Raw genomic sequence first — 142934 nt, forward strand, 5'->3', positions numbered from 1 at the left:
ATTATGTGGTCTCTTCATATATCTTTGGTGTTCGCTGTTCAAAATTGAAGCTCTTTTGGACAAACTAAATTGGTAAGCACGTTCCAGTTCTTTATTCTTCTTTACAATCTATAAAAAATATGCACTAAATACGTACAGGGCATCGTTTGTTGCTATTGCCGCGGATATTGTGGGAGTCCCAGGTATCCGGTTCACGCTTTAGTTAGCAACGGTGGCTCTTCTTGACCTTCTACTCTCTGAGTAGTTAGTATGAGTAAGGGCGTCCTTGTGAAGTTTTGCTGTACCTGTTATGAACAACTAGTACAACCCTTTCCCTCCATGGGCGTAGCCAGGATACTTCTAAGTCGTAGTTTTATAGTAGTTTTATAAAACACATGAATATTAACACATGAAACCAAATCCAAACCTAATCGAAACAATAATGATTAAAACAATAATGAATTTAAAAATGCGTGATTTATTGCTCATCAGATATTTTTAAATAAAGTGAGAAAAAAATTAACGAGCTTAGTATTCAGAAAGAATTTAAAATCGGCTATAACAATTATTATAAAAATCCTGCATTCTTCCACAAGTTTAAGAAAACTAGAACCATATATCTGAATTTCTAAACAAATCCTCTCTGAAATAATATTTATTATAAAATAGGCAGAAATATCAATATGCAAGCTTTCTCCAGGAATTCCTTCGACAATTGCTCCTGGCATTCTATCCGAAATTCTATCAGGGATTCTTTAGGAATGCCTCCAGCAACTTCTTCGGCAGTGTCTTCAGGAATTCCACCATAAATTTTGCCGGGAATTGATCCGAAAATTCCATCACTATTTACTCCAAGAAAATCTTCACGAACTTCTTTATAAGTTCTGCAGAATTCCCTGCAATAATTCAAATAATTTCGTGCTGCTTCCCATAATTTTTAAGAATAAGAATATTCCGTGGAAATTCCGCAGAATTGCCAGTAAACTTTCCTGAGAATTCCACGAAAAATCTTCGAATTTCTTGTGTAAATTCCATAAAATTTTCCGTGAATTGTTTCGAATAATTTCTTGTGAAAATTTCAAAGAATTTCCCCAGGAATTCCACCGGAAATTTATACAGAAATTATACCGAAAATGAAATCAAAAATGGGATTTTCGGAGGAATTCCTAGATTAATTCGCAATGAAATCTTGAAAGAATTCCGGTGGAAACTTCAAGATTTCCACTGGGCGATCCTCCTGGAGTTTCTCCGAAAATTCCTCCTGGAATTCTTCCAGGAGTTTCACCGGCATTTCCACCAAGAATTTCTCTAGGATTTCCTTCGATAATTATTCTGGTAGTTCTATCGGCAGTTCCTCTGAAAATTCTTCCGTTAATTTCGGCAGAATTGGAATTTTAGGCTTTTTCAGGAATTTATATAGATTTTCCACCAGAAGCTTCCACTCCGAGAATTTCTCTGCGAGCTCCTCAGGGAATTCTCCGGGAGGTCCTCTGATGATGATGATGATCCAGCTACAAACCCCAACTAAGGTTTCAGCTAGACGAGATTTGTCTATAAGATGAATTCTCTTGTTTCCGAGAATGCTTCTGGTAGTTTCCCCGGGGTTCCTATGAAAATTCTCCCGGTTTCTTCAGAAATTCTTCCAGAAAATTTCTTCGAGAGTTCCTCCGGGAATTCCACCAGCAATTCATCCGGGAGTTTCTCCGGAAATTCCTCCGGGAGTTCCACCAGAAGCTATTCCAGGAAATTATACAGGCTTTTTTCAGGAAATCATTTAGGCTTTCTTCAGAAATTAAGCTGGAAATTCCTCCCGAAGTTTTTCCGATAGTTTCTCTGGGAGCTCATCCGGGAGGTCCTGTAGGAATTCTTCTAGGATTTCCTCCTGAAATTCCTCCGGGAGTTTTTACGGGAGATCTTACGGGAACTCCTCCGGCAGTTCCTTCCGGAATTCCTCCGGGAGATCCACCAGCAGTTTCTACGAGAATCCCTCCGAGAGTTTCATCGGCAGATTCTCCGGGTGTTTCTCTGAAAAGGAACTCCCGGAGGAACTCCCAGAGTAATTTCCGGAGGAACTCCCAGAATAATTTCCGGAGGAACTCCCGGGGGATTTTCTATAGGAATTTCCGGAAAAATTATCAGAGGAATTCTCGGAGGAACTGCCGGTGGAACATCTGGAGGAATTTATTGAATAACTACAGGCAGAATTTCCGGAGGAAATCCTGGAGGAACTCTCGTAAGAAATCTAGGATGAACTGCCAAAGGAACTTCCGTAAGAATTCCAGGAGGAACTCCTGGAAGAATTCTTAAAAGAACCTCCCGGATAAATTCCTGTAAGAACTCCCAGAGAAATTCTCCGAGGAACTTCTGGAGGAATTTGTAGATAAATGCCTAAAGAAATGCTAAATGAATTCCTGGAAGAAAGCCTGATTGAATTCCCGAAGGAGCTACTGGTGGAACTTCAGAGGAACATCCGGTAGAATACCCTAGAGCAGCGGTTCTCAACCTTTTTCTGGAGAGGTACCCCTTTAAGCTATTACATTCATTGAGGTACCTCCACCCAAATTTTCGCTGTTCTGTGAACAAAATTTTAAATTTGGTTTATACATAGTTTGAGGATTTTTGGAAACTTCCGAGGATCTTAAAAGGAGGACTCTGAGCCTCTTGAAAGTAGGCTTCAGAGGCTGTTGAAAGGATGCTTCTGAGCATTTTGCAAGGACGCTTTCAAGCCTCTTGAAAGGAGGCTTCCAAGCCTATTGAAAGAGGCTTGCAAGCCTTTCAAAAGAAGGTTTGGAACCACTTGACAGGAGGCTTCCGAGTGTCTTGAAAGAAGACTTCTGACTCTTGTCTCTTAAAAGGAGACTTCTGACTCTCAAAACAAGGCTTCCGAGCCTATTGGAAGGAGTCTCCCAATTCTCTTGAAGAAGACTTCCAAGCCTCTTGAAAGAAGTCTTCCATGCCTCTTGGAAGGAGGCTTCCAAACCTCTTGGAAGGAGACTTCCAAGCCTCTTGAAAGGAAACTTCCTAGCCTTTTGAAAGGAGTCTTCCAAGCATCTTGGAAGAAGACTTCCAAGCATCTTGGAAAAAGACTTCCAAGCCTCTTGGAAGGAAGCTTCCGAGCCTCTTGAAAGAAGGCTTCCGAGCCTCTTGGTAGGAGACTTCCAAGTCACTTGAAAGGAGCGCCCCAGGTCACAGGAATAGGAGGAAATCCCCCAGTGCCGAACACATAATTCATTCAACGAAAAACTCTCTAGTTATTCGGATTATGTTTACTTGTATACCTTTTACACAAAATATGATCATTGATGTGTCCGGCGCTGAGGAATCCACCTAATAGGTTTTCGTTTACTAATCGCCAAGCATATCATGTACAATGCAAAGTTTTGGTATCAAACATTACATAATTATCAAAATTTGATCAATAAGTGTTTATTGGAATTGTAATACATCCGCCATTACGCATTTTTGTCCGAGGTACCCCCTTTGGCCAGCGAAGGTACCCCCAGGGGTACATGTACCCCAGGTTGAGAACCGCTGCCCTAGAGGAAGAGAAAAAATATTTCTGAAGGAAAATCCGAAATCCCATTTCCCGTGAAATTCCTGGCAAATGTCGTTCAGGAATTCCCTGTGAAGTTCCTGGAGGTATTACCGGAAAATTTCTTGGAAAAACTCCTGGAAGAACTCCCGGAGGAACTCCCACAAGCACTTCCGGAGGAATTCCCACATGGAAGTCCTGAAATAATTTTTAGAGAAGTTCCTAAAGGAATTTCCGAAAAAATATCTGAAGGAATTCCCAGAAAAATACCAGGAGGAATTAATGCAGAAACTCCCAGATGAAATCCTGAAAGTATTCCCAGATGAATTGCTGAAGAAAATCCCTGCGGTTTGTTCCGAAAAAATTTCTGGAAGAACTGGAGGAATTCTAGTACACTTCCGCGGAAAATCTTCCGGAGAAATTCCTGAAGGAATTCCTGGAGAAGTACCTGAAGAAACTCCCAAAAAAAAATACCTGTAAGAATTTCTGGGGAAATACTTGGACGAATTCCAGGAGAAATTCATGAAGATATTTCTAGAGGATTTCTTGAAGGATATTCTGAAGTAATTGCGAAAAGAATTCCAGATTGGAATGCTAGATGATTTCGCTATGTTTGGAGGTATTCCCGGAAAATTTCCTGGAAGTAATCCCGGAGGAATTAAAGGAAGAGTTCCGAGAGGAATGCCCGGAGAAGTTCCTAGAAGAATTTCGGAAGGAATTTCTTATAGATTTACAAGTGAAATTATGGAGCTAAATCGGAGGATTTCCGTCATAAATTTTTGAAGAAGGTTCTGGTAGGATTTTGAGAAGAAATTCCGTATGTATTATTGACGGAACTCTCGAATGCATACCTGAAGGAAATGCCGGATTTTTCTTGAAGAGAGAATAGCCGAAGAAATAGCTAGAAGTAAATCTTTGAAAAAGGAAAATAAATCTTCAAGGAACTTCCTCGTGAACTTCCTAAAAAAAATTTAATGGGGGATTTCTAGATAAGGAGGAATTACAATTACATGAGAAGGATTTTCGAACGATTTTCAGAGGAATTTGTGGATAACTTTCCGGAGGAATTCAGAAGTTCCCAGGGGAGCTTCTAGAAGGATTTCAAGGAGAATTTTTGAGCCCGAAATGTTTCGAATTGTTTTGAACTTTCATATATTATGGATCCTGGATCCCCTAATAAGTTTTGGGAATCTTTTGAATTTCAACCACCTATTTCTGTATATGATTGGATCGTAAAGTGCACATGTTTGAGGGAATTCATTTCAGTACCGGTTCAATCTTTCCACAATTTAGGGGGCGACGGCCCCTCCCTGTCCCCTCTGGCTACGCCCTTGTTTCCCTCCACAGCCTGAAGAAACATTTCTTGCTTCAGATGTGATTCCCTTTTATCGTACTAGTTGTCGTAATAAAAAGGGCACCATTACGGAGCATGAGATCTGATCAAATTATTCGTAGTACTACTTAATCAACACCCCCGGTTGGGTGAGGAATAGAGGATGACGCACACACACGCACACTTTCCGGAGAAATTACTTGCAGAATTCCCGAAAAAAATCCTTCAGATGCTCCTGAAGGAATTCTTGTAGAAAAAGGATTCTTTTCACAATTGTTTGGGAAATTCCTTCCTTCAAAAATTCGTTTAGAAATTCATGTCCCAAATCTAGTCAGGTTGTTCTTCGAAAATTCTTCTTAAAACACATTTGGAAATTCTTCCAGGAATTTCTACTGCAGTATCTCTTAACGAAAAGTTTCCCGAAAGAATGCGCAAAGGAAATTTCGAAGGAATTTCAAAAGGAATCTCAGAAGGTTAAAGGAATTTCTGCAAGAATTGTTAAATAAAATCCGCAGGAATGAACAAAGGAATACCTAAAAGAACTTTCCAAATAATGTCTGGAAGAAATTCTGAAGAAATTCCTAAGGAAAATTTCTTCCTAGAGCTTCCAAAGGGATTTCTTGAGAAAGTACTGGCAGAATTCCTAAAGAATTCTTCTAAATATATATATATATATCCGATTTGGTGGATCACATGCCCATCGTGCCCGAGCTTAACTCCACCATTGGTTCGGTGTGATAAATGATGATTGATGATTGTATCATACACCAGAACAACCATCACTTCTGTAAATTTTGATCCATTTGATTGATAAACGAAATATAAAATCGAAATAATAGCCGTTCGATTCAATTTTGTGCTTGAGAAGCAAACACGATTTTCCAAATTTATGTTCTCTGCGATGAAAGATCGATAGGAATTGGCAAGGTAGGTATTTGTTCCGAGTCTAATCAATGTTGCATTAAATATTTTGCATCTTTCAAAAACCTTTCAAGTGGGTAATTCATCCCCGGACTACGGTACTTAGATCTATGCCCGCGGAATATCCAAATCACATCATTAGATTGCTCTATAGCTCGATTTATGGTTACAACTATTGCATGCAAGTTATGCGAAATTAATTTGTTTCATCGAGCATTGTATCATCAATCTCGCACAACCGTTAAAGGGAGGCTTTTCCCATATTCCGGCATCGGGAAGTTCAGCTGAGAGCGAGAGAATTGCGAACCGCGCACATCAGAAGAACAGCAGCAAGCAGCATGATATAGAAGCAGCACGCAGCGGCAGCAGAGCAGCCATACAGCCCACAGCCCGCGCGAAGAGCAAACCTGCCATGCAATCAAGCTATGCGAGTAATCCGTGGGAGGCAAAGGTTCATGTTTTGTTTCCCAACCAGCTCCAGACAGTTCTCGGTGTCGGTCCCAGCGGACAGGTCGCACGTTGCTTTGATTCGCTACCATTTAGTCGGGCAGTGATGTTTTATTACGTCGCGGTTCATAGCAGTGTGGGAGAGCGAACGCGCGCGTAGCGTAGGTAAAACGTGGTAGTCGTGCTTTGCGTATTTACGTACATCTGACTTTGGCTGGCTAACTACCGCTGATCCGGTCAGACACATTTACCTGTTGGAGCCTCGTGTGTGCTGCATACGCTTAAGGTGTGCGTGATGGCGACTTGTTGAAGAACTTTAGCTGGGTTGCGCCTGGCTTTGAACGCGACTTCGCCGTCAATGGGAAAGCTATGAAGTCACCACAAGGCACGGAAAGTCATAAAAGTGTTGATCTTTGCGAGCCTAAACTCGCACCTGTGCGGGAGGTGCATTGTGAATAGTGAAAAATTTATTGAAATTGAAGAAAAATAGGGCCGACTATTGAATGCAGCCTTTTTAAATTCCAAACAAAAAATGGAACAGTGTATAAACAAGTGTTTGCAATGTAAAAATAATAAAAAGTAGGAATGAAAAATCTGCATCATTTGGCAAAAAAAAACTCGTTTTCAGTGAAGAGCAACAAGCGGAAAGAAGTTAGTTTACAATAAAGTGGAAGCCGAAAAAGGAGCAAAGTAATCACCATTAGATCAGCAGTATTCGCGTTCGAAGCAGTCAGTGTCAGCCGTGTTGTGTTACGTTGAATGGTGGAAGGCATCTTCCAAAAGCAATCACCAAGCACCCCACCGAATGGGAGACTTGCTTGTCATTTCCGCCGTGGATTATCTCCGGAATCACGAAGCAGTACCGGCAGATCGTTGTATTCGAGAAAGTGCTTGAAAGCCAGATAAAAAAGGAACGAAAGGAACGAGGTGAGAATTACTTCATACCAGTTTTCGAATGTGCATCTATGCAGTCAGCGGAAGACATTGAGCTTAAACGAGTTAATCACCTAGGAGTGATGAATTCCTCGGGGAAATTGTACATTTAATAAATTGTATCTGTTATAAATGTATGCACGGTTGAAAATTCCGAAATGCGTTCAACGCTTTTACGGTCCCACTGCGAATTGAGACAATTGAATTCGACAACCAACGCGAAAGAGCACAATTTTTATTATCATTTTATTGTTAAATAGCGAGTAAACGTGATTCACACATGAATTTTTCAATTAAAAATAGCAACGAATATCGATTGCTAAGTCGAATTTAAGAACTGCAGTTTGAAAATAGTTTATGCTCACGCGTACATACCAATAAATGTACACTTTCAAATGATGTACACTGGGGTCGCTTTTTACGCGGATAAATTCCCACGATTTCCAGGTCTACCTCTATTTTCACTTTTTTCAAATACCATCTGATTTTTCTTCGATTTTTTGTCTTTTTTTTTTGGGAATATTTTAGTAAATCCAAAAGCTAGGAAACAAATAGCATAAAAAGCGACCGCAGCGTAATGCAATACACATAATTTGTGTGAAATATTCAAAACGACATTCTAGTTGCCAAAACTATTTAAGATTTGTTCAAAAGCTACGTCTATGCTGCTAGGTTGGTTTAACAAAAAGCTATTTTAATTCATACCATCCATAGCTATGACGTTATTCGCAGCAACAATACATACGTCCTTTCCCTTCGTCTTGGAACTCCAAGCATATTCACATCAAGCAGTACCTCAGTACTAGCATCACTAGCGCTACTCGTGTTAGAGTAATGGTTGAACCTATCATTGCCGTTTCGCTCTTCAGCGGGACAAACGCTTTCCGTACTGCCCTGTGATGTTCATATCACAAACGAGGTCGTCTGCAAACCGAATACTTGATTTCGCACATTCAAACGATGCATGTGTCATCCTAATCAGTTTCGCCAGAAAAAAATATGTGCAGGCATCATCCACTGAATCGCTACGCTCCTTTGAAATCATTGAATAGATGGTGAGTGCTCAAGTTTTTCAACTGAAATCCTAGCTGAAATTCGCCGACGAAGAACTTTTGAAGCGGTCTCAGTATCTCAAACAGGCTGCGCGCCAAATCTTTGTATCCTGGTTCAGAGAAGCAATCCATCTGTAATTGGCGTAATATTAATGAACTCGATGGTCCACAAAGACCGGGATCCAGGTCAAGGCTGTCGACTGTTGTTGGCAAGCGAGAATGGCCTGATTCATGAGTGTTTCGGGTGGTCGCTTTGCACCATAGCGATGGCACTGACGGAATCAGTCACGTCAAAACACGTCTAGGTTGGACTATTTCCGGAATCTTAGCCAAAATCGATGGAACAGCCTACGCAAGCCTCCATATTTAAGAGTGTACGAAAGGTTGCGAGCTGCACGACATAGTGAGGGAGCTCTTTTCTGTAGAAAGCGTAGGTGTAACAGCCACCACTGGCCCAGAATCGGATGATGACAAGCGAGCGTGTTCAATTCTGACCCATACGACCAAGCGTGTTTCGAAAAAGTTCGAAACTGGGCTTGGCGTTATGACCACCTCAAGTTTCCCGATAGCTTTACTATGACGAAGCGACGTAAAGAGTGCTCTGAGCGGCGATTGAAGGCCGATACAGAACTTGAAGAAAGTGTTCAACGACAAATCAAAGAGTATTGACAAAGCGGCTACATGCACCTCGCGACTCCAGAAGAATTACCTTTAGCAGATCCTGCAAGGACTTGGTACCTGCCATTTGGGGCGATTCGGAACCCCCGAAAACCTGGGAAAATAGAAAAGCTTTCGGGGGTTCCGAAAGAAAATAGAAAATAGCAAATAGAAACCAATAAAGAGAAAGTGGTAGAGCGAGTTTTAGAATTGTCCTGGCTTCCGAGCGAGGAACAATTCACATTTGAGGTAGGTGTAGACTTGGAAGAAGTGACGCCGACTAAACGCAATGTGTCATGCGTCATGAGCGTATTCGACCCCCTCGGGCTGATGTCCCACCTTTTAGTGCACGGACGAGCCATCATTCAGGATGTTTGGAGAACCAAGACAGGCTGGGACGAAGTAGTGTCTGCTGTTATTTAAGAAAAATGGAGAAGATGGATCGCTGAGTTCGTGGTGCTTGCAAAAAATCGTATCAACCGTCCGTATTTTCCTGAGTTTCCATCGATTGAAATCGAGCAACCAGAACTGCACATATGCACTGATGCGAGTGAAGGTGCCTTTGCTTGCATAGCATCAATTGGCATGACAGTGTATTTGTGCTGTGATGGCTAAGGCAAAGGTGGCACCGCTCAAGGCGTTGTCTATTCCACGTCTGGAGCAACAAGATGCGAGAATGCTGAAGGCTATTACCGAATTCTATTCGCCTTCAATCTTTCGCAAAGTTCGGAAAGATTCGGAAACCGTGTTGGCGTGGATTCAATCGGACCCCTGACGCTACCGCTAATTTATAGCTTGCAGAGTTGAAGAGATATAATCCAATACGAATACGGAAGACTGGTTGGGTCCCTTCAAAACAAAATGGTCCTTGTCTTAGTTCCACCGCTAGATGGGTTCAAGGTCCCGAATTCCTACGACGTCCTAAAGCAGAATGGCCAAAGAAGAGTACACTCAACTAACCACTTGAAAGGAGGCTTCTGAAGGCCCCAGGAGGCCTCCGAGCCTCCTGAAAGGAGGCTTACGAGCCTCTTGAAAGGAGGCCTTCAAGCTGCTTGAAAAAAAATCATTTTGTTCATTCGACGATTTATTCGTTTGATCTTTTATTCCGCAGCCCTTCATACATTGTGCTGATTGTGGAAGGCTGGATTCAATCGGGATTTATTGTATATCATGTACAGTTTAATTTTTTGAAATAAAAAATACACAATTATCAAAACTTTATCAATGAGTTTTGATTGGAAATATAATACGTCCGCCATTACGCATTTTTGTCCGAGGTACCCCCTGGGGCATGCGAAGGTACCCCCATGGTACGTCAAGCCGTCGTACAAACGACTAACGGCATTCGCCGCCGCCCCATAAACAAAATTGCAGTGCTTGATGTTCAACCAAGGCCTATAGCTGACTAGAATACTCAACAGCCCCTCCACCAAACATTCGTCAGTCGCCGGATCCGCAGCCCATACGGTGGCGTTTGGGAGACGCGCCTTACCGTCACGGCTGCCTGATGGCGACTGACAACTTGTTCTTCTTGGAGGCATTCCTCCAACGTTACCCGGTTAAATGGCAATCGAACAATACAATGATCATTGGATACACGACATGGACAAACGGACACAATGGACGCACGATGAGATGGACTGGCAACGACAACGATAATGAGAAGCGGCAATCTAAAACTAGACTCTGTGTGGATTCTGTACAGCAGCATATCACAGTAGATATCAGTATCTCAGATCACAGTAGCGGTTAAGTAACACAGAGTGCCTGAACAAATAAAGAAAGGAATAAAAAAAAGCTCCATGATGTGTCCGCTTACATCCAAAACATTTTTCAAGATCTCTACTAAAATAAGAATGTTGAATGCCACTGAACTTAGTTTAAACTTAATTTAAAGGAAGTCTTAGGGTCGATTTCTTCACCTCCGCTTAGGCCTTTAATCGTGTTTAAGCGTATGGGTAAGCACCGCTTAGGAGTTAAGGGGAGGTGAAGAAATCGGCCCTTAGACCAACGTAAATTCTTGAACATGATAACTTTTGTCGGAAGAGAATCCACGTCTGCTTGGCTGAGAAGTGACTGTTGCTGAAGTTTTCATTGGTAGTGAACTACGTCTAATATTCCATACAAATAAAGTTTGGGTTATTCTTAAAACATGTAGGGGAAATGACGGCTTTGGCAGGTTTTGTTCTATTATTGTCAGGGGTTTTTGTTGACCAAATTTTATGAAATTTGGCCACAATATTCTTTGATATGCAAAGAGTGTTTAGGCTAGATTTGAGTATCATTAGTTATAAAAAACTGCCTGACAATAATAGAACAAAACCTGCCAACCCCATCATTTCCCCTACATAGATTATTAAATAAAGGTTTATTAAACAATATTCATTTGGTTGGCTGTCACGTTGTGCCAAGGCCAACTCGCCTGCTCAAATGCACTCAGTCAATTTATTATATTGGAAATGAGTCTAATATGTGTGCTCGTGCAATACTTTACTTGTAATCAAAGTATGCAACTATCTGCCGCTTCTGTTTTTAAGATTGGTGGTACTTCGCGATGTATCTTAATTTTTGATTCTAGACAGCTCTTGTTTAATAAACGATTCAAATAACGTAATACCTTTCCATAGATGTTTAGCGGCATACATATCTTCTTAATAGCGCAAGGTGACACTAGATACCTACTGCAAATACAGTATCGTGGCTTTTGCCTTTCACTGTATTCATCTGCACTTCTCTGTCACCGCGATACTTAGCCCGCGCCACATATCTGCGGTGTCGCCAGTTTCTCAAAAACGTGTTCAAAAGAACCTCCTTCCACAACCACTAACTAGCATGTTGCGAACTGAAAACAAACCGCAAGCACCACATTATCATGTTGGGCACGATTACTTACAACGCTGGAGAAGTTTTTCTGTGCCTTCCGTTTCTTTTCCACCTTTTGCTCGAAGCAACACCAGCGTTCTGTTCTGTCACCGTGCATGCTTCATTGGATGCATATATTCAAAATTGTATCCACACCATAAGTCACCCTGCTGTACGTGTTTGTTCAACTCTTTACTCGGCAGCAGGGCGGCCCAATGTTTGGCTTGCGGACCTCATCCGGCCCACAGCTTTATGTTCAACCGTTGAGCACTAATAAATCACGTTTGCAGAAAGCAATCACACACGAACAAGGTGTACAGCATTTACGTCATTTTCATTTAATTTTCGATGATGTAATCACTAATATTTCAATTCTTCCATAGAATTTTAAAATATTGAAACACGAGAGCAAGCTACCTTTATCGTCCTTTGGCAGGAATTCTTATTTTTGCCTTTCTCGTACACCAAAGTGTAACGAAAAGGATATATGTTCGCTTCAAAGACAATTTTTCGATAGAAAGCCCATAGACCTTAAGTGTTATATACCAATCGACTCAGTTCGGCGAGTTTAGGCAATGTCTGTCTGTGAGTGTGTGTATTTATGTAAGCAAAATAAAATTCACCTATCTTTTAGGCAATGTGTCTTTTGCGAAATTGTTTCGCACCCGAAAACATCCTATTTCCGGTATGTACTCAGCATCAAGCCAAAATCGATTAATTAAAAAAAAAGCTAATGCAAAAATGTTCCAAACAGTTGTTGAACAAAAAATGATTCATTATTCTTGGAATAATTCGTTTACGAATAAATATAAGACGTTTAATCTGGGCCGCGATTTAGACACGTTAGGCAGGCCTGTTCTAAACACACATTATGCACAGCTCTTTAAATTATATAGGGGGAATGACGGCTTTGGCAGGTTTTGTTCTATTATTGGCAGGGGGGTTTTTTATGACTGACTAAGCTCAAATTTGGCTTAAACATTCTTTGCATATCAAAGAATATTGTGGCCAAATTTAATAAAATTTGGTCGACAAAAACCCCCCTGCCAATAATAGAACAAAACCTGCCAAAGCCGTCTTTTCCCCTACTCATCGCTATTATCGTTTCCATAAAACAAATACCGTCGTGCGGGGCTTCTTCAAATCGGGGGCTACTTTGAACATTTTGAAATTGTAACGTAAATTACCATCAAATCACCATAAGTAATTGGTGATCATGATTAGAATAGTGTGAAATTAATATCTACTATAAGATGATGAAAAGAGTTAGTTATAAATAATGTTAATGAGTTAACGATATTCGTTCTATATTCACTATCCTACACATCATATGCTACGCACGAAGTATAAAAGATTCAAATCTTAGAACGGACTCATATTCCGAACCCTTTTTTTATTTGGAAATTAGTTTAAAATCCTACTTCATTGAGAAGTTTCATATGCTTTTCACAAAGCTTGATGATTTGATAATTAATTTTGAGCATGTTCGATTTAGAAAAATAAACCATTTTTTCCAGTAGGGCATTAGTTCGAGGTAAGTATTAGTGACCAACAACGAAAACCCATTTATGCCAGTTGATACATTTTCGGCGCTGCACAGAAGAGTAACTATTACAAATTCGTGGCCAAAATCTATTTTTTTGAACATTTATACATTAATATTTTTTATATACTCAAAAATATTCTGCATACTGTGGCTATTCCATAAATATCCCAGATTATTCTAAAAAAATACAACGGGGCTTAAAAATGAGGTATTGAATTGAGGTTTTCGTGCTTTATTTGTGATGTATCAAGCAAATTTGATTTTTAAATATCAAAAATGTTGTTATTAAGCTATTATTTGTACATAATGAGTAAATTATAGTTGTATGCCTCTATTCTGCTTATCAGTATAAATAAACTATAAATGTTATGTTGTAGGCGAACAGGGTTGGCCATTTCTCACACTTCAGCTTGAAATGTACAGAGATTTTCCAAGTAAAGAGAAGTGTATAGATTCACACTCGAGAGCGTTTACACGGGAGTGTGATTAAAGCCGAAAGAAACATGATCGATAAAGAGTGAGAATATTTTCGGTCGCGTATTTTGTTGTTGTGTATAAAAAAAAGCGCTCACAGCAACTTATTTACATGGAATATTTAGAACACAGCCTAATTGCATACATAATTTGGTAAACAGCAAATTGTCGTGATTAATTATTTTAGAGTGTCTTAGGGGAAATGCTACAAGGTTAAAAGACTATTATTCTTCCATTTACTTCCACTATTAATAGTGGAAGTAAATGGAAGAATAATAGTCTTTTAGCAAATTGTCATTTTCCTGCACACTTTACACTTGTGGGCTTGTGTGATGAAGAGAAAGTGTATTTCTGCACGATACACTCGGAAACAGATCGAGAAAGACAAGTTTTTAAACCTTCTCTTGAATACTCCTAATTCTCGGTGTGACGCGGCTTTATGCTTACCGTGCCTGCGAATGAATGGTTCATTCATTTATTTAGTTAACATCTAAACAGATAACACTGAATCAACAATTTGACGCCACAATGCACGGTTCGAGGCCGCATCTCTCCATCCTCGGATACGCCCCACGCTCGCCAAGTCGTTCTGCACCTGGTCTGCCCATCTCGCTCGCTGCGCTCCACGCCGTCTCGTACCTGCCGGATCGGAAGCGAACACCATCTTTGCAGGGTTGCTGTCCGGCATTCTTGCAACATGTCCTGCCCATCGTACCCTTCCGGCTTTAGCTACCTTCTGGATACTGGGTTCACCGTAGAGTTGGGCGAGCTCATGGTTCATTCTTCGCCGCCACACACCACACACCGCCAAAGACGGTCCTAAGCACGCGTGTCTCAAATACCCCGAGTGCTTGCAAGTCCTCCTCGAGCATTGTCCATGTTTCATGTCCGTTAAGGACTACCGGTCTTATTAGCGTCTTGTACATGACACATTTGGTGCGGTGGCGAATCTTTTTCGACCGCAGTTTCTTCTGGAGCCCGTAGTATTTCACGACTAACATTGTTATCAGCCGTTAGCAAGGATCCAAGATAGACGAATTCCTCGACCACCTCGAAGGTATCCCCGTCTATCGTAACACTGCTTCCCAGGCGGGCCCTGTCGCGCTCGGTTCCGCCCACAAGCATGTACTTTGTCTTTGACGCATTCACCACCAGTCCAACTTTTGTTGCTTCACGTTTCAGGCGGGTGTACAGTTCTGCCACCTTTGCAAATTTTCGGCCGACAATGTCCATGTCATCCGCGAAGCAAATAAATTGACTGGATCTGTTGAAAATCGTACCCCGGCAGTTACACCCGGCTCTCCGCATGACACCTTCTAGCGCAATGTTGAACAACAGGCACGAAAGTCCATCACCTTGTCTTAGTCCCCGGCGCGATTCGAACGAACTGGAGTTTTTGCCCGAAATCTTCACACAGTTTTGCACACTATCCACCGTTGCTTTGATCAGTCTGGTAAGCTTCCCAGGGAAGCTGTTCTCGTCCATAATTTTCCATAGCTCTACGCGGTCTATACTGTCGTATGGCGCCTTGAAATCAACGAACAGATGGTGCGTTGGGACCTGGTATTCACGGCATTTTTAAAGGATTTGCAGTACAGTAAAGATCTGGTCCGTTGTCGAACGGCCGTCAACGAAGCCGGCTTGATAACTTCCCACGAACTCGTTCACAATTAGTGACAGACGACGGAAGATGATCTGGGATATCACTTTGTAGGCGGCATTAAGGATGGTGATCGCTCGAAAGTTCTCACACTCCAGTTTGTCGCCTTTCTTGTAGATGGGGCATATAACCCCTTCCTTCCACTCCTCCGGTAGCTGTTCGGTTTCCCAGATTCTGACTATCAGTTTGTGCAGGCAGGTGGCCAGCTTTTCCGGGCCCATCTTGATGAGCTCAGCTCCAATACCATCCTTACCAGCTGCTTTATTGGTCTTTAGCTGTTGAATGGCATCCTTAACTTCCCTCAAGGTGGGGGCTGGTTGGCTTCCATCGTCCGCTGAACTGACGTAGTCATCTCCTCCGCTGCCTGTACTCTCAGCGCCATTCAGATGTTCCTCATAGTGCTGCTTCCACCTTTCGATCACCACACGTTCGTCCGTCAAGATGCTCCCATCCTTATCCCGGCACATTTCGGCTCGCGGCACGAAGCCTTTGCGGGATGCGTTGAGCTTCTGATAGAACTTGCGTGTATCTTGAGAACGGCACAGCTGTTCCATCTCCTCGCACTCCGCTTCTTCCAGGCGGCGTTTCTTCTCCTGAAAAGGCGGGTCTGCTGTCTCCGCTCCCGTCTATAACGTTCCACGTTCTGCCGGGTACCTTGCTGCAGCGCGACAGCCCGCGCTGCGTCCTTCTCCTCCAAAATCTGTCTGCACTCTTCGTCGAACCAATCGTTCCGTCGACTTCGACCCATATACCCGACGTTGTTCTCCGCTGCGTCGTTAATGGCTGCTTTCACTGTACTCCAGCAGTCCTCAAGAGGGGCCCCATCGAGCTCACCCTCTTCCGGCAACGCTGCCTGAACTTTCCAATAGTCGGTCTAAACTCCTCCTCTTGGCCAACCTGAGCGTTCAAATCTCCTATGATGATTTTGACGTCGTGGCTGGGGCAGCTGTCGTACTCACGTTCCAGCTGCGCGTAGAATGCGTCCTTATCATCATCAGTGCTTCCGGAGTGTGGGCTATGGACGTTGATTATGCTGAAGTTGAAGAACCGGCCTTTGATCCTCAACCTGCACATTCTTTCATTGATCGGCCACCACCCGATCACGCGCCTTTGCATATCGCCCATCACTATGAAAGCTGTTCCCAGCTCATGTGTGTTGCCGCAGCTCTGGTAGATGGTATGATTACCTCTAAACGTTCGCACCATTGGTCCCTTCCAACAAACCTCCTGCAGCGCTACGATGCCGAATCCACGGTCCTTGAGCACATCGGCGAGTATGCGTGTGCTCCCGATGAAGTTGAGAGATTTGCAGTTCCACGAACCGAGTTTCCAATCGCTAGTCCCTTTTCGTCGCAGTGGTCTTCGCCGATGGTTCCGGTCCGTACTCTCTTGTTGATTGTTCGTTGCTTATGATTTTTTAAAGGCTGGCTTGCAGGGCCTGACACCAAACCCCCTAAATTTCCGGTGGACCATGGTGCACAGTTTCACTTAGAGTCCCTCGCTGGCACTCGGACGATGATCAGCCGCCCCTAACATGGAGAACAGACGCTGTTGTGAGCCGATCCTGACATGGAGAACAGACGCTCAATAAGATTTGCACCTCCGGAGAGGAGCAAACCCCCCTTCCCTGTCAGCATACGACCATAGTTCCCACCGGGGTTGGTTACCCGATCTTCCCTAAGGTTGCTCGTATCCCGGCCAGCACCGCGGGGAGGTAGGGATAGGAGTTGCTGGGTAAGAGGCTAAGGACCGCGAAATGGGGTCTATTTTATTCCTTCAGGTACGCGAAGTACCAATGGTACGCTTTACCCAGCATTTGCCGTGCCGTGCGAATGAATGGTTAGGAGGGTCTAAAAAGAACCTAACCGCTAACGGAGCCTGTGAAACACCAGGGCACCCTTCACAGTATTGAGCCCTTACTGCGGTAACCGGAGCTATGGCGTAGTTGACTTTTTGCTTCTCCGAAATAATCGCCAACTCTTATTCAATCTCAACTTGAGGTTAAATAAGGGTGGGATTATGAGTATATTTTTATTTAGTTTAGTTAGTTTTTCAACAAATTGTCACCTATATGGATTCACTTTATGCGTTATATACATTGTACTCTGTGGTTCGTCTTTGACGTTCTTGATAAGATACCAGTTTGGTTTCATCGTTGCTGTTCATATTAATGCTGAAATTGTGGAGTGTATTATCTCAATTCGCAATGGCTTCAGTTAAGAAAGCTCAAATCAATCTTCAGCATAAAAGAACAGCAACGATTAATCTCTGTAGACTTATGCAAATTGGCAATTCCCAAGTGGCTTTGGTGCAGGAACCCTATTTTCGCAAGGGTACTTTCTACCTTGGTAACCTACCCGGGCAGAAGCCATGAACAGAATAACATAACATTGACTTGATTGATATAAGAGATAAAATAACAGGCAACAATATCAAAAATTTGCACTGAAATATCATTTAAATATCAAGATATGCTATGGATAAGAACAAACTAATGGCACATGATATCGATCACTTCTTACAAAAAGCATAAGTTGATCTCCTCATGATATTTTAGTGCAAAATTTTGATATTGTCGTCTGATCTTTTATCTCTTATATCAATCAAGTCCATATCTCATTTTGCATTTGATATTATTGAGCTATTTTCGTCTACTCGGGTAGTGAACCCGGTTTTTGCTGCTTTCAGAAAAGAAATGACAAACTCTAGATCAATGCCGCGTGCGTGTTTATTTATAACCAGACTAAGGCCGGAGTGGCCTGTGCTGCACATAAAGGTTTTCTCCATTCAGCTCGGTCCATGGCTGCACTTCGCCAACCACGCAGTCTGCGGAGGATCCGCAAATCGTCCTCCACCTGATCGATCCACCTTGCCCGCTGTGCACATCGCCTTCTTGTTCCCGTCGGATCGTTGTCGAGAACCATTTTCACCGGATTACTGTCCGACATTCTGGCTACGTGCCCGGCCCACCGCAGTCTTCCGATTTGCGCGGTGTGAACGATGGATGGTTCTCCCAACAGCTGATGCAACTCGTGGTTCATTCGCCTCCTCCACGTACCGTCTGCCATCTGCATTGTTCCTCCACGAGCATCGTCCAGGTCTCGTGTCCGTAGAGAACTACCGGTCTAATAAGCGTTTTGTAGATAGCCAGTTTGGTACGGCGGCGAACTCTATTCGATCGGAGCGTCTTGCGGAGTCCAAAGTACGTACGATTTTTAGCCACTATGCGTCTTCGAATTTCTTTGCTGGTATCGTTATCGGCGGTCACAGGTAAGCCCAAGTACACGAATTCTTCAACCACCTCGATTTCGTCACCACCGATAGAAACTCGTGGTGGGTGGCTTACATTGACCTCTCTTGAGCCTCTTCATATCATGTACTTCGTCTTCGACGTGTTGATGACTAGTCCAATCCGTTTAGCTTCGCTTTTCAGTCTGATGTAGGCTTCCTCCATCCTCTCAAAGTTACGTGCCATGATATCAATCGAACTCGTCAGCGAAACCTGGACGGACTTCGTGAAAATCGTACCACTCGTGTCAATCCCTGTCCTTCGTATTACTCCCTCCAAAGCGATGTTGAATAGCAGACACGAAAGACCATCACCTTGCCGTAACCCTCTACGCGTTTCGAAGGAACTCGAGAATGTCCCTGAAACTCGACCTACGCACATCACCCGATCCATCGTCGCCTTGATTAACCGTATCAGCGGCATTTCTGCAATACCTTACGTATGGCGAACACCTGGTCTGTGGTAGAGCGTTCACCCATAAATCCGCCTGGTGCTGCCCCACGAACTCTCTTGCAATTGGCGTTAGTCGGCGACATAAAATGTGTGCTTGTTGCATGTGTGCTTGTGTGCTTGTTAACAACTCTATCGTTGCTACACTTTGCTCTGAACTAACAACCAAAGATGTATGTGCTGTCACAATTTATGCAACTGGCGGAACCCCCGTCAGGAAATACCTCTATTGTTCGGTTTATTTACCCCTACAGATGATTTCAAACGAGTTGTCATATATTGCACTTTTAAAGGCCTTCCGCTAATTGTCGGCAGTGATTGGATGAGGGATCTATATCTGACCATCGCTACATTTGCTTTGATCATTGTAACATTCGCAGACCTTGCGTTTTAGAAATCCTCGTTCAACAAACTGGGATCTTTATACAGAGTTGCTCACTACCAAATCTACCTATCTACCTTCCATAGAAACTCCTAATAACTTGGATAATGCAGTTGATACTACAACGTTGCACATTAGACTGGCCGAGCCTAGTATGGGGAGAAAAAACGTCGTCTTCTTCTACGGGACACCCCGAGGATTTTGCCTTTAGGTAAAAAAATCATTCTCTGAAAATTTCAGCCTGATCGGTTATTGCATAAGCTGGCGAAATTGATTTGAAATTAATATGGGGGTTTCAGCCGAAATATATGGGAAAATACACCTCTGTTACTATTTCGTACAGGAAATTCGATGGAAGAGCCCGATTGAGCCCAGATTTGCAGGAAATGGTTAACTTCATGCTAATGATCAACTCCACATAAAATTCTACTATGATTAAATTAACTATAAATTCGTTTTTGGCTGATTTATTTGGAGTTGGATTGAGCACTTTGAAATTCATTAATTGCCATGAAAACATACGCATGCAATCAATCCTGGGGGTGCCCCGTAGAATCCGACGACTTTTTTTCTCCCCATAGGGGAAGGTGGGTAGACTTGATCCCTTGTTTTATCGAGAACTAAAGTAGTTTTGTTCTAGCGTATTTTTTAGTATAGATCCTCTAGACAAATGACCTTTATGTGGTGAGTTATTTTTTAGATTGACAACCTTATTTATTCTGCAGGGCGGTTTGTATGTTTTGACCTTCCAAAAGATTTCACATTCCATCAAAGTTTTAGGATATTTGGATTTGAAGTTATTGCCTCAATATGGAGACATTTGATCCCCCATTAGTCACCCATACAAAAATTTGGCGAAAAAATTCAAAAAAATATAAATCTGTTCTCAGGCTTCTAATTTTTTGTAGATTTGACAGATTTGATGAAGTGTTGGCAGGAAAAATCATTTATTGCGTAGATATCATAGAAAGGGGATCAAGTCTCCCCAAATTTTAAAATTGCATGTTCTGTCGAATTCAATAACGAAAATCGTTCATGTATACGCACAGCAATTCGAAAATTGCGCGTATTTTGAAGGAAAAATATTTTAAAAATCTGAGGGCACCTTTCTAATTTTATCAAAGCAAGTTCTTGGAGAGGGATCAATTTCCCCCGAATATTTTAAAAGTAGATTTTTGACAGCACTCTAAAAAATCGATTGTGTATCAATAACAACAATAACTTAAGGACTGTCATACATCGGTAAAGTTAAATACTATATTTCTTAGAGAGTCTGTGTGGAAATCGCGTATGTTTATTTATTTTTGGCTGAGATACATCGGAAATCAGAAAAGGGGATCAAGTCTACCCAGTCTCCCCTACTAGGCTGGGCCAATCTAATATAGATTGATGAAGATCGATCGAAGGTAGAGCAGGTGCAGGCGTCTATTCGCGTGAGCTGAGATTGGAACAGTCACACTCACTGGGTAAACACTGCACTGTCTTTCAAGCAGAAATATTTGCCATCTTGTGTGGAGTGCAATCTGCACTGCAACAACGCATTATGAGCAAATTAATATACTTCTGTTCAGATAGCCAAGCAGCTATTAAAGCTCTCGCTTCGGCCAACTCAAGGTCGATGTTAGTAATCGCATGTCGAACTCAAATTGAGGTACTGAATTCAGATAATACTATACACCACATATGGGTACCTAGCCATTCTTCCAAAGCTGGGAACAAATTGGCTGATGAGTTAGCTCGTGATGGAGCATCACATTCCAGAAAATGCTGGTCCTGGGAAAAAACAATTTTCTTTCCCCAATGCGCCTTTCCAATAACTAACTGCAACCAAACGCTTGTCCAAACATTTGCGTTAAAATTTCACTTCGTGGTATTATTGTCCGACAGCCACTCGGTGATTTTTCGCTGAGATGCCTCAATTTGAAATAAATGTTCAGCATCGCCACTGATGGCGCGGGATCGCAATTTAGTTTGTAATCAACCCCTTCTTCACATAAAATGCTGGTTCGTTTAGGTTGAATGGTCTGCATCAACCACGACGACGCGACGACCACCACCAATGTGATGGTTGGAAATGTTACCAGCGCCTTCGCGCTGCTGTGTCCGCTCCACCGTGTCCGCTTTGCGTGAAATATTGTTTGAACTGAGGATTAGATCCAAACCCCTAAGTTGCTTGATTTTTATGTCTGTGCTTGCGATGCATATACGTGATTGGTTGGTTTGCCTACTTCTAAACTTTTTATCAATTATTGATAATAAATAGCTTTAAATCAGTTTTTTTTAGCGTATAAGCGTATTATTGATCGATTGGTCTAAAAAATTGAAAATCCATCGAGAAACAGCTGAGATATTAACGTGCAAATCGCAAAGTGTACTCCAATATCGAAAACACAGACGTAGTCCTACGTCAAAAAAAGGTACATTATGGTGTAAAGATAGTATGCATATATTTTGTCATACCTAGCAATGATAAGTCCTTCATAAAACACGTTGATGTATTTTTGAAAATCTAATATTTAAACCACTTTCCATAAATTCTGCACAAGATGCAGAGAAATCAGTAACAGACCCAATTTTGGTTGAACTCATTCTTGTCACTCAAAGTTCCAATACGCAATCATATCCTTTACGTCTTCTAGAATATCAACAGATATGGTAAAATAGTTATGGGATATTCTTTGTCACCCAAGCATAGAATTTGCGATCTACAACTACGACATTAGCTTTTCAATTACTCAAAATTTCGATATGTATTCAACTCAATCTTTTACATCTTGGAAGATCAACAGACATCGTAGGATAGGTTTGGGATATCCTGGGCCATCCAGACTATCCTTGAGTTTAGAACTTTAGGTTTACAGCCACGACACAAGTTTTATGTCGTCACTCAAAGTATATAACATCGTTTTGCAAATCATTGGACATTGTAATAGATTCGGGATTTCATGTGCCATACTTTCAAAGACAGTTTGGATGACCCAGTATATTCCAAAACTACTCTATTGAGCTTCCAGGCCATGTAATGGATATAATCGAATTTATATCAAAACTTTTAATAACAAAAAAGCTTTTTCAGTAGCTATTCATGTCCCGGTGTTTTCTTGTCTTTCATCAGTTGTAACGAACACTGTTGAATGCTTTTCGAGATTTTTAAGAACGAGAAAAGCCTTTTAGCAGCTTTAGATCTACAACTTAAGACACAAGGTTAGTTTTGATGGTTAAGACAAGACGTCCAAGGAAAAAAGTAGTTAATTAATTGTCACGGTAACTTTTAATTCCGGATTTCTTGCTACTCAGTGAAATTGACGCATTTTTTAAACCAATACGTTCACGTAGTGAAAGCACGAGATTTAAAAAAAAATTGAGGTTTTTATCTATTTTTTTACACTGTAAGGTGGATAGATTGCAGACAAATTGCAATTCACCTATTATTTACGATTTTTGCTTCATCTTAGACACCAATAGGCCTAAATAACGGCAAGAAATAGTTTTGGCCATGATTCGACTTTTTTACTGCTATGAGCGCTGTTTGGAATTTGAAATAAAATGTTGGCAGTTTGATACCATGCTGAGGGTGGCTGGGTTCGATCCCCGGTACCAAAAATTGATTTAAAACTATTTGCTGTGTAAAAGCCATGCACCGACCTTCCAGCAAACGAGCATTCCGTGATCACATTTGCAGTCTCGCTCGTACTGTGTAACACTTGCGAGGGTTATCACTACAGTGAAGCTACACTGCGAACGAGTAACGTCGATGACTCGATGAGTCAGTTTGTCGTATTTGCATTCAACGGAAGTCGCTCCTCACGAAAAAAAAAATCTCTTAGACCGCAAGGGCTGACTCACATCCGAACCTTGCATCATCCGTTGTCCTGGCCAACCAAGTTTCGAACAGAAGCAAAAAGTCAACAGGTTGGTATAGATAGGTAGGTACCAACATTCACCGCATCGCAACCAATCGGTATCTAACGACGACGACAGACGCGAACTGCGATGAATAAAAAGCTCTCTGCCCGTTTCCAATCACACATGGCGAGCATTCGTTCTTTTGTGCAACACGCGGTGCGGTTGAGGTATTTTTATTAATGACTCCCGCGAGCACCGAACGCAATAATGTCTTGCCTGAATCGGCAGTTTGCAACAACTGCCGACTAAAGTGCTTTGGTTAAAACCGAGAGATATAATGGCTCAGCGGTTGGGTGGAGCTGTCTCGCTGAATATCGTGTATCGTAGCAAAGGATGCGCGCTATGTTGGTTTGCAACGTGAGGTGCAGGTTTTGGTACGTACATATTCCCAATTTTGCATACCAACAACCAACAGCCCGAGCATGAAGGCGCGATGGGAATGAAGTGAGCACACGTTCTGTAAACTGAAAAGTGCTAATGAAGGTAGTAAAGTTTGTAAAGCTATTTTTGTGAAATATTGCAAGCACGAGAAAAGTATTGCAATTAAGTAGCACAACGGTTCTCAACCTGAGGTACATGTACCTCTGGGGATACCTTCGCTATGACATAAATGAACGTTGTACCTTTTTATGCAGACTATAATCAGTGATGCTCAGCACTATGTGCGTTTTTTTTTCCTTAATTTACTTTTCACACAATAAAAATGAGCTTTCACATTGGTGTTAAAATCGATAAAATCGAATATTGGTGTTAAAATCAATCCGCACGACTTGATCAAAATAAGCACCTTTGTTTTGCTTTGATCGTTTCGTACGGAGTGAATTCAACACATATATCTATTTCATTACACTCAGCAGATATATATATATATATATATATATATATATATATATATATATATATATATATATATATATATATATATATATATATATATATATATATATATATATATATATATATTTAAAAGCTATCGACCAAGTGCTAATTTGTATAATTAAAACTCATTTTTATTGTGTAAGAAGAAAATTAAGGAAAAAAGTAGAAGGTTGTATCCGAGACACGACCGCCAATTGGACGTAGGATTACGTAAGTGTAGAAGATTTTATTTTGAAACTCTGAATATGTTTCTTGCTGCTGATTTTTGAAGATGGGGCTGTATATTCAATCTGGGTTGGAATATCCTCGGCATGTCGCATATCCTGGAAATAAATGGGCGAAAACCCGATTGTTACTATAAACTCATTTCGGTTTATAACTATAAGCAGAGTATTAAAGAAACATAAGATCGGTAAACAACAGCCCTAACAACATCTTCCTCCATGAATATTTGGTGGCCCTGAAAAGGGCCGTTTGTTTATGTTGGCTTGAAGCCTTTTGAAGTGATGTACGCCGTGGTCCCGATTAATGTTAAAGGATGTATAAATCCACTGTTGGGCTGAATCTGTAGAAAACAAAGAAAAGAACAAAACGGAAAGAATGTTTCATATTAAATACATTATGATCTAAATATAAATTTAGTTACCAAATACTCAAGTTTCATTTTCAGGATCAATTATCTATTTTTGCTACGGACTGTCCGGCTGATGTCAATGATTGGTCATTCTGGTTGAAATCGAACGTTTTGGCAGATGAACTAGCGGACCAACGACGATCAGTGACGTTAATTCACTTCACTGGGATGGCATCGGTTCTAGAATAAAATAACATAACTGATGAAGAGAACTATGTTTAATTCTAAATCATTAGTTTTACCTCAGGACACCGCAAGAATCGACAAAATAGGCCGGTGGTAGGAGAAGTACGTGCAGTATCTCCTGCATTCCACACTTACGTTCCGGGTGAACGTTAGATCGAGACATGTGCCACCCAGAGTAGTCGCTATAGTTGGATCCGAAGCACAATCCAGATAGAGAAACTGCTTCATGAACCAGATGAAATCTCTGTTCTCCTCTTTCGTCACATCAATATTAAAGTCTCCCGACACTACCACGGGCATGGCAACATGGGTGTACTTTATGAGGTTGCGCACTAAGAAATATTTCTTTTGCTTCAGGGTGGTACCTAGTAAATATACTAAATTTAATGCAACATACTTAAAGACAAACACAACTATATTATTTGATTATACCTGGTGAAATATATACCGCAAACAGTAACGTGCGGGTTTCCATGATCGAAACCTCTGCAGCACAGCAGTCTCCATATTCGTCTGCTACACTCAATGCTGGGTCATAGCTTTCATTGAGCTTCGTAATGGCGTGAAAAACGGCCATAGTTGACGAACCAGCACGTTCAAATATTGCCACTCCTCCCGCTCTTGTTCCGTCACGCTTCTCTTGACAAACACAAAGGTATCCATTGATGTTTGTGGTTGTGCCGTTGTCAAGCCAAGTTTCGCTCATTGCAAGCAAATCAACGGCGGTAAGCACCCGATCTGTTGCAATGTCCGACGAGTGTGCATTCAAACTTTGTACATTGATGCTCATCAACGTACAAGCCAACCTGTTTGCGGTTATAGCTTCCATGATATCGTCTGTAATGGTGCGCATACGATGGTTACTCAAACGTTCAAGTTCCGTCCGAAGGTCGTTCATTCTAGGGGTCATAGAACCCTTTCCGTGGTGGAACCGGAATGAGTTACTGGCATTCGTCAGATACAATCCGTCGATTGATGTAACCCTGGAAAGACCAACGTAAACTAGCTGCTGTTCCTGACCCTTATCGTAATTATATACGACTTCCGAGAATGTGCCTCCCTGGGACTTATGGACTGTGAGGGCACACGCACTTACAACGGGAAACTGAACTCTTTTACACTTAACACCACCGTTAAGGGTTACGTTCGCCGATCGTTTGACGATTGGAGTCCAGCCTGTTTGTAGCACCCCAGGTCTCGAATACACCAGCGGTCTGGCCTTCACTCTCAACATCTTCCCAATGGACTCATTTTCGAATGCCATCCAAAACCTCGTGATTGCCTGTTGCTGCGAGTTTCCTTCATTGTACTCAACATGCATGAGCTCTCCGATCGCTCCGTTCACGATGCCATCTTCGACATCCACGTTGGTGGTCAGCATATAAGGTGTACCAAGAACAAGACGCAACAGATACGGTAAGCCACCAGTCTCTACTACACTCATCTTATGCACCTTTGTGCGAGCACTGGCCAGCTGGGAATTGTTCTTATAACCAGAGTATAGGTCATCTGCAGTACATTCGACAGCCTCTCGATCCATCAACGCCACAGAGTTATACCGTTCGACATCAGCGTTCCGATGGAATAACCGGATCCCTCGAGGGACATGCTGCCGACACCACTCCTCCGTACGGAACCTGCTTTCAATAAGCTCGATTTCCTCAGACGACATCCGCTCACCGTTGCCAATTTTGTGAGAATGCTGGAGAACTGCTCGTTGGTTTTTCGCATAACTTGAACCAATGGGTAGAAGTCGAGAGATTGCCATAAAACGGCGCCATGCATGGAGTTTATGCTCGGTTTAAACACCGCCCGTGCATTGACCGGTGGCAATTGACGAAGATCGCCGCAAAATACGATCGGCATTCCACCGAACGGATCGTCGTAGTTCCCCGTGATTTCTTGAAGCCGGACATGTACTGTGTTGAGGACATCAGCACCGAGCATGCTTGTTTCGTCGATAATGATGAGCTTCACGTTGGCGAAGGCGTTCCGGTACAGTTGTAATGCCTCGAAACTCAGCTTTGAGCTTTGCCTACGCGACATGCAAATCCGGAATGCGGAGTGCACTGTTGTTCCACCTATTGCGACCGCTGCTTTTCCAGTGGATGCGCATGCTACATAAGCGTTGTGCTGCTTATTATGAGCTTGGCTGTACCGGTTCACTGTCTCCATTAGAATGCGCAAAGTGAACGTTTTGCCACAGCCCGCCGGGCCAGTGAAGAATATTTGCACTGGTTTGCAGTTTTCTTCAGAGGAATGCAAGCTGTGGATTACTTGCACGATCAAATCCCGCTGCTCTGCATTCGTGGCACGCACCATTTCACAATATTCTTGCTTTGACAAGACATTTGATCGCTGTTTGACGACAGCTGCCAAGGGTCCTGTTGGCAAGTTGTGAATATCGTCATCATTCGGCTCCATGACGATCGTGCGGACGAACTCATCGCGCTTCTGGTCGGCAATCACCTGCTGCTCGTCGTCTTCGCTGCATATGCGGATGTATTCCTCCACAACCTGATCCAAGTTCATTTCGCAGTCATACTCCTTGTGCTTTGCCAAAATGGCGGCCTCGTTGTCTTCATACAACTTCAGGAACTTGTTCCGATCAAGTACATCGCAGACTTCATTCCTGAACGGTAGGAAGAGGAGAACCATCTCACGCTTATAGTCGACCATTTCCGCCATACTGTACGAGCACCAACGCAATACACGGGGAACTAAACGGAGTCTATATGAATGCTTCGTGGATCTTTCTTCCGAATAATATGCTGCGAAATCCGCCAAGCAGATATCATCCATTCCTCGGCGCAGTTCATACCGTTGAATGATGTTTAGCGTCCACACATCGGTGGAATTGTCGTCGAGATCCTCTTCGTCCATCTGTTTGTTCCGCTTCTTGGATTTTATTCGCTCTTGTGGCCACATTGTCGCAATAAACTCAACCTAAAACGAAATTGAATTCTAAATTGTGAAAACTATATCATTTGATGAATGGTACCTTGCGGCTGGCTTCTGACATCGGTTGCCGAAGCAAATACCAAGCAGCCTCCTGGGCAGATATTTCCACGGAATTTAACATTTTTATGCTGACCTTCTTCAATAATCCATTGTAGTCCTGGTCTGGATGCTCTTCCTGGAGCTTTATGAGGTCACGATGTAAACTACTTATGCCTCTGTTGGTCTTGTTTACGTATTCCACAACATAAGCAGCACATGAAAACTCCTCCAGCACAAACTGCAAATCCATATTGGATTTGAGCTTCTCAGCGATCCAAGGATTGAATGGATTGGTCCAAAGCTGTGTCATGGAACGTTTCAGCAGAACTGTTGGTCGGCGAATGGAAGAGCGAATCACGTCCAAGTAGTAATCGTACGTGCAACTGCTATCAACGAGAAACGCGTCAAGGCTATCGTAGACCTTCGTTTCAAGAGCTTCTCGCATTTTCGCTGCCTTTCTGTTTAGCTGTTGAAGGCCATCCCCGGCTGTAATGGGGATCAGAATTCTGGTTTGATCCATTGGCCAGTACGGAATATTAAACCGGCAACGTTTATCGTTTCGCTTGAAACACGTAAACGTGTGTTTATGAACCTAAAAGGGTTTGACATTGTGAGTGATTACTTGCTAGAAACTATGCGAAATGTAAACCCACCTGATTGCCATAGGTCTCAGGCAGATCTTCCGATCTGATGGAGGACAGAAAATCGATCAACTCAACAGTAGCGGGCATTCTTTCGGAAACATCCTCACGGGGATCGTTCGCCAGCCAGAGCAGAATATGTGCATGAGGGCTGCCACGATGCTGGAACTCGATCCTCTTAAAATAATCTACAACGTGGTATTTGCCGAACGGGCTCAACCTGGTCGATGACAGAAGGCGCAGAAAGATGTTTACCAGCTTGTGAAAATATGCACAGCACGTGACAGGATCTTCGCTTACAAGTGTAGCACGCTGGAGTGCAGACAACTGTTGCACAATATCGTCCATTTCCGCAATGTTAGAGCCACCGGAAAGCTTCCGCAGAATGCTTAGTAGGTGAGGCCATCTAATTTCATTTGCACTCATCGTCAAAAACATCGTGGGTTTCCCCAGCTGCCGGATCATGGCGAAAACATCCCGTTTTCTTTGCTGCCAATATTGAACGGAGTTCGGAATAGATTTCAGAAAAGAGAGGTTACGCTCAATACAGCTTTCACAAAATTCCCGATCTTGCAACCGCGCCCTTGTTATGTTGGCCGTGCCCATGCATTTAAAGGTATTGTTCAATCCTTCCGATACCCGCAGCCGCATGATTTTCATGGCCATATACAAAATATGCTCCGGTCTCGCGCCCGCCGATCCCGACGTCGCACCTCGCTAGTAGCCATCATGAACGCTGTCACATGGACTTCACGGTTGAAGCATCTCGGATGACCAAGATAAATATCAGGGAAAGACAGCTCCTCAGCAAACTCATCGTAGATAATGGAAAGCGGTTTCTGATTTTGTGCCGGTGCAAGTTCCAGACACTTGTCTTCATTCCACATGAGCGTATGTTGTTGTCCAATCATCATTTCTACCTCGTTCATCTCGTCGACGACTTCAAGGTCTACTGCCCTACGTTCCTCCGAAATATCCGTCTGCTCTGTTTGTCCGATCGCAGCCAAGTTTTCTTCATTGAAAACAATTCCATTCCGCCTGTAGAGCGGTGTAGTAACCAGATAGTCCAGCCATGCTTTAACGGTACCTTTCTTCACGTAGCCGGACAAGTAACTTGATTTGTGTATGAAGTGTTTCTTGATGCACACGTTGATAGCATAGTCGTCATCCAGTTGGCGGGGAAGTTCGCCTACCATCTGGGCCACGTCGACTGGAATGTTGATAATTTGGCCGATTATTGCCAAACTACCTGTTGCATGTTAATGAAAGTAGGTTAGGAAAATCATATATTTATTTGATGTAATACATTTTTAAGTTAAAATAACTTTTCCACAAACCTGCAGTATGCCGCAAACGACGAAACTGCATGAAATTGATCCTGGGAGACACCAGTCTTGTGGTGAGTGGGTCTAGCGGAGGCATATTGGACGGAAACTTGGGATATGTAAAGCCATTCGATTGCGACAATGTGGGAATTGATCCGCGGTTCAGGCTTGTTCGACATGTAGCACACGCCAAAAATCCTTCCACCGTTTCGAAATAATTTGTCGCCAGTAACACGGCAGCATTTGAGTCGGAGATTGGTTTCAAATCATTCCTGAACCAGATTCTAGCACACATCATAAGCGCAACCGAAATCGTTTTCCACGAAACGTTTCTGGAACTCCCGATCAGCCCGATCGAAATTGGGTTTGTCTTGTGTTAAAAGCGAAGAAATATGTTCGCCATCATCAGCGACAGCAGACACGTTTTCTTCAAAGTCACCACGCTCATCATCGACATCTGCTCTTGCGGACTGCATCACAACACCGGCGTCGGAATCTTCATGATCAGAGTTTACGACCGTATCAGCACGGATTAAGTTGAATTCTACTCGAAGAAATTGTAACACGGGAAGATTAATCCTTATTGACAGACAGATATACATAATTGACAGATGCATTCGCATTTAAAATGACTGTACCAAGTACAATAAGACATTTAAAAACATGAAAATTATTGCCAAGCGTACTATAAACAACAATAGCATAGTAATATAAAATTCAAGTAGCATGTGTTTAGGATATATTTGTACAAAACACACTATCCAAAAGTTTAAGTAAATCTTAACTTTATGTCATAAAAATCTATTTGTTAAAATTTTGCGATTCGCTGGAATCTAATATGTTATTGTTCCAAATACAAAATTCAACATTCAATTGAATCAAATAATAAACAAGTAAAAGACACCGTAGATTTAATACGACCCAATAATTCATTAAATAAAAATAATATTTGAGAAGCTCCAACTATTTAATTCAAATTTAATCCGAATCATACTCAAATTCAGAACAATTAAATAATATGTCCGAAAAATATATCGAAATTCAAACTCAAGACAAAATAGAAATTCGGTTCAAATCTTATCCATTAATACATGGATGCATAATACAAACACAATCGATTTGCAAATTTAATTTAACACCAAATCAAAGGACCAAATCTTACGGATTGTGTGATTTCAACTCTACTGGCAGGCTAATGTAACCTACCAAGTGAATGAATTCGGAACTATATTAACAAATTGAATATCTTAGAACTTTTGGGCTTTTGAGATTGGAATTATATTGTTCCATTTATCGTTTAGCGATTTATAAAAACCCAACAAACAATTCAGGCTAAATAAGCTAATAAGTAAACATTTGCAGTATATATTTCGAAGTACTTGAAGAACTTCAGCCGTAAAAAGTACTTACCATGTTGTCAATGCTACATTTATTGAAAACTAGTTGACCCGGCAGACGTTGTCCTGCGTAGTAGGCGAGAATGTGCATTCCGAGCTGCCCATGCAAAGTTCGCATAGGAATCACAATTTTAGTTTCTCACGGTTTGCTCAACTTTACTCGTAATTTTCGCATTAGGAAATATCATATAAACCCGTCGGAAACTATAACGAATGTTTCTGCTGAAGAAATGAAAAACATCCATCCAGCCGTTTTCGAGTTATGCGGATACGAACACAGACCATTTCATTTTTATATATAAGATAATATATAAATTATGTGTAATAACAATGTAATACATTCGACGACAAGAAAAGAGAAATAGAGGTATTCGTAATAGAAAATATTCGTTGATAATTTCACATTTATAGATAAATATGCTATATAAAATGATAAAATGCAAAATTTCTATACTGTCATCATAGAATTTGAAGATTAGTTCACATTATTGATATGTATTTACACATTTGCTGCTAATAATAACTTCCTACCTCGAGTTGAGGGCCCTTCGCCAGCGTCCCAACCGGTAGCCGACGACGTACTACCCTTGGCCGCTTTCAACTTGGCCCGATAACTCCGTGCCCGATCAGCGTCTGTCCTTGGAAGCTTTGAAGGTGCGTCCGATTGTTGATCCCTTTCACGCTTCCTGGAATCGCGTTTATACTTCGCTGCCAAGTATTGCGACATCGCACTGTATTCACTAGTATCGAATAAACTTCTTATAAGCACAACTAATGTTTCTCACTTCACCGATGTGATACGAGACACTAACTGTATATCGAAAAAATATGAAAATTGCATCACGTTAGCTATTGAAAAGTGATTTCTGTGCTAGAGAATGCATGCATATTGAATGCCAAGTTGAACCTGGTGAGAAAATGTTTATTTCAAGAATACCCCTGTTTAGTAGGTGCTGGGATTAGAGATGATATTCGATTGAAAATTTACTCAAATGTTAGCAATTTTCATATTTATTTAAATACGGCGTTGTTTTGTTGCTCTCAAGCAATTATGAATTGCACTTTGCAGAAAATTCGTCTCAGCTCAAAATACTCCCATGTAATATGATAGTTATTATAAGAACCAATTTGTTTTCCACAATACGCCTATCCAATCACAAGCAGCAACAAAGCTTATGATTTGTACTTTGAAATACATTTGTCTCGGCTCAATCTTCTCTCGTGTGAAATTATGATTCTGAAAAGAACCCATTTGTTTTCAGTAATGCACCTTCCCAATCACAAGCAGCAACAAAACCGAAGCAGAATCTAGAAAAAATTCATTTCATTGCTACCGACCCCAATGTCAGCCGCTCGATAAGTTACCGCTAAAACGCGATATACGCCATCATGCGAATCAATTTTCGCAGCATCCCCCTCCGAAGAGCGCTTGCGCTGCTGCCGACGCGAAGCGATTGTAATTTGCACTTTTAAGAAGTAAAAGAAGAAGAAGAGTCGCTGGTTATGTTCGAAAGCACTGGCATCGAACGAACGAAAGGCGGAGCAAACAAGCCGATGCCAAGCGATTATAATTTGCACTTTGAAGAAGTAAAAGAAGAAGAAGAAGAAGAAGAAGAGGCCCTTCTTATGTACGAATGCATTGGCATCGAACGAAAGAAAGGCGGAGCAAGCAAGCCGATGCCAATGATACGGCGCTCAAAGGGGTGGGGCCTCGAACTCCATGCAAACGTATTCTGACCAGCCGAAGTCTGATTTTCACGGAAAATCGGCAGGACAATTTATTACTCGGAAAATCGGCAGGACAATTACATCGCAGCGCCGACCAGAAATCACCGGCGGTGAAAAGGCTGAGAAGAAACATCATCAAGGGCGTCTCATCAGTAGTAATAAACTACTACTACTACTTCTCGGAAATTCGGCAGGACAATTACATCGCAGCGCCGACCAGAAATCACCGACGGTGAAAAGGCTGAGAAGAAGGGCGTCTCATCGAAGGCGTCGAGTATCTTCGTGCGTGTCGAGCTGGCCCGCCGTTTCGGAGGGTTCCAAAGTCGTCACCAAGTAAGTCAGCTCCTAATGAATGAACGAGGAAGTAGCTTCACTTAAAACGGCCCTTTTCAGGGCCACAGTCTCACTCAAAGAGGAGAGGAATTTTCGTACCGTGCACGCCGGAAATCAAAATTTTGTAATGAATTTCCACTACTGATGCCACTGTCAGCCAATTTAGAATTTGCCGCTGGAACACGATAGAAGTCATCCATCCTAATACATTGTTTTGGAACGTCTCCATGCAAGGAGCGCATCGGCTGCTACAGCCAAGGAACTTTGCCCGTCACCAATCGATTATGATTTGCATTTTTTGCAGATTTTTGTCTCGGTTCAACCTTCTCCCGTGTAAAAAGATGATTTTGTTTCCAATGACGCGCCTTTCCAATAATAAACAGCAAGTACGCCGAAATCAGAATCTTGGGAAAATCTCATTTGACGCAACTCAATGATGTGAGACGTCATCATTGTTTAATTCCCGCACTTTTAATAGATAGCAGATTCCAACTCTCTACCGTCGCCAAGCGGTTATGATGTGCACTTTGAAGAAAATATTTTGGCTCTACCTCTCAATAGTACATTTGCCAAGAATTGATTTTGATCCACAATGCGCCTTTCTAATCAATCATAGCAAACAAACAATAGTCCGTATCTTGCGTAAAAATTTCACTTTTCTGCTAAATAGTCACTATTAAGAAAACATTTTCAGTGACGCCACTGGTATGCGGGGACCGTAATCGCTGCCATTTTTGCAATCAACTCTATCTTCTCATAAAATTTTGGTCCTGAGAAGAACCGGTTTTCTTTCCAAAATGCGCCACTAACAGTAACTAAACGATAGTCCGAAGATTGTTGCTTTTAGCGATGGCCTCTCGATGTTCCACTTTCTGCTGAGACTGCTCCTACGGGCGTCATCGTTGTGCCCGCTCTCCGAGAAAATTTAGTTGAACTGAGGATTGAGTCGAGCCCGTAGGTTGCACGATTTTGATGTCTGTGCTTGCGATGCACATCGCGATTGGTTGGTTTACCGATTTTCAGTGCCTAGTAAAATTCAATTTTTCAATAGTTCAGCACTTTGAATGCATTTTTTCGATAGCTGAGCAAAATCTTAAAGAGTTCGTCGATCGATTAACACCAAAATCTTTAAAATCGGTTGAAAGACGGCTGAGTTATTAGCCCATACTTCCTGACCACTTTTCGTGACGGTCTCAAATTTGAAACTGCAGAATGACCCCCCAATGTTCCGGAAAGACGTAATCCTACGTCAAAATTGCCAAAGTGCTGAACACCCCTGCTATTGATAAATCGGTTACCCCACGTGTATTAATCTAAAGACTAAATCTTCATTACAATTAATACAAGAATTAATTCCCATTTTATTTTTTTGAGTTTCTCATAGTTTCGCTGCTACTATACTGTCTCAATTTTACTTGTTATAATCTAGTTGTCACTTGTCAGTCAGTCAGCATAGTTTTTGCAATGTAAATACCTTGATCGTCACATGCATTTTTGCAAATGCAGCAAAACCAATCTAGAAAGAGTAGACAATTCTAAGCTATAGTTTTTTTTGCTTTACTCGTTGTGTGGTTTTCTTGCCACAATTCACAGTTGAACACGTGACCAGTCGCCATTGTTTTTTATCCATCTGAGGCTTGGCTTGTGGGAATATCACATCTGTACTCCAATTATCGCCCTGCCATGCATTTCTCTTTGGTGACATTCACTTCCGAATTGTATCGTGCTCGTGCAACTAGAAAACCACGGCCATCATCCTCATTCGGTTCCCAAAATTTATACTTTTTATCTTTGTTTGCTCATATCATGAGTGTGACAGGCCTTACCATTTGGGTACTTTTTTGTGGGTGTTGTTCTGGAATTTACTCTCGGCAGGATGGATTAACTCCGGCCAATTTGTTTGATTATACAACTTTTGGAATGTGTGTTCAGATTGTGTACCTATGCAAATTTTCCACTGTCTGATAAAAATAGAACTGAACATACACATTTATGCACGTTTGTTCACATAAATATTTTGGTAATTGCAGGCACATTTATTTCCATAACTATAATCAAACATCGAAGTTAAAGGTTTTTGTATGCTTCATGATATTATGCATTTATTGTTGGAAGTTATGTATAAACAAGCATTTCTTTCTTTAACGGTATATTATTTTTTATACGATTTTGTCATCATGCTTTTTAAAATATTTTAATAGAGATGTGGATGGACGTGATGACACGAGTGATATTCCCTAATCTTACTGCGTGATAAATCAAATTTATTGGCCCAATACGTATACATAAATTTGGTAAATCAACAAGGATGGAACATCGTTCAGCTTTCAACCACGATCGATCAATTTTACCATCCTTGTCAATGGAATAAAAAATCACACAATGGCACGCTTGTTCAACATGGGCATTATTCAATATCAAGTGTGATTTTGGACTACTCACGCCGGGGCTCTAGCTAGGGAATAAATTATTGAAGAAAATATCTTGCTTGTGTACAGAGCGGTTCGTTTGCACATTGTTGTCATCGGCACTTTGTGTTCATCAGGCGGGTAAATAAATCTGCGATGGGGCAACAATTCAGTGTATGCAGCTAATTAATTACACAAAAATATTGAATTGAATCGCTGAAATTCACGCTTATTTGGAGTTCTGCATGAGTTTTATTTTTTCATGAACGTTATTGTAGAAAAATAAATTTTAAACAAACTGATTTGATGGACTTTCATGCATTTTTTTGTATGTTTTAAATTACATATACATGCTTATGCAATTCGACAAACTTTTTCTATTTTGATACGAATTTTAAGCTTTTAGTGGAGCGTATTTACTTGTCATAAGACGAGTTTGTACCATTCCATTTAATACCACTACTTAATGGTCACACTTAAAATTCTAAGTTTACCGATTGCCGAGAATCCAACAGCCGGGATATTGGTAATAATTTCGACGAATTTCGGCAAAAATTTTACCGAGATTTCGGTAAACTTTACCGAGTCGTCGGCAAAAAATCAATTTTATATTGAAATATTGACGGAATTTCGACAAAGGAATTGCCGAATTTCAGTAAAAAATATTACCAAGATCTCGGCTGTTGGAATCTCGGCAAAATTTTTACCGAGGTCTACAAAATAATTTAAGTGCGATAGTGGAATTAAATGAAATAGTACAAACTCGTCTTATGACAAGTAAACTTTTACCATTGCTTATAATTTTTATGTCGACTAAGTTTTATGTCCTTAAAATTTGTATGTCCTCTTTTTGTTTATAAAAGAATTTGAATATTAAGCAAGATATTTGACTGGAAAAGACTACAAGCTGTGAGCTTCATCGGCAGTTCTCAATTCCTCAACTTTCAAGAAAACTTCCACAGCACATCTTTTTCATGTGTTGCGATGTCCTCACGTGCCCATAACCATCACCATCGAAACAATTTCACATAAAGCTTTGTTTGAGCAGATTAATAAAATAACGTGTGTACATGATGGCCTTCACCATGTAAACAACAGTCAGTAGTAGGCACTCATGATCGGCACAGCTTGTCTGTTAAATTAACTGGCTGCCAGCTGCTATATCATCGGAAGATTTTTTTTCACAAAATACATACGTGAGCATCTTTATAGATCCTGGAATTTCCGATCAATTTCGCCTGAAGTGGCCAACCATTTCAACTGCACAGCGGAACAGATACATCCCGCTCGCTCAGGATGAGTAGGTTCATGGAACAACTTTTTTTTAGAGAATAAGCAGCCACCAGCCATATCACTGCCCGAAACAGACATAATAACGAAATCCAAACGGATGAAAAATTCAGAGTCACGTTTAAAAACATAATCTACACCCCACCACCGGATAGAGGTAGGTATGGCTGGGCGGATATGTTGGAATTTTTCTGCTAGAATAAACTGAGCTGGATGAGCGGTCATGAAGGCTTTATCAAATTGAGGAAAGGCACCATCACTTGCACTACGGTGTGTTTGCCGGGTCGCTCGAGTAGCTTGGCGCGAAAACATATATTTGAAATCTACAAACTAGCATATCACTTGGGACAGCAGATAAACCACGTTCAATTCTCGGTCACCTCCCTAGCAAAAGAGAATAACTATTTGAAGCTTTTGGCTTCAATATTCAATGCTTCAAGAGGTGCATCATGTGTTGCATAAACGGTAGGGGAAGAGGTTCGGTTGTGAGCACCCTTTTTTGTCTTTGGGCTTAAACATTGGCCCTGGTTGATGTTATGCCGACATTTGTATACCAATGGAAAGTTAGACGAATAACCCTACTACTAGCAAAGAAATAATATTAATTTCGTCGATTTGGGAAATTGTATAGACAATTTCGTAAATTTGTCATTTTTGGACATTTCAACTTTGTGGTTCGGTTGTGGGCACCCTTGAAAACTCGGCTAAAAATACAGAAGGAAGAATGAAAACCATCTAAATTTAAAGAAAAGTGATAATTTATTCATTTTAATAGCTAGGAGGCACTAAAAAACACAGATCAATCCACCAGCAGTGATGATGCCTCTCTCGTGCATTGAGGAGGATATTGAAAATAATCACAAAAGAAAAGTAAAAAATTGCACTTTAGGGGAGTGGATTTCATTTTTTACATTGATTTACGTTTACTGCATTCATTTACATGCATAACAGTAAAGAAAACCTGAATTTTCACCCTAGCGGTAATGGTGGCTTGCCCGTTCATTACAAAAAAAATGCAACAAATGTTGATCCTACAGTCCGACCTTACCAATAGAACAGAATTCCCCGTCGAATGCAACTTGTTGCAAGCGAATCGTTCAACGATTAGTTCCAAAAAATGTGAGTACAATAAGTAGACATGCCAAAAAATAAAATAAATTAAACTCATTATTTCTATCAATTATGTCCAAATCATTATAAAAACTACATAAAACCGTCATTAAAAATAAGTTATGGGACAAACATTGAATTGTCAATAAAATGAAGGTGCCCACAGCCGAATTTCGCAGCAGGAAATTGGAGAAAAGAAATTTCGCGCTAAAATTTTGAACCTTAAAATAGATTAACACTGTAAGTTGGTACTGCAAAAAGCGTGGAACGGCAACTTTACACCGATATATCTCAAATGTTTTTAGTCCAATTGTCAAGATTCTTTCCAGTTACAATCTGTAGGATATTAGGATTTCGTTAGCGACTACAGATTGTAAATCTGTACATGGACCGCTGAGATCCGGCCGGAATATTCCGTTCAACGCTTTTTGCCACACTTACAAGTCGCAATATGTTGTTTGCAAATCGAACCGCACTGCTTGCATGAAAGCCGTTCGAATTGAAACCATCAAACATTTTAAGCCAAATGAAAATTAACATTAAGTTTCATAAATAGTTAGTTTTATCTGTGTTTCTTAAAATCCAGTTTGTGAAAAAGCGAGTAAAATAAATAACTTTCCTTTACCGAGAAAACGGGATTAGAATTTGGATGATTTGTGCAGTTGATAAGATATTGGTCACTGGGGGAAACGAAGTTGGATCGCGACGCAAGTGCGCTGGCCAGGCTGAAAACTGCAATCTGAACTGGTAAAGTAATGACTGTATCAAATTTTGGAATTTAGGAATTTAAATTCGAATCGATAAACAAAAGTTATTATTTGAAAAGATTGAAAGCCGTTCGCTACTTAATTAGTTTAGGAGTATAGGAATTTGGGAATTCAGGAATCCTCGTTGAATATCTTCTAAAGTTCTTCCAGAAACCAACGTGGAGATCCTCCAGAATTACATTCAGGAGAATCCCACAGATATTACTCCTGCAGTTCTTATATGAATTCTTCGTAGAGTTCAACCAGGAATTCCTCCTGGATTTCCTGAAGGAGCTATACAAAGAGATCTTAGAGAGTTCCTACATAAATTCCTTCTGCAGTTCCTCCACGAATATCTCCTGAAGTTCAGCCAGAAATTTCACCTGAGGAGCCCATAGCAATTTCTCCTGCAGTTCCTGCACAATTCCACTCTCCACAAATGTGTCATGAAATCCTTCCAAGAATTCCTTCTCGAATTCCACCAGAAATTTCTCCTAGAATTCCTACGATAACTCCATCCAGATATTTTTTAGAGTTTCTTCAGAAAATCATCGTGGAACATCTCCAGTGATTCCTTTTTTGGTTCTATCGGAAATTTGTCCTAGAGACCCTTCAGGAGTGTCTCCTGAAGCTCTTTTAGGAATCCATCCTGAAGTTCCACAAGCATATCCTTTTTGATTTCCTCCTGAAATTCCTCCGGGAATTTCCCGAATTTAAAATATCGCTGCTGAATGATTTTTTTTTTCTCACCTTTTTTACTAAGAGTTGTAACCGACGTGAATTATTCCAAGAATTCCTAAAAGAATTCCTAAAAATCATGAAAGAACTTCACAAGGAAACCCTGGACAAGCTCCTGAAAAATCAAAGTAGAAATATTTGGAAGAACTACAGCTCAGAACTCAAAGAAGATTTTTGAAAAATATTCTGACAGGAATCCTAGAGGAGCTCCAAGAAGAATAACTTAAATTCATCCTGACTTCCCCCAGGAATTCATCCTGACCTCTCCCAGGATTTCATCCTGACTTCCCACCAGGAATTCATCCTGAGCCAGGGACGGGAATGGTTGACATTTCTTTTTACCATTCATTCTTCCATGCAATAAGAGAAAAACAAAACCGCGTACATTTTTTTTGGAAAATTGTTTCGGCTTGTTTGGTGCATGAAATTTGACTGAATAAAATGTAAATATTCGCATAATCATTCGCATTCCCCCAGGAATTCATCCTGACTTTCCCCAGGAATTCATCCTGACTTCTCCCAGGAATTCATCCTGACTTCCCCCAGGAATTCATTCTGAATCCCCCCAGGAATTCATTCTGAATTACCCCAGGAATTCATTCTGAATTCCCTCTGGAATTCATATTGAATTCCCCCTCGAATTTATTCTGGATTCCTCCTGGAATTCATCCTTAATTTCCCCAGGAATTCATCCTTAATTCCACCAGGAATTGATTCCAAACTCCCCCAGGAATTCATTCTGAAATCCCCCCGGAATTCATCCTGACTTCCCTCAGGAATTCATCATGACTTCTCACAGGAACTCATCCTGACTTCCTCCAGGAATTCATCCTGACTTCTGGACCCCAGGAATTCATAATGAATTACCCCAGCAATTAATTCTTAATTCCCCCTGGAATTTATTCTGGATTCCCCCTAGACTTCATTTTGAATTCCCCCTAGAATTGTCCCAGGAATTCATCCTTAATTCCCCCAGGAATTGATTCTAAACTCCCCCAGGAATTCATTCTGAAATCCCCCAGGAATTCATTCTGAACTCCCCCAGGAATAAACTCTGAATTCCCCAAGGAATTCATTCTAAACTACCCCAGGAATTTATCCTGAATTCCTCTAGGAATTAATCCTGGTTTCATCCAGAATATCAATTCCTTCCAGAGTTTATCCTCAATTCCTCCAGAAATTCATCCATGATATTTCAAGAAATTCATTTTGCATTCTGTAAGGAATTCATCCTGAATTCTTCAATTAATTCATCCTGAATTTTTCAAGAGATTCATCTCGAGTTCCTCCAGGAATTCATTCTGAACTTCTCCGTGAATTCCTCCAGGAATTCGTCCTGAATTTATCCAAGAATTCATTCTGAATTCCCCCGAAAATTCTATCTAAATTACCCCCAGGGGTTCATTCTGAATTCCCCCAGGAATTAAATTTGCTTCCCGCCTGGAATTCATTCTGAATTTTCCAGGAATTCATTCAGATTTCCCCCAGGGGTTCATTCTGAATTCCCCCAGGAATTAAATTTGCTTCCCACCTGCAATTCATTTTGAATTTTCCAGGAATTCATTCTGATTTCCCCCAGAAATTCCCGCCCGGAATTCATTCTAAATTTTCCCAGGAATTCATTCTGATTAGGAATTAATTCTAATTTACACCGGGATTCTTTCTGAAAGTCCGCAGGAATTCGTTCTGAGTTCCACCAAGAATTCATTCTGGATTATTTCAAGAAGTCATTAAGAATTTCCCCAGGAATTCATTTTGAATTCTCCCAGGAATTCATTCTGAATTTCCCCAGAAATTCAATCTGAATTTCTCCTGGAGTTGCTTTAAGAAAGCCTTGTTGGAGTTATTTCAAGAAAATGCACAGGAATTTCTCCGAAGTTCTTCTTGAAGCTCCACCAGAAATTAATATTGGAGTTTCTCCCGGATTCCCTCCTGAGTTCACCAAGGAATTCCTCCTGGGGTTCGTGCAGGGATTCTATATGGGGTTCATCCAGGATATCTTTTTGGAATTCCTACAGGAATCCTTCCTGGAGTTTCTTCAAAAATTCTTCTTTGAGCTCCTCCAGAAATTACTCCTGGAGTTTCTCCAGGATTTCCTCCTGGAGCTCTTCCAGAAATTACTTTTGGAGTTCCTCCGGGAATTGCTCCTAGAGTTCCTGCAGAGATTCCTCCTGGAGATCCTTCAGATTTTTTTTCAAGGATTCCTCCAAGCGTCTCTTCGGAAATTCTTCTTCGTTTTCCAAGGATTCTTCCAAGCGTCTCTTCGGGAATTCGGGAACTTCAAGTTCCTCCAGGAATTCTACCTGGCGTTAATCCAGGATATATTTTTGGAGTTATTACGGGAATCCTTCCGAACATTCTTCTTGGGGCTCTTCCAGAAATTACTCCTTGAGTTCCTCCAGAAATTACTCCTGAAGTTCCCCCAGGATTTCCCTCTGGAATTTCTTCCAAATATTTCTCCTTTAATTTTTAGAAGCTCTTACGGGAATTGCTTCTGAAGTTCTTTCAAGAACTCTTCCTAAAGTTCCATTTTGGAGTTCCTCCAACAATTTATCCCAGATTTGATCCAGTAATTCCTCGTGGAGCTCCTTATAGAGTTTCTTCGAAAGTTCATCTTCGAGTTTCTCCAGAAACTTATCTTGGAGTTACTCCAGGAATTCTTGGAATGATTCACGCCTGTTGGAATTCAGAATTAATGGGGGGATTAGGGGAATTTAGAATGAACTCCTGCAGGAATTCAGAAAGAATTCCTAGGGAAACTAAGAATAATTTTTTGGAGGATTTCTGGATGAATTTCCGGAGGAATTCTTGGATGACAGACAGAATTCCTGAAAAACGGCTGAGATCTGGGTGCCTAAAGTCGCCGTTCCACGTTTTTTGCGAGCTTGGTACTTTACGTTACAAATCCTGGCTAGGTACTTGGTTAAATTTACTGTATAAATACCCCGCAAATCAATTCCGTAATGCCACCTATCCCATAAACGAACCGAATGGATCGGTGGAAACTGATAGAGGGGATTGGTGTGGTGATTGACTGATTTTTGAAACAAATAGAGTTTGGGAATAGAGCTCTTTGTATAACATATTTCAGATTGAACTGTACTTCTTTGTATTTTTTCCCCGAGCCATTCTTTTTATTCAAATTTTTTAGTTGCCACCCGTTATAAAATGAGCCATTGACGACTCTGATCGCTTTCGTGACTTATTGATTACCCCAAGGGAACCTGTATGAGAGGATATTTTAGTTTTAGCAGCAAAACCAGTTATACTGCTTTTGGCGCTTAAACTCAAATGTCTCGTTCTACAGGTTCCGGAGCAATCAGTTGGTCCCGAAAGTAGTATATTCATACCTCGCTTCCTGATCGAAACCCATGAAAAAGATCCGTCGAATGACTAGTTTTAGCGCTAAAACAGAAATGACCCCTTCTACAGGTTCCTCTGGGGGTAATCTATAGGTCTCTAAAGCGGTCAGAGTCGTCAATGATCAATTTAATATTCATACCTCGCTTCCCGTCGAACGAGCCGTCGAATGACTAGCTTTGGTGCTAAAACTGAAATGTCCCCTCCTACAAGTTCACCGGGGACAATTCGTAGGTCCCGGAAGCGGTCAAAATCGTCAAAGGTTTATTTTATATTCATACCTCGCTTCCTGATAGAAAACCTTAAAAAACGAATCGTCGAACGCAATAAAACTGAAATGTCCCCTTCTACAGGTTCCCCGGGGACAATCTGAAGGTCCCGGAAGCGGTCGAAATAGTGAACGGTCCATTTTATATTCATTCTTCGCTTCTTCGAATCGTCGAATGACCAGTTTTGGCGCTAAAATAAAAATGTCCCCTTCTACAGGTTCCCCGGGGTCAATCCGTAGGTCCCGGAAGCGGTCAAAGCCGTCAATGGTCCATTTGACGGTTTCCCCGGGGGCACCTCAGCGACAGCGGTTCCGTCTGAACTTCTGAAGACTTCTGAAATGTAATCATAATAGAAGATCATTAAAAAAGCTTGATTCAAATGGATTTGTGGCCTGTCCCTTTTAAAACTATCGATTACCAACAATTCTAAACAAATGCCCATATCTCACTTGATTCTGGTCCGATTTCGAATTTCTACATATGGTTCTAATCAGAAAGAGTCTTTCTTTACATTTTATTATCTCCTTCATCGGTGAAAGTTGTTTCGGTTCCAAGCGCTTTCTTAAGCAGATGATAGTGAAAGCTCTTGAGTATTCCATTTAGCTATGCCGGTTTTCTTTTAACCTGCGCTTAATGAGGAAGCGCCATATTCAGTTATAATGAAAAAATAAACTTCGTCATACTAACTTGCATGCAAACTTGAAACGACTTGTGCTAAATCAGTTTTAATCCAAATGAGCTCAAATTTTCCGAAAGACACTCAGAATCAGATGAGTGTTGTGTAGCAAAATCGATTTTGGTACAGGGACAAACTGAAAACAATTTATGTGGCAATACCTTATGCTCCTATGTATAGTTGTGGCACACAAATGTATAGTCAATAGATCCAATACTTCTGAAGATAGCTATTCAAAATCAGCGAACAGGAATTCTTGGAATGATTCACGCCTGTTGGAATTCAGAATTAATGGGGGGATTAGGGGAATTTAGAATGAACTCCTGCAGGAATTCAGAAAGAATTCCTAGGGAAACTAAGAATAATTTTTTGGAGGATTTCTGGATGAATTTCCGGAGGAATTCTTGGATGACAGACAGAATTCCTGAAAAACGGCTGAGATCTGGGTGCCTAAAGTCGCCGTTCCACGTTTTTTGCGAGCATGGTACTTTACGTTACAAATCCTGGCTAGGTACTTGGTTAAATTTACTGTATAAATACCCGCAAATCAATTCCGTAATGCCACCTATCCCATAAACGAACCGAATGGATCGGTGGAAACTGATAGAGGGGATTGGTGTGGTGATTGACTGATTTTTGAAACAAATAGAGTTTGGGAATAGAGCTCTTTGTATAACATATTTCAGATTGAACTGTACTTCTTTGTATTTTTTCCCCGAGCCATTCTTTTTATTCAAATTTTTTAGTTGCCACCCGTTATAAAATGAGCCATTGACGACTCTGATCGCTTTCGTGACTTATTGATTACCCCAAGGGAACCTGTATGAGAGGATATTTTAGTTTTAGCAGCAAAACCAGTTATACTGCTTTTGGCGCTTAAACTCAAATGTCTCGTTCTACAGGTTCCGGAGCAATCAGTTGGTCCCGAAAGTAGTATATTCATACCTCGCTTCCTGATCGAAACCCATGAAAAAAGATCCGTCGAATGACTAGTTTTAGCGCTAAAACAGAAATGACCCCTACTACAGGTTCCTCTGGGGGTAATCTATAGGTCTCTAAAGCGGTCAGAGTCGTCAATGATCAATTTAATATTCATACCTCGCTTCCCGTCGAACGAGCCGTCGAATGACTAGCTTTGGTGCTAAAACTGAAATGTCCCCTCCTACAAGTTCCCCGGGGACAATCCGTAGGTCCCGGAAGCGGTCAAAGATTTATTTTATATTCATACCTCGCTTCCTGATAGACAACCATGAAAAACGAATCGTCGAACGCACTAAAACTGAAATTTCCCCTTCTGAAGGTCCCGGAAGCGGTCGAAATAGTGAACGGTCCATTTTATATTCATTCCTCGCTTCCTGATGGAAAACCATGAAAAACGAACCGTCGAATGACCAGTTCTGGCGCTAAAACAAAAATGTCCCCTTCTACAGGCTCCCCGGGATCAATCCGTAGGTCCCGGAAGCGGTCAAAGCCGTCAATGGTCCATTTGACGGTTTCCCCGGGGGCACCTCAGCGACAGCGGTTACGTCTTTTTGCTTGTTTTTTCACTCTTGACGTATCAGAAGACTTCTGAAATGTAATCATAATAGAAGATCGTTAAAGAAGCTTGATTCAAATGGATTTGTGGCCTGTCCCTTTTAAAACTATCGATTGCCAACAATTCTAAACAAATGCCCATATCTCACTTGATTCTGGTCCGATTTCGAATATCGACATATGGTTCTAATAAGGAGTCTTACTTTATTACTATCTCCTTCATCGGTGAAAGTTGTTTCGGTTCCAAGCGCTTTCTTAAGCAGATGATAGTGAAAGCTCTTGAGAATTCCATTTAGCTATGCCGGTTTTCTTTTAACCTAATTCAGTATAATGAAAAAATAAATATCGCCATAGTAACTTGCATGCAAACTTGAAACGACTTGTGCTAAATCAGTTTTAATCCAAATGAGCTCAAATTTTCCGAAAGACACTCAGAATCAGATGAGTGTTGTGTAGCAAAATAGATTTTGGTACAGGGACAAACTGAAACAGTTTATGTGGCAATACCTTATGTTCCTATGTATTGTTGTAGCACCCAAATGTAGTCAATAGATCCAATACTTCTGAAGATAGCTATTCAAAATCAGCGAACCGGCAGTTCTGGCAGTATAAGTAGCAAAAAAAAGTGGAAAAGTCATCGTCATACAGGATGCTATGTTGTGACCTATAAAATGTGGTTATTTTAACAACATATTTAGTTAAAATAGTATTTTTAAAAGTTATCCTGCAGTTGAAAATACTCCAACACTATTTTCAGTGTAGCCATCGAGCAAGTAAGTACAGTGCGTATTTTAGTCGTCGCGAAAATGAAAAAATATCTATTTGGTGTTCGGGGGCACATGTGCATGTATTGCGCTTTAAGGTTCCCCCAAACATACGCGACGCGACAGTTGCGACGCGATTCTACCGCTTGGCGTCAGCGATTCTTCCGCCGTTGGTATGGAATCGTAGGTCTGGGGGAGCCTTTACTCCGGTAGAAACAGGCGATCTTCAATAGTTTGCGGTAGCCATCGAGCAAGTAAGTACATTGCGAAATTCGTGATTGAACATGTTACGCATCAGACGCGAATTCGGGTGTTTAGTTTAATTTTGTGCGGTTGGATAATAAATCGCCAGAGAATCCCCCTTAGGATTTTCGCGGCATCCTTGAATCTAGTTCTGTGTTGATTACGCGATTGATCGTATTTCCGGTAGCAAGCAAAACGGTCGCGTGATCCGAGATATTTTGTTTTGCTTGTTACATGTTCGGAGGGTAAATCAATTAATGCGCGTTTTTATTTGCATTTCATATAATCCACTTCCATAGATCACATCACTCACCAAAGTGAATACAGATAAAATATCCTATACATCTAACAAAAAGATATTTTAGTTACTAGATAAAGATTGTCGCTGTCGTCGCTGTCCGGAACATCTTTTGCTGGCGAGGATAGGGGAGCTAAATGTCAAAGAAGGAAAATCCATACGATTTGACAGGTATGTACCAAACATGTTTCGGACAGCAGAACAAAGGGAACCGAAGCGACAATCTTCATCTAGTAACTAAAATATCTTTTATCTAACACAATACCATATCCCAAGACAATCGTAGAGGTGCAAAGGTGTTCTCGGTCTCTAGTAGCAACTAGCAACACTATAACCAGAGACCGGCGGAGTGAAAAACTGTCGAATTGGCAACGTATGAAAATGCATGAAATAGCGAAAATAATACTGGCAGCACTTGAACTTTTTGCTTGCTTCTTATGGATGCAAAAAGTAAACAAGTCGAATTGGAACCGCTTTTGACAGTTCGATTGGAAACAAGATGGCGTCTTCGCCGATCTCTTATTCTAGTATTTCTAGTAGCAACGAGAGTCGAACTGACAATCCTAATTTACAATGTTGTGAAAATTCATGTGAATATGTACATTATGTAGAAGATATTGATTTGGAAAATGTATTGAAGGTAACCACTTTCCCTTCGACAGGACTTAAACCCATGACCATACAGTACGCTAGACTGGTGCTTTAACCAACTAAGCTACGAAGGACCTCCGTCGGCCTTCGCAACCTTATTGACTTAAAATACGTGAGCTTCTGAAACGTGTACATTGAGAATGGATAGCAACTCCCATCTCCATTCACACGGTTCTCTGTGCAATTTCACAAGTTCCAGTCAATCACGGAGTTGCAACTACGAATTGTACGGTCATATTTCTCATGCTCAATTAAAATTTTCGTGGAGGGGCAAATCGAGGTCTGAGAGGGACCTTCCCTTTTAAATAGTCTAGAATTATGTACCGGTGATAATTATATCAATAAGAGCTTCTACAAAGACATTCCAAATGATTTTGTGTGATTTATGAATGATCCCCTTCAAAACTACTAGTCATAGTCAGATGAAACAGATTCCATACCGAGTTTCTCTCATATTTTCCATGGTATCTGCGAATACCGGTGCACTCACTCGATTAACGCTTTTTCGGGATGTTATACATTTGCACTAGGAGTTGAGATCCGGTAACAAGATATGTGCATCTAAGCTTCTGAGTGCGAAGATTGATGATATTTGTTGCACTATATAAAGTAAGAAATGGATGCAAAAGAGTCGTTCGCAGATTTCGCAACGCTTTTTCATTTAATTTGTTTTACTGCCGTTCTAGCGGAATTCCCGGAGGAGTTCCTGGGGAAATTACCGGAGGACTTTCTGAGAGACATTTCGGAGGAATTTCTGGGAAAATTTACGGAAACCCAGCTGACAATGCTGGCAATAATTTTCTTCAAATCGAAATCAAAATCTGCCTCCAATTAAATAAAAAAAATAGTTTGGTTTATAATAAAACATTAAATCGAATATTAAAAAAAACTTCTGTGGTAACTAAAGTTGAACTAAAAATGCAAAAATGTTTAAGATAGGTATTACAGCTGGTAATCAAGAAAAAAAAAGAATTTGAGCAAAAAAATCGCAGATTTACAAAACCAGTGGCTGTCCTCTGCAATATTATAGAGAATGTGAATTGGAACATCTTTTCTGAAGACACGAGTATCGGTTTGATAACGACTTAAAGCACGTTTTGTATGAATGACCCCAAAAAATCATATTTTGAGAATAACTTTTTTGAAAATGATTTTAGCAGAATGGTTTATTTTAGAAAGTTGTTCATAACGAGAAAAAACATGTTTGTCGCCTATCATCTTGAAACATCATCAAACAACATCTTGACGCCTATCGAAGTTATTGAGGAATCTTTAGAAATAATATTCAAGTTTCACATCAACACACCATAAAAAGCAGCAAGCCAAACTGCCACCATCTGAAAGATTCGGTTTCAAGCTAGCGAATGCACAATGTTTTGAATCAATTTGAAGTAGTCCTTAATGTACATTTTTCAGTACAACTGGTACGTAAACAATTAAAAAGTGGCTAACTTGATTGGTTATTTATTGCATGGTAACCTTCTTAGCAAATGACAGCCGTTAATCTTAAATGTAGAGGCTGTTTCGTTTTGATCAAGATTGTTACTATGCAATAAATAACCAATCAAGTTAGCCACTTCTTAATTGTTTACGTAATACAGTCACCTCTCCATATCTCGATCAAGATTTTTTTATGTACAGGTTATCCGACTTCGTCAGTAGATGGGAATAACCAGCGCGGGGGGAAACATACATTTTCAGTGCAAAACGTAAACAAACGAGCATAAATTTCATACAAAAATCCAAGATGGCTGAGTTGGGGATATTGACAAGTCGGATAACCTGTACATAAAAAAAATCTTGATCTCGATATTGAAGGGACGATCGAGATAGGGAGAGATCGATGAATGGAAAGAAAATTGAAATGGGCACTAGGTCCAAAAAAGGACCAAAAAAGGTCGTTGCTATGAAAAACGACAACAAAACAAATGTCGTTTCTTGTTGTTGATAAGTTTGTTATTATCCAAAGATGGTCTAGTAGGCTAAAAATTTGAACATATCGACATAAGGAGAGTAAATCCTAACTAAAATATGATCAAATCACATCGAGATAGAGAGATATCGAGATAGGGAGGTTATTGAGATGTAGAAAGCTCAAATGTATGTAGATTGAAGGGACTAAGGAAACCATCGACATAGGGAGATATATCGAGATGTAGAAGATTGACATGTAGAGAGTCGACTGTAGTTGTACTGAAAAACGTACATTGTGGACTCAAATTGATTCAAATTTATAGTAGAACAAGGCAGATCAAAACGAAACATTATGCATTTGCTAGCTTAAAATCGAATCTTTCAGATGGTGGCTGTTTGGCTTGCCGCTTTTCATGGTGTGTTGATGTTAAAATTGACTGTTATTTCTAAAGACTCCTCAACTTTGGCAAGCGTTATAATAGATCAGAATACTACCTAGACAATCATGTTTTTATCATTATGAACAACTTTCTAGAAGAAACCATTCTGCTGAAATCATTTTAAAAAAATATGCTCAAAATATGATTTTTTGGGGTCATTCATACAAAAAGTGCTATATGTCGTTATCAAACCGATACTCGAATATTGTGTTTTCAGAAAAGATGTTCCAATTCACATTCTCTATAGCATTGCAGAGGACAGCCACTGCACAGTGAGGAAAATGTTGCATGTTTCAGACAAAATTCAATAACTCAAAGGGCTGCAAATTTTGACCAAGAACTTTCCTTAACAAAATTTTCCCAGGAATACGGGGATAATGTCGGATCCGTAATCGAATGGGGATAATTTCGGAACGCCACTCCTAATAGGACGTTTTCCTCCAACTTCCCCCAGAACTTTGGTATTATGAACGTAATGTATTTTATGTAGATATTATATGAGATTATTTTACTCCATATTTCCCTACAACTAACATACTCTCCAGATATAATATACTAATAACTGGGCTTACCCAACAATATTCCAATCATTCAGGTTCAATCAGAAATATGCCGTAAACTGCTTATAACGGCTGTATTCCGTTCATAATCCCAAAGTTTTGGCGGAAGTTGGGGGAAAACGTCCAAAAAGTCCTATTAGGAATGGCGTGCCGGATCCGATATTATATCCAATCCTGAGAAAATTTTGTTTAAGAAAAGTTCTTGGTCAAAATTTTCGGAATATTTTAAAACATTTACATGTAATACGGCAAAATTTCCTAATTTAAAATAGTTATCAACACCATTTTGAATGTGTATCATTTAATTGCCAATGCCTGCTGCGAATGAATGAAAATAATTATTTTTAAACAATTTCTAAATGTAATAGTGTTGTTGATTTTTTTGCTAAGGAATCAGAACTGTTATAGTTGTGGATTAACCAATCACCTTCCCTGGATGAGCAGACTCTGAGCTAATTTTATTATTCTTCATCCACCACCGCTGCCCGCAGCCTCTAGCCGTAACTCCTAGCGATTGCATCGATCGCAACCGACACCACTACATCCGACCATCATCAAGCATAGAATGGCAAAAAATGCGCCCTCTTCTTTCATGCACACTCGCAGCACACCGGGAGCTCTCCCGCATGCTGTGTACGTAAAAAAACGCGAGAAAAATGCGCGAGCAAAAAGCACGTCAGTACACGCTGCTGTCACAAACTGTAATGACTCGTACACGGAAGGCACTGCTTCTTTTATGCACAAAGTAAATCTTGTGGTGGATCCGAAGGCACGCGACAATGCATTCTGATGTCCGTGTTAGGAATGCAAGAGATTAATCATATGAGATTTGAAATTTCCAAAACCTTCCGTTAAAAATCTTAAGTTTCAATGAAGTTGACAAATTGCTGGATAGTGTCCGAGTCGATTAATATATAAATCTTCAAAATCCATCGAAAGATAAAGGCGCTAGTAATGTTCGAAATCTTCCCTTTCAGCGTAACGCTCTCGATTTTCAAAAATCTAAATGACACCCAGTATAGTAAAGAAATACGTAAATCCTACGTCAAAAATGCACGTTTTGCGGGCTTTTCAACCAGTGTGCGGTACCGGCTCGGTCCGGGCGCATTAAGAACAGGCCTTAAAAGGGCAATTTAAAAAACGTTAAAAATCTACATGAACTAAAACCAACACGAAAAAGTGGCTCGTATTTTTCAAAAACTTATTTCCTCGCCTTGGACTCTTCGAGGCTCTCCGTTGCCTCAAACTGTGGACGTCCTAAAAAAAACACTAATTTGCAAAGCGGAAAGGTTCCAATTGAAGAAATGCAATGTCGCTAATGTCTAGGTCTAGGTTGTGTTTGATATTTATCCCACACCATCTCCAACAGCCACAACCAGCTGTAGCCTCTAAATTTCATCTGCTATTAGCGTTTCATGCTAAACTAAGCGTTGATGATATGTACCTTTCTCGCTTTTGAATTTGCAACGGTTCTTCCTACATTTCCGGCATTTCTCTTGAGCAGATACATCCTGCTTTGTGAGCAAGAAGGTGAGCGCAATTCTAATGTCAGCAGATTTCTGCAAAGCCACGCTAGTATAACTATGTAGTATGATGCACTTTTGGAACGTATTAGAACGTGTTGTTTTTGATAAGCTTGTGTGACTAATGTGACTCGTTGGCTGCCGACGAGACGAATTTTAATTAGAAATATGCTAATTAGAACCAGTAAGACATTGATGGTACTGTAGCGTCGTCGTAAGCTAGAACCATCGTTGACATCAGTTGGATTTGGCAACAGATGTGATATAACTTGTGATAATCAAAGACGTATACGGAGTGCTTTGCGTTTGGGCTGCACAAGTTCTTGTACTGACACGAACCAATTGCTTTTCCGTGTAAGAGTATATGTAATTAGTGTAATTTTCTTCTCCTAATCATTTACAAGCTAATTTCATATGGTACAACAGCTTATTGCTGTATCTAAATTTCTAAATCCTCATCGTCCTCAATCCTCCTTCCACCTCAAATAATTGAGACCTGACACCAACAGCAATGCATTAAATATAAGTAGATAGAGTTTGTGACTCAAACTATTATGGGAATAATTAGGCAGGATGGGTTTCTTTGAAAAATTAACTTAATACACTTAAATTTAAGGAATTAACTGAATGAGTAGCTACCCTTCAATTCCATTTTCACGGCAAACACAACAATGCTCACTCAATATGTCATACAGACTCCGTATTCTTCCAGGAAGGGTTTGGAATTAAAGAAAATATAAATATTAGATAAAAAAACAAGGAATTTAATATATTTTTTGCAGCGTTTGCACATTATAACCGAATTTAAGTTGGTTGAAGGAAACCGAAAATTAAACAGAACTGTTGAGTGAGCCGTACTTTCATACCGTTTCCATTACTATTCCTATACCTTCAACTTGAGTATTCTAACAGTAATCTGCTAGAATTGGAAATGAACCATAGAGCTCGTTTCCTACATCCAATTAGAAATTCCATCAGTTACCTTCTCCTATCTATCACATTGGCAGCTCGTTAACCAAGACGGACCTCTGCCTCTCCAACCTAACCCAGAAATTCCAACAAATTCCGCATGAACTCGTGGTAAGTGCAGAGGTATATTCGGCTTGCAGTGGGCGAGTGATTGCATCATCATTTCATCCCCTTCCCTACATTGACTTGCATTCTGACGTGGCAGGCGCCAGTATGACCTAACAAATGAGATCACCAGTACTTGTACATTGAAGATGTGTGCTAGTCCCAAGCAAACATCTGTTGGTTCCCTGTGCAAGAACAGCTGATCTGGTCATAATGGAGTAGCAACTACGAGCAGTCAATCAAGCTCAAGCTCAAGCTCAAGCTCAGGCAATAAAACATATGACACATTTTTCATACACGAAGCGAAGGGGACAATAAAGATCGCTTTTTAAATTCCGTTCCGCAAGAAGCTAAACACATGATTTTTCATTGAAAATGTCGCTGAATGAAGAAATACATATAAATGAGAATTATTTCAGTAAAAAACGAACTGCGTGATCACATGAATGTAAAATACACCTGTTATTATTCATCCCAACAACGGCTCGGTGTTGATTATTCATGTTATTGTGTTGTCCGTCCGCTGGAAAAAATGTCTTCACCCGATCACAAAAGTACACAAAATTTAATATGAATTTGAAGTTCAATCTAGTTTACCGTAGTCCTGTAATGATACATTTGTTTTACAGTTTGTTCGGTATTTATTTTACAATGTACTGCAATAACTCTATTTTACAGGACGAACTGTATGTTTTGTTACCGAATTCAGTAAAATATATTTGGAGTTACAATTTGTTCGGTAAAATTCTACCAAAGCAATTCAGTAAAGCAATTTAAACGAACAGACTGTAAATTTTAGTATTTACCGAAGTTTTTCGTCAAAAAATTACCGAACAGAGAAATCTATTTTAAGTGTGTAGGCTTGCATTTCTTGACTTGATAGAAACCTACAGCCGATCGTGAACTACAGGTCTTAAAAAGAGCATTACCAGAAACAAGCTGGCATTGTACGGACCGATCTGGATGGAAGAACGTGTCAGATACTTTTGGAGAATCATAGGTCTAAACTATTAGAAGAATCGTTACGCAACCCAGGAAAGGTATGCAGGACCGGGATTAGCTATCTGAAGGCCCTTAGCAAAACTGGCCCTTTTAGGCCCTTAGGCGGTGGTTAATTTTAGGCCCTGTTACCGTCATCAACGGATTTCCGGATAAACTGACACGGTTGATCAAGGCGACGATGAATCGGGCGATGTGCGTAGTTCGAGTTCCAGGGGCATTCTCGAGTCCCTTTGAAACGCGCAGAGGGTTACGGCAAGGAGATGGTATTTCGTGTCGGCTATTCAACATCGCTTTGGAAGCAGGGGTCTGATGTTTTGGTTGTGTTTTCGTAGTGTAGATGCAGTCTCGTTTCTTCTGCTTGTCGTTTATGGAACTGTCAGTGTGGAACGCACCTATCTCTTTCTTTCCCATGATTCTTCTTATGGCTGTCAGTGCGGAATTTTCTATGTTGGCTACGAAATGAACTGTGGTGGAGGTATACAAGTGTCAGTCCCGTGTTTGGAAGGGGTAATACGAAGAGCAGGGATTAACACGAGTGGTACAATTTTCAATCCAGCTTTTTACGCTAGCCATAAATTGAATAAGGGGTGATTCAACTATGACAGATGCTGTGTACAGATTTTATAAATATAATCCAAGTAGCCTTTGAATACATATTTGTTTTCTTATCTGTCAATTATTTTCACAGGTTTATTATAATAATCAACGGTAATTTTTGTTTAAACAATTTTCATATTTATCTTCTATTTTTTAGGTCCTCCGCAATTTATTTTTATTGTTGTCGTTTATTAGAAAGACTATTAGAAGATGTAACAGCTGACGTAGATGCACGATTTTCTCAACGAGTCTGGAAATCCTTCTTTCCGAAGGAACTGCCAGAGTAGCCATGTTCCTAGCCCTGGATAGCTCTTATCACAGATATGCGGTTTGAGCATTTTTATCGCTTATGGGCAGGGGGAAATACATGCTAGATCAAACTGGTATGAACTGATGAAATTGTATTTCTATAGAAAACACTCTGGAGTGTGTGAAGGGTACGACGGTTTCCAAGATGTGACGCACCAAATGGTGGAAACTACGTTGGTGGTTTCTCACAGGATCAAGAGCGCCCCATCGTCGATGTCCGCGTTTCGCACCACCAATCAAATTTGGCTATTCGTAGCATTCTGATTTGCATGATATCTTAAGGATTGCAATATTTCCTAGGTATTGTGTAAAGAACTAGAAAAAATATTAAAGGCCTTTCCAAAAATAAACATTTAAAATTTAGGTGATTGTAATAAAAAACTGTACCTAGCAACATCAAATTCAGTTCAATTTACCACTTTTTGTTACTTTATATTGGAATTAAATAACATGTTAGATTTGATTTTCGCCTTCTGTGCATTAAAATATGTTGTTCCCAAACAGAATATTAGATAGGGGGAAAGACGGCTTTGGCAGTTTTTGTTCTATTATTGGCAGGGGGTTTTTGTCGACCAAATTTTATGAAATTTGGCCACAATATTCTTTTATATGCAAAGAATGTTTAGGCCAAATTTGAGCCTAGTCAGTCATAAAAAACCCCCTGCCAATAATAGAACAAAACCTGCCAAAGCCGTCATTCCCCCTATATGAGCTCGGAGTTCCATAATGTTAAAATATAGTTGATAAAACTGGTTTAAAGATTCGGTCATTCTTAAAGGTTTAAATATAAAACTGGTTTTGGCTAGACATTACTGAGTGCAGTCATCTTGGATACTCATCTACTAATGTGGTGGTACTCCGGAACATCTGCCCAGAAACTTTCTGAGTTTTAGAATGTCACTTGCTTATTACCAAGATTTTCACACAATGCTCTGATTAAGCGCTCAAATTGTTTGAGGAAGAATTAAGCAGAAGATCGAACGGAGTTTCAAAAATTATAGTCTTTCAGAGGATTACATAGGTAACAACCTATCAGAACTATAATGAATGTTTGTGTTGACCAGCGTCCCAAAAATTTACTGAGAGTACCGGAAAATTGATAAACAAAGATTCATTGGAATTAACTTTGTAGCATCTCAAAGTGTGCATCATCTCATATTCATTTGGAGACCTGAAAAATAAAATAAAGACATATATTTCGTGAGGTAATAATTGATAGGAATATTGAACCGCTCGGTAGCCTTTTTGAATTTCTATCCTTATTGTGACAGATTCATGTTTTCATGGAAATTTCTAACGAGTCATAGGTTGCTAAGATTGTCCCATGAATAAATTATAGTGGACACAGCATGTGTCAAGAGGGGTTATTCAAAGAATTATGGCATCGCAGCGTAAAAAGCTGGATAAGTCCTTCCACAAAAATCGGACGACTGCAGTGAGCTTGGCACGTAGCCAGAATGTCAGACAGTAACCCGGTGAAAATGGTTCACGACAACGATCCGAAGGGCCCAAAAAGGCGAGGTGCGCGGGCAAGGTGGATCGATCAGTTGGCAACTTACTCTTTGGAGATGAGAGCTTCTGTGAGATCCGGTGGGACCACCCCCGCTTACGGATAGCTCAATATCCGATTGTTGGTGCCCTACTCACGAGCCATGGGACGTCACCCTACAATTTGGCCTTAATCGTCGTTACAACCAACCCGGCAAGTACTCAGGACATTTGGAGGCGATTCTACCGCAGTCAACACCATCGCAGTCCAGGTATAGACCACACTTGAGGCCGCTCCAGACCGTCCGGCATATATCCGTCCCGGTGTTCTAGCACTGGCAAGTAATCAATCATTCCTCCTTCTCTCGCATGCAAACGGGTCCCAACACACTTTTCCAGGCTTAACTCCACCGAGTGGGAACCGGGTATCAACCCGACTCTAGCCAAGGCAACCGTCAATGAAGCATCTTTGATCTGGCCTTTCTGGCCATAACTAAGCATGAGTGGATCCAACTTGGCCACGCCGGGTACTCAGAATACGAGGGTGAATCAAAATACTAAATGTAGACGCAGAAAGAAGGTCAGTTCAAGCGTTACGATTCAAACAAATAAATAAAATCGTCTGTATAAATAGGATATAGGGAGATGATTGCACAATTTTTGTCCTGAAACTCTTGCAGCCTTGACGCCTTGGCCTTGACACGGGATAAGGAAGGCAATACTAGAGGCTTGGTACAAAACATTATGGAGGACATAAGGGGACCAAGCAGTACGTAAAGAGCAACGTATACTGTCCCGCACGGAGCCATACCAGTCTAAGTAAGGATTTTTCTAGTAATTGCCCTTCGAGGACCAGCAGCCAACATATGCTCTCTCCATGAGGTTCTCAGGACATATCGAATCAAACATCATCTATCCCCTGTTCTTTCGGCAAATGAATTTGAATGAAAACTATTCGTTTGGATCATTTTCCCGTTTTATTTTACTGGCAAGAATAATCTGTTCGAAAGTATACCTATGTGTACAAAAAAAAACTGAGGATGATTGCCTTCCCAGACTAGAGTAACTATTTGAACTTCTTTCACACATATTTGCATTATCGCCGCTAGGAGGATCAATCCAGGTTCGTATACGAACCATCGTTTCTATTCTGATGCAGACATCTTTTGCTAAATTTTTGATTGGAATTCGCTACCGGCGCTTTATTATGCACCGGAGTGCACATGCCAGTCCGTTGCCGGCTAATCTAATCAACGAACTATGAGTCAAAGTCTACTGTTTTGTAGCAATACTGGGATGCACTCTGCACCACTAAAGGCTTCTTCGCATGGTTGGCCATACTAACTCGTCAGAAGTTTCTACAGAAACATACTGGTACGTATTATTTAGCCTGACATCGGATGCATCACGAACGAATCGATAACGAGAGAATATTTTGATGTGATTTGCATACGTTGGAAGCATATCGTACGATATGTTGAAAAAAAATTTGCCGACCGTTGACATGTGGTTGATGTCTGATATTGCAACGTTTAAGCCTATGAGTTAAGAGTCAAACACTTTTTTCTCAGATTATTTTGTTGACTTCACACAGTTGTTTCCTGATAATTAGGGTCTGGAGGGTCTGTTCCATTAATTATAACATGCCTATCTTGATCATCATATTCCAAATTGTTCAAAGATACAAGTGACAAATGCGGCCTATCATTGCAGTATGTCACGACACGGTCCTAGGTCGCAGCTAAGTGTTCAATAAGCACTTCCATGTTATCAAGGGAAGGGAGACTTGATTCTCCTGTTTTACCGAGAACTAAAGTAGTTTTGTTCTAGCGTATTTTTTTATAATAGATCCCCTTGGCAAATGATCGTTATATGGCCAGTTATTTTTTGTATTCATAACTTTATTTATTCTGCGAGACGGTTTGTCTGTTTTGACCCTTTAAAAGTTTTTTTAGTGGTCACGCAAAGTTTGAACAACTTCTCCTAACAACGATCAAATGCTATCATTTTTACAGCACAAAGCCATAAATATGCTAAATGACCTGTACTGTTTGAAAAAAAAAATGAATTTGTTCTCAAGCGGCTATTTTTGACAAATGTAATGCAGCGCAGATAAGAGCTTCGATAAGGAATGCTCCTGTATGTATATTAGGGTGTCCCAAAATTGGACCAAGTCTGGGATTTTGGGGGCTCAACCTTCAAATGAAAGCTTAGGGTATAACAAAAGAAAAATTGTTCTACGACAACTCTGGGAAATGACGTTTAGGGGTGGCCCCGACGAGTTTTATGAAAAAAGTGCATTTTTTATAGGTAACATCGAAAATACCGGTATATCGGAAAGAAATTCGATGAAACCCATCCATTTTATATTTTTTACATTTAACTTAGGGACTATACTTTATGGTAAAACTTTGATACCGCATGTTTTAGGTTTATATATTTTTCACTGATGCTTTAAATGCCCAAAAATGATGAATTTTTCTTAATATTTTTTTACTAATGCATCCAAAACGGGTATCCATCATAATGCTTTCGAAACTAGATATACATAGAAAGGTGGGGAATTTTATAACGAATATTTTGCTAAAAAAAACAACCTCCTATCTCTATCCGTTTAAAAGTTATTCACGATTTACTGCAGCTTGGAAAAAGACTTCGAAATTTCGGATCATAATACCTGGATCATGTTTAAGCAAAGAAATGCCTACTTTTCCATACCAACCAAATGAGTGCTTTACTAACCAATATAGCATTCATATGAGTTGCATAAAATTGATTTTAATACTTATTTGAGTGTTATAATGGAAACCCAACGATGGACCAGCAGTAACATGACTGACTACAAATTGTTCAGTTAGTCTGGGTGAGTACTCGAAAAGATTAATGAATATGGTTTCAAAACTACCCATAGGTAGGTTCAGCTATCGTTTCATGGTTTGGTGAGCTGTGCAATGTTTCACGATAACAAGGAAATTAATTGTTTTCTGACCAACTTGATTTTTTAACCAGCACGATCATGTGAAATTAATCCGGCTGGATCATTTTGGTCCCGATTTATCGATGCAATCAATTTATCATTGTATTCAGTATTGGTAGGCAAAATAGTTCGTAATTAGTGTAGATTGTTCTTATTTCCAGAGATTCCGTAGATGGTAGATGCCAAATATTTCAATATGCATTATAGAATAATAATGATTCTAGTAGTATGTGTAACTAGTTGCACAACGATGATTTAATCAGCATGGTTGTCCGTTTATCCAACGAGGCTTGACGAATGAGATAAATACTACGAGTGCTGATAAAATCGAGTTTTGCAATTAGTTGCACACACTATTTTGCAATGGCGTAAAATGAGCTTCAATATGGCGTAAAATATGACAAATCGATATCAAAATGATCTAGTTGGATTTGCTTCACATGATCGTTCTTGCAAAAATCAAGATGGTCACAAAACAACTAATTTCCATGTTATCGAGAAACATTGCACAGCTCGACAAACCATGACACGAAAACTGAACCTACCTATGGGTAGTTTTGAAACCATATTCATCAATCTATTTGAGTACTCACCCAGACTAACTGAACAATTTGTAGTCAGTCATGTTACTGCTGATCCATCGTTGGGTTTCCATTATAACACTCAAATAAGTATTAAAATCAATTTTATGCAACTCATATGAATACTATATTGGTTATTAAAGCGCTCATTTGGTTGGTATGGAAAAGTAGGCGTTTTTTTACTTAAACATGATCCAGGTATTATGATCCGAAATTTCAAAAAGTCTTTTTCCAAGCTGCAGTAAATCGTGAATAACTTTTAAACTGATAGTGATAGAAGGTTGCTATTTTTAGCAAAATATTCGTTATAAAATTCCCCATCTTTCTATGTATATCTAGTTTTGAAAGCATTATGATGGATACCCGTTTTGGATGCATTAATAAAAAAATATTAAGAAAAATTCATCATTTTTGGGCATTTAAAGCATCAGTGAAAAATATATAGACCTAAAACATGCGGTATCAAAGTTTTACCATAAAGTATAGACCCTAAGTTGAATGTAAAAAATATAAAATGGATGGGTTTCATCGAATTTCTTTCCGATATACCGGTATTTTCGATGTTACCTATAAAAAATGCACTTTTTTCATAAAAAGCGTTATGGCTACCCCTATACGTAATTTCCCAGAGTTGTCGTAGAACAATTTTTCTTTTGTTTTACCCTAAGCTTTCATTTGCAGGTTGAGCCCCCAAAATCCCAGACTTTGTCCAATTTTGGGACACCCTAATGTATATGTATATAATGATCGAATTTAAATGCAAGCTCGAATTGGAGCTTTCGTCTGTAGACATATGTTTCCAAGGATCAGAATATGCAAAGCCAAATCATCTGCATTCAATTTGATTACTTTCGCAATGTTTCGCAACAGCTATATTCTTTCCATATTGTGCCCAGGAAACATCCCCATTAATTATTTTCCCCTCCATGTGCAGTCCAGCCAACCGAATGCAAATTCATATATAGTAGGTACTGCTGGTTGCTCTGCCTAAATTTCGTTCCACACAGCAGGTTTGCGTGGAAATTCCTTCGGATTTCAGGGGAATGGAATGAGATGACAATCAGTGCTTTCCTTGTTCCCTCCTTAGTTCGCCAGGAAAGACATTTTGTCGAAGATTTGTTGGTGCAATCCGAGTTTGACGTAATCTACATAAATAGGGTAGTCGTTCTTTTAGTGGGAGTATAATACCGACAGTGAAGGTGAAGGGTTTTTATGGGATTCTTCGTTAATTACACTGTGATCGGTATCAATTGTTGTTAACAGCTAATTTATCTTTAATTTACTACCAGTGAAGAATTGGTCGTCTATTGAACACAATACAAAAATAAAGAAAAAAATACTACCGCACAAATCGAGATCCCATTATACATAGGTCCATTTAGCTGGCGATGAGCATGAGCAATGAGCATAAACTGTGTGATTGATAATAAAGCTTGACAAATTGCTTTGCAGGACATAGTAAACTGATTTTGGTATTATCAATCCTTCCTCAATGTTCATTTTCCGGAAGCTCACGCAATAACGCTGACGGATGCGCCTTTACCTACAGTCACATAGAAAAAAATAAATTTTGAGTTCGACTTTCGTTGCTACTACTAGCTCAACTCTGAATCCACGAACGAAAATCCTATCCGCGCTATTCAACTTTCTGTTAATCAAAGCCGAATTTTCTTTTCTGCACACCACGAATCTTCTGTTACAATTAACGACGGTTCATTTTTTTGAAAAGGTGCCTAAAAGTGTACTTTCCGAAAAACATGCTTAATGAGAGAAAATATGCCGTAGTAGACCGATATACATCGTGAAGTCAATAACTCCACCATTGGTACGGTTACCCTTCATGTTCTTCAATTTTCCTCACAGAAATGGAAAACATGCCCGAACTTTTTCGTAAGGTAAAAATGAGTCTTATTATCATTTACTTTTCGCATTTGCATTTGTCACTCGTAATCGAACTTTTCGAAACTGGGCAGAAGAGCAACTTTTACTGCTACAACTAATGATACACCTTTCGGTCCTGGTGGAATGGACCTGTGTTCTGCAATCTCATTGAAACATTAATGTGGAAAGCAAACATTTAAGGTTCCTCCGAAGTTCATACTAATGACAAGTCTATTTTTGCTGATGAGCAATTTGGTTTTCGCCATGGGCATTCAACCACCCATCAGTTATTAAGAGTAACGAATTTAATTCGGCTCAACAAATCTGAAGGATATTCGACTGGAGTTGCTCTTCTTGATATAGAGAAAGCATTTGACAGTGTTTGGCATGAAGGTTTGTTTGTAAAATTGATGAATTTTAATTTTCCTCTGAACATTTTAAACTGATCCAAAATTATTTATCAGATCGCTCACTACAGGTAAACTATCAGAATTCTAAATCTGATAGATTACCTGTAAGGGCTGGTGTCCCTAAAGGCAGCATACTGGGGCCCATTTTGTATAACATTTTTTACTTCTGACTTACCTGATTTACCATCAGGGTGTCAAACATCTTTGTTTGCAGATGACACAGGTCTCTCAGCCAAAGGGCGAAGCCTTCGTGTCATTTGTAGTAGATTGCAAAAAAGTTTGGATATTTTCTCCACTTACTTGCAAAAATGGAAAATTTCCCCGAATGCTTCCAAAACTCAGCTTATAATTTTCCCACATAAGCCGAGAGCTTCTTATTTGAAGCCTTCTAGCAGACATACTGTCACTATGAATGGGGTTCCAATTAATTGGTCTAGCTAAATATTTAGGACTTCTGCTAGATCAAAAATTAACTTTTAAAAATCACATTGAAGGCTTTCAAGCCAAATGTAACAAATATATTAAGTGTCTATATCCACTTATAAACAGAAAATCAAAACTTTGTCTTAAGAACAAACTTTTGATTTACAAACAAATTTTTAGACCTGCCATGTTGTATGCTGTGCCAATATGGACTAGTTGCTGCAATACCAGAAAGAAGGCACTTCAGAGGATTCAAAATAAAATTCTGAAAATGATTCTGAAGTTGCCTCCGTGGTATAGTACCAATGAACTTCATAGAATTTCTAATATTGAGACATTGCAACAAATGTCCAACAAAATAATTTCCAATTTTAGACAAAAATCGTTGCAATCTTCTATTGCAACGATTAACTCCTTGTACCCTTAGTATTAATTAGGTTAAGTTTAGTTTAAGTTGAAAACATTGTAATTCCTACATGGTTCAATTCAACCAGAGGAAAAATTCTAACTGCCAAAGGCAATTGAAATGTATTAATAATAACTAAAACTGTAACATAGCAAATAAGGATGATAGTGTTAAGAAAACACGGAACACCTAGTCTAAGAGATGAATGCATGTATTAGATAATTAGCAAATAAAATTAGTTAAAAAAAAAATAGAAAGGTTCCTCCGAACACACGTGATGCGACAGTCGCGACGCGATTCTATCGCTTGGTATGGAAGCGTAAACAGAACATGGCCTGTAGCGAACCAACGATAGAATCACATCGCGAGTGTTCAATCGCGTGTGTTTGTGGGAACCTAAATATGGAATTGTTGCCTGTTCTCCGATAATCGACTCATATTGTTTTCGTTCAAGTAACCAAAATTCGTAAACAGAATTTCAAATTTTCTTTATGTGCCTCCGATCGAAGAGTGAAAAATCTTATTTGTTTTGTTTCTGCCATTTAGATTTGAGCACGTCGTCGTATTGGATGTCGTTATTCTTCATTTGAAACATTTCAAAACCACATAGCAATGCATCAGCTTGGACATTGGTTTTTCTTTATCGTGTAAAAATAGTGCGATTTCGTTTCGAAGTAAATAAAACCTTTTAAGCATGGGACCACGGCTTAGTCAACGAAAAGCAGTAACACAGCCAATCTTCGTATTCTGCCTCCATTTCCGTCAATATTATTTAAAATTGGTAGTTATAAAGTTTATTGGCTTAATGTCGACCGTCAGTATTTCGAGAGCGTTGATCGTTTTCGTACATAGATTTTCTAAGTTTTTTTAAACTTCATTATAGTGATATTTAATTTAATATGAAGTTCATCACAAAAGATTTTCTTAATGAATATTGCATTGAACGGGATTTGAGGTAATTATATAATAAGTGAGTCTTGAAAAAGCAAAGCAAAAGTTTTTGGTCACATTGATAAATAAAATAGAATTTAAATAAAATAAAATGATAAAGAATTTGAAATTCTATCGTAGTAGGCATTTGAAATGCCAGCATACTAAGAAGCTAATGAAAAGAAATTTGAAATTGAATCTCAATAGGCTGACAGGGAATTCTAGATTGTTATAGTACGTTCAGATTATGAGCTATATCACTTGATATAGCGAATCTTGACATGAGATGCCATATGCATTATTTCCAGTGAAAACTAGATGTACAAACACTGATGTCAAGATGCTCTATATCAAGTGATATAGCTCATAATCTGAACGTAGTCTTAGAAGAGGACAAAGAAAGTAAGTGAAGATCAGTCAGTGTTCGTTTCTTGAGGCGTGAATACTCCATTTGTTTGCAGGTGTCCAACGTTTATTTTCAACAAAAAAGGCAAGTTGGAGAACGGATTTGCTTGGCTACGACAATGACGTGGTCGTTGCTCCCACGAATGGTAAGATAAGTTAGCAGGAGATTGAAAAGGAAAGAAATCAGGCAAAAAATAATGGTAAGCCTAGGACGCAATATGGCAAAAAATAATGATAAGCCATGAAGTCTGAAAGGCAAAAAATAAATTAAAGTAAGCCTCAGCTGGAAATTAAAATGGCAAAAAATAATGGTGAGCCATATGTGGAGCAAAAAAAATGGTAAGCCTCAAACTGGCAACAAAAATGGCAAAAAATTATGGTAAGCCATGCCAGGCAAAAGAAAATGGTAAGAGAAAGAAAACGTTATGGCAAAATGGTAAGCCATGTAGATAAGCTTATAGATGAATCGGTTAAAGAAGTGTATGCCAATTTAGTTGGTAGTCAAAGGAATAAAGACGAGCGATCGCGGGTAAAACAAACAAAAATCACGGAGACGAGCCAGCCTCGGGCTGAAAGTCTCCCTAATAAAGACATAAAAAAAACAAAAATCAGGCGATTTGCAAAATTAGCGTCTTCTACAAAGTTGTCTAGAATAATAAAATCATCGAGAGGATGTTCAACATAATTTGGAATTCATTCTAATGGCAGTTAGGTTGAATAGTTCGGAATCTGTGGGGCTTGGAAAGCTAGTGCCTTCTACAAAATTGCCCAGGGAGACAAAATCATAAAAGAGAAATATTAGTTTGGTTTGTAATGCCAACTTGGTGCCGATGGTGTGCTAGTGAATGGAGTTAGAAAACAACGAAAAATCGTCCAAATGAAAATCCCTTTATATGAGAAGTGAAAATGCCTAAAAAATAATGGTAAGCCATGAAGCAAATTTTATGGAAAAAGCTTCATTGAGAAATGCAAACAAAAATTAAACATTGCGGATTTAATATTGAAGTTTATCCGCCATCTGGAATTTGAAAGATGAAATCTAACTGGACGTATAAAGAGTCAAAGGCTATTGATCTAAAGATCGTGAGCTCGACCCCCAGAGATGTGAGATTCGGCGAGTAGACGTTTCCTATAATGTCGTTTAGATCAGAAGTTTCCAAACTTTTTGGATAACCGACCCACCTGACAGAATCCTATATTTTTGCAACTTACCAGGTACCAAATGCATTCATTCAATTGGATAAAAATGGGTATGCGTTAGATTGAACAAATCATGAAAAACTACTTCATACCCTTTCATTGAATTTGGATATTTGGATTGGATTTGTATTGGATTTGGATTGGATTTGTATTGGATTTGGATTGGATTTAAATTGGATTTGGATTGGATTTGGATTGAATTTGGATTAGACTTGGATTAGATTTGGATTGGATTTAGATTGGATTTGGATTGGATTTGGATTTGGATTGGATTTGTATTGGACTTGGATTGAATTGGATTTAGATTGGATTTGGATTGGATTTGGATTAGATTTGTATTGGATTTGGATTGGTTGGATTGGATTCGACAATTAATTCATAAATAATTTATTTTATCCCGATAATATACTTAACAGTAAGCTTTTACGCCAATGAGATAAAAAGTAGGCTTTGAAATTTAAAAAACATATTTGAAAACCAAATCGCCACCCACCAAACGCGAAGTTTCTGGCGCCATTTGTTTTCGCGTAGAACGTAGAACATAATTACATCGAAAGTAACTGTTTTCTAATTGCAATTTCCGATTTTCAACAAGACAGTGGAATACAAATCGAAGGGATCGCTTCTCAAGGTGTGTATTGAACTATTTACAGTGGTAGTTTAGTCAATCAGTATGTTTAAATTTAAACATTTAGTTATAAAACAGCTGATTCTTTGATTCAAAATCCGTAAACGATGCACGGATTTCGATTCAGAAGGTGTTGATTTAGTAGTTTTCGTAGTTTTCAATGTGTCAATTTCTCAGTGATTTAAAAATGATCATTAACTTCCCTTATGAAGACAACAACCTGCACCATGTTTTAACATCAGTATTAACAGACCGCGTTGTGCTTTCGTGCTGTACGGTTCTATTTTCTTATTGCTGAAAGAAGTTATTCTAGTAGTATACACGAAGCAATTTTAATTTCAACAGTGCTTCTCAGCGCTATTTGTACCTACTGATCCCGTTACGATCTTTGCTTGGACCCGTGCCTTCGTTTTACGTTGGACCCGTTTGCGGAAGTAAACATTCCGGACCCTTCTGGAAAAAAAACCTCTTAGAAGGTCACGTCTCCACGTTCAGCAATGAGCATTAATACAAACAAGAGGAATGGGGAGTCTCTGAATTCTCCACTTCCTTCTAAGAAACAAGACCGGACCGTCCTGCTAAAGCGCAGAAAAAATAGAAGGAAGCTGGAGACTTCAGATATTCCTTCTAAACTCTAACCTTGGAAATAGTTCTTCTCCTATCAAAACTGAGCAATCAGCTCGAATTGATTCATGACGAAATTGAGCAAATCGAATCTACCTCTAGCCCAGGTGATTCGATTCATGCGAAGAAGCAAACAAAGGATTCCGCCGATTGTGGTATCTGTTGCCGAGTTTTCTGGCTTTCGGAATGAGATTTGGATTAACCTTAACTCCCAGTGCGCTTTGGTCCTCTCGAGGGTCTTCTACGGTCCTCCAGGTCTCGTGTCCGTCGAGAACTACCGGTCTAATTCGTTCGGAGCGTTTTGAGAAGTCAAAAGTACGTACGATTTCCTGCCATGATGCGTCTCCGGATTTCTCTGCTGGTATCGTTATCGGAGGTCAACAGTGAGACCAAGTAACGAGTTCTTTAACCACCTCGATTTCGTCACCACCGATAAAAACTGGAGGTGGGTGGCTTACATTGTCCTCTCTTGAGCCTCTTCCTATCATGTACTTCATCTTCAACGTGTTAATGACTAGTCCAGAAGTTAAATATGTGAAAGCGTGACGACGACCCGGAATTGAGGGCTAGCGAAGTTGGATTTTTCTCACAATCCGTACGTTAAATCTAACTTCGGAAGTGGTGCGCTGTTTTCATATCGCGAAGCGCTATTCAGCGCACCACTTCCAAAGTTAGGTTTAACGTACAGATTGTGAGAAAAATCCAACTTCGCTAGCCCCCAATTCTGAGTTTCAACTGGATTTAGTATACAATAACCTAATGAACAAACTAAAAGAAAACGAACTACGTACTGGACGACGTCACGAGAGAGAACATAGGGAGATTACGTAAGACGTAAGAATAATTGATTCGAAATAAGTTAACCGCCGATGAAAACGAATGCAAGGCGGAATAGTAAGTGTAAATTGTTTTTTGTACTATATAATTATGTAAATTTGTTTGTAATGTATTTTTCTCTTTTTATTTTTGACTATATTATTGTATTAACGAACTCTGAGCAACTGAGCAACTCTACGGCGAACCCAATATCCAGAAGGTAGCTAAAGCCGGAAGGGTACGATGGGCAGGGCATGTTGCAAGAATGCCGGACAGCAACCCTGCAAAGATGGTGTTCGCTTCCGATCCGGCAGGTACGAGACGGCGTGGAGCGCAGCGAGCGAGATGGGCAGACCAGGTGCAAAACGACTTGGCGAGCGTTGGGCGTAACCGAGGATGGAGAGATGCGGCCTCGAACCGTGTATTGTGGCGTAAAATTGTTGATTCAGTGTTATCTGTTTAGATGTTAACTAAATAAATGAATGAATGAATGAATATTATTGTATTAACAGTTTCTGAGGATGACCGAAAAAACAAAGTAGGTTGAAACGTAAAAAAAATTAAAATTACGTTTTTATGTCACCGAGAAAAACCAATTCAAGTTCGAAAGATGTGAAAGATTATATTTCTCTGAACGTTATCACTTTTTATCTGTGGTAATTCATCAGCACAGTGCATCCTAAACTTTACGGAGATCAAAACCAGCTTAAGAAGCTCAAGGGTGGATAAATGCCATTGTATATTCACAACGCTCTCCATTACCTCGAACTAGAGAAAGCGCATTGAATGCATTTTTGATGCACATCCGCGGCTTGGTCCTTTATATAGCTACATACATATAACTATTAGTGCGAAGTCAGAATTAATTCAGTTAAACTGGTATACATAAATGATGAAGTTTACATAAGTTCCTTTTGTGGCACAAAGCAACTACAATACTGCAACCAAGGGGAGTTTATGCTTGAAGCCCCAAACCCTCTAGGCTCTACGGTTATTGTGTAAAAACTGTTACGACTACACTGTGCGCTCATCTTCCACTTATTCTATGGATAAAACTGGGAGCTAAATGGAAAGCCACCGGACAAGAGGAATTTTTCCCATTCACCATCAACTTTGGTTGGCTTCGGGTATTTTCGCATCCTTCGTTAAAGGAACAATTTTCACGTTAACGCTTCGTGAAGAAAACTGCAACATTAAACATTAATCCGACAAATGGCTATTCTATTTTGCCTGGGGGTCTGTCTTATCATCGGACCGCTAGGAACGAAAGGACGATCTGTGAAAAAATGTAATGCTGGTAAAAACAGCTATTGCCTTCGCGTGTGGAATCATTTGTGAATGACCCCTTGTTTGTACTTAATGAAGCCAGTCCTTCGCAGTCGAGAGGAATTTTCTTCAATCCGTCGAGATAGCAAAGCACCACCTGCGGTCCGTCCGGACATAAAACTTTCAATCTCCAATCACGACTTCCGCCCAGCGCTCGTTGCATTGTTGTTCCAGGTTGTTTGTCTTGGGTAGTTTAACTTGTGTGAACATTGTTTTGATTCAATTTGCTACGGTACGGTCGGTAGGGATTTAAGAGGATGTGGCGTAGTAGGTTAGGTCGTGTTGGTATGTATTATGTTATGCATGCTAGATATGTGCGGTTAAATTAAATATTAATGAAGGATATAGTCACGTTTGGCTTTCGGATGAAGATCGTAAATAACACATTTTCTTATCAATATTTGATTTAAAACTAAAGCACTCATTATAGGGTAAAGTACCAGAGTTTTGTATGTACATTATTCATTATTAGTTGCATGTATTTGGAATACCCCATTATAATCATTGACATACTCATTGTGGTTTACAGTTCAATACATGTGCATGAAATATTAGGTATAATAAGGTAAAGGATGTATTTTGGACCACCCTTACGGGGGCTCTTATTTTGGACCACCAAGAGGAATTTGCATTCAGTGGTCCAAAATATGAGCCGTCCAACTTACCCTACAGCTTTTCTCAAAATTTCAAGTAAGTCGGTTGAAGAACAAGATGATCTTGAAGAATACTTTATTTGAAATTGCTGCTTTTGTTGCATATTTTGAAAAACCAAAAAATAATGTACATATTTTTAGATAATTTTCACTTAATGAGTTAACACGTATGCAGAGATCCCACCAGTTAAAAAAAGAATTTAGATTAGGTGAAGCTTTTTTTTTTTAATTATTTATTTATAACGCTCATTTGTTTCATCAAAAACTTCACGGAGCCGCAAATCTTCAGGAATATTACAATCTGATATTCAATTGAAAATCAAAAGTGCAATTTACGTCAAATTTTCTTCTTAGGACGGGAACTCGAACTACAGTCAGAAGATGCAAACTGGGCGTTGGTTCGCCTGTGGGCTCCACATCGCTTGAAGGTCGGCATCTGTCACATGTTCATATCCGCTTTCGTTCTCAAGATCATCTCTTCCGATCAGGTCCATGTATTCCGTAGCTGTTTCATCCATTAGCTTAGCTTTGACTGACTACACATATGTATGCAAAATGATATGTATGGTTACTACTCCGTGATTGACCTAGGGACATTCCGATACTTCCGATATATCGGAATATCGATATTTTTGTTTCGATATCCGATATTTTTGTATCGATATTTTGATTTCAATATATCGGTCGTATCGATATTTTTGCTTTCGAGATTGATATATTGAATCAGAACAAAGTAACACAAAAATAATAATTGCATTGTTTTTTTGTGGAAGAAAATACCGTGGGGCATCGAAATCCGTAAACTTAAACACCTTGGTATATGAAAGAGTCATTAGAAAATAAGAATCGAATGTAAATAAAACGTTTGCCATTGACACAAGAGCATGAAGGCTTCTACTTTTGAATTGTTCCACATTTACTCAGGGGTTGTGTACAAGACACGTTCGCTCGACGAAAACTACGTAAAACAGTTTTGTGCATTGAGGAATGCAGTGATCATCATGTATGAATATTTTAAGATAATTCATTCGATTACTTATGTCACTGGTTTAGAACAAAATTTACGTAACTTAAAATATGAAAATTGTTGAATACCGTCGTCGGGGGTGACAATGGGTCTGAAGGTGACAATGGGTCAGCACCCTCACCGACAGTCTGGAGATCGGATAACAAAATCGTTCAAAAAGGTCTCTTATAATTAAGTTTTCTTGTCCTCATATACATTAAATCTATTCTAAAAGCAATCTATGTAGTTGAAACAGTGACCCCTTTCTCACCCCCAATTGACCAATTGTCTCCCCCGACGACGGTACGATAACTTAAAATTTTCAGCTTGAGCTTGAGCTTGATTGACTGCCCGTAGTTGCTACTCCATTATGACAAGATCAGCTCTTCTTACTGTTACTTTATTACACTATAACTCCCATTGTCCGAAAGTGTGCATTCACACTTCCTGAATCAAGATTGAATTATTTGATTTTGGCGCGAATTTTACAATAAAAATATAATTAATAATTTGCAGTTTATCATACAATAGCTTATCATTTTCATTAGTTACCCTTGAATCGAACATGTTTGTTCATTTACATTTCTATTATCGCATAATCACATTGCATTGCCCTTGCTTACAATCGATCATCCTATGCTTGCACAAACATGCGCGTGCATGAATATCACTTTTTATGCACTAGGTACTATACATACGTTACACACTACGCATTTCTTTCGACTCCGGCTCTACTTTAACTTTTTGTGTCAATCTGGTGCGAAACACCGCACAAAAAGGAAAGCCCAAAAGCCAACTGCGCTGGACGACGGCCGTAATGCTACGTACACACCAGTCAAGCAGTTTGACGAACATTGACTCGGCCCCCAAGAAATCGTTTCGGTTGCTGCTTTGCTTGAACGTGTGTGAAGTTGTTCGAACAACCATTTGACAGTTGGCGGCTCGGTTGGAAAAAAATAAAACGGTTTGATTTTGGTTTGAGTTGTCGGGGGTGGAGTCAAGGTTCGCCGAACATGTTGAGCATTTGTAGTGAAGTTGCACAAACCCCCATATATTTTTTGATGGTTGATGCTCAAGTTGGCGCTTTGGTCGTTCGTGTGTGATATTGTTGGTCGAATAAATTGATTGTTCGTGCCGCTGTTGGTAAAACTTTATGGTTGTTTGAATAAACGAGAGGTGGAGTCAATGTTGGTCGAACTGCTTGACCGTGTGTACGTTCCATAATGAAACTCACGTTGCGGACGGGAATAGGAGGTGCTACCAAAATGGTCCGATACCCTAGTCTGATTGACTAAACTACCACTGTAAATAGCTCGATACGCACCTTGAGAAGCGATTCCTTCGATTTGTATTCCACTTATTTTATGTAATGATTCGCAATTAGCAATTAAAACACAGTTACTTTTGGTGCAATTGTGCTCTACCCGAAAACAAAATGGCGGCAAAAACTCCGGGTTTGGTGGGTGGCGATTTGTTTTTGATTTTTGTTGTTTTAATTTTGAAGCCTTCTTTCCATTGTATCCATTCCATCCAAGTATCTGAACAGGATAAGATAAATTATTTCTACATTATTTACCTTTAACCCCCTTTAATTGTTTGATATCTCATGAGGTGTACGGATTTCGGTGCTGTACGGATTTCGGTCCAGCACGGTACTTCCAGATCAAATAGATCTGAAATGCTGCATTTTCAATGGTTTAGATGATTTTTCTCGGTAGCGCGGATGGTATAAGGTGTGCGCCGCCATTACAAATAGTTTTGACAATACGACACTTTGCATTGAGGCGCCGTTGTGTAACATCTGTCATGCCGATGGTCCTTGGTTCCTTGGACGTGATCCTATGATAAATGAGATAAATTACTTTTAGAAATTAGGAAGAGGTTTGTGGAAATAGGAATTTAGTAGCATTGCATAATGGGAAAAAAATTGTCCATAACGCGAATAAATATAGACCAACATTTGAAAAGGGCGTAACAACCAAAATTTATTCCTTCTGATTCTTTGTCCACATATATAGCTTTATATGTAGACGAAGAATCAGAAGGAATCAATTTTGGTTGATACGCCCTTTTCAAATGTTGGTCTAGATTCATTTTCTCTATTCGTTGACGGCGGATTGCGCTGAAATTTTGACACAAATCTTAGAACTTTCTGGGGAATCGTTCAAAGATGGTTAAGTTCACTGCACTAAGCTGCAAAACTTTTTTTTACCCTAATGCCTCTGATTGGGTATGTAATTCGCCAAGCTCGGAGTTACAAATAATCGACAAAACATAACATATTTTACCTCAAATTTAGCCAAAAACTGTGTGGATTTTCTCGTGAAAATTCTGAACTTTCTTTGAAAATTTTATTTAAACTTTAAAAATCTTCCGTGGAAATTCTGTAGAGAGAGGAGAAATACAGAAAAAATGTCAGTGGAATTTCACTAAATTACTTGAAATTTCAGTTGATTTTTTTCGAGCGAACGGAAAATAGCCGAAAACGCCGCCGCTACCGGTTAAAACTACGACGAAAGCCACAGCCAAAGATTGTTGTACTGGCACAATCTGGAAAAAGATTGGAATAAGTAATAAAAAAAAGTAATTTCTGATAATTATTGTGAAGGGGTAATTCGGTATTACGATAAAAATGAATCACATACAGTGGTTGGTTTCCTACCCACCACTGCCGTGCCCAGGCGCTAACGTATATGTAAAAATAGCCAGCATGACTTAACTACCTGAAGTTTGTATGGAGAGACATCTAACGTAGATTTTCTCAACAGCAGGAACTTTTCACGAAAATCTATTTGGTACCAGTTATGTAGGAAGGTATCTGCTACTACGCCTACCAAATATTTTTTTGATTAGGATGATTATTTTTGTGATATTGAACTTTAGATGCCTTTCGCCACACTGATTTCCAAAAGTTAACTCCTAGTGTGCCGCTCAAAGTAGTCGATTTATTGAATAACTACAACAAACATATTCTAAATACTTTCATTTTGAAATATCATATGATTTTCCGATATATCGATACTTTCATTCCAATATATCGGTGATACCGATTCTTTGATTCGATTATCGTATCAAATCAAATATCGATATTTTGAAGTATCGGAACGTCCCTAGTTGACCAGAATTAGTGAAATTGCACAAAGAATCAACTGATTGATTGACTGGGCTTGTTCAAGCATTCTCAGTGTGCAAGTTTCAGTGACTCAAATGTTCAAATGATCAACAACGGCGCCGGTCACGTCCTTGTAGTCAATTAGGAAGAGGGAAAGAATATTAGTAGGTGGTTTTTGCTATTTGAAGACCATGTTTACCTCTGCGTCTCCACAAAAACCACAGGAAGGATTATAAGCTAGTCGGTAGGCATCGTTGGATTTGGATTCACTCTGATAAGCGATACGACCGTGCCATAATTTTCAATGTTGCCCCAGAAGTTTTGGTAGAAAATGTATACTCTTTTTTCAGATTCCCTAGCTCATTAGTAAGATCTTTTGCAAGTCTTGCGGCTTCTGGAGTATTGTTAATATTTTTACACGTTTGAGTCCAAGATCTTCTTTTGGAGTTTCTTGTAAGTGCACTTCTATACGGAGTCCAATTTGCGATTTTTTTGCTTTATTAAAAAGTTTACGAGAAGTCTTCCACAGTTTTTCCAATTTAGAGTTCCACTACGGAACGTCCCTGTTAGAGGACGACTGTTTGATAGGACAGTTACTGTTATTGAAAGCATTTAAAATCTTATCATTTATCTTTTGGGAAAAGCATTCCAGTTCTTGAACTAAATCAATCACTTTCTGTAAATGGGTCTGAACTTAAATATTGTTCAAATTGTTCCCAGTACGTTTTACTAGCGTTTCTAAATGAAGTTGATAATCAATTTCCCCAATAGGAAATACTAAAAGAATTTTCGGAAGATTTTCTTTAGGAAATTTCAAAGGAATATCCAGTTAAAATTTATGAACTCTCTACGTAATTTCCGGTTTCAAGAAATTTCTAATTGAATTTTCGGAGGAATGTCCGAAGAAATTGAAAAAAAATAAAGCACTCCTGGATGAAGCTCTGAAGGAATTTCGTAAGGAAAGGACTCCAATAATAATAATAGGAATATTGGAGGAATTCCTAAACCAATCTCCGCAGATATTCCCAAAGCCATTTCCAAAAAAAATCATAAAGAAATTTCCTAAGGAATTCTCCTACGGAAATATTTTCCTGCAGTAATTTCTATAGGTATTTCGGAAGAATTTTTCGTGGGAGTTCCGACCAAATTTTTCAAAGAAATTTACGATGGAATTTTTAACAGAATTTCCGAAGAAATTCTTAAAATAGGCAGAGGTTTCCAAACTTTTTGAATATGCGACCCACCTAGCAGAAACCCATGTTGCTTGCGACTCACCAGATACCAAATGCAGATTTTAAGAGATTGGATGAGTTTGCGTTAGATTGAACAAATCATAAAAACATTGCTCCATTTGGATTGGATTTGGATTTGGATTTGGATTGGTTGGATTGGTTGAATTGGATTTGAATTGGTTTAGGATTGGATTTGGATTGGTTGGATTGGATTTGGATTGGATTTGGATCGGTTTGGATTGCATTTGGATCGGTTTGGATTTGGATTGGTTTCGATTGGTTTGGATTGGATTTGGATTGGATTTGAATTGGTTTGAATTGGTTTGGATTGGTTTGGTTGGTTTGGATTGGTTTGGATTGGTTTGGATTGGTTTGGATTGGTTTGGATTGGATTTGGTTTGGTTTGGTTGGTTTGGATTGGTTTGGATTGGTTTGGATTGCGTTTGGATTGGTTTGGATTGGTTTGTATTGGTTTGGATTGGTTTGGATTGGTTTGGATTGGTTTGGATTGGTTTGGATTGGTTTGGATTGGTTTGGATTGGTTTGGATTGGTTTGGTTGGTTTGGATTGGTTTGGATTGGTTTGGATTGGTTTGGATTGGTTTGGATTGGTTTGGATTGGTTTGGTTGGTTTGGTTGCATTTGGATTGCGTTTGGATTGCATTTGGATTGGTTTGGATTGGTTTGGATTGGTTTGGATTGGTTTGGATTGGTTTGGATTGGTTTGGATTGGTTTGGATTGGTTTGGATTGGTTTGGATTGGTTTGGATTGGTTTGGTTGGTTTGGTTGGTTTGGATTGGGTTGGATTGGTTTGGATTGGTTGGTTTGGATTGGTTTGGTTGGTTTGGATTGGTTTGGATTGGTTTGGATTGGTTTGGATTGGTTTGGATTGGATTGGTTTGGATTGGTTTGGATTGGATCTGGATTGGTTTGGTTGGTTTGGATTGGTTTGGATTGGTTTGGATTGGTTTGGATTGGTTTGGATTGGTTTGGTTGGTTTGGATTGGTTTGGATTGGTTTGGATTGGTTTGGTTGGTTTGGATTGGTTTGGATTGGTTTGGATTGGTTTGGGATTGGTTTGGATTGGTTTGGATTGGTTTGGATTGGTTTGGTTTGGTTGGTTTGGATTGGTTTGGATTGGTTTGGTTGGTTTGGATTGGTTTGGATTGGTTTGGTTGGTTTGGATTGGTTTGGATTGGTTTGGATTGGTTTGGATTGGTTTGGATTGGTTTGGATTGGTTTGGATTGGTTTGGATTGGTTTGGATTGGTTGGGATTGGTTTGGGTTGGATCTGGATTGGATCTGGATTGGTTTGGATTGGTTTGGATTGGTTTGGATTGGTTTGGATTGGTTTGGATTGGTTTGGATGGGATTTGGATTGGTTTGGATTGGTTTGGATTGGTTTGGGATTGGTTTGGATTGGATTAGATTTGGTTTGGATGGGTTTGGTTGGTTTGAATTGGTTGGATTGGTTTGGATTGGTTTGGATTGGTTTGGTTTGGATTGGTTTGGATTGGTTTGGATTGGATTGGATTGGTTTGGTTTGGTTTGGTTTGGTTTGGATTGGTTTGGATTGGTTTGGATTGGTTTGGTTGGTTTGGTTGGTTTGGATTGGATGTGGTTGGTTTGGTTGGTTTGGATTGGATTTGGTTGGTTTGGATTGGTTTGGATTGGTTTGGTTGGTTTGGATTGGATTGGTTTGGATTGGTTTGGATTGGTTTGGATTGGTTTGGATTGGTTTGGATTGGTTTGGATTGGTTTGGATTGGTTTGGATTGGTTTGGATTGGTTTGGATTGGTTTGGATTGGTTTGGATTGTTTGGATTGGTTTGGTTGGTTTGGATTGGTTTGGATTGGTTTGGTTGGTTTGGATTGGTTTGGATTGGTTTGGTTGGTTTGGATTGGTTTGGATTGGTTTGGATTGGTTTGGATTGGTTTGGATTGGTTTGGTTGGTTTGGATTGGTTTGGATTGGTTTGGATCGGTTTGGATTGATTGGTTTGGATTGGTTTGGATTGGTTTGGATTGGTTTGGATTGGTTTGGATTGGTTTGGATTGGTTTGGATTGGTTTGGATTGGTTTGGATTGGTTTGGTTGGTTTGGATTGGTTTGGATTGGTTTGGTTGGTTTGGATTGGTTTGGATTGGTTTGGATTGGTTTGGATTGGTTTGGGATTGGTTTGGATTGGTTTGGATTGGTTTGGTTGGTTTGGATTGGTTTGGATTGGTTTGGTTGGTTTGGATTGGTTTGGATTGGTTTGGATTGGTTTGGATTGGTTTGGATTGGTTTGGATTGGTTTGGTTGGTTTGGATTGGTTTGGATTGGTTTGGATTGGTTTGGATTGGTTTGGATTGGTTTGGATTGGTTTGGATTGGTTTGGATTGGTTTGGTTGGTTTGGATTGGTTTGGATTGGTTTGGATTGGTTTGGTTGGTTTGGATTGGTTTGGATTGGTTTGGTTGGTTTGGATTGGTTTGGATTGGTTTGGTTGGTTTGGATTGGTTTGGATTGGTTGGATTGGTTTGGATTGGTTTGGATTGGTTTGGATTGGTTTGGATTGGTTTGGATTGGTTTGATTGGTTTGATTTGATTGGTTTGGATTGGTTTGGATTGGTTTGGATTGGTTTGGATTGGTTTGGATTGGTTTGGATTGGATGTGGATTGGTTTGGATTGGGTTGGTTGGGTTGGATTTGGTTTGGATTGGTTTGGATTGGTTTGGATTGGTTTGGTTTGGTTTGGTTTGGTTTGGATTGGTTTGGATTGGTTTGGATTGGTTTGGATTGGTTTGGATTGGTTTGGATTGGTTTGGATTGGTTTGGATTGGTTTGGATTGGTTTGGATTGCGTTGGGATTGGTTTGGATTGGTTTGGATTGGTTTGGATTGGTTTGGATTGGTTTGGATTGGTTTGGATTGGTTTGGATTGGTTTGGATTGGATGTGGATTGGTTTGGATTGGTTTGGTTTGGTTTGGATTGCGTTTGAATTGGTTTGGATTGGTTTGGATTGGTTTGGTTGGTTTGGATTGGTTTGGATTGGATTTGGATTGGATTTGGATTGAATTTGGGTTGGATCTGGATTGGATCTGGATTGGATCTGGATTGGGTCTGGATTGGATTTGGATTGGATTTGGATTCGATTTGGATTGGATTTGGTTTGGATATGGATTGGTTTGGATTGGTTTGGATTGGAGTTGGATTGGTTTGGATTGGTTTGGATTAGATTTGGATTGGTTTGGATTGGTTTGAATTTGGATTGGATTTGGATTGGATTTGGATTGGATTTGGATTGGATTTGGATTGGATTTGGATTGGATTTGGATTGGATTTGGATTGGATTTGGATTGGATTTGGATTGGATTTAGATTGGATTTGGATTGAATTTGGTTTGGATTTGGATTGGATTTAAAATTGGATTTGGATTTGATTTAGATTGGATATGGATTGGATTTGGATTGGATTTGGATTGGATTTGGATTGGATTTGGATTGGATTTGGATTGGATTTGGATTGGATTTGGATTGGATTTGGATTGGATTTGGATTGGATTTGGATTGGATTTGGATTGGATTCGATTTGGATTGAATTTGGATATGGATGGGATTTGTATTGGATTCAGATTGGATTTGGATTAGATTTTGAATGAATTTTGACTGGATTTGGTTTGTGATTAGGATTGGATTTTGATTTTATTTGGAATTGATTTTGATTAGGGTTAGTTTTGGATTGTATTGGCCTTCATTGTATTTGCCAGAATCTCGGATAACAACTTCGTAAAATTTATTGTTCTCCAATGAACCTTTCATAATTTAGATCCTAGAATTTCCAAAGGGATTTCTCGAGAAGCTACTGGCAGAGTTCTTAAAATTTATTCCGAAGAAATTCTTAAAGGAATTTCCAAAGGTAACCCCGAAACAACCTCCGTAGGTGTTGTAGGTACTGAAAAAATCCTAATAGAAGGATTTTCCAAAATTTTCTTATAATTCTTTATTTGAATTTTCGAATGAATGTTATGAGGAATATCCAAAGAAATTTCTGGATTTACCTTCAATATAATTTCCGGAGGATTTTCAGAAGAAACCCCAAAAGATTCCGATAGAATTCAAAGAAATTCTTGAGAAAATTTAAGAATGTCGGAAATTCCGTTAAGAATTTCCTTCACGAATTTGTTTAAGAAATTCCTTTGGAAATTCCCTTATGAAAATAATTCGGAAACACCTATGAAAAATCCTTCAGTAATTCTATCAGGAATACCTACGAAAATTGTTTTAGGAATACCTTCGGAAATTGTTTTAGGAGACAACCTTCCTAGGAAAATCCAAATCATTTCCGGAAATACCTTGCGAAAATTCTTCGAAAATTCCTTTAAAAATTTCCTCAGAAATGCTTCTAGATATTCCTTCGAGAATTCCTTTGCAGATTCTTTTATGAATTTCTTCCAAAATTCCTTTAGAAATCCATCCAGTAAACGCTTTAAAAATATTTTAATTCTATTGAAAATTTGATTGGATTTCCTACGGAAACTTGTTCAAACAATTCTTTAAGAATACCTATGGAAATTGTTTCAAGAAAACCTTCCAAAAATTTCTTAAGAAAACTCCTTTTAGGATTTTTTTTTATGAATTTCTTTGAAAATTGCTTTAGTAGTTCCTACCAAAATTGAATTAGGAACTCTTTCAATTTAAAAACGAGCAATGGGTAATGTTTTCAACATAACCGCGAGTAGACGTAAGACTTATATAAATGTAACGTATTTACATTTAACTTCTAACTTTTGGATCTTCTTCTTCTTCTTATTGGCATTACATCCCACACTGGGACAGAGCCGCCTCGCAGCTTAGTTTTCATTAAGCACTTCCACAGTTATTAACTGCGAGGTTTCTAAGCCAGGTTACCATTTTTGCATTCGTATATCATGAGGCTAACACGATGATACTTTTATGCCCAGGGAAGTCGAGACAATTTCCAATCCCAAAATTGCCTAGACCGGCACCGGGAATCGAACCCAGCCACCCTCAGCATGGTCTTGTTTGTAGCCGCGCGTCTTACCGCACGGCTAAGGAGGGCCCCTAACTTTTGGATCTATGGAGTTTGATTATAGGTGTTGATATTGGAAACGACAACTTCCATGCTGCGTAGAATTCTTAGCAATTTGTTTATTCAAAACTTTTGGAAAAAAAACTAATAATTAAAAACATAATTAGAATTGCTTTGTTTCTAACTATTAAGCCTTTATTCACTCAAGCAAGTGTTGGGCATTTATAGATTTCTTATTGATGATATTTACATCAGGTGATACATAGTATTTGAAGTTTAAAAATTCTTTTTATAAAATTTTCAAACTTGGGCGAAATGTGCTATTTTAGGGGAATTGTCCCGTTTTCCAAACAAAGAAATACAGTACCAATTTCGTTGCTTCTTTTTGCTAACATGCTTACTGCTGAAAAAATCACAACAATAAGAAACAATTAATTTCATATTATTCGGCAACTTGGCCGTACGAAAACCATTTTTTGTTAAATATCTTGGCTGTGCATATGCACAGCATATGTTTCGAAATGGACAAATTGATATGAAATTTGCGAAAAAGAATCCACGTGTCTTGGAGGGACTCGAACCCTCAACCTCCTACTCTCTAGATAGGCGTGATAACCCCTACACAACATATACAACAGTAAAGCACATGTGGAGATTGGGCAAATCAAGCATCCGAAAGATATTCAATTTGCAAAAAAGAGAGCTAACCGCGGTGGAGGTTGGTACTCGGATTCTGATGGCTTTTCCGCAAACGTGACCTTTAAGTGGTCTTGTTGTGTAGGGGTTATCACGCCTATCTAGAGAGTAGGAGGTTGAGGGTTCGAGTCCCTCCAAGACACGTGGATTCTTTTTCGCAAATTTCATATCAATTTGTCCATTTCGAAACATATGCTGTGCATATGCACAGCCAAGATATTTAACAAAAAAATAAGAAACAAGTCAAGGAGCAGTAACCCTACTAAAATAGAGGAGGTACTGCTAATACGTCAACGAAAAATTATTTAATGTTTTGATTCCAAACTCCGAGTCTACGTCAAGTTTAATAATACAATTTCTCAAAAAATTAAAAACAAAGAATAAGATAAAGTTTATTTAAATATTCTTCTGGAAATTATTTTTTGCGGACTTTTTTTAAAACATTTACATGTAATACAGCGAAATTTTCTAATCTAAAATGGATATTAACACTATTACTGATTGTGCATCTTTAATTGCTAATGTCTTCTGCAAATAAATGAAAGTAATGATTTTAATCAAATTTTTATTTTCATCAGTGTAGTTGATTTGTTTTGCTGGGGAATCAGAACCATGTTTTAATGTACGTGTCGTTTAGTACCAAGCACAACTTAACATATGGTCAGTCATATGACATGACTCGTACCCATCCCGGGATCATGTGGATTATAAAATCAATCACCTGGATGAGCAGACCAAATCTCTCCAATTTTATTTTTCTTCATCCACCACAGCTGACTCAGCCATCATCGGCCTCTAGCCGTGAACTCCTAGCGATGCGATGGGCGATTGCATCCATCGCAACCGACACCACTGCATCCGACCATTATCAAGCACAGAATGACAAAAAAATGCGCCCACTTCTTTCATGCATATTCGCAGACCCACTGGCAGTTCTACAGCTGGAGACTGCATGCTGTCACAAACGAACGAAATACAAAATGCGCGAGCAAAAAGCACGACAGTGCGCGCTGCTGTCACAAATTGTAATGAATCGCACACTGGAGGCACTACTTCTTTTATACACAAAGAAAATCTTCCGGTAGACTCGAAGGCCCGTGACATACCGCATTCTGATGTCCGTGTTAGGAATGCACGGGATTGGTTACATATGAAATTTTTCCTAGCTTTGACAAGAATTGAAATTTTCAGTAGCTTATCGTTAATAATCTTAAGTTTCAATGAAATAGGCAAAATGGTGGAGAGTGTCCGAGTCGATTGATATAAAAATCTTAAAAATCCATTGAAAGATAAAGGCGCTAGTAACGTTCAAAATCTTCCCTTCCAGCGTAACGCTCTCGATTTCCAAAAATCTAAATAACACCCAGTATAGTAAAGAAAGACGTAAGTCCTACGTCAAAAAATGATCAGCATTTATTCCAGTATTTTCTCAATCATATTTTTCTAGTACTTCTTTAAGAAATCCCTTCCGTAACTCTAGGAAGAAATTCTTAGAATTCTTTCGATATTCCTCTTAGGAATAAATTCATAATTTCACCCAGGAATTCTTGAGAAAATTAATTAAAAATTCCTCCGGAAGTTTTAGAAGAATTAGAAATTCCTTAATGTTTTCAAATATTCCTTTAGTTTTTTAGTAATTCTTTTGGATATCAGAAACTCATTCAGAAATTGTTTTAGGAATCATTCAGAAATTACTTCAAGAGTTCCGTCGAAAATTTCATCTGGAAATTCCATTGACATTTTTGTTAGAAACTCTTCCGAAAATTCCTTTAGGATTTACTGTTTAATTTTTAATAAATTTCAGGAAAAAATCTTCCAACAAAATTTCCGGAATAATTCCTGCAGCAATTTTAAATGGAATTTTGTACGATTTTACTTAAAGCAAGAGGAAAGCAAGCAGGAAAGCAAGAGGAAAGATGAATGTTGGAGTAAATGGTGTAATTTTCCAAATTATTCCTGGAGGGAATTCCTGGCATGGAAAGAATTTCTGAAGGATTTTCAAAAGAAATCATCGAATTTCAGAATGAAAACAAACAAATTTCCAAAGCAAAATCATAAAGATTTCGGAAAGATTTTGTAAAGAAATTTCTAAAGGAATTTCTAAAATTATCAAAATTCCTTAAGAAATTCCAAGATTTATCCAAAAATGCTTCCTGAAAAAAAACCGAGGAAATTCTAGAAAAATCAGTTTTTAGAGAACGTACCTATATAATTAGATTTCAGCGAAAATATTCGATTTGGTGGGCCACATGCCCCATCGTGCAGCAGCTTATCTCCGGCAGTGACATATTTCGTGGGAAATATTTGCGAGTGTGAAATATTGAGCAGATTTTTGAATTTTCTAATTACATATATCAAAAATGAATATCTAACGTTTTTTTTTTCTTTATTCTTTTTTAGGAGTTGAATAAAAATGAATCATCCTCTGGAAATCATGGTTACCTTGCTGGCCGTGCTTGCTAGCACCAGTGCAGGAGATTGCGGTGAAAAATTCCGCGGAAAATGCAGTTGCGGAATACAAACTTACAACTACCAAACAAAATACGTTGTCAATTGCACTAACGAAGGATTTCGAGATGCTGCTGTACTTGAGTACATTCCGTTACAGACAGAAGTGGTTATTTTCACTGGCAACTATATCCAAGAACTACCTTGGAACGTATTCGGTACGCTTAATGATCGACTAAACCTAACAATTGTGGACATGAGTAATAACCACATCCACGAAATTCGTGGCAAAACTTACCACCACGTCCCGAACGTGCGTCGCTTGATTCTGAACCACAACAACCTAAGCATTTCCAGGTACGACGATGAAGCATTCAACTATCACCACCCAAGAGTGTTCTCCAACTTTGTCAATCTGATGGAGCTGCACCTTACGAATGCTTTCGCTGACAACACATCAGCTGAGCTATCTGCCGATCTCCATGACATTTTCGTTAGTAGCAATCTAACTAAATTGGTCAAACTTCATCTCGAGCAAAACGAAATCGTCCAGTTTAACGACAAACGAGTGTTCTGCGATCTGCCAGCTTTGCTAGATCTACACCTCGGAGATAATTTACTAACGGAGATAAACTTCAATATCACCTGTTTGAAAAGCTTGCGCTTCCTAGATCTTGAGCGGAACAAATTTGAAACATTGCGACCACACGATATGAAAATGCTCGATTCGGTTCAAAACGAAAAAGATCGAACAACTCCTTTTATGGTCGATTTCACCTTCAACCCGTTCCAATGCGATTGCGTCATTGATCCACTTTACGACTGGTTGCGCAGCACTAATGTAACCGTTCGGAATAGGGAAAACCTTATGTGCTTCCGCAAAAGGCATCAGGAACCCATCCTGTCACTGAACATGAAGAGGTGCCAAACCTTGCGGTCAGAAAAACACGATCACACCGTAACTTTGGTATTCGTGCTGGTCTGTTTGAGTTGTATCCTGGTTGTACTGGTTGGTTCGCTGATCTACGTGAGCAAGGACAAGCTGAAAACGTTGGTGACTCCGGTGGTGGACCACGTATCGAAGAAGGTGCAGTACACAAGCATCAAGGACGAGGACGCACCGGAACAATACGTATGATGCAGCGCGTTGATCCAGCGTGGACCCAGTGCTCCGCGGGTGGAACATGTATAGACACCGTCAAGAGTGTGATCGCTAGCGGAACCACAGACAAGATCTAATCATATCGAATGTTTAGCCTAGCTTAAGAATCACGTTCAGTTGAAGCCAATGCTCTGTGTATATAAGTGAATGACATGGTCGAGAATACTTAAACTTGGAAAACTAATACAACTAATGCTTGAAGCAAAATACAATTTGAAAAGACATATGCTTAGTTCAAAATAACAACCTTATAGGTTTGCTAGTTAATAATGCAAGTTTTAACAAGTTTTCTATTTCGTTAAGTTTAGAATATAGGATAATGTGACTAGAAAAATATATACAAAAAACGTACTGATCTGAGCAATTGATGTCTTAAATATGTAGATAATTGTTTTAAGCATATGAATATGTTCAAAGTTAAATAAAATGGATTTAGATATGCCAATTGTCGGAGGTACAGAAATGATCAAAAAAGAAATATATGACTTTACCCATATGAGATACTCACTACATCTATGCACAACTGAGATTACCTGGCAGCTTATTATTTAATAATATCGTTTATCATATGGCTAGCAATGATGTCCTGGGATGTCGAGTAAATTATCCATCCGCAAATTTTGCTATTTAGACTAAACCATGGGCATGAGGTACCGTAAAACTATATTCGAATTCGGTATAAACAGTGCCTTTTGATTTTAGAATAGTTCAGTTTTGACTTAATTCTATTCTGGCTTCTTACCATTATTTTACACGGTTCAATTTATTACGCCGGATTTTGTACGCCGTGTTCAAAAGAGTAATCCCTCTGTAATTGGCACACTCTAGTCTGTGCCATTTCTTATAGATTGGGCATATGAGGCCATCCAACCAGCCGGCAGGCAGTTCTTCATCCTCCCATATTTTCTGGATAATGTGGTGGATTGATTGATGCAGCTGCTCACTTCCGTGTTTGAGAAGCTCGACCGGGATCTCGTCCATCCCAGCAGCTTTACTGTTTTTCAGCTCGTTTAACCTCACCTAGCGTTGGTGGTTCCACAGCTTGACCGTCGCCGACTATGCCCACCCTGTTGCTTAATACACCTTCATTTTCACCGATCAACAAATCTTCGAAGTGCTCCTTCCACCTGGCTGCCAACATAGTCTTGTCTGTCAGCAAATTCCCCTCTCGGTCATTGCACATGGCGGGCACTGGCGCAGTCTTATGTCACGTGCCATTGACAGTTGCGTAAAACCTCCGCATATCGTGTCTATCCATGTTCTCCTGCGCTTCAGCTATCACACTCTCTTCGTGTTGCCTTTGTTTTCTGTCGTGGATTCGTTTCTCTTTTACACTGTACCGCTCTTTGTTGGAACGGGTACGAGCCACTAGCATTCGACTCGTAGCAACATTTTTCTCGCCCGTCACCCGCTAGCACTTCTCATCAAACCAACCATTTCGTTGGCGTCACTGTGCAGTGCCTAACACTACCTGCGCCGTTGTGGTCACAGCTTCGTGGATATTTTCCCACAATCTGTTGATGTCGCCAGATCCGGTGGCATCTCCTATCCGCTCGTCCAGCTTCTGGTGGTACTGCTCAGCAACTCTTTCAACTGACAAGCGTTAGATATTGAAACGCATCGTTCTGTTGTTTCGTGAATTCGTGACGCTGGAGAGTCGCGCCCGAATTTTCGTAACTACAAGATAGTGATCCGAGTCGATCTTCGGACCTCTGAAGGACCAAATATTATATATTAACAATATAGTCCACTCTTGGTAAAACCAGGCGAACACGACTCAAGCGCTACAACGGATGGCGGTCGAACTATTTTATCACAGCAACGCTTGGTAACGCATCGTTGCCTCCATATCGACATGCATCGACGCTTTGAGGCGCACCGTTGCTTCAGTATCAACGCGTATAAGCTGCTCGTTGCTTCCAAAACAATGAAAATAAAATTTAATGCCAAACGCCACACCTTTTCTATTTATTGGAATAAATCAAAGTGTTTTTTTAATGATAAAATTCTAATTTTACTGTTGTTGCTTGGGACCACTAAAAGGGAAACTACAGAAAGGTCTACTCTCACTTGCTTCGGGCGAAAATTTAACGGACCAAGCAATTCTAGAAGTAATCGAACAAACAAGACAATTTAAATAGCATGTACAAACATAGAATAAGATTGACTATTTCTAAGTTTTTTAGGGTGTCCCATTAGTCCTTCCGACAAATAAACAGGGCAAAAAACTTCAATCATCGACTGAAGTTTACTTCCCAATAAAAACCTGGTCCTGTTTATTTGAATAAACACATTGTAGATACAAAAATATAACGATCGGAGCAGCATGTATGGGTAACCTTCCGGCTGGTGCCGGATAGCCGGAAGTTGATTTTAGAAATGGCTTTAGAAATTGTCTTCAATACGATAATCTTTCCGCTGGAATATACTCGCAGATAATAATAGGTGCTCGATGATCAAAACCGTCTTCGGGAAGATAACCGTATCTGTGTGCACCGGAAATGTCGTTGGCGTCGTTTATAGGATTGAGTCAACAACTGGGTAATCAAGTTGGCAGGTACTCCCAATTGTGCAATGTACAGCCGGAATATAGGTGAATAGCTTCTCCGACGGTCGGTTCTACTGGTATAACTTTTACTCGCTGATTCAAGCATCATTTTTTAAAAGGTTCTTCTAGGTGCTTAATGCTTTGGAGCCATAAATTTGAACACTCAACCTCGCACTCCGCCTTAGCTGTGGACCGGTGTTGACACAGGAAATAAACACATCACGAGCAGCGATGTGTTATTGTTTTTCAAATTGAAAACTTTTTTGTTGTGACATATGAAAACCAATGAAAAAGCAATGTTACCGTGATCGTTTTTATTAAAATGGTTAGACTTTTTCTCACTAGTTAGCGCTACTGGCAGGAAAAATTGTTCGCTAATGACTCGTATGGGATTTCCAAGAGTGGACTATCTTGTACTTTACTATCTTTGGAAGGACCTTACATCTATAACATCCGAGAAATGTCGTCCGTCGACCAGCACGTGGTCTATCTGTGAGCAAATGTCTCCACTCGGATGTTGCCAGGTGTGTTTGCGGATATTCTTACGTGCGAAGTAGTAAAATTATAATTATTATCGTTTTTTTTTTTCATATTGACGATTGCTTCACGTTTAGCTCAGAAAACTATATTGTTAAAATTTATAGCGATTAATTTGATTAGCAAAGGTTTTATGTGCTTATCTGTGCCTATCCCAAGCAACCAAAAGTTCACATTTTACTTTATTTCAGTTTGTTTATTTTAGTTTGTTTATTTTAGTTTGTTCCTAGCCGAACCAATTAGTTCACTTTCGGTTCACATCGAGTTCCAAGCAGCTTAACAGAACTTCAAGGTTCACTTTTGCGCTCCAGCCATACAAAAAATTACTTAAAATGCAAGCTGATTAGGCCAAAACATCCCATCTTATCCAAACTTTTGGTTGCTTGGAATGATATTAAAAAAGTGATAAATAATTATATTCAAATTCGTTTCAAACTTGCATTCATGTACCTATAAAAATGAAGGTACCTACTTATATGAAGTTCTATCCCACGAATTAATGAAGCGAATGATTCATCAATAGGCTGTGCTGGCGTGCTGTGCGTATTATGTTGTGTGTCGAGCAAGGGCATGCTAAGAGATGACACATGGCTAACAAGACGAAAATTGAAATTTAATCATTAGGGTCTTGCACGCTGAGAATTTTCCCCAGGCTCAATCTCACATGTGTTTCGAAAATATCCTCCCAATCTAATGCACTTTCGTACGAACATCTGAACATTGCTGCTACTGAATGACCTGGCAAAAGATTACTATTCGTATCGCCCATCGAAAATCCTCTACCGGAGCAAACCGATGAGGATTATTTCTCTAAAGGGTAATCATTCTTGCATTTTTGATCAGCAGATTAGTATGGTGTATTAACCTTTTGTCTGTACTCTGTGGTCAATATAACTAGTAGAAGCATAAGTATTAGATTGCTAATGGCGCTTCAAATCTTGTGATCATCATGTTTTATTCAAGATGGTACATTATGTGTCAGATGTCCACGTTTTTTCATCACAGTAGCCCGAATTTTCATATTTGATATTAACTAGTTTTCCAGAATGATAAAATTGACATTCCAGGTTCCGACCGAACCCTTTATGCAAAATCAAGGTTACTCTGATGGATGAATCATGTTGCTCACAAATGCTGTATAGGATAACAGCGCCTCTAGCATTCTAATACTTATGCTTCTACTCGTTAAACTCGCTGAGATCTGTCCTCTAGGTAGAAACTCGCTTGAAAATCTGGAAAATAAGCCTCTTAGACTCACAGTCTAAGGATGGTAAGGATGGTATCGGAGTTGAGCTCATCAAGATGGGCCCGGAAAAGCTGGCCACTTGCCTGCACAAACTGATAGTCAGAATCTGGGAAACCGAACAGCTACCGGAGGAGTGGAAGGAAGGGGTTATATGCCCCATCTACAAGAAAGGCGACAAACTGGAGTGTGAGAACTTTCGAGCGATCACCATCCTTAATGCCGCCTACAAAGTGATATCCCAGATCATCTTCCGTCGTCTGTCACCATTAGTGAACGAGTTTGTGGGAAGTTATCAAGCCGGCTTCGTTGACGGCCGCTCGACAACGGACCAGATCTTCACTGTACGGCAAATCCTTCAAAAATGCCGTGAATACCAGGTCCCAACGCACCATCTGTTCGTTGATTTCAAGGCGGCATACGACAGTATAGACCGCGTAGAGCTATGGAAAATTATGGACGAGAACAGCATTCCTGGGAAGCTTACCAGACTGATCAAAGCAACGGTGGATGGTGTGCAAAACTGTGTGAAGATTTCGGGCGAACACTCCAGTTCGTTCGAATCGCGCCAAGGACTAAGACAAGGTGATGGACTTTCGTGTCTGTTGTTCAACATTGCGCTAGAAGGTGTCATGCGGAGATCCGGGTGTAACAGCCGGGGTACGATTTTCAACAGATCCAGTCAATTTATTTGCTTCGCGGATGACATGGACATTGTCGGCCGAACATTTGCAAAGGTGGCAGAACTGTACACCCGCCTGAAACGTGAAGCAACAAAAGTTGGACTGGTGGTGAATGCGTCAAAGACAAAGTACATGCTTGTGGGCGGAACCGAGCGCGACAGGGCCCGTCTGGGAAGCAGTGTTACGATAGACGGGGATACCTTCGAGGTGGTCGAGGAATTCGTCTACCTCGGATCCTTGCTAACGGCTGACAACAACGTTAGTCGTGAAATACGAAGGCGCATCATCTGTGGAAGTCGGGCCTACTACGGGCTCCAGAAGAAACTGCGGTCGAAAAAGATTCGCCACCGCACCAAATGTGTCATGTACAAGACGTTAATAAGACCGGTTGGCCTCTACGGACATGAAACATGGACAATGCTCGAGGAGGACTTGCAAGCACTCGGAGTATTCGAGAGACGGGTGCTTAGGACCATCTTTGGCGGTGTGCAAGAAGACGGTGTGTGGCGGCGAAGAATGAACCATGAGCTCGCCCAACTCTACGGCGAACCCAGTATCCAGAAGGTAGCTAAAGCCGGAAGGGTACGATGGGCAGGACATGTTGCAAGAATGCCGGACAGCAACCCTGCAAAGATGGTGTTCGCTTCCGATCCGGCAGGTACGAGACGGCGTGGAGCGCAGCGAGCAAGATGGGCAGACCAGGTGCAGAACGACTTGGCGAGCGTGGGGCGTATCCGAGGATGGAGAGATGCGGCCTCGAACCGTGCATTGTGGCGTCAAATTGTTGATTCAGTGTTATCTGTTTAGATGTTAACGAAATAAATGAATGAATGACTCACAGTCTACTTTTATCAAAAAAATCCTCCGTTGTCTGTACTCTGAGGTCATATTGACCCCATATTGAAATTGTTATTACTTTTTAACAAATTTACCGGCTTCGGATTTTTAGGATGTTTCGAATGGAAATTTAATCATCTTCCAGGACGTTACCTAAGATTAACCATAGATGAGCGGGTATCTTGCATGGAGGGAGGTGTTTTCGTGAAAAAAGAGTACAAAGTAAGTGATTTTCTATGACCATTTTAAACTGCGCATTTTCAGGAAAATTGTGCAGGAAGGTGTGTGCTTTGACATGAGGCATTGATTTTCTGATATATGGAATATTCTACATTGTACATCGCAAAAAAATGGGATTCAGAAAGGTGATGTCTTCAACTCTCTTGAAATGAAGAAAGCAATAAGGAGTTTCACAAATAAGCAGCGCTAATGTGCTCGCAATATTCTTGTAAGCGTTAAATATTTCTCTAGCTTGATATCATTTGCACCTGCACTCAAGTTGTGTTCAGCAAGGTTGTTCAGGATGTCCCGGAAAATCCCTGGAGCTAAGTCCTTTTGGTCTACACACCTAATCAAAGATCAGCCAGTCTTAGTCAGGATTAGAATGCATTCCCAGCTTATGTTCGTGGTCATCCAAGAAGTCAATGGAGTTAAGGCCCTTTGGTTACGCATATATACCCAAAGGTCTTAACTCCAGGAATTTCCTGGGTGACCAAGAATATATACAATGAACAGAAAAATAGAATAGTGTTTGCGTTCGATGATCTCGATTTTATCCAAATCGGATTATTTTTAGGCAAAGTTATGTTAATTTGAATATCTACAAAATTTTGCCTATCCCAACCTTTTTGTCTAACCCCTCGTAAGTAACATAAGAATAAAAAATCACTGTGTACCCTTTTCTATGAAACCCCCTTCCCGGAAGGTACCCGCTGACCTATGGTAACGTCCTGAAAAAAAACGTCAAAACATCCCAAAAAATCCGAAATCGGTCAAATTAAAAACTTGCCTATCGAAGTCGTTCTTCTATATATAATTCACGCAAATTCAAAACATGAAGCAAATGTGGATGGCTTTTCATTCATGAGTATTTCCATCGATGATACCCAGTATTGGAAAGTCATGTTTCAGTTCTAAGCAAAATTACACCATCGGTCATAATATAATCAGTCGAAGCGAAAGCCACAAAAGGTCTAGTTTACGAAGTTTATTCCTATTCGCTGCAAATTTCCATCCAGTACCGAAAGGACGGATGACAACGAAGCAACATTTGTACCGGTTGGGTAGTTGACTCCCTACCACAGGATGAATAATATATTGTAAAAAGGAATAAAACTTTTTGTTTGGACTCAGTTCGAACATGTCCCGCCTGACCACACATAGGAACGTCGACGTTGAGCTGAATGAACTCATGACGATTAACCAATAGAGAATATAATTGAATTGTAGACATGGATGGTTATATCAGTTTTTATAGGAAAGTTGTTGGGTAGCAGAATGTGAATTGCAATGAAAAGATTAAACATTTTGTTCTTTGTTGTTTTTCATATTTTTTTTTATTATCTACTTTTTTCATTAATTGATTTTGAAATATATCGGGTATTTGTTCCATTATCAATAACATGGTCATACGTCATTTTGGCGGAACTTCTGAAAGAATCAAAAGGGAACATCCATAAATTACGTAACGCGTAGGGGGGGGGGCTTTGGCCCAAGGTTTCCAATCCAAACAACATTTTCAAATGTTTCATACAAAAAGTGTGACATAGTGAGAGGGGGTTGAAAATGAGTAATTTTAGCGTTACGTAATTAAAGGATCTTCTCAAAGAGAAATATTTGGAGCAATTCTAGAACAAAATCCCGGAGGAATTCTGGAGAAACACCAGGAGAAATTCCGGAAGTAATTTCAGGAGGAATTTCTGAATCAACTCCAGGGAGATTTCTTTGTCTAATTCCAGGATCGATTCCTGGAGAAATTCCAAGCTTAATTTCTGGAGAAACTCCAAGATGAATAAAATAAGGAACTGCAAAGAATATACTGGAAGACTTCTTCATCATCTTCTTCTTCAGTCAGATAAAATTGGTTGCAGCAACTTGATTGTGATGAAATTCAGTCACACATAAGTTGCGGTCAATGATTATGATTCTCTTGAAGTCTCCATAGCTTCAACGGCAGTGTCCTACGATTCTTCGATGGCTCTACATTCTAACTAGAAATTGGCCTGCTTTTCAACTTAGTATTCTATAAGCATTTCCACAGTTATTGATTGAAAGCCTATCTATGCCCGCCATTGCATGAGTATGTATCCTGTGTGGCAAGCACAATGGATACACTAAGTGTCGATTGTCCTACGAGTCCTTCGCACTTTCTCGCACGTCTTGGCCTATGTTTTAGATAGGCATGTCCTGAAGAAGATCATTCGCGATGGCTCCCGTGTTCCTTGGATGACAAAAAAATTACGCACGCTGAAAAGAACGAAGAAGGCCGCCCTCAAAAGATTCACCAAATATCTTACACTCCCGCTCAAACAACACTATGTCAGGCTCAACTACGAATACTAATGCTTAAGTAAGAGCTCTTATCACTGATATGAACAGGGAATTCAATCTAGACTCCTATCAAATCCAAAATCCTTTTGGAGTTACGTTAATGAACAACGCAAGGAGGAAGGATTGCCATCATCATTATTGGACGAATTATCAGCACATATCATTGGCCGCAGAGAACGTTCCAGTTACAAATCAAACGCTAATCAGCGTGAATGTTTCTGACACGACGATTTCCAATGCCCCGATGGAAAGCTTTCTTCATTACTCAAGAAACACATTGTATCCCTACTTTCTCCGTTTCGAAACATTCTCCAGCTTTCTCTATCAATCGGTTTGTTCCCATCATGCTGGAAAGAGGCGTAAATGTTTCCAGTCTACAAAAAAGGCAGCAAGCGTGACGTCAATAACTAACGAAGCATTACTTCATTTAGTGCTGTTTCCAAACTATTTGAACTGGTTGTCATGGATCCTATGCTGTAAGCAGTACCTGAGCGATGATCGATATGGGTTCATTGTCGGTCGATCCACAACGACAAATCTGCTGTGCCTAACTTCGTATGTTACCGACAGCTTATTAGAACGAAATCAAACGGATGTTATTTACACCGATCTCTCTGCTGCTTTCGATAAGGTGAACCATGAGATTGCAATCGCTAGGCTTGAGAGGATTGGAATTCACGGCGATCTTCCATGCTGGTTCCGTTCATATCTTACGGATCGGCAACTAACAGTTACTTTAGAAGACTGCTATTCAATTTTTGGACTCTCCGGTTAAATTTCCGGAGCAATGTCTGGAGGAACTTCAGGAGGACTTATTGGAGGTGCTTCAGGTAGATTTCCTGAATCAACCCCAAAAGGAATTTGTGAGCAACGATGGATGGTGTGCAAATTTGTGTGAAGATTTCGGGCGAACACTCCACTTCGTTCGAATCGCGCCGGGGACTAAGACAAGGTGATGGACTTTCGTGCCTGTTGTTTAACATTGCGCTAGAAGGTGTCATGCAGCTGGGGTACCATTTTCAACAGATGCAGTCAATTTATTTGTTTCGCGGATGACATGGACATTGTCGGCCGAACATTTGCAAAGGTGGCAGAATTGTACACGCGCCAGAAACGAAAAGCAACAAAAGTTGGACTGGTGGTGAATGCGTCAAAGACAAAGTACATGCTTGTGGGCGGAACCGAGCGCGACAGGGCCCGCCTGGGAAGCAGTGTTACGATAGACGAAGATACCTTCGAGGTGGTCGAGGAATTCGTTTACCTTGGATCCTTGCTAACGGCTGATAACAATGTTAGTCGTTAAATACGAAGGCGCATCATCTGTGGAAGTCGGGCCTACTACGGGCTCCAGAAGAAACTGCGGTCAAAAAAGATTCGCCACCGCACCAAATGTGTCATGTACAAGACGCTAATAAGACCGGTTGTCATCTAGGGGCATGAAACATGGACAATGCTCGAGGAGAACTTGCAAGCACTCGGAGTATTCGAGAGACGGGAGCTTAGGAGCATATTTGGCGGTGTGCAAGAAAACGGTGTGTGGCGGCGAAGAATGAACCACGAGCTCGTCCAACTCTACGACGAACCCAGTATCCAGAAGGTAGCTAAAGCCGGAAGGGTACGATGGGCAGGACATGTTGCAAGAATGCCGGACAGCAACCCTGCAAAGATGGTGTTTGCTTCCGATCCAGCATGTACGAGACGGCGTGGGGCGCAGCGAGCGAGATGGGCAGACCAGGTGCAAAACGACTTGGCGAGCCTGGGGCGTATTCGGAGATGGAGAGATGCGGCCTCGAACCGTGTATTGTGACGTCAAATTGTTGATTCAGTGTTATTTGTTTAGATGTAGACTAAATAAATGAAGAAATTTCTTAATTACCTGGTGGAACTCAAAGATGAATTTCTGGGGATGAAAAAAACTCCAAGATAAATTCCTGAAGGAGCTCCTCCAAGATAAATTCCTGGAGGAACTCCAAAAGGATTGCTGGAGGAACTCTTGGAGGAGCTCATAGAGCAATTTTCGAAGGAATTCTAGAAGAATTTCTGGAGATTCTTCAGGAGGAATTCCTAATAGAATTTCGAACAGAATTTCAAGAGCAATATTTGAAAGATCCTCAGATGAAATTCCTTGAGGAACTCCAAAATGAATTGCTGGGGGGATTTCCTGAAGGAATCCAAGAAGAAGTCTCGCTGAACTTTTCAAAAGGACCTAAGTAACATTTTTTTCATGATTTAATTTGAATACTGCAATCAATAGCTTTCATGTTGTTCTGTTGATTGCGCTATTCAAATTAATTCATGAAAAAAATGTTACTTAGGTCCTTTTGAAAAGTTAAGCGAGAAGTATTTGGAGGAACTCTAGAAGAAATTCCTGGACGAACTTTCTGGGGCAGCTTCGGGAGGAATTCCTGGACTAACTCCAGGTGGATATCCTGGATGATATCCAGAAATAATGCCAGGAGGAACTTCAGAAGAAATATTGGGAGGAACTCCAAGAGAATTTTATGGAGGAACTTTAGGAGGAATTTCTGTCGGAACTCTAGGAGGAATCTCTGGATGAACTCTAGGAGATTTTTTTTTAAAAAACTACAAGAGATATCCCTCAAAGATTTCCAAAAAGAAGCTCCTGAAGGAATTCCTGGTCTAGCTCCAGGAGGAATGCCTGAACGCACTCCAGAAGGAACTCACGATGCAGTTCATTCTTGAATTCTCGTTTTGAAGAAGTTCCTTATGTAGATATACGAGAAGTTTCCCAAGGAATATCTCTTGGAGTTCCTCCTGGAATGTAGATTAAACTGATTCAACAAGGCCCGACTTCCGCAGATGATGCGCCTTCGTATTTCACGACTAACATTATTATCAGCCGATGGTATCACCATCTATCGTAACAGTGCTTCCCAGGTGAGCGGTCGGTTCCCTCCACTAGCATTTACTTTGTCTTCGACACTGCCTGTGATCTCAGTGCACTTTAGGTGTTCCTGGAAGTGCAGCCTCCAACACACGTTCGGCCGTCAAGATGCTCACATCCTTATCCCTGCACATCTCGGTTCGCGGCATGAAGCCTTTGCGGGATGCGTTGTACTTCTGATAGAACTTTTGAAAAATTACTGAATGATTACTGACGAAGTAAACTCTAAGGAATTCTCAAGAATGTCCAAAGAAGTATGATGATAGATCGACTGAAATCCCGATATTTTTGTTTTTTTTTTTAACAAGTTTTAATTTCAAATTCAAAACAGGGTTTTGTTTTACTGCTATCCGAATTTTTGAAGGACTTCCCGGAGAAACTCCTGGCAGAATTCCCGAAAGAGTTCTTTCATATCTTCAGGAAGGATTTCTTGTAAAAAATTCTCATCTAAAAATTTATATGATAGTTCCAATAGAAATTTGTTTGGAAATTCCATTGAAAATTCTTTTGAGAATCCGTTAAATAATTTCTTCAGAAATTCGTTTGGATATTCTTGTCCCAAATTTATTCAAGTTGTTCTTCGAAAATTCTTCCTGAAATACATTTGGAAATTCTTTCAAGAATTTCTTCTGAAATTTCTCCAGTAAATCCTCCAGAGAATCTTTCGGGATCTCCTCCCGGAATAATTTATAAAATTCCCCCTGTAGTTCATTTGGATATTCATACAGGGATTCTTTCGTAAAATCACCCGAAAGGCTTTTGTAAATTTCTCCAGAAATTCCAATGTAAGATTCCTTCCAAAATTCATTCAGGAATTATTCCGGATATTTTGTTGAAAAATTCATCCGGAAAATTATGGAAAAATGAAACAGGAAATCCTAAAGGAATTTTTGGAGGAGTTTCTTATGGAAATTTTGAAGGATTTCCTGAAGAAATTTCGTAAGGAATTTCTAAAGAATTCTCGAAGAAATTCCCAAAATAATTTCCAAATGAAATTTACGAAGGATTTCTAAAAGAGATTCTAAAGGATTTTCTGAAGAAATTCCCGAAACTACGCACAAAGGAAATTACGAAGAAATTTCAAAAGGAATCCCGAAGGTCTAAAGAACTTCTGTAAGAGGAATACTCAAAAAAAAATATCGAAAGAATTCCTGGAGGAAGTTCTGCAGGAATTTCCTGAGAGAAATTTGAAGGAATTTCAAGAATCTCTTCCTAGAGTTTCCAAAGAGATTTCTTGAGAAAGTACTCGCTGAGTGCTTAAAATTTATTCCGAAGAAATCCCTAAAGAAATTTTCAAAGGTAATCCTAAAACAATTTCCGTAAGTATTGTAGGTACTCAAAAAAATCATAAATTTTCTTATAATTCCTTCTTTAAAATTTTGAAGGTATATTATAAGAAATATCCAAAGAAATTTCTGGATTTATTTCCTATGCAAGACATTCCAAAAGAATTATTGGAGGGATGTCCAAAGAAATTCTTGCAGAAATGTAAGTACGTCGGAAATTCCTTCAGAATTTAATTTGGTAATTCCGTTTGAAATTTCCTTTATGAATTCTCTTTGGAAATCCCATCAAGAATTCCTTTCAAAAATTCTTCGGAAATACCTATAAAAAATCCTTCGGGAATTTCTTCAAAAACATCTACGGAAATTGTTGTAGGGATCCCCATGGGAATTGTTTTAGGAATACCTTCGGAAATTGATTTAGGAGAAATCCTTCAGAAATTTCTTCGAAAATTCATTTAGATATTCCAAAGATTTCTTCAAGAATTCCTTAGCAATTTTTTTCAAGAATTTATTCTGAAATTCTTTTAGAAAATATTACGGTAATTCTTTTAGAAATTTGTAAATGCCATTGGAAATTTGTTTGGAGTTCCTTCGAAAACCTGTTCAGAAATTCCTTTAAGAATACCTACGGAAATTGTTTCAGGAAAACCTTCCAAAATTTCTTTATAGAAGAATTCTTTGTTTTTGAATTTCTTTATAAATGCCTTTGGAAATTGCTTCAGAAAGTCCAGCCGAAATTGAATAAGAAACTCCTTCAATTTTTAAAAAATGATTTCCATCAGCATTTATTCCAGGATTTTCTCTAACAAATTTATCCAGTAATTCCTTAAGAAATCCCTCCCGAAACTTTTGGAAGAAATTCTTGGAATTTCTTCGAAATTCTCCTTCACCCAAGAATTCTTGAGAAAATTAATTAAAAATTCCTCCGAACATTTAATTAGAAATTCTTAAAGGCTTTCGAATATTCCCTTATAGCAATTCTTTTGGAAATCAGAAATATCCAGAATAATTCCTGCAGCATTTTTAAAAGGAAATTTGTATGGTTTTACTAAAAGTAAGAGGAAGGCTCCGAAAGAATATCCGGATGAATTTACAAAGGCCTCTTCAGAGTATTTTTCGAAGGAATTCCTGGAGGAATGACAAAAGGATTTAATGGCGTAATTTTCTAAATTATTCCTGGAAGGAATTCCTGAGGTGGGAAGAATTTCTAAAGGATGTTTAAAAGAAATTATCGAAAAAATTTCTAGAGAAATTTAAGAATGAATTTTCAAACATATAACCAAAGCAAAACCGAAGAAATACGTAAAGAAATTGCTAATGTTATTTCCGAAGGAATACTACAGGTATTTCTCTTGAAATTTCAAATAGAATTTTCGGAAAAATACCTATCAGAATTTCCAAAGAAATTCCATGACTTATCCAAAATTTCTTTCGGAAAAAATCCAAAAAAAATCTGGGAAAATCAGTTTTTTCAAAGCAATTTTGGCAAATATACACCCCCGGAAATAATTATAAGGCATTCGCTGATTTTCATACAAAGTGGTAATGTTTAAGGACCAAAATCTCGATTTCTATCGATTAAAATGAGGACATATTTGGCATCCCAGCCGGAAATAACTTAAATTTTAAATTAATTATGTTTTTTTGTATGCACGTTTACTGAAAAGGAACGTTTTTGTTGTAAATAATTATAAAACCAACACTTTTATATGGAGCTTCATACAAGTGGAGTGGCTTTATAATTATTTCCAACTGAAACGTGTCTTTTCATTTAACGTGCACACAAAAAAAACATCAGTAATTGAAATTGTAAGTCATTTTAAGCGAGGATGCCAAATATGTGCTCAATCTAAATCGCTAGAAATTGAGATTTTGATCAAAACATAGAAAAATGTGGGAGGTATTGACAATTGTCGCTTTATTCGAAAAGCCTCACCTCATACGAGACGCAGATTAAGCATAATTATTTAATACAGCACAGTATGATACTACCTATTTGCTGATGTTACTGTCGTTGTATAAATTTCAAGAATAGTTGCCTATAAAATAAATATTTTTAACATCTTGAAAAAACTTTCCATTGCCTAAAGTTGATATCAATTAGACTTAAGGGCATGGTTATCGTGGTAGGTGTGTAGTCGCATGTTGCTCTTTGCTACAGTTGTATGTAGTTATATCTCTGGCAGACTCACAGCTGTATGCACGTGTAGCTGTGTTCAGCCAGAGCATGCGGCTTCTATGTTGTGTGATACGATACCGTAATCGACAATGTGCTGGTTGTGGATATTTATGTACCCATTCGCCAGGCAACGCGAGTGAACCTTCCATTCATCGCCATTCATGAGCCACGGCGCACTAGTGTTTATGTTTTCGACGCGAAGTGTCATACTTTCGATCTTTTCTGCAATTGCAGTTTCACGGTAACGAGTCAGCATAGATATTTCACTGCAGTACCAATCGAAAATAGCTTTTGGTTAGTACATATACTGCAATTACTCAATGGTGTTAGTCATACAAGACAAATAGTGTTCTTTGACTGAAAAGATCCACTGCTGCATGAGTTCGCAGTAAAGACCGGATTTGGGCAAGGTAAGTATAATGCATTTTAAATGAAGTGATTATTTTAGCATAGCATTGTACCGATTGTACCCTAATTTGGAAGAGCATGCATTTTCAAGGTCAAATACATCATTGTTTACATATCGATAGTGGCGATGATGACACTCCGATGGTATTTGCACTCAAAGCAGTAAACCAGCTTCCATAGATATGCATATAAATCCACAAAAATATTGATTTTTTACACAAATGCGTATACTTTGGCATACTGACAGCTGTTCGTTCAGCATAATGCATGAATATTCAAATAGCACTATTAAACAGCAAAGTGTGAGATCACAATATGATAATGAGCAAGTGTAATAAAAGTTTTTCAGTTTATTAGGAACAAACTCAAATAACACATTTTTTAAAGTAATAAATTCGTATGGAGCTTGGAATCGAGTATCTTTACGAGCCTGGCTGGTCATTGTTGGCCATTGTTAACAAAAGTTGTTCAAATTTTGCGTGGCCAATAAAAAAATCTTTACGAAGGTCAAAACATACAAATCGCCCTGCAGAATAAATAAGGTTGTCAATCCAAAAAATAACTCATCACATAAAGGTCATTTGTTTAGAGGATCTATACTAAAAATATGCTAGAACAAAACTACTTTAGTTCTCGATAAAACACGGGGTGATCAAGTCTCCCCACCTTCCCCTACGGGTATAAATAGCCTAATAAATTATATAGGCTTCGTAACCTCTAATGCACGGCACCATAACCTATTAAATAAACGCACAAATAAAAGAAAATATAACACTCTATTGTTCGAGAAAAATTGTCACATCTTTATTTTGTGACGAACTTTCCAACGGACTGAACATAGTGGCTGGGTCTAACATTCGAAATCGTTTGCTTCGTCGCACTTATAGAAATAAAAACCAACCAATAAAGTCATCAAATTAGCTAGCATTATTGCTCATTATGCCATGTCATTGGAGTAGATAGATACAGCTTTTTACAGCCACAGCTGTCTCGTATAATGATAGATGCAATTGCATCTTGGTATACATTTTCTCCTTAGAAAATAAAAAAAAATATTCTCATTAACCGATACGTTATCATTTGCAGCGAGTTATGTATAAATGCACGGCACAGATAAAACACATTTTATTATGAAGAAGAATACGAAAACCTATCTACCAAAGAAGCGCATCAAACTCACGAAGATCCGGTAGAATGATTGGAATCTCAAGGTGACTTGAATGGTGTTTGTTTTGAATTGAAATGAGCATATCTGGGAACAGGTTTCGTGAGATGGTCATCGTATTCTTCTACAAGCCACGCCATGTCGGCGTAGGGGTGTTGAGGCAACCAAACTGAATACCTAACCGAATTCGGCATCTGATGGGATTTCGACGACCATGTGACGAAGTGAGGTGCCTGAGTTGCTTCACCCCACTTCGTCACATGGCCGATTGAAATGGGAAAAGAGAGCCTTACTCTAAAGTGGGGCAACATTTTGACCTTAGTGAAGCAACTCATAATAGCAACATCAAACCATTCGATACATTTTTAGCTGACTGTTTACAAAAGTATGAGGTTACATGCGACTATTTTTTGACGTTCTTACCGAATGAAGCTACACAAACTTCTGGACATCGGCAATTTTAGCTTTCACATGCTGCATTCTGCTACTCCCATCACTGACACGTTCTAGTCCTTCCAAGCGGACAAACAGTTCTTCCAATAATGTGAAAGAGTGATGAACAATGTTTAATTGGGCCCCGTGGATTATGGATTGATTACGAAAATAGTAGTCATTAATAAATATGCTCGTTGAGACTCGCAACTAGTGGGTTAATCTGTTTCGTTGAGCAGAGTTAGTTCATTTGGTGGGCCCCAGCAAGGGATTAATACGGTGGAGATGGAGACAATGATGTAAGCTTGAATGGTCTGGCTCTGAGCGTGGATTATGTAAAAAAGAAATTTTCTACCACGCAAAAGCTAAGCTTTTGCCGCTGGCACTGGCACTGGTGACACCATCCCGCTCCCAATCAGTAGTGGCCCCGTACTACAGTAACCGGTTTTTGTCGCGCTTAGTACGGTCTACGGTGCATTTTATGCTACAGCAACAAATAGGAATTTTCTCGCTGATATTGATTTATGGATGTGAATTGGAAAATCATTAGTAAATCGGAGTACGATGTTTGTGCTCACGAAAGCGTACTAAAATAGGGTACGAAGCCATTTAATATATGCCTATAATTTATTCCTAATCATGATTCAATTCGCGACAGAATTTGAAAGATTTCTTTTTGATCAATTAGTTTCGCTGCTTTTTGGAGATATGTGCAAAAACACGGATTTTTTTCTGTTGAAGATAGGTTCCCGCAAAAATGCAATAAATTATGATTCGAGAAGAAGACCAAAACGAAAATTATTTCACGTGACGATGTAGCCCATCAATTTGAATATCTTCCCTAATGTTTGGATCATTCATTTATTTATTTAGTTTACATCTAAACAGATAACACTGAATCAACAATTTGACGCCACAATACACAGTTCGAGGCCGCATCTCTCCATCCTCGAGTGCCCCTTACGCTCACCAAGTTGTTCTGTACCTGGTAAGGCCACCTCGCTCGCTGTGCTCCACGCCGTCTCGTACCTGCCGGATCGGAAGCGAACGCCATCTTTGCAGGGTTGCTGTCCGGCATTCTTGCAACATGCCCTGCCCATCGTACCCTTCCAGCTTTAGCTACCTACTGGATACTGGGTACGCCGTAGAGCTGGGCGGGCTCGTGATTCATTCTTCGCCGCCACACAGCATCTTCTTGCACACCGCCAAAGATGGTCATAAGCACCGGTTTTTTGAATACTCCGAGTGCTTGCAAGTACTCCTCGAGCATTGTTCATGATTCGTGTCCGTAGAGGACTACCGGTCTTATCAGCGTCTTGTACATAACACATTTGTTGCGGTGGCGAATCTTTTTTGGCCGCAGTTTCTTCTGGAGCCCGTAGTAGGCCGACTTCCACAGATGATGCGCCTTCGTATTTCACGACTAACATTGTTTTCAGCCGTTAGCAAGGATCCAAGGTAGACGAGTTCTTCGACCACCTTGAAGGTATCCCCGTCTACCGTCGCGCTCAGTTCCGCCCACAAGCATGTACTTTGTTTTCGATGCATTCACCACCAGTCAAACTTTTGTTGCTTCACGTTTCAGGCGGGCGTACAGTTCTGCCACCTTTGCAAATGTTCGGCCGACAATGTCCATGTCATCCGCGAAACAAATTAATTAACTGGATCTGTTGAAAATCATACCCCGGCTGTCACACCCGGCTCTCCGCATGACATCTTCTAACGCAATGTTGAACAACAGGCACGAAAGTCACCTTGTCGTAGTCCACGGCGCGATTCGAATGAACTGGAGTGTTCTTTGATTTCAAGGTGGCATACGGCAGTATAGACAACGTAGAGCTATGCAAAATTATGGATGAGAACAGCTTCCCTGGGAAGCTTACCAGACTGATCAATTCAACGGTGGATGGTGTGCAAAACTGTGTAAAGATTTCGTCACCGTTGAATTGATCAGTCTGGTAAGCTTCCCAGGGAAGCTGTTCTCGTCCATAATTTTCCATAGCTCTACGCGGTCTATACTGTCGTATGCCACCTTGAAATCAATGAACAGATGGTGCGTTGGGACCTGGTATTCACGGCATTTTGGAAGGATTTGCCGTACAGTAAAGATCTGGTCCGTTGTCGAGCGGCCGTCAACGAAGCCGGCTTGATAACTTCTCACGAACTCATTCACTGATGGTGACAGACGTCGGAAAATGATCTGGGATATCACTTTGTAGCGGCATTAAGGATGGTGATCGCTCGAAAGTTCTCATACTCCAGCTTGTCGCCTTTCTTGTACTGCCCATGATCGCATATTTATAACACTCGCGTTTTTTGTTCATTTTGTTAAAAGCCTGTGAATCGTTCAGAAAGCTCAATTTACTGCATCTCATCCCACAACAGTAAAATAGGCTTTACTATCTTGCTTATCTGTGGTAAGCTGGAAATGATTGAGTATGTGGGGAGGATTGACAAACGATTTACAAAATCAACCAAAATGCAAATGTTACAAATATGCGAGATGGGGCATATAACTCTTCCTTCCACTCCTCCGGTAGCTGTTCAGTTCCCAGATTCTGACTATCAGTTTGTGCAGGCAAGCGGCTAGCTTTTCTGGGCCCATCTTGATGAGCTCAGCTCCGATACCATCCGTACCATCCGTTTAGTGGTTTTTAGCTGTTGGATGGCGTCCTTAACTTCCCTTAAGGTGGGGGCTGGTTGGCTTCCATCGTCCGCTGAACTGACGTAGTTATCTGCCGCTAACCGCAAGTCAGACTTATCTGCATATGGACGCCATATCCAGATAAGTCTGACTTGCGTTTAGCGGCAGTTATCCTCTCCGCTGCCTTGACTTTCACTGCCTATATCTCAGCGCCATTTAAATGTTCCTAGTAGGGCTGCTCTAATCGACGGTAAATTCTTCTCCGACATCACGAACGTCCGCACTTACCGCAGTGCGAATATTGAATCCGACCACTACCTCGTTGCAGTATGTCTGCGCTCAAAACTCTCGACGGTGTACAACACGCGTCGAAGTCGAACGCCGCGGCTTAATATTGGGCGGCTACAAGACGATAGACTAGCCCAAGAATACGCGCAGCAGCTGGAAGTGGCACTCCCAACGGAAGAGCAGCTAGGCGCAGCGTCTCTTGAAGATGGCTGGAGAGATATTCGACCATTGGTAGCACTGCAACCGCTGCACTGCACACGAAAGTTCTATGAGAAGTTGAACCGTTCACGTAAGGGCCACGTGCCACAGCCTAATATGTGTAAGGACATAAACGGGAACCTTCTTACGAACGAGCGTGAGGTGATCCAAAGGTGGCGGCAGCAATACGAAGAGCACCTGAATGGCGATGTGGCAGACGAAGATGGCGGTATGGTTATGGACCTGGAGGAACGCGCGCAGGACATAATTCTACCGGGGTTACGGCATGGTCTTTCGTGTCTGCTATTCAACATCGCTTTGGAAGGGGTAATATGAAGAGCAGGGATTAACACGAGTGGTACAATTTTCAATAAGTCCGTCCAGCTATTTGGCTTCGCCGACGACATAGATATTATGGCACGTAACTTTGAGAAGATGGAGGAAGCCTACATCAGACTGAAGAGGGTAGCCAAGCGGATCGGACTAGTCATCAACACGTCGAAGACGAAGTACATGATAGGAAGAGGTTCAAGAGAAGACAATGTGAGCCACCCACTGCGAGTTGGCATCGGTGGTGACGAAATCGAGGTGGTAGAAGAATTTGTGTACTTGGGCTCACTGGTGACTGCCGAAAATGATACCAGCAGAGAAATTCGGAGACGTATAGTGGCTGGAAATCGTACATACTTTGGACTCCGCAAGACGCTCCGATCGAATAGAGTTCGCCGCCGTACCAAACTGACAATCTACAAAACGCTCATTAAACCGGTAGTCCTCTACGGACACGAGACCTGGACGATGCTTGTGGAGGACCAACGCGCACTCGGAGTTTTCGAAAGGAAAGTGCTGCGTACCATCTATGGTGGGGTGCATATGGCGGACGGTACGTGAAGGAGGCGAATGAACCACGAGTTGCATGAGCTGCTAGGAGAACCAACCATCGTTCACACTACGAAAATTGAACGACTACGGTGGGCCGGGAACGTTGCCAGAATGTCGGACAGTAACCCGGTGAAAATGGTTCTCGACAACGATCCGACGGGCACAAGAAGGTGGAAGATGACTTGCAGACCCTCCGTAGACTGCGTGGTTGGCAACGTGTAGCCATGGACCAAGCCGAATGGAGAAGACTCTTATATACCGCACAGGCCACTTCGGCCTTAGTCTAAATAAATAAATAAAAAAATAAAAATAGTAGTGCTGCTTTCACCCAAGGATGTTAACGATCATTCAGTAATTTGCGTTCGATCATATAGTAGTTTGTCAATAACACATTCCAGAAGCTGAATTTCAAAATATGTTGTATGGTGGACTTCTAGTGCAAAGGTTTTTCTATAAGTTTGCCTAATGGTTCGTTATTAGAATTCAACTAATAACGAAGTTAGAGCGCTAGTTACAGTAACTCAAACAAAATGATTGGAATTTTGTTATCATTTAGTCTAAGTTGCTGAAACTATAGCTATAACTCCGTTACTAGTGGAATTAAAACAACGAACCATTAGGCAGAGTTGTAGAAAAACCTTCGCACTAAAAGTCCACCATATAACACATTTTAAAATTCAGCTTCTGGAATGTGTTATTGATAAACTACTAAATGATCGAACGCAAATTACTGAATGATCGTTAACAACCTTGCTTTCACCTTTCGATCACCAAACGTTCGTTCGTCAAGATGCTTCCATCCTTATCCCTGCACATCTCGGCTCGCGGCATGCAGCCTTTGCGGGATGCGTTGAGCTTCTAATAGAACTTGCGTGTTTCTTGATAACGGCACAGCTGTTCTATCTCTTCGCACTCCGCTTCTTCCTGGTGGTGCGACCGCCCGCGCTGCGTCCTTCTCCTCTAGAATCTGTCGGCACTCTTCGTCGAACCAATCGTTCCGTCGACTTCTTCCCACATACCCGACGTTGTTCTCCGCTGCGTCGTTAATGGCTGCTTTAACTGTATTCCACCAGGCCTCAAGAGGGGCCCCATCGAGCTCACCCTCCTCCGGCAACGCTGCTTCGAGATGCTGCGCGTATGCAGTGGCGACATCAGGTTGCTTCAGTCGCTCTAGGTCGTACGGCGGGCGGCCGTCGGTACCGAACATTGTTGATGACGGATAGTTTTGGGCGCAGTTTAATCATCACCAGATAGTGGTCAGAGTCGATGTTAGCGCCACGATATGTCCTGACGTCGATAATGTCGGAGAAGTGCCGTCTATCAATCAGAACGTGGTCGATTTGTGATTCTGTCTGCAATGGTGATCTCCAGGTGTACCGATACGGGAGGCTGTGTTGGAAGTAGGTGCTGCGAATGGCCATATTCTTAAAAGCGGCGAAATCAATTAGTCGTAGGCCGTTTTCGTTCGTCAACCGGTGAGCGCTGCACTTTCCATTAGTCGTTCTAAACTCCTCCTCTTGGCCAACCTGAGCGTTCAAATTCCTATGATGATTTTGGCGTCGTGGCTTTGGCAGCTGTCGTACTCACGTTCCAGCTGCGCGTAGAATGCGTCCTTATCATCATCAGTGCTTCCGGAGTGTGGGCTATGGACGTTGATTTTGCTGAAGTTGAAGAACCCGCCTTTGATCCTCAACCTGCACATTCTCTCATTGATCGGCCACCACCCGATCACACGCCTTTTGCATATCGCCCATCATTATGAAAGCTGTTCCCAGCTCGTATGTGTTGCCGCAGCTCTGGTACATGGTATGATTACCTCTAAACGTTCGCACCATTGATCCCTTCCAATAAACCTCCTGTTATCAGAGGTGAGCCAGCCAAGGGCTGAAAGCCTCTTTAATAAAGATATAAAAAAACCTCCTGCAGCGCTACGAAGCCGAATCCATGGTCCTTGAGCATATCCGCGAGTATGCGTTTGCTCCCGATGAAGTTGAGAGATTTGCAGTTCCACGAACCGAGTTTCCAATCGCTAGTCCCTTTTCTTCGCATTAGTCTTCATCAATTGTTCCGATCCGTACTCTCTTGTTGATTATTCGTTGCTTAAGTTGTTTTAGGGCTGGCTTGCCTGACACCAAACCCCCTAAATTTTCGGAAGACCATTCCTCCTTATTCCCGGTGGACCATGGTGCACAGTTTCACTTAGAGTCCCTCGCTGGCACTCGGATGATGATCAGCCGCCCCTAAGATGGAGAACAGACGCTGTTGTGAGCCGCTCCTAACATGGAGAACAGACGCTCTGTAAGATTTACACCTCTGGAGAGGAACAAACCCCCCTTCCCTGTCAGCATACGACCATAGCTCCCACCGGGGTTTGTTACCCAATCTTCCCTAAGGTTGCTCGTATCCCGGCCAGCACCACGGGGAGGTAGGGATAGGAGTTACTGGGTAAGAGGCTAAGGACCGCAAGATGGCGTCTATTTTATTTCTTCAGGTACGCGAAGTACCAATGGTACGCTTTACCACAGACAAACAGACATAACAGATTGTACATTTACTCATCAAATTCATCGTCGTTTGAACACTAACGACATCTGTTGATTTCAGTTAGTTGGGCAAACCACGAACCAGATGGCGGTAGTGTACAAACGTCAAACTCGAGCAAATCCGATGCGCGCGCCACGAGTGATCAATTGGCCAACTAATGGTTATTTGAATCGACCAGTAAATCAGTGAACGATGTAAATTTGTCGAGTGTTATGTCTGTTTGTCTGTGGCTTTACCCAGCATTTGTCGTATCTCCTAATGTTTGGATATATTATTGATATCACGATTTCTATAATTAAGAACTGATTTTCTGAGAGATCGAACATTTTCTTAGAAATTTGCTCAGATGGCATGATAAGAACTTCTCCTGGAATGCTGAAAGTATCTCAACAATAATTTGGAATTTCTCGAAGTATTTTCCAGAGATTCAAAGAAAGCCTCCATGAAAAGATTAAAGACAATGAAGACTAATAATTTATCCAGAAAGATGGCAATTTCCCAAGAAATGCTAGATAATCTTCTTCTTCTTTTAACTTCTTCTTCTTTTCCACAGTTATTATATTAACTGCGAGGTTTCTAAGCCAGGTTACCATTTTTGCATTCGTATATACAGATTTGCATTCTCTAAGTAGATGGTTGAAGTACAAACAGTTGAAGTTGAATATAAGTAAAACTAAATACATGGTAATTTCGCGAAATCGATTCATTGATAATGTTTCTGTTAGAATTGATGATGAAACACTTGATCGCGTTCGGGAAATTAAATATCTTGGCGTGATTATTGATGATAAATTGAAATTTGATTCTCATATCAACAATGTCATCAAGAAAATAGCCAAGAAGCATGGAATTTTATGTCGATTAAAAAACGAGTAAAATACAGTTGTACAAATCAATCATCTCTCCTCACCTGGACTTTTGCGCCTCCATTTTATTTCTGGCCAATGAAACACAAATATCGAGGTTACAGCGTTTGCAAAATAAAGTTATGCGCTTGATTTTGAGATGTAATAGATTCACTTCCTCCTCCTTTTTGTTGGACGCTTTACAATGGTTATCAGTGAAGCAAAGAATTGTTTATTTAACTACTAGCAGACCCGACGAACTTCGTTTCGCCTAAAATTGATTTGTTCTCTGATTAATTATCGTGTTATGAAGAAATTAGTGTTCCATTTGTATGGGAGCCCCCCTTTCCAAAGCGGGGGAGGGGTCTCTAACCATCTTAAGAACCTTCCCCGGCCCGAAAAACCTCTGCATACAAATTTTCACGCCGATCGGTTCAGTAGTTTCCGAGTCTATAAGGTTCAGACAGACAGAAATTCATTTTTATGTATATAGAAGAAGATGGTGTTCATTTTCAAAATAATAAATGGATTGCTGCCCCGATATTTGTGTAATCGAATTGAAAGAGGAAGTGACATTCATAGATATAATACTAGAAATGCGGATGAAATAAGAACACCTTATTTTTTGTATGGAGTTTCTCAAAATTCATTGTTTTATAAAGGAATAAACGTATTCAATTCGATGCCTATACACATCAAGCGTGCAAGGACACTATCACAGTTCAAGAGACTTTGTATTTCACACGTAAAAGCTGTTTTTTAAACAGTCATATATTTAAGTTTTTGGTATTGACTAATTGTGTATCTTGACGAAGTTTGTGATAACGGATATCTTTTCTTGAACAATGTAAATGATTTTTTATTTCATTAGGGCGCTTATAGACTATTTTTGTTCGCCTCGATGATGATGATGATGGTATTTTATTTATTGATTTGTATTTTTACATTCTTTTGTGTAGTCTACAAATGTTTGAGAATCGCGCGCGAATACAGGTATAAACGACTTTTTACGATTTTATGATCAATACTTGAAACATTTGGAACTGTTTGAAGGATACTATGAAAAGTAGTGAGCTCTCAGATAGAACGCGATTTTATCTAGACTTTTGGTATCTACGGAGAGGTAACACAAGTTTTGATTTTTTTCGAGTAAATTAAATTGATTGGTACTAGCGAGAATAGTTTGAGTACGCGCTTCTTGACGAAACTTTTGGCATCATGCGAGAGGTATCACAAGTTTTATAACTTAATCGGGCTCGCTGTACCACTGATGATGCTTGCAAAACTCTGTGGTGGAATTCAACTGTTTCTTTTTACTAACTTATGTTTTTTGCTGTATAGCGATGTTATATGTTAATGTTATTTATATCTGTGGAAATAATCGGATCGTTTATTGTTTGCCAAATCTGATTAAAATTGATCATTAATAATTATCTTAAAGATAAATCGTCTAGCTCAAACCTTTGTAGGGGTATGTGGCGGGACCATCATCATCATATCATGAGGCTACCACGATGATACTTTTATGCCCAGGGAAGTCGAGACAATTTCCAATCCGAAAATTGCCTAGACCGGCACCGGGAATCGAACCCAGCCACCCTCAGCATGGTCTTGCTTTGTAGCCGCGCGTCTTACCGCACGGCTAAGGAGGGCCCGTACTTCTTTCATCTTCTCATTTCATCGTTCTTCCTTCTTCATTCTTCCTCCTTTTCTGTTTTCTTTCTTCTTACTTTTTTTTCCTTTCTCCATTCCTCTTCATATTTTTTCATCCTTCTCCATCTTTCTTTCTTCGTTTTTCCTTCACCTTTCTTCATTCTTCCTTTAACTTTCTTTCTTCTTCCTTCTTTTTCTTCCTCCTTTATTTTTCCTTCTTCCTTCACTAATCTTCCTTCTAATTTCTCCTTTCTTCCTCCTCATTTCTCACTTCTTACCACTCACTTCTCATTTCTCACTTTCAACTTCTTACTTTTTACTTTTCATCTATCACTTCTCACTTCTCAAATCTTATTTCTCACTTCTCACTTGTCATTCGGCCTAATGAAGGTATGAATACAATTGTGTTCAACTTTTTTTTATTGAAACGAAATCCACTATTACGCATTCTTTTGCAAGAACCAGTAGAGCTAGAGGTACATATAGGGTACATGCAGTCCTGGTTAAGAAACGCTGTTTAAGACAGAAAATTTTTAGCATGCTGGATTTACCAGCTACGAAAACATGTGTATTAAGATCTCGGTAATAAAGATAATAATAATAATACTATGGGGATGTGGAGCACATCCCTACACATTACCGATGGACAAAAGGTGTTACAGTCCAAGACTCTCAGCATCAGGAGGGGTATATTCCAAGCCGATACCTTTAGTCCTCTATGGTTTTGCCTTGCCATGAACCCTCTTAGCAGAGCACTCAACCAACACAACTATGGCTATTATTTGAAGAGTGGGGAAAGGAGTACAAACATTACCCACACCTTCTTTATGGACGACTTGAAGCTGTTTGCGGAATCTGTGGAGAAGCTGCACCAATTTCTGCGGCTTGTAACGGTATTCAGCAACGACATCCGGATGAAGTTTGGTATCGATAAATGTCGATCCATACATCTACACCGGGATCACCTGGTGGATACCGACAGTTTCCGCGTCAACGAACAGGAGGAGATTCGAATCATGGGTGAAGGCGAAACGTACAAGTTCCTAGCCATGCGACGATCAAGAAAAAGCTGCAGGAAAAGTTCTTGCATCGTGTCAACGGTATTTTGAAGAGCCCTTTGTCGGCCGGCAACAAGGTGAAGGCGATAAACACGTTTGCCGTGTCCTTGTTGACATACAGTTTCGGGGTGGTGAAGTGGACCAAGACTGATTTAGAGGCGTTAGAACGAGTAGTACGGGTGGCGTTCACTAAGCATCGCATGCGCCATCCAAAATCGTCCATTGAGAGAGTCATCCTGCCACGTACAGTAGGAGGAAGAGGCGTCACCGATATACAAACACTATGTGTATCCCAGATCCAGCCGTTTCGAATATACTTCGTGAAAAGCCAGAACCGCCATGTGTGTGAAACTGACCACGGATTCAGTGCCCTGCATCTGGCGCAGGAGCACTATCAGCTGAATTGCGATATCAAATCTGTCGACGAGATGATCGCATTGTGGAAGCAGAAGGAGTTGCATGGGGCGCACCCCCATCAACTGGAGCTGGAATATATCGACAAAGCGGCGTCGAATACGTGGCTGGTGCGGGGTGAACTCTTCTCAGAAACAGAAGGATTCATGGTAGCCATACAGGACCGAGTAATTGCGACGAAGAACTATCGGCACTATATATTGCACGAAAACGTGGAGGACCGCTGCAGGAAGTGCAATTCAGTAGGAGAGACGATCGAACATATCGTGTCCGGGTGTTCAACCTTAGCTCGGCCTTATCTCGGTCGTCATAACGAAGTAGCCAAGATTGTGCACCAACAGCTTGCTTTAAAGCACAACTTGGTTAACCAGTTTGTCGGCTACTACAAATATGTGCCTGTCCCGGTTCTGGAAAATAGTTTCGTGAAGCTGTACTGGGATCGCGAGATCATAACGGATGTGCTCATTCGTGCCAATCGGCCCGATATTATGGTCTACGACAAAATGATGAAGCGGGTAACCCTCATCGACATTGCTGTACCGCTAGACCATAATGTCCAAACAACATTCTCCACCAAGATAACGAAGTACCACGACTTGGCGGAGGAGTTGAAGCAGATGTGGCACCTGGAGGACGTGCGTATAATTCCGGTTGTTATCTCAGCAACCGGAATCGTCCCGAAATCTTTTCTGAGATCCTTAGGAGAGCTGGAACTATCTCATAACCTCCATAGCATCCAAAAGACAGTGGTTCCTGGAACTGATTCCTGAACCACCATAACTAATACATCCGGTGCAAACGTTTATTATAGGATTTTAAGTCAACCGGCGAATGAGATCCACAGAGCCTAATCCCCTTTGGCATTCAGATTGCCCGGGGTAGGTGAAAATTCCCAGCACGCTTACTGAGGAAGTGCCAAAACTCTATAACAATAATAATAACATGCGTACTCTGTTAATTTACGCATTGTTATGAAAATCGTATACCCCAAATTTCATATCTGACGGAAAACGGAGAATAAACTTTTAAGATCATATCAATTTGATTTGGTGATTTATATGCATATCGATCCCGCTGAGTGCTGCTCATGATTTCATAAATTACAAGTAGGTACGATCGTTAGTCCTTTCGCCATGTTTCACGTATGAAATAGTGCATGATGGCAAAAAACGCATAACTGTAAAAGTGCTCAATAAACACTAAGCTAAAATAATCGTTGATTTTTTTTACATGGCTTTTGTATATAATTAGTCATTATTAGCCTTGCGAATAAAGGCGTAGGATTGCCAATCCAGCAATTTCTGGCATTTTTCATATAAATAGTTTAAATCAACTGATTATAAAATGGTTTCAATCCAATCTTTTTGCCGCAAAATAACCCAAACACTTGGCGCAAAATTGAACGATTGTGTTAAATGCGTCAATGAACAAGAAAATCACTTCATATGACAAGCATGTTGTTTCCCAATCGGTTTACTCCACTTTCTGTTCCCCTCAGCAAATCTCTTTATTTTTTTTAATTAGCCCACTTATTCATTTTGCTCTCGTTATCTCGTCATTCATTTTGCTTCAATGAAAGGAAGCACCTTCAGCAAAATCTATCTGTTACTGCTGAACTGAGCCGTGATCAAGATACTTATTAATTTTCTCTTCTTTCATTTTTTGTGTTTCCTTTTGTTTCATTTTTTACTCGCCGAAAAAAAACAGAAACAGAGCACACTTTTACCCAACAAGTGGGGACGCCGCCTCCATCCAAAGTGATCGCGGGAAAGAACCGTTAGTAGCCAGCGAGTGCCGCCCAGCTTCCGACGACCAACAACTCTGTCTTTCCAGGCGCAGGCATAATCGTTATGATGATCGAAGCTGATGGTCCGGAGCAGTATCTCAAAACTGAAGATTCATTAAGGTAGAATTTGTGTGGTACATTAGAATAAGAAAATCGTAGAAATTTTTAAAAGACACGCAAAGCTTTCGACCGTGACTTAACAAAAAACTGTCCAAGCCGCGTAAGGAAAGGTGAATGAATCGTACTTGAAGAGCTTTTCTCCGCACTCCGAAGCGTATACGAATCTCGAACCAAAGCAGAAATACCTCAAAAACAGAGCGCTATGTGTGCGATCCTTTTTTTGGGATGACTACGACGACGAGGTAGCCCATTGAGACTGTGGCGACTGACTGGTGAGAGGATCGAGAGTTCACAATCGATACACACAACTTGTTTTAGCTCGCGGCCTCGCGGTACATTCTTCGAGCCGTACGCGATCGCGAAGTCGCGTGGTTTCAGTCTCGTTCGAAAATTCCATCGATCAACTTCAGCTGAACCTGCTGTGTTAACGCTTTAAAAAATAATCTCTGACTATCAGAAAACAGAGCTCTTGTGGATTTAATATCAATTATAAGCTGAAGAGATAGCGTGTGAGAGTAAATAAGATCGCGTCACGCGTGTGGGTTCGAAAACGGAAATGGTAGTTTGAAGTGAAGTTTCTTTGATCCTAGATAAGGTGGCTAAAAGGTGTTTAGAATGGAGAATAACTTGATTCGAGTGCTTGAGGGACACTACCTGGATGAATTAACCAGTGAGTTGTGTGACTTTTCATTGGAAGAGCAGAATGCAGCCACCGAGGCGCAGGGCGTTAAGCCACTCGCCTCTTCAGACTACGTGCCTATTATTGGAAAAAGTGTCACCTACGTGGTAGCTTGTGTGATCATCAACGATCGAAATGAAGTGTTGATGATGCAGGAAGCGAAAGAATCGTGTGCAGGAAAATGGTACCTCCCTGCGGGTCGCATGGAACCTGGCGAAACGATTACGGAGGCTAGCATGAGAGAAGTTCTAGAAGAAACTGGACTTAAAGTGGACATTACGACACTGCTGGCAGTGGAATCAGCTGGTGGCACTTGGTTTAGATTCGTATTAACAGGACGGGTAGTTGGAGGTGAACTCAAAACCCCATCTCAAGCAGACCAGGAATCCATTCAAGCCAAATGGGTAGGAAACTTAGACGAACTGAGTCTCCGTGCCAACGACATAATTCCCATCATAGACTTGGCCCGCAACCACAAACGTCGTATCCCGAAAGATCCCAACTGGCATAGGGATATCATGCCGGCTAGAAAGGCCCATTACAAAAACTACCTGAGGATAGTAGTAGCCATCAAAAACAAGACCACCAATCAGGTATTCATCCTCCTTAGTGAGAAAACCGCGTACCACTTTCCAACAGTCGAAATCCACCCCGGCCGCAGTATTCACTCCACCCTCAAGAAATTTATGATCGAGCTTTTCGGAGCCGATCTGCCCCAACATCGACCGCACGGAGTGTTGAGCGTCGAGCACCACACCACTCGATCACAGCCCAGCCCCACGGACGGTATCTGCCTGACCCTGTTGGTCATTTGCAGGCCTTCGATCGAAAGTGTATCCCTCATTGGGAAGTGTATCTGGCACGAGCTCAATAAGGAGCTCAGTGCCAGGCTGGCGATGACCGTAGCGGCGAAAAATTCCACACTTTTAATGCACGTTATACGATAGTGGAATAGGTAATTGACGTTTGCCACGATGTCGATCAAGCAATTGCAGGTGTGATCGCGAATGCGTGGAAAAATGACAAATTTCTTTTTCTTTCATACAATCGATGAATCTCACGGCAAGGCACGCGAGAAATACCGTTTTATTGCCAGCTAAGATGTGCTTTGATTGTCTTGTTTATATGCATAGCTTTAGTGGAACAACAGCCAAGTAAGATTGGGGTGCATACTCAGAGGGTCGGGTCGATTAAACTGCCGATCATTTTTGTTTTGTTTTGCGCGCGATTGGAATCTCAATGAGATTTTGGTTGGTTTTAGTTTAGTTTTTGCTAACGTAGCGTTTTTGTAGATGAACTAGCAGAAAATGAATAAAAGAGAGTTTTCAGACCAAAATTATGCATGGAAGCGGAAAATGAAAACCAGCGAACTGGTAGTCACGTAAAATTAGAGAAGAGAAAGCACACGAAACAACGCACAATTGAAATTATGTTATAGAAAAATAAATACTGAGATCTGCGCTGAGGTCGAAAATATAGCTCAGCTTAAAACTATAATTATGAACATTTATTTATGAAATAAATGCTTGAAATAAGTAACGAAAAAACAATTTGTAAAAACTCATCATAAAGAATCTAATAAATAATGCATTATGGAGAATCTGATAATCTTGATCCGAAAACCATGTATATAAGTCGTAATTACTTAAGATACAGAGCAATGCGCGGGTTCCTAGTCAAAATAGGTCTAAGGCTAAGCGTTTACCAGCCTTTTGTTGGTTTCGGAATTTGAGAAATATATTGCTCACGACTATATTTGCAACACTTGCAATTTTTGTCGATTTTATGAAAATTCTGTGGATCATAGTCTAATCTAATCCATTTTGCTGTCCTGTGGAATAAAATATGCATTCTTTTTTTCATTTTTTTTTTCAACTAGTTTTATTAGCTAAAGGTTAGTATCGTGTTCAAAAGAAATTTCTTTTTCTATCTCAATCCCATGTTAAATTCCGTTCACTGAATCGGAAAAGTAAAGAATTGAAACAAAATTCTTACAACAGTATTTAGAAGATTGCAACGATTTTTGTCTAACATTGGAAATTATTTTGTTGGACATTTGGTGCAATAAATGATTTGAGTGTCGTAAATTGGGTTGTTGAGCGGAGAAAAATATGAGGTTTTTTATAGTTTAACATAAAGAGCATGCTTTTCTGATCTCCAACATATTTTTATTTTGCTTGTAAACCTTTTATTTTCATTTTTGTATAGCAAACAATAAGCCATTTTAATCGATAGAATGACACTAACATTCATAGAATGACAGTTGGCCCATGCAGCATAAATAAGAACAAATTTTTAGTCCCATATAAATTTAAAATCCAAATTAAAAATTGTTCCGGGACTACAAAAATTCTGAAAAATTGAGGTTAGGCTCAGTTTTTTATGCAGATTCAGAATATGTAAAAACATATATACCCCTAAACAACCCAATTATAAAAATTTATGTGTGCAACAAATACAGTCGACTCTCCACATCTCGATGTTCTATATCTCGATATCTCTCCCTATGTCGATGGTTTCCTCAGTCCCTTCAATCTACATACATTTGGGATTTCTACATCTCGATAACCTCCCTATCTCGATATCTCTCTATCTCGATGGGTTCTGATCATATGTTGCTCAGGATTCACTCTCCTTATGTCGATATGGTCAGATTTTTGGGCGACTAGACCATCTTTGGACAATAACAAACACATGAACAACAAGAAACGACATTTGTTTTGTTATCGTTTTTCATAGCAACGATCTTTTTTGGATCTAGCACCCATTTCAATTTTCCTTCCATTCCTCGATCTCTCCCTATCTCGAAGGTCCCTTCAATATCGAGATGTGGAGAGGCGACTGTATATTCAATAAACAAAATGTTATAAACACATCATTTCGATTTTAAATTTGATTAACCCTCAAACTGACGGGACGAATCTTGACAACTTAAAACAAGTCGTTCTCGGTCAATTTTCAACTAAAATGCAAGCGGGTTCAACTGTGACCAAGGAGAACAGTAGTTTCAGAAAATAGACGGGTTAAATGCATAGGATGATCCTCCTTCTTTTAGAAAGGGGGGGGGGGGTTCGAAGTGTGGCAAAAGCCATTTTCCAACGAAAATTCAGTATTTTGAGATTTTTAGCGTCATAACAGGTGTTTTAGAATAAGTAATTACTGATCAATGTAAATGGTTGACAGCAATAGCCGTCTCCCGACACCTCAAACTTCTCAGAATCTCATGAATAGTCTAGATAACGCTATAGTTTTTTGGTAGGTTGCGGTAACCTGGGATTTCCGGCACAAAAGGCCACGTTAAGCCATCGGAATGGGCTTTCCAGGGACTCCGGATCTTGTTTTGTGGCAATAAAATTGCCAGTCTTTCTCTAAAACAGCACTTTGGCATTTTCTAGGTTACTCAGGGAATTCTCAGTAGTTCATGATGTCTGAAGACTGATTTATACTGATAGAGCTGTCCATATACCACGTGGACAGTTTAGGGGGGGAGAGGTGTATGAAAAATGTCCACGACCCATACAATTTTTGTAAAATTTATATGGGTGGTTGCCCATGCGCTGGAAGCCAAGGGTTACTAAAATTGACCAAAATCTGTCCACGTGGTATATGGACAGCCCCTATGTAGGTCATTTTCACTGGAAATACCGGGTTTCTGAAACCTGTTCTGTGGTCATCGCATGGCCATTTCTACCCTACAAAGATTTTACGATGTTTTCTATTATGAGAAGTTTGAAGGGTCGAAAGACTGATTGATTTTGTAGTTCTATGTTAGCCTTTTCCTATAATGCTGGACAGATCACTTTTAAGTGGTGTATTACGGAGTAAGATCTACCAAACCTCTATTGAAGCTCTCTGTTTGAGGCTAAACTTTATGCAGCAGCGGAAGTAAGTTTTCAAGCAATTAGTGCAATAGGTGCCCATCATCCTAGGCTGAACTGAATTCTAGAAAAAAAAACGAGTTGCAGATTCAAATATGTACTAACTCTTCATGAATTGGTTTACAATAGTAGTGAGAGGAGCACATGGGAATTCTTTTTGCTGAACATTTTTTTAGCTAGAAATGGTTTTGTAGATATAGATAAATCCCAGGTTGGGTACTCTACTGATTATATTGTAGAAGCAAGACAATGATGTGGCTAGGGCTCCGATTCATGGTCAAATAACAGTATTATTGTTCTGTTTTCTAAAGAAAGGATTGAATTCTTATTAATAAAGGCGCGCCTTCAATGAGATTGCTCTCTGTGAAGGGTCCAAATAGAGGGAACCTTGTCATGATGCTCTTGAGAAAACAAAACAAGAACTGTATCGAAACCTGTATCTTCTCAATAGTAATGGATTAATTGGAGATGCACTTAATAAATAAAGGATACGAAGAATACTACGATACAGCTAATAGCGGGTCGAAGTGGCAAATCCGAAAAAAACAAATGCAAAGTGTGAGGTGTCAGAAGACTGATTTACTTTGTTGTTCTAAGTAGGGCTTCAGTGCCGGAGAAGTTTAAGGTGTCGGAAGACTGACTTGTGTTGTTGTTCATTGGTGGCCTTTTGTACCAGAAGTTCCGGGTTCCCAGAACCTGTTTCGTGGCCATCGCATGCCCCAGATTACCCTAGCAAAAAACAAAATCGTTTTCTGAATTACTCATTAGATTCTGATTAGCTTAATTTGTTTTGTAGTTTTATGTTGATTTTTTGCACCGAAAAATCCAAAATTTCGGAACCCATTCCGTGGCCTTCGCATGACCAGTTTTACCGTACCAAGATACTAAGACGTTTTCTAAATTACTCATGAGGTTCTGAAAAGTTTGAGGTGTCGGAAGCCTAATTTGATTTGTAGTTTTATGTTGGTCTTTTGTAGCGGAAATTCCGGGTTTCCAGAACCTGTTCCGAGATTCTGAGTGCTTGATGATCACGAGATTCAAATATTTTCCAATTGTTTTGGTGTATGAATGCGTCATTTTATCTACAGCCCGCATAATCATGGACCATCTGTTATAATTGAAGAGAATAAGTGTTACTGTAGCGATGGTCTCACTAATAGTAGTTAACCATAAATGGACAGTCTCATATACTGTTTCAACAGTAGCTCAGATTGTAAACGGCCAAATGACCATATGAGTAATAGGCGGTTAAGTATAATTAACATTTAAATCCGGTCGTTTTTCCGAACAAAATTTTCGATGTACCATACATCAGTTGGTAGATGTACAATTGAAGAACTATATAATTACACATCGACAGCATGGTATGTATTAACAGTAAGTGTTGATGTAGGGTTGGTATGGTAAATCAAGCTTAAAATTGTATGCTAACAATGAAGCCAATAGTGACAATATATCTTATAACGCATATGTAATTTTGACTGCATGGTATGTTGTTTTTCATTATGCGGGAGATCAATCCACTTTGCAATTACGGCGCCTTTCTTGGCGCCAACATGATGATTTTTCATTTAGGCTTTGGTCCGATTCGTGAATTAAAATCAAATTAAACTTAAAAGTGACAGTTCGCAAATTATGGAATCCCCCGCTCATGAGAATGGCTGGTGCTACCCAGCAAGACCAACAAAACATCTATCAAAAATGATTCAATATCTGTCAAAAGTAATCTTGCTCTGCGAGCAGGGTTATTTGGAAATTTTTGAAATGTCACTTTTAAGTTTAATTCGATTTTGATTCACGAATCGGACCAAAGCCTTAATTGAAAATTTGAAAAACACGAATAGAACACTACAGGGGAAACCAGCGAGTTTGTTCTATTCGGCTCCGAATTCAAACTAGAATAGTGGTCGAAAATTTGGAATGAAACTGAATCACTCCTGATTTCACTCTAAAGCTATCAGTACACTGTTTGCCATAATGACAAATATTTGTCAAGTCAGCCTGATATCCATGTCGATTTCTAATCGGTTTGATAGATGTCCGGATCAACTTGACAAATATTTGTCATTATGACAAACAGTGGACTGCGGGCTTAAACGTGATTCTTTACCGCCGGAGTGTGTACACTCACACGGATAAAAATGAATAAGCGAGTTAGCTTATTATTTATTCATTATTAATATTGGTCAATTTTTATTCCCATCAAAGATTAAAAATTAAGCTCTTTTATAAGCACTGAATTGCTTTTCAATTATATATTCATTGAATTGATTTTGAAATAATAATTTCTAATCTGAAGACTTGACAAAATATTTTCACTTAATTTTTGCGAGGTGACGCCACCGACAAACCGACGTGCCTCTCGAATATCGTCTTTGGCAAGAACATTTGAAAGATATTTTCAAATTGACAGTAACTCGTTCTGTCAAATAACCTGTCAACAATTTGTCACTAATATCACTAAGCTGTCATTTCTTATGTTTACATCGATTGTGTTGTTTATCTTTATGTTGTTGATTGCATTGTTTGTGTAGCGGAAAAATGGGTCGAACGTGTGAAGTAAAGAAGTATTCCAAAAGCGAGCCGAAATGTTTGAGAAAGTCCTTTTACAAGTTTCCAACCGACAAATAGTTGTAAGTATAGATGCAACAGCTGTGGCACAATAAACTAATAATTCAATACCTCATGCAGTTGCGGTATATGGATAAAATTCTGCGAATCTCCGGAACTGGAATTCATCTTTGCCTTTACTTGACCTGAGTTATTACAGCGTAAGCGGATCTTTTCGGACCATTTTTCTAAAACTATGCTCCATGATCCAGGAAGGCATGACAAAGGGTAAGAATTAATAAACTAAATAGTTGTATTTTGAAATCAAATTTCTGCTTTTTAGTTTAAGAATCGGAGCAGTTCCCACAGTATCCACCTTTGATGACACCTCAATAAGGTGCATATGCTCGACTACGTCCTTTGAATTTGAAGATGACAATCAGCGTACAGAAACTGAACACTTTTGTAATGTAGAATACCTCGATGGTCACGCACAAGACGGTTTACACTCACGAATATACGAGCCGCTCCGAATGAATAACGACGATATGCAGTTTATTGTCATGTATGACGCTAGTCATTCTAAAATTTCGGAGAATCAGTCAGAATTCGAACTAATATCGATGGATGAATCGAACTGGAGCAACATAAACACAGAACTTGTGAGTAATTCATTACTTCTTCCTGAAAAAGACGTCTGGAATGCAGGGAATACAAGTGTTCAAGTGTTAGATGAGGACGAATTCGATCTGCTAATAGAAGATCTAAACGGAAATACAATAGTGGAAGGTGCAATCGAGATTCTGAAAGAAAAGCTTCGTTCGGCAAGAGCAACAAACAGTTTGTTAAGGGAGCGATTGAAAGTTCTCCGAAAACAATTCTACGCTTCAGAACGCAAATGGAAAAGAAAAGATATTGTAATTCAAAAACTACGACAAAGAATCAAAGCACAGAGCTCTAATCTCAAACAGATCCGAAAAGATTCAAGAACAAATCAAAATCTTTTAAAGGGAGTTAGAAATAATCCGGTTCTTTTGAACAGTTTGTCGAATGCATCCAAGAAACCCAAGGGAAGAAGATACAATCAGCATTTCAGAAAATTTGCTACGTCATCCTACCTCTGTGGCCCCAAGGCATATCGAATGATTAAAAGTTCCAAGGCACTGTGTCTCCCTCCAAAGCGGACCATTAAGAAATGGACAAATGAGATTCGAATTGGCCCTGGGTTGAACTCCACAATTTTCCAAAAATTGAAACAAAGGGGTACTGACCTCTGCGAACAAGATCGTTTGGTTATCATTGCTTTAGACGGTATGAAAATAAAATCGAACTTATGTTATACTGCAAAGAACGATACATTTCACGGGTTCCCTAACACCGGTTCCAAACGGAGAATTGAGAAAAACGATCCACTACGATTGGCAACCGAAGCGGTGACGGTTATGATAAGAGGAGTATTCAATAACTTCAAACAGGTAATATTTACGGTTATGTAATACAAACATTGTAATTTTAAAGATGGGTCTAGGATATTTTTTAACTCACAACACGCTCGGTAGCGATCAGCAACTAAACATTGTTTTTGAAGTGATAAGGCGAGTTAGAGAGGCAGGCTATATTCCAAAAGTTCTAGTGATGGACCAATTTGCTACTAATTTAAAAATGGCCAAAGATGCAGGAGTAACCATCGAAAGTCCTTTCTTCTCCGTGGATGATGAAAAAGTATACGTTATGTGGGATTCACCGCATCTCATTAAAAACGCTCGAAATATGCTTAAAAAGTGCAACGCTGTTTTCGATGGTCAAATCGCTAGCTTCGACGACATTGAACAACTTTACGCGATTGATTCACTGGCCAACCCAAGGTTAGCCCCAAGATTGACTAGTGAATTAGTGAATTAGTAGCAGCAGCACTCCTTCATTATTCTAGTACAGGCGAACTTGATCAGCGAGCTGAACAGACAGCTACATTCATAGCTATACATGATAAGCTTTTCGACACATTCAATTCTGGACAAAGGGACTGCGTTTCTAAGGTATGTCTTATATTTGAATACATAGTTATTCAATTTGTTGAAAGTTTGATTTATAGATATTCAAGGCAGCTATCAAAGAAGATTCATGTCACTGGGACTTTTTGGAAGCTGCCAAAACCACTCTCAGTAAAATGTACTTCACTGATAAAACGTGCTTTGATATTACAAAGGTAAGCTGCACTAATATTTAAGCACCGACAAACCGACGTGCCTGCTAGAAGGATTTGGTTGAAAAAATACGGTAATTATTTCAAATAAAAATACGTTAGAACACTAACTCCACCTGTCCACACCATCCAGCGTAAATATGTGTGCATCGAAAAAATGTAATTTGTTAACAAACAATACTCATTTATAGGTAAATGTGAGTGAAACTTAAGAATAAATTTTGCAATCGGCAGTTATAATAAATTTAACTTTTATTGCCCCTTCCTCTTATAAAATATATTTTTGGTATGTTCCGCTTAAATTAAACAATATTCAAATTTATTCTTCTCATAAAATAGTTCTTTTCTATACTATTAAAAATAGCAACGGAGACAAATGTTCGATTTAAACATATTTATCTGACTATTTTTCGTTTGTCGTGCACAAATATCGGTTGTCAAAATTCATACAGTTTGTTTTGTTGTTGGTTGGCCGCAGTTTGTTTTGAGAAATTTGTTTTACCTCGGGCTTTGCATTCGTGTCGGTTTTCGGAAGTGGATCCGTGGAAATGGACGGAATACGGTCAGATAGAGTGCCTAAAAATACAGTCTGTTGGTTGCTCTGTTGCGAAAAAACAGTTCGAGAACAAGGTATAGTTTTTCCTACAGCATACCCACATTTTACGCATGTAACAATTTGATATTTCAGAATGTTTGATGTTTGCGGATAAGGACTAATTATAAAGCGGCTACGAACGGGTTTTCAATACACCAAGGAAAAAGGAAGAACCTTATGACGCATATCGTTTCCTGGAATGCCCGCAGAGCAAGAGGAATGGAACTAATCGTATTTTTCATGTTTGCCTATCCTTCATATGATTCTGGATCGGAGGCGCTGGCTGGAAAAGAACTCGATCCAGATCCATTCAATTTATGTGATATAAAAAGTAAGCGGAAAAGTAATGGAGAGTGAAAGGGTCACTGGCAGATTTATTTTGAAAATGCTATACAAAGGTATAGGTGTTCCGAGAGCTGTACCAGTATACATACAAAGAATACAAAGTGATAAAGTAATGCATAGTGCCGGATACATCATGCCCTAGTGTAATAAATGTGTTATATAGGATTTTTTATATGGATAAAACGATAAAATATGTATGACGAAATAAAAAAACATTAACAAAAGACTTCTCAATAGACAATTTAATGTACATTTTATTTTCTTGAATAACGAAAATCACTTTTCAGGCATGCGAGCAACGTACCCAGCCCATCAACACCCACCGTATTTTATGCCATGCCATGGATTTTTTGTTGTATTTTATTTAAGTAATATTCTGCTTGTAGCGTGATTACTCGAGCAAATCATGTTCCATTTCCAGTTTTTGTATCTATACAGCGATGCGCCATCTTGCACTATACTTGCGCTGCAATTAATACATAAAAAACAAAGCTTGTGTTTTCTACTACAAACATAAAAATTGCATCACAAGAGTTTTATCATTGACGAATACATAGACCGAAATGTCCGGTACAAAGCCATCAGAAAATCGGGCACCATGTCTTCTTCTTCATTTTGAAGAAAATACCCCTCGTGGGTGACGAATTACATTACATAAATAAATATTTTACGAGCACTGACTTACCCCTCTCAACGTTTTGACATTTTGTCTGTTTGTTTTCTCCTCACTTTGCGTCGTCGTTTCGGTGTTTGCATTTTGCTTATGTTTACGATATCCAAACACATCTTCGAAAATCGAAGACCACTTTATCAAGGATAATGTGGTCTTCGCGTATACGGTTGTGGCCATGGCGTCAAATTTGGTGTTAATATTCAGGAAGCAATAGTTTAATTTGCAGATGAAAGGTAAATGGAAATGCTTTGGAAATGAAAATTTCGATAATCATTTATCTCATTTACCTCCCCACAGACTCGAATAGAAACGTCTCCGCAAACCAACCTGTAAACCACCGTTCAAACGCCGTCGATTGTATCTCATCATTTTCTCGCGATCCAACGTATGTGTTCATCGCCAGCTTCAATCTATAGAATTCCGGTTAAGAACCGATGGTTTAAACACCAGTCGGATATTTAGGATCGCTACCGGTAAATTATGGGATAATTTCTGGAAGTCTGCCCACATATGAAACACCTACGCATAATCCCCGCCATCAAACGCCTATACACGACCTGGGAAGACCGCTAGCAGTTGAGCATGCGTAGCGTTCGTACTGGCCTTCTAAAGAGCAACAATTATATCCCATACTTTTCTCCGACGACGCACCATACGATTGTTCCGGAAATGATCATTGCTAGCGTAGAAACAAGGCCAACGATTCTAATATCCAAACAAGTAAGTTTATGATGAATGTTTATTCCATTTTATGTTGATTATGAGCAATGCGCTTAAATAATAATTAAATATAACGTTTGAGCTGAGGAAGGGCAATTTTAATTGTACCTAAGGGTGCGGCCAGAGTAGACGCGAAGTGCGAAGCAAAGCGAAGCGTCCATACGATTTGACAGCTCCTTATTATTGATTAATATTCCTTTGCGTGCAGTTTTCCGCGGCGTCGCGTAGACGCGTCTACTCTGGCAGGCACTTAACTCACATAAAAATGCTGTCCAATGAGCAGCTCGAAGTAGCTCGAAGTTGTTCCTGTCACGCTCATGCCCGTTTGTTGACAAAAAAGAACGAGCAGGACGGGAACAACTTCGAGCTACTTCGAGCTGCTCATTGGACAGCACTAAAGTACCCAACATTGAAAAAACGGAAAAACATTAAATAATTCATTGTCATATTTATAATCATTATGAGAAAATGTGTATAAAGAATCACGCAATTAGCACACATATTAAATAAGTAAATATATCAATCATAGTTTTTTCTTGATTCCAGACGTTCATTGATCATCGGAGCATCGAAGATAAGTATATATACAAATCCTCCTGGGTTTACAATGGAATTGGTTTCTAAATTTGAACTATTTATTACAGATAAAACCTCGGATACAACTTCCCTTTCTCTCACGGTCGGAGGCGAGGTCGATGATTGGCCGTGTGGAACAGTGCAATGCGCTGTATTGTAAAAAGGATCGGTCTGTTGCTGGTTCTTTTGAAGCTTTTGGAACAGAGGAATCCAGCGAATCAGTTGCTAAACGATCAAAATTAGGTAACTTCTGATTAATTTATGGTAAATCCCTTCATTCTTGCTATAGGAATTATTCTCCGTTCATAGATGTGCTCCGTAAACAAAGATCATTTCTGCAGGAGAAGATGCCACTATCGTAGGATTCGTCGTTACGAGACGGTGGTTCGTGCAGGTCCTTGCAGCAGGAGTGGCACCCACTGTTGGCAGTCCAGTTTTTTTTTTATTTCGGAAGAATGCATCTGACGCCAACTCCTTGGGTAGAACTAATTGCAAATTATTGATTGCGGTGATGTGCGGTCTGCGGAATCTCGTGTCCTACCTGAAGCAGAAAGAAGCGGCCGGCGGTGTGCTCTACAACTACGGAAGCAACCGGTGTGCTCTACTCATTCCCGCCATGCGATGTTTCGACAGAATTGTTTAAACGAACATGTCACAACCTCACTGAAGGAAGACCATCTGGTAATCGTGGTGGTCCGAGGAGGAACAATCCTCTGATGTCCCTTCTTTCTGGTATTGCAGCAACTAGTCCATATTGGCACAGCATACAACATGGCTGGTCTAAACATTTGTTTGTAAATCAAAAGTTTGTTCTTAAGACAAAGTTTTGATTTTCTGTTTATAAGTGGATATAGACACTTAATATATTTGTTACATTTGGCTTGAAGGCCTTCAATGTGATTTTTAAAAGTTAATTTTTGATCTAGCAGAAGTCCTAAATATTTAGAATTCTGATAAAAAGTTTACCTGCAGTGAGCGATCTGATAAATAATTTTGGATCAGTTTAATAGCTGGTTGGTTGTTTGCTCATTGTTTGTTTACTGCTTCATTGTTTGTTGGTTGATTGATTGGTTATTTAGTTGATTGGTTGGTTGGTTGATTGTTGGTTGGTAGAATGATTAATTGGTTGGTTGCTGCTTGATTTGTTAGTTGGTAGAACTGTTGAATGGTTGGTTGCTTGATTGGTTGGTTATTTGGTTGATTGGTTGTTTGACTGGTTGATTGATTGGTTGGTCGACTGGTTAGTTGACATGTTGTTTTGTTGGTTGCTTGGTTGGTTGATTAGTTGATTTGTTGCTTGATTGATTGGTAGCTTACTTGAATGGCTGATTGCTGGATTAGTTGGTTGGTTATTTGGTTGATGGGTTGCTTTACCGTTTGATTGAATGATTGGTCGGCTGGTTGGTTGATTAGTTGATTGATTGATTGATTAGTTGATTGGTTGGTTGTTGCTTGATTTGTTAGTAGGTAGAATTGTTGATTAGTTAGTTCCTTGATAGTTGGTTGTTTGGTTGCTTCATTGTTTGTTGGTTGATTGATTGGTTATTTAGTTGAATGGTTGCATGATTGGTGGGCCCTCCTTAGCCGTGCGGTAAGACGCGCGGCTACAAAGCAAGACCATGCTGAGGGTGGCTGGGTTCGATTCCCGGTGCCGGTCTAGACAATTTTCGGATTGGAAATTGTCTCGACTTCCGTGGGCCTAAAAGTATCATTGTGTTAGCCTCATGATATACGAATGCAAAAATGGTAACTTGGCTTAGAAACCTCGCAGTTAATAACTGTGGAAGTGCTTAATGAACACTAAGCTGCGAGGCGGCTCTGTCCCAGTGTGGGGATGTAATGCCAATAAGAAGAAGAAGAAGGTTGCATGATTGGTTGGTTGGTAGAATGATTAATTGGTTGGTTGCTGCTTGATTTGTTAGTTGGTAGAACTGTTGAATGGTTGGTTGCTTGATTGGTTGGTTATTTGGTTGTTTGACTGGTTGATTGATTGGTTGGTCGGCTGGTTAGTTGATTAATTGTTTTGTTGGTTGCTTAAATGGCTGATTAGTTGGTTGCTTGATTGGTTGATTGGTGGCTTGCTTGATTGGTTGGTTGCTGGAATCGTTGACTAGTTAATTATTCAGTTGATTGGTTGCTTGATTGGTTGATTTATTAGTTGATTGGTTGATTAGTTGGTTGGTTGATTGTTGGTCGGTTGCTTGATGGGTTGATTAGTTGTTTTGTTGATTGCTTGATTGGTAGATTAGTTGGTTGGTTGCCTGATTATTGGTTGGTTGCTTGATTTGTTAGTTTGTAGAATGATTGATTGATTGTTTGGTTGCTGCTTGATTTGTTAGTTGGTAGAACTGTTGAATGGTTTATATTTGGTTGGTTGCTTAATTGGTTGCTTCATTGTTGGTTGGTTGCTTGACTGGTTGATTGATTGTTGGTCGGCTGGTTAGTTGATTAGTTGTTTTGTTGGTTTCTTGGTTAATTGGTTAATAAGTTGATTGCTAGGTCGCTTGATTGGTTAGTTATTTGGTTGATGGGTTGGTTGGTTGCTGCTTGATTTGTTAGTTGGTAGAATGGTTGTTTCATTGTTGGTTGATTGATTGATTTTTTGGTAAATTGGTTGATTGGTTGCTTGACTGGTTGATTGTTTGGTTGCTTGATTGGCTGGTCGGCTGGTTATTGATATGTTGTTTAGTTCGTTGCTTCAATGGTTGCTTGGTTGGTTGATTAGTTGATTCGTTGCTTGATTGATTGGTAGCTTGCTTGATTGGCTGATTGCTGGATTAGCCAATCAAGCAACCAATCAACTAAATAAACAACCAAGCAACCAACAAACAATGAAGCAATAAACCAACCAATTAAGCAACCAGCCAACTATCAAGGAACCAACTAATCAACAGTTCTACCAACTAACTAATCGAGCATAACCAACCAATCAATCAATCAATCAACTAATCAACCAATCAAGAAACCAAAAAAAAAACAACTAATCAACCAATTGATTGTTGGTTGGTTGCCAATCCAACCAACCAATCAGGTTATTTGATTGATTGGTTGCTTGCCTGGTTGATTGATTGGTTGGTCGGCTGGTTAGTTGATACTGTTTTGTTCAACCGTTCAAGACGAGTTTAGGACTCTCCATTTAATTCCAACAATTATTTTGACATCTTTGCAGATACGTATTTCGACCACAACTGTGTGGTCGTATTCAGTGTCTCGTACTTGACTCGACTGTTTTGTTGCTTGCTTGATTAGTTCGTAGGTTGGATAATTGATTGGTTGGTTATTTGGTTGATCGGTTGATTGGTTGCTGCTTGATTTGTTAGTTGGTAGAATGATTGATTGGTTGGTTGGTTGCTTGATTGTTGATTGGTTCTCAATCTTACCAACTAATCAGGTTATTTGGTTGATTGGTTGCTTGACTAATTGATTGATTAGTTGCTTGATTGGTTGGTCGGCTGGTAGGTTCATATGTTGTTTTGTTGGTTGCTTGGTTGATGATTAGTTGGTTGGTTGCTTGATTGCTTGGTTGATTGGTAGCTTGCCTGAATGGCTGATTGCTGGATTAGTTGGTTGATTGCTTAATTGGTTGGTTATTTGGTTGATTGTTTGCTTTACTGGTTGATTGAATGGTTGGTCGGCTGGTTAGTTGATTAGTTGTTTTGTTGGTTGCTTGAATGGTTGATTGGTTGGTTGCTTATTTGGTTGATTAGCTTGTTGGTTGATTGGTTGATTAGTTACTTGGTTGATTGGTAGCTTGCTTAATTGGTTGGTTGCTGGATTAGTTGATTGATTGGTGGTTGGTTACTTATTTGGTTGATTGATTGTTTTACTTGATTGATTGGTTGTGGTTATTTAGTTGATTGGTTGGTCGTTTCGTTAATTGGTAAGTTGTTTAGTTGATTGGTCGCTTGATTGGTTGGTTGATTGGTAGCTTACATGATTGGTTGGTTGCTGCTTGATTTGTCAGTTGGAAGTATGGTTGATTGATTGGTTGCTTGATTGTTGGTTGGTTGGTTGACTGGTTGATTGGTTGGTTGCTTGTTTGTTAGTAGGCTGGTTAGTTGATTAGTTGTTTTGTTGATTGCTTGGTTGATTGGTTAATAAGTTGTTTGCTAGGTTGCTTGATTGGTTAGTTATTTGGTTGATGGGTTGGTTGGTTGCTGCTTGATTTGTTAGTTGGTAGAATGGTTGATTGGTTGGTTGCTTCATTGTTGGTTGATTGATTGATTGATTAATTGATTGGTAATTTGGTTAATTGGTTGCTTGACTGGTTGATTATTTGGTTGCTTGATTGGCTGAACGGCTGGTTAGTTGATATGTTGTTTTATTGGTTGCTTGGTTGGTCGATTAATTGATTCGTTGCTTGATTGATTGGTAGCTTGCTTGAATGGCTGATTGCTGGATTAGCCAATCAAGCAACCAATCAACTAAATAACCAACCAAGCAACCAACAAACGATGAAGCAACCAGCCAACTATCTAGGAACCAACTAATCAACAGTTCTACCAACTAACAAATCAAGCAACAACCAACCAATCAACCAACCAAGCAACCAACAAAACAACATATCAACTAACCAGCCAACCAGCAGATCAACCAGTCAAGCAACTAATCAACCAAATTACCAACCAATCAATCAATCAACCAACAATGAAGCAACCAACCAATCAACCATTCTATCAACTAACAAATCAAGCAGCAACCAACCAACCCATCAACCAAATACTTAACCAATCAATCAACTAACCAATCAAGCAATCAACAAAACAACTAATCCACTAACCAGCCTACTATAACCAACAAGAAATCAACCAATCAACCAGTCAAGCAACCAACCAACAATCAAGCAACCAACAATTCAAGCAACCAATCAATAACGAATCAAACAACCAATCAACTAAATAACCAACCAATCAACTAAATAACCAACCAATCAACTAACCAACCAATCCAGCAATCAACTTATTAACCAATCAACCAAGCAGCCAACAAAACAACTAATCAACTAACCAGCCTACTAACCAATCAATCAACATGTCAAGCAACCAACCAATCAACCATACTACCAACTAACAAATCAAGCAGCAATCAATCAAGCAATCAAGCAACCAACCAACTAATCAAGCAACCAACCAATCAATCAAGCAAGCAACTAACCAACTAATTAACCAATCAACTAAACAACTTATCAATTAACGAGACGACCAAACAATGAAGCAACCAATCAACTAAATAACCACAACCAATCAATCAAGTAAAGCAACCAATCAACCAAATAAGTAACCAACCGTCAATCAATCAACTAATCCAGCAACCAACCAATCAAGCAAGCTACCAATCAACCAACTAACTAATCAACCAATCAACCAACAAGCTAATCAATCAAATAAGCAACCAACAAAACAACTAATCAACTAACAAGCCGACCAACCAATCAATCAGTCAAGCAACCAAACAACCAAATAACCTACCAATCAATCAATTAAACCACTAATCAACCAATTAAGCAAATAACCATTCTTCCAACTAACAAATCAAGCAAGCAACCAACCAACCAGTCAACCAATCAAGAAACCAAATAACAAACCAATCAATCAACTAACACATCAAGCAACCAACAAGCTAATCAACCAAATAAGCAACCAACCAATCAACTATTCAAGCAACCAACAAAACAACTAATCAACTAACCAGCCGACCAACTATTCAATCAACCAGTAAAGCAAACAATCAACCAATTAAGCAACCAACCAACTAATCCAGCAATCAGCCATTCAGGCAAGCTACCAATCAACCAAGCAATCAAGCAACCAACCAACTAATCATCAACCAAGCAACCATTGAAGCAACCAACAAAACAACATATGAACTAACCAGCCGACCAACCATTCAATCAACCAGTCAAGCCAGTCATGCAACCAATCAATCAAATAACCTGATTGGTTGGTTGGATTGGCAACCAACCAACAATCAAGCAACCAACCAATCAACCATTCTTCCAACTAACAAATCAAGCTGCAACCAAATAACCAACAAATCAAGCAACCAACCAATCAACCATACCATACTACCAACTAACAAATCAAGCAGCAGCCAACCAAATAATCATCCAACCAATCAAGTAACCAACCAGTCAAACAAGCTATCAATCTACCAACTAATCAACCAATCAAGCAACCAAAAAACTAATTAACCAAGCAATCAACAAAACAACTTATCAACTTACCAGCCGACCAACTAATCAACCAATCAACTAAATAACCACAACTAATCAATCAACCAGTGAACCAAACAGTCAACAACTTAAGCAACCAACCATTCAACCATTCAAGCAAGCTACCATACCAATCAATCAATCAAGCAACTTAGCTGAGTCGATTGATGTGTAACAATATGGATCTTCGGGCCTCTCAACAAAAGTTCGTTTTGAAGTGATCTTAAAATGATATGTATTCGTAATCATTACGGTAATCTATTACATATTACGGTAGTGTGGGCAGCAATGCGAATCACCAAGTCATGCAAATGTATCTCCGTTAATATAATCAATGAAAAATGAAAAATTGAGCGCATCTGGCGAATATTGTTTTCATTAGCTGTTTCACTAATTTTCTGCTCTCGACGAGTTTCCGAATTTGGCGAGACAATATTCCCATTTTGCTTCTTTGGAGGATCTGAGCGCCGGCGTTCTCATAATCTTCTGCATCGGTAGCAAATGTTGTATTCCTGAACCCTTTTATTGGTTCCAACACAAGGCCGTCGGAGTATGCCACCATATTTTTAGGTTTGCGACGATCAACAGCTGCTTCCGGTTTCTATTTATTATCGAATGACAAGGTAAAACCGTAACTGCTTCCAGACATTGAACTGAAATTCCGTTCTTAGCAAACCATGAAACTTTGGTAACCAATACCTTCTTCTTCTTATTGGCATTACACCCCACACTGGGACAGAGCCGCCTCGCAGCTTAGTGTTCATTAAGCACTTCCACAGTTATTAGTGAGCTAGCTACCAATCAACCAAGCAATCAATGAACCAACCAACTAATCAACCAATCAAAGAACCAATCAATTAACCATTCAAGCAATCAATAAAACTACTAATCAACTAAACAAGCAACCAAATAAGCAACTAACCAATCGAGCAACCAACCATTCAAGCCCACTTCCAATCACTCAAGCAACCAATTAACCAATCAAGCAACTAATCAATCAACCAACCCATCAATTAAGCAACCATCCAATCAATCAAGCAATAAACCAATCAACCAACCAATCAAGCAATTAATCATTTAGGCAAGCTACCAAAGAACTAACCAAACAATAAACCATTTAGACAATCAACCTACCAAGCAACTACCAATCAAGTAACCAACCATTCAGCCAACTAACAAATCAAGCAGGGGCCATCCTTAGCCGTGCGGTAGGAGGCGCGACTACAAAGCAAGACCATGCTGAGGGTGGCTGGGTTCAATTCCCGGTGCCAGTCTAGGCAATTTTCGGATTGGGAATTGTCTCGACTTCCCTGGGCATAAAAGTATTATCTTAGCCTCATTATATACGAATGTAAAAATGGTAACCTGGCTTAGAAACCTCACAGGTAATAACTGTGGATGTGCTTAATGAACACTAAGCTGCGAGGCAGCTCTGCCCCAGTGTGGGGATGTAATGCCAATAAGAAGAAAAAGAACAAATCAAGCAACCAATCAATCGAGCAACCAAATCACCAATCAACTTTATAAATAAAGAATCAAGTTACCAACTAAACAATCGAGCAACCAATCATTCAAGCCCACTTCCAATCAATCAAGCAAACAATTAACCAATCAAGCAACTAATCAATCTACCAACCCCCCAACTAAGCAACCAACAAATCAATCAAGTAACAAACCAATCAATTTGTTAAGAAAATTATTTTGAACTTTTTAGTGGAATGTCTTCACTTGTCATAAGACGAGGACGAGTCGAGTCAAGTACGAAACACTGAAGACGGTTTTACTGTTGGTTGAAATACGTATCTGTCAAGAAACAATTAAGTGGTAGAATTCAATGGGATTGTACAAACTCGTCTTATGACAAGGGAAACCAATCAAACAAACAATCATTCTAACCCACTTCCAATTAATTATGCAACCATTAACCAATCTACCAATCAACCAACCAACCATTCAAGCAAGCTACCAATCAACTTCCAACCAATCAAGCAATTAAACATTTAACCAACTAACAAATCAACTAATCAATCAATCAACCAACCAACTAATCAACCAATCAAGCAACCAAAAAACAAATAATCAACTAACCAGCTGACCAAAAAATCAAGCAACCAATAAATCAACCATTTAAGCAAGCTACCAATTAACTAACCAATCAATAAAACAATTAGGCATTCAAGCGAGCTACCAACCAACCATTCAACCAACTAACAAATCAACCAACCAACCACCCAATTATTCAACCATTCAAGCAAACTATACCAATCAACCAACCAACCATTCAAACAACCTACCAATCCACCAGCCTGTCAACCAACCAATCAAACAACCTACTGATCAATCAAGTAACCCAATCAACTTTTCAAGCAACCAACATGAAAACCATTCAAGCAAACAATAAAACAATCAATCAACCATTCAAGCAAGCTACCAATAAACTAAATTAGGCAACCATCCTATTAAACAACCATCCTATCAAGCATCTTACCAATCAACCAAGCAACCAATCATTCAACCATTCAAGCAAGCTACCAATCAATTAAAAAATAAATCAAGCAACCAATAAACCTATCAAGCAACTAACCAACCAATTAGGCAACCAACCAATCAAACAACCAATCAAGGAAACAATCATTCAAGACTAACCAATCAATCAAGCAACCATTAACCAATCAAGCAATTAACGAATCAAACAAGCTATCAATCAACCAACTAACTTATCAAGCAAATAATCATTTCACCAACTAACAAATCAATCAATCAACCAACCAACTAATCAATCAACCATTCAAGCAACCAACAAAACAACTAATCAACTAACAAGCCGACCAACCAAATAACCCACCAATTAAGCAACCAATTAATCAAATCAAGCAGCCAACCAATTAACCAACTAACAAATCAAGCAACCAACCAGTCAACCAATCAAGGAACTCACCATTCTACCATTCAAGCAAGCTACGATCAATCAAGCAACCGACCAACAAATAAAGCAATCAAGCAACTTAGCAATCAATTAGGCAACAAACCAATCAATTAATTTATCGAGCTGAGTCGATTGATGTATTATGTGGATTTCCGGATATCCTATTAAAAGGATTAAAAGTTCATTTTTAAGTGATCCTAAGATATGTATTCGTAATAATTAAGGGCCCTCCTTAGCCGTGCGGTAAGACTCGCGGCTACAAAGCAAGACCATGTTGAGGGTGGCTGGGTTCGACTCCCGGTGCCGGTCTAGGCAATTTTCGGATTGGAAGCAATTCTCGTCCAAATATTTTATATTGTACGGGAAAACTTGCAAAACATGACCTGAAGCTCCAAGCGGTCACTCCGCCGACAAAAGGGATTACGATCATCGTCGCCTTCTATCAGATTTGTGTGTTTTTCTACCGAATTTGATTTGTAAAACATCTTCATTAAAAATTGTATACTTTTTCCGCCTCTTGGTTGATTATTTCAAAGAAAATCCGAATACGGTAAAACGGTCCAGGTAAATCTGAGTAGACGAGCGTGATCGGGGGAGCGTTACAAAAAATGTTTCTTCCTATATATATCGCAATAGTCTGAATGTGTGTTCTATTCTTACCCATCAAAAACAACAAAGAGAATGACACAATGGTCCAATGCACCGAATGAACACAATGACGTTTGAGACGGGCGCTGTTTACTAAAAATGAACACTTGCATGAACTCGATGAATGAAAAAGTATTCATTCTTAGTAAACAGCGCCCGTCTCAAACGTCAATGATGAACTCGGTGCATTGGACCATTCCGCAAAAGTAAAGGTGCTCTACAAATCGGACATCCACTTTTGCGTACAATCCACATACACCATACACACAGGCGCTTCCGCTGTCGTTGCTGGTGGGCAGGGTTCTCCGCCGATTGGCGTTCGTGATACTCCTGGAAGAAGGGCGCAATGCACAAGTTCGTATGGCACTCGGGACAGTGGTACTTGGTTTTCCGTCGCAGTATCCTCCTTGTGTTCCAGCAGAAATTGCAACCCAGCGCGGGACCCTCCTGTACCACCGGACAGTGGCTAGATCGTTGGCTATCCAAGCCGGGTATTTTTCCTTCGATCGGCTGCTCATCTGTATCACTGCCGTAAAAAACCGTTCATAAGTTTACCTTATGAACTAGGATGAACTTTGGGATGAAGCAGAGTCATAGTGAACGCGTATGTGAATTATAAGGTAAGCATAACAAAATCATATAATTGCCTTATGAAATGTCATAAGCCTGTCTAATGGAATTCATACCATCGCAGCATGAATACATTTATGTGAAATATAGGTGATTTCTGGAATTTAAATATTAGAATAATAAAAATAATCGCAAACTGCTGAAAATTTATTTATTGAGCAATATAAAACATATTTGTCATAGGACCAACGGATTTTGGTTATATTCTATAACGGTGGTTTATAATTTTGTGAAAAAGTTCCCCATAGAAATATTGATTTTGAATCATAGTTTGTCTAAATCATTTTCAAAGTTTTCTCAGTTGAAAATGCGCTTGTTATAAAGATAACCAAAGCATTACCTCAATACGTAAAGTGATAATAGTGCTTTGATAAATTTCCAGTACATCGAAGAATGGTTATCCATAGCAGCAATTGTATGTAAATTGAAGTCGGATAAATCTACCTTCGTGATGTCGTTGATATGCTCATTTTGGTTCATGGCGTTTTTTTTACGGCTAACATTCTCAATCCAATTCGATGAATTGACTCGAAAGTGTTACGGCTAGTTTGAGGATCTCTGCATCAAATGTATCTTCAGCAAACACCTCGGCAAACACCACATGCCGAAACCAATTTATCGAGCTTTGAATAACTTGTAGCTGGTCAGCAATTAATTTATAACGATTCCTTTTGAGAAAACCTCGAGCGCCTTGCCATTGAATACAACACCAGCAAAAGTGATGCAAACCAAAATTCCTCATTGAGGATGTTATAGGCCACTAAGTTCAGTTTTTTCATGCCAATCATTTACGTTCAGGTTGACGATATGCTATACTAATTGATGCTCCACAAATCTTGTAACCGTTCGGATGCATGTAGTACAAATTAATATTTTCTTCTGATGAAAAACCGAACAGCGAACAGTTTAACATATAGTTGTTTCGCTCTTCATCATTCTACGACATTATCCGATATTCATATAGCTATTGCTCGGTTACAGCTCCATCGAGGTCATCTCAGAGTTTCTAAACAGAATATATATATTGCCGTTAACCGCAAGTCAGTCCCATCTGTACATGGACACCATATCCAGATAAGTCTGACTTGCGGTTAGCGGCAGTATAGCTATGCACTCGCTAAACTGTTTTCTTACAGTCCTGTTACTCTACTCTGAAGTGTATTCTACTGATGACTACATATTGCAGAATGAACTTTGTGCTTTCCGTCTAATCGGCTCCAGACTCTTCTGAGACTAAAACATACTGAGCTTGGTGTTGCATGTTTCCGTACGAGTTGTTTTCTACGGTGAAGATATGCGCTGGTTGCTCACCAATGAAATCATTCCCTGGATCTATAGTTATCAGAATGAATCTGGAAAGTCTGCGAAAGTTGTTAGGAAAACGTGGGTTATCATTTCAATCCCTATAATTATGCTAGGCTTTATAATTTTACATTGTTGTCGTTGTATTGGATGAGCAAGTTGTGCACAATTTTAGCTAGATCATGTTCTCCACACTCAGCATGGACAAGGTATGCTTTGATACGCCACTCTAATGAAATCCACAGCGCATTTCCATTGTTATCTCAGACCTGAATACGGTAGCCTAAAGTATCAGACCCCGATAGTAATATCAAATTCACGTTCAATAACGGTTTCGATCCATATGTAGTCGCCCTAAAAATTTAATAAATGAAAAACAACTAGAAATATATTTAATAAAAATATATAAGTTGAAGTGAAGTTGGAAATAAACGAAATCTCATTTTCTACGTTCAAGTAGAATATGTACCACATTTTATTACAATTACTTTGCTATCACTTTAATCGTGGTTAGTGCAGATGTTTTTCTGCTTGCAGTGGAAAGTGATTGTAAATAGCATAATTTCCTCCCATTTCCCTTTCTTTGAATAGTAGTGACGTGGCAGGCGCTAACCTTAGACAATTTTACCAGTACTTGTACATTGAAGATGAGCGCTAGTTCCAAAGAAAACATCTCTTGGTTCTCTGTGCAATAACAGCTGGTCTGGCCATAATGAAGTACTTAGCTAATGTGTCGACAAACATTCAAAACTCATCTGCTGGTCTTGACTTTCAAAAGCAAAAATCGAAAGTTGATCGCAAGTTTAAACCAGTTACCGGGAACACTTCCGGACGAGGCCGATGTATCCCAAGGGAACCAAGTTCCCGGAACCATGTACTGGTGATCCAGTCGTAAGAAAACTGACTTCTGATACATTCTGGGCACTTTCGCTCATATCTATAGTTTTATGAATCTGACCAGGTTGACACCATGGTCAAGTACCATAATCTACACGGAAGAAAAAAAGTACCCAAAATTGAGTATTTTTAAACTTACTTTTGAGTTATTTTTTCTCTTCTCTTTCATCCACTCTTTCTTTTGTTGTCAAAAACAAAAGAGCCAAACAATCCAACGACGCCAGTTCAATACGGGAAGCCAATTTTGAGTTTTATTACCTGAGGTCGAAATTGAGTGAATTAAACTTAAATTTGGGTCAATAAATTTTCCGTTGGGTACTTTTTAACATGGGAGTAAAGGCAAACTACTTCGACCCTACTTACTCAATTTTGGCTTCCCGTACGGATGTTCGAGGTTGGGTGAATTAAACTCACTATTGGGTAGTTTATTTCTTCCGTGTATAGACATGATGACCCTTCTTCTCTGAAAGTTTCATGGCAATCGGACATAAAATGAGTCCAAATGGATTATTTCAGTTTTCATTTATAGGTCAGACCGAAAGAAAATCTTCAAAATAGATGTTTACCATTTAATTGACGCCAGTTGTATTGTAGTACCAGCAAAATTTATAAGTTTATTCGTATTTTTTCTAGTCTACGGGAAACCATAAAACTATGAATCAAGTCAATTACTGGATTACAAAACAAACTTGTTGAATGATTAATTAAAACAAATTCGCCACCGTGTCATTAACAATAACAATATGTCAGACATAAGGAGCCTTCCTTAGTCGTGCGATAAGACGCGCGGATGCAAAGCAAGACCATGCTGAAGGTGGCTGGGTTCTTTCGACTTCCTTGGGCATAAAGAATCATCGTATTAGCCTCATGATATACGAATGCAAAAATTGTAACATGCAGGCTACTTACATCCTATTGTTTACCCAATCGCCAGATCGAAGCCAGGATGTCTCGGGCACTATTTTTTTCAATGATGACAGCGGGCTTGTCACAGGCTCGGTAACATGGCTTAGAAACCTCACAGTTTATAACTGTGGAAGTGCTGAATGAATACTGCGAGGCGGCAATGTCCCAGTGGGGGATGTAATGCCAGTAAGAAGAAGAATCAGACAAGAATTCATACAAATCCCGTCATTTTTGGGCAGGAATCTTGGAATGTTCACGGAGCGTCTAGCACTCGATTGAAATCCGTTCCAGCACTAGCCATCTGTTTTAGCTCAGTCAGTGAGAGAATGGTCTTGTTCCAAACTGGTCTGCTTCATTTCGGCATCGTCCATTTGGCGATTTGGCTGTAGATTCCCAAAATCGTCGCTGTATACATCTATCATACTGTACCGCAGGATGGCGTCTCGAGCGTGCTGAAGAGTTGTTTCTGTTTTAAAATACATCCTGGCCCTAGCTTGTGAGAGGCGTACCAAAGCCTTAAGCTGACGGTTAGTTACCGAAATAGAATCCATTTCCTGCTGGTCCCGACGTATTTCGACGTAAAAATGTCTAATTACTTATGTCGCATCTTCCGTCAATTTGGGATATACCACAAAGATATGCATACGGTGCATACGGTATGTATTTCTGAATAAGTTTCACCTACAAAAAAATCAGTTTTTCATTGGCTATGATTTTCAATTGCTCGTGAAGAGGTGCTCCATGTTGTGATCTACGAATAGTTATTGTGCCCATTCCGGTTAGAAGAGCCTGAAACCCTGCACTCTGTGTTTGTTGTCCGTTTCTGATGCCGTATAGTCGTTGAACGTAGCTGCTAGCAAGTTGTCCAGATGGGCATTCGGTCGATCAAGTTGAATGAAAACCAAGACAAGAAAGCTGGTTTCATTATAGGAGACTGACTAAGATACAAGGGTAGTGAACAAATAACTCCTTCTTTAGCCACGCCTAAAACTTGCTACTCCATGGCTTCCAACAATATCTGATGGTTTTCGGACAATTTATCTAATTCATTGATACAACGAGCATCCTGATCTGCCAGTACTCTTTTCAAGTATTCTCGTGAGCCTTTTTCTGTTCAAACTTCAAACAGCCACCGTCAGTCCAGCATTAGTGGTACTATTCTCACATACGAAAATGCCCCTTGGGGACACTTTTGCACATGATTGCAAAATTCAGCCTTTTCCGCCTACCTCCAAATAAGTCAAGTTATAGTCCAGACTACATTATATCAGACCGTTGATTATTGGACATAAAGAACAGAACGGGCATGACTTCAATCGAATCGAACGAATAGCCTCCATATCAAAGTAAGAGAATTCTGCAACTTGATGCAATTCCGTCAGTGAGTTTTTGTTGCTGTGAATAGTAACTGCTTACATTTTATACATATTGGCAGTATTTTGAGCCTTTAGATTATTTTCCTCCTGGAGACGATCCTTTAAAATTCCAGTGCTTGTCACGTCATGGTCCGGACAAACGGCATCCACTAACTTATAAGTGAGCTCCACCACGATTGTTTTAGGAACCTGGCGAAGTCCCAAACGAGCACCAAGCATGGATTCCTGCAGTCGCAGGATTTGAAAGGCCTCTGTTTGCGGTAAAATAGATAATAGCAGGGGGCTAAAACTACTCATTGCTTTACATCCTTCTCGACATGCCATATTGGCCGTATAGCTTGCAGTTCCTATTCTCTAGCTTGTGCATGGCACAATAAGCAACGGAACGTATTGATTAGGTACCTGAAAAAATAAAAAAACATGTTTTAGGAATATTTACTTTGATTTTTCTGCAATGTAGACGATCCTTCACAATATGCTGAATCAATTAAAAAAAAGTCTTTGGCACTTGAAAATTAAGGAAACAGAACCACTTACCATCCTGGGGTAGATAAACAAAGTTTCCATCCTGGATACTCGCACCGCCAACTAGGTTTATGCACCCACGGTTCTTTTTTTAGTATAACCGATAGTGAATAGTCGCTGGATTGCAAAACACTTGGCGACTGTGCGGAAGGCGTGTCACGTTCATTTAGGTATATCTGCATCGCCGCGGCGTATATCCGTGGACCGTACGGTCGCCCAGACAGAATCCACAAAGTCATCGTAAATACTGGTACCATGGTTGGATTTTTGTTATTAGGGCATCTTCACCGTCACTATGAAATGAAAAAATGTTAGAATTTTTTTGTTACAAAGAAAGTAGCAAATTTAGTAGTTTGTATATAATTATAGGTATGGTACTTGTACTGGCAACCGCACTTCCCGATAAATGGTGCTGGTGCTGCTGTTGGAGCGATTCCATATCGGAAACGAGAACAACCGTTGGACTCGATGTGCGATCGGTTTTCAGGTGGGTTTGTCGGATTTGTCGAATTGGGTGTACGGGTTGCGACGGTTCATCGTCCGAATCGGTTTTCAGAGAGGAGGACGGCGTTTGATAGTGGGTGGACCCACTACTACTGGTGACCAGGGTCAACGGAGTTGAGCTTTGTGTGGTGGGTATGACGAAATAGCCTGAAACGCCTTGGCAACAATGGGTGGGAGTGTTGTTTGTCATGTCATGTTCTTGCAAGATATGGCTGCTGACATACGGTGAGATGATATCCACCGTGAGAACGATCCGCGGGTGCTGATCGCGCTTCCGGTGGAGACGATAAGGCCGGCGATGTTGGAATGATCGTTTCGGAAATTTGCCTTTCAAAATGATGGTGCGCCGGAATCGTCAATGGGTTTTGCGGGTACATGTTCGGTACGTCCAGCGTGTCCAAGTCGGACCCGTACTGCTGACCGGACGAGGATGAGTCACTTCCTTTCTTTATCCGCTGCTGGCGGATCAGTAGACGACCTCGTTTAAATAACCTTTAAATAAATAAAAAAGAACAACCGAAAAAGTTGTTGCTGTGCGGCACGCGAGGGAAAAACAGAAAAACATAACAAAAACATAAACAAAAATGAAAATGTCAAATGTTGTCAAACTGACGTGGTTCGAATTGAGGGGCTTCTCAATGGTCGAGTGATTGTAATAATTGTAATCCGTCACTCCCCAGGGGTATATAGTGGTGCCCGGAAAAATGGCCACCCCTCCGTCTATGTATTCGTCAATGGTTTTATTCAATTTAACTACTTCAAGCAACATAAGTTCAAAGTAACAAGAAAGTTAGGTACAACTAATCAGAAAATTTCAATGGCAAGCACATTCGCTGAGCCTTACGGTTTCATTTAAGCTTTTTTGCATTATTCTGTGCATTTGTAGCCTTTACTTGCTTCAAAAAACCGTTTATCAATGTATTGAATATTTTGTCGACTACTATTTGATAACAACCTTTACAAACAGTATCTCTGAAATATTCATAGTCAAGGCTGTCCTTCAACCGGCTTTTAACGCCTTGATGATTTTGGTAAAGAAACTTCCTAAAGTTTAGCTTGAAGGAGGCGTAGCAACATAAGCCGATGGCGTACAAAT

At 39.8% G+C, this 142934-nt stretch overlaps 2 protein-coding genes, 1 long non-coding RNA gene and 1 pseudogene across 4 annotated transcripts; 3 read left to right on the forward strand and 1 right to left on the reverse strand.

Annotated features, from left to right (window-relative positions):
- Window positions 1-6181: 6181 nt before the first annotated feature.
- Window positions 6182-84934, forward strand: LOC134225830 (phospholipase A2 inhibitor). The gene is made up of 2 exons (XM_062706203.1): window positions 6182-7139; window positions 83280-84934. The coding sequence occupies exon 2, from the start codon at window positions 83293-83295 to the stop codon at window positions 84463-84465; it is 1173 nt and encodes a 390-aa protein (XP_062562187.1). The 5' UTR covers window positions 6182-7139; window positions 83280-83292; the 3' UTR covers window positions 84466-84934.
- Window positions 84935-99360: 14426 nt separating this feature from the next.
- On the forward strand, window positions 99361-115973 carry LOC134219283 (8-oxo-dGDP phosphatase NUDT18). Its single transcript, XM_062698009.1, has 2 exons — window positions 99361-99667; window positions 113496-115973. Exon 2 carries the CDS (start codon window positions 114310-114312, stop codon window positions 115318-115320), a length of 1011 nt encoding a protein of 336 aa, XP_062553993.1. The 5' UTR covers window positions 99361-99667; window positions 113496-114309; the 3' UTR covers window positions 115321-115973.
- Window positions 115974-125153: 9180 nt separating this feature from the next.
- LOC134227998 (uncharacterized) lies at window positions 125154-135559 on the forward strand. Of its 2 annotated transcripts, XR_009983815.1 has the most exons (5): window positions 125154-125337; window positions 125884-125915; window positions 125982-126156; window positions 126223-128298; window positions 128413-135559. It is a non-coding gene; the product is annotated as an uncharacterized LOC134227998 (long non-coding RNA). The 2 variants fall into 2 exon arrangements; XR_009983814.1 differs by having other exon boundaries at window positions 126223-135559.
- Window positions 135560-139008: 3449 nt separating this feature from the next.
- On the reverse strand, window positions 139009-141803 carry LOC134219556 (DNA helicase MCM8-like; annotated as a pseudogene).
- Window positions 141804-142934: the final 1131 nt, after the last annotated feature.

Source organism: Armigeres subalbatus, chromosome 3 (assembly GCF_024139115.2).
Source record: "Armigeres subalbatus isolate Guangzhou_Male chromosome 3, GZ_Asu_2, whole genome shotgun sequence".
Taxonomy (NCBI): Eukaryota; Metazoa; Arthropoda; class Insecta; order Diptera; family Culicidae; genus Armigeres; species Armigeres subalbatus.

Excerpts from the sequence above, each read along its gene's own strand:
- LOC134225830 (XM_062706203.1), top strand. The coding sequence starts at position 83,293 with ATGAATCATCCTCTGGAAATCATGGTTACCTTGCTGGCCGTGCTTGCT.
- LOC134219283 (XM_062698009.1), top strand. The coding sequence starts at position 114,310 with ATGGAGAATAACTTGATTCGAGTGCTTGAGGGACACTACCTGGATGAA.